Source organism: Accipiter gentilis, chromosome 30 (genome assembly GCF_929443795.1).
Source record: "Accipiter gentilis chromosome 30, bAccGen1.1, whole genome shotgun sequence".
Lineage (NCBI taxonomy): Eukaryota > Metazoa > Chordata > Aves > Accipitriformes > Accipitridae > Astur > Astur gentilis.
In genome coordinates, this window is record NC_064909.1 from 4,432,970 (window position 1) to 4,571,420 (window position 138,451).

The 138,451-nt window shown below is 41.1% G+C and overlaps 1 protein-coding gene across 1 annotated transcript; it reads right to left on the reverse strand.

Annotated features, from left to right (window-relative positions):
- Positions 1-33,495: 33,495 nt before the first annotated feature.
- Positions 33,496-113,371, reverse strand: EPAS1 (endothelial PAS domain protein 1). The gene is made up of 16 exons (XM_049833461.1): positions 112,993-113,371; positions 69,680-69,870; positions 58,477-58,628; positions 57,795-57,879; positions 57,170-57,288; positions 56,862-57,064; positions 47,844-47,950; positions 42,619-42,766; positions 41,653-41,861; positions 41,142-41,329; positions 40,802-40,912; positions 38,623-39,107; positions 37,395-37,518; positions 37,192-37,309; positions 36,482-36,655; positions 33,496-35,754 (listed from the first exon to the last, which is right to left on the reverse strand). Exons 1-16 carry the CDS (start codon positions 113,016-113,018, stop codon positions 35,603-35,605), a joined length of 2,592 nt encoding a protein of 863 aa, XP_049689418.1. The 5' UTR covers positions 113,019-113,371; the 3' UTR covers positions 33,496-35,602.
- Between the last annotated feature and the right edge of the window lie 25,080 nt (positions 113,372-138,451).

The following is a 138,451-nucleotide window of genomic DNA, read 5'->3' on the forward strand; positions in this document are numbered from 1 at the left end:
ATCAACACGGGAAGATCAGAGTGTCTTTTAGCACTTGCCCCACTGAGGTTCTGTGTCTGATATCACTTGTCAAAGTCCTCCTTTCCCCAATGCCCTCTGCAGCTTGACATGCTGCTGCTCCTGCTTTTCAAATAAGCTGAGAAGGAAGAAGGGAGGCAGCGTGCCCTTTGCAAGCAAAATTTCTCATACTGTCCAAATAACTTTTTTACTCTTGTCCTTCCAGCACTGAACCTCTTGTGTGACATTCGTTGCTCCTCCCTCTTGGTGTCATTGTTCATTCACAGCCCCAGTAACTCTCTTCAGGTTTATTAACATCTCAGTCTCCACTGTTCTTCCACATCAAGATCCAATTTCACATAAATGCAGATGGGGGCAAGGAGCAAGAGGGAGAGGACAAGGAGATAGCAGCCTTGTAGGGACAGCAGCTGGGTGGAGTGGAAGACTTTCTGGGAGACACATCAGATGACAGTCTTTTGCCTTATTCCCTTATGCAGTACAAGGGCAACATGTAGGTGCTTTTGACCTTCTGAAGGGCAATGTTCTTGTAGTCTACTTTATGGTGGCAGAATAGAGCATCTTACAGGGTTGGAAGGTAGTTTAGTTAGCCAGTGATGAGTAGGCTCCTGTGAAAAGTACCCCTTGGCGTCACTGCCCCCAGGGGCCGTACAGAAGGTTTCTGGGGTGATTTGAAACTGCAGCATTCCCTGTCTGCGAGAGCAAGTGAGGGAGATTCACTGTCGGTGCAAAGACCACTTTTTTTTATAAAAACAGAAAAAGGCAGGTCAGGAGAGGGATTTCAGTGGGATGCAGTTATGGATTGTGCTGTGAGATAAAAAGTGATGTCTGGTTTCCTGCACAGCCCCTTGTGTCTAAGCTCTGCACAGCTGAGCTTTGGCTGCAGCCTGTCCCTCCATGAGGTACTGAGGCTGTCTTTTCTTTCCCTACCTATTGTCACGACACTTACAAGAACCTAATATCCATGAGGCCTCTGCCGTTGTCAAAATAGGATTGAAATTGAGCAGCTAGATTTTAAAAAGGGAAAATAAAGCCCAAACCGCCTCTGGCAAGAGGGGCAAGGAGGACAGCCAAAATTACTAAATTTGCTGCTTCTACTTCAACAGATGTGGTAAGATTATTTTTCTTACTACAGCTCAGTTTTTTGCATTATTGAGCTTTTGCCTTTTTCTTTTTTTTTTACCCAATAACCTATTTTGATGTCAGAGTGCTGGTAAAATGTATCTGAAAATCCTAAGCCAGTATCTTTAACAATTGTGTTTCACACATGATATAAAATCATCCATACAAAAGACATGCAGAATGGAAAGTATTTCGTTTTCTCCCTGTGTGCTCTGTCCCTGTGTATTGTCAAGACAAGCCACACCACCAAAAGAGTAGCAGAACCAATGATGTTTTAATCCAATTGACCTGTGATCTATTTTGCTACTGGTTTACCTACCGTAATGACCACTGCTTGTCCCATCCTTGCATGTCTGGGGTCAGCACTGGGACCTGGGGTTAGAAAGAGTATTTGCAGTGGTTATTGGAGGGCCACATCCATACTGGCTGACTGGCTGCTACCAGCCAAGAAGTAAGTGTCTGAGCCAAGTTCCTCCTTTGCTCTCCCCAAATGAGGCATGAATTTGAATGTAGCTTATCTTCTCAGCTGCTAATTCTCAGGAAGTGAGTTGGGATTTTGTTATCAGAGATATTTCCACTCTGTCAAATTTGATTGAAATTGGCTACCAGAATAAAAAATGGTAGCAGCAGACAAGAACAGACTGTAAAAAAATATACCTGTTTGTTAGAAATGGAAAAAAAAAAAACCCTAGCGGAACTCAAGGATCCTCTGGTAAATATTTTTTTTTCTTCTATTGGAAGTTAGCTGGGGAATTAAAACCTTTTGACTCTGACATACATGCAAACACAGGACTAAGCCTGGAAATTTATGGGAAAGGTAGAGGATCTTCTTTGCTCGGCCTCTGAAGCCGTTCCCCAAAAGGTGGCAGTCTCTGCTAGCAGGAATGTGTCTCTGGTAGATGGATGCTTTTCCTTAAGGTTCGTTCAGTTCTATGTTCTGTATTAGCTGGGTTTTTTTTCCCCTCCCTACCTCCCCCATAACCTTTATATTTCAAGCGAGAGCAGCAGCCTGTATATTTGACAAATATTTGTCTAGCGCTGTAAATGCACACAGACTTAAAAATGACCTTTGAGTTAAACCAGAGCAGATTCCCACACAAAAAGGAATTAGTTTTAGTTGGTTTTTTTCCTAAGCTATATAAACATAAATTAATAGAATGCATGCTATGAATGCTTCATCTCTGCATCTGTGGCCAGGCTTCCACGGCTTTTTTAAATGTCAGCACAGCTACAACCCTTCCCTAAAAACTGTGCTAAAGGCCTGGACCTGCATTCTCCAGTTAAAAGGAAAGCTTCCCGCCTTCTTCAGTGTTTGCTTCGTTTGCGGTCAGATCTGAAGGACCTGAAGCTGTCCCTGTGTCATAATTCAGACCGTGTGGAGCTGGCACTCTTTGCTTACCAATGTTTTTCTGGTGGAGCTGTATTTTACTGCCCTGCCTGGACTCTGCAGCTCCCCAGGCACAGTTTTTCCCGAGCCACTGCTGGGTCCAACAGCAGCAACAAGCCTGTGGATCCTCCTGCAAGATTTGGCCAGTGGTCATCACGGGACGAGGGGGAATGCAGTTCGTACCTTGATGTTTCCACACCCTGCCCCCATCACATCCTTATACACATGATTTCCCCATCTACTTCTGTAGTCCTCTCCCTGGAGAGCTCGACGAATCTAAGGAAAGGAGTGGAAAATATCTGAAGAAGCAGCTAATTCTGTCCTTCCATTTGGGGACAGAAACCCAAATTTATCTCTCAGGACACTCAAAGGCATGTGCTGGTTGTTGCTTAAAAATAAATGGCAAAACAAACTTTCCAGAATGGATCTTTTGCACTTAGGAGCCTGACAATTGTATTTCAGGCCCTTTTTGAGGTACAGCTAAATTAACAAGGGTATTCTAGAGACAAATTCACTGGGACTGAGCTGTTTCAGAGAGTGCAGGCACTCTAAAGTAGTCTTTACAAGCATGACAATTTCCATGTCAGTCTGGTTGGAATAAAAGGATCTTCATATAATAATAATTCAAACTAGCATGGCACCATTAGAAATTTCATTGAACCAAGCTGTTTGTACCAGTGAGGCTGTTCTAGGACTGCCTACTCTTAAAAAAAAAAAAATCCATTAGTTAACAAATCTGACTTACCTTCACTCAAAAATTATATGGATTATATGAAAAAAATTTATATGAAAAGAAATGTATATGAAAACCTGGATTTTGTTTGTGTGTTTTTTCTTTTTAAGACTGCATTTGTCTGTCAGACCCTGAGGAACTGACGAGTGCAAAATCCAGATTCTTGCCTCACTACCGATTTTTTGAAGAGCCTTTGTTTCCACTGTTGCCTGTGTTCAGGCTTCACACAATGGGGTAAGTACTCAAAAGCCAACAGCACAGAAAAGGGCTAAGGGCAGCTCCACATCAGAGAAGGTACATAACAGCCAGAGAAGATTCAGATCAGAGCAGTAGTAATTATCAAAGGCACCGAACAGCTTCTGCATATACTTGGGCCTTCCTTTCTTGGGAAAGAAGCTCCTGCAAAAAGATGGACAAAAGTCTTGATGCCACAGGGAAGGAGATGAAAAGGAATTAATTGTTTGCTGCTGCTTATAATATGAAATCCAGGGGACATGAAAAATTTCAGTGGGTTTGGAGTTTAAAGCAAGGGTGGTGGTTTGTAACATATCTAAGCTGTTGAGCAGAGGCTAGAGGTGCTAGAACTTCACGTGGCTTCAAGAGGTCTGGGTTTAAGGAGCTTTGCAGGAGACCTGTGAATTGTATTGACCCCAGCAGAGTAATCTGGTGAGGTGTTACCACATGCTTGTGCTAGTCTTACATTTTTCCCCAAGCATCTGGTATTTGCCAGTGTCAGAAACAGGCTAACCTAGGCTGCAGAGACTGATGTGACTGAAAGACGGTCCCATCCGCTATAGATGATGTGATTTTTAAATGCCATAATAACTAATTTTCATGTGGATAAGAACCAGCTTGAAAGTCAGATTAGTACAGTCTTTAAATGTTTTCTTTCCTTTTTTTTCTAAGCAATCATGATTTCTATGTAACTTTCCTCCCTTTAAAGATCTATTTCACATATGTAAGAAGAAATTAGATAATCCAGATTATTTCACAATCGGTGTAGAATTTGCTTCCCCTGTTTTACCCTCCCCCTCTTCTTGGCTTGGCACACTGTAGTTCCTCACTAGGGGCCAGATTCTGGGAGATGAATGTCCCAACTCCCACAGAAAGTTTCCTGGAGGCATTTGGCAGAGGAAAAAACACAATTTTTTTCTATTAGAGAGCTTGTTCTTTGGTTTTCGGGGTTTTATTTATGTATTTATTTATTAACTGGTCACATTCTGGAGCATTTGTTTTGCTCATGTCTTGATTAAACCAAAACAAGAAGAAGAAAAAAACAAACAAAAAAAACAGCTAGCTGGTTCCTCCCTTGTGGATAGAAGTACAATGTTCATGTTGGCCCTGCGCACATTGCAGAGAGTTACTTAAATGCAGACAAGCTGCCACTGTCATTAAAATCATTCATGAAAGTGTTTACATTAAAGTTTTTAAAAACTCTCCTTTTCTTTCTTTCTTTCTTTCTCAAATTTCTGTTTATTTTTGTCAGCTGGCATTTGAGATCCATTGCAACACTGGAAACCTACTTGGTTTGGTGCTATCTAAGCTTTTCAGGGTGGTGGAGTGGTCCATAATCTTTGTCCCAAAGACTTTTGGTTTAAATTAGATGAGAATGTCCCTTCTTTTAAAAAAAAATAAAAATTAAAAATCCAACAACAAACTAGCCCAGCCATAAGTTATAAGGCATTAATAAAGTTACTCAGATGTAACTTTTTTTCTTTGTTCTATTTCTATAATCTACAAGGGAATAAATTTCCTAATCAGATAAGGAAAGAGAATGAATGTTAAAGGCACATTGCTTTAAAATAGACCTGGAGTTTTAGTTTCTTTGGATCTCTATTGCAAAGATGTTCGGATCAAAGATTATTTCTTTAATGACAAATAAATTGCATTAAATGCACTTATATGCCTTTCATGAAGATTCAAAGACAGAGGTTTTCAGCCATGCAAATATTTTGGTATATGCATTACAGTTTTCTTCTGGGCAGGGCAAATTCTAATTTAATTTAAGAAATGAGTGGGGGAGAATCCTATTTATAATAATAAAATCACTGTTTCAGAAGAAAAGAGTAGGAGCCTGTTTACTGCCTTCAGTGGGCTTTAGACCAGAAGCAAAATTATCACAGTTATCTCTAATGCCCTTAAAATTACTGTAATAAACTTCCTTTTCTTCTCTTCAGTATACATGTGGAAAACCTTGTAATCTCTGCTAATTGTGAGGCAACGGTTTCCCTGAGTCTATTAGAGGCTTTCCAGAACTGTGTTAATGAAACAATGAGACATGACAGGTTGGGTGTTATGGTCTAATAATGATCTGCCTTGGAGGTTAATGGCACTTGGCTCGCAGCCTCCTGGTAATAGGCAGCGTGTGCACTAACTGCCCAGGTGTAGTGTTATTAATTCACTTTGGTTTACTTCAGGCTGTATGTGCATCATTGAGACATTTGGCCCTTCATTCTTCAGCCCCAGCGTAGCCTGGTGTTTGAGGAGAATGGCAAGATTTTGCCATATAAAAGTAATGCGTCTCGAAGTAGGGACTTTTTCTAATGTGTTACCCTGTGGTGTGTGGGGAGCTGCCACCAGCAGGAGCAGAGACGGGGCAAGAGGAGCTTCCCCCTCCTCTCTGGGCAGCAGCCTGCTGAGCATGCCTGGTACTATGCTCCTTCACCTGGTGCAAGGCTGTGGCTGGGCAGAAAGTTGTGCTTTGCTGTTCTGTTCCCCCACGCTGCTCTCCTCAGGAGATGGCAGGCTGGGCTGTGCCACTTCTGCTACAGGCCTTGCAAAAGCTTCAACTTTGACAATTAAACCTTGGGGATGAAGGGGATGAAAAGCTATGGGAAGCAGGTGGGAGCACAGTCTGCTCCCAGGCCTCCCTTCTCCAGGGCTTGGAGGCTTTACAGGTGGATTCACTTCAGCCATGGGTTGGGAACGAGCAGGGGTAGAGGCAGGAGCAGAAGCTAAGGGGCACAGGATTGCATGAGGCAGGTCATGCTCCTAGTGACTCTGATGTGGTGGTGGTGGTGTTTGTCTGTAGGTACCAAAGCAGTGCGTACTTGCAAGTGTTATGCTTTTTGGTGCTTGAATGACTGTTCTTACTACAAAGAGAGGTAGCAACATGTGACTGCTGAATAGCATATGTGTAATTAGCTCAAACCTGGGAGAGAGGGAGGTGGCATTTTGTTTATCTGAGGTGCGCTTCTTCTGGAAGAGGAAGAAGCCTAGAGGCTTAAGAACAAACTGTACGTATAATTTCTTTAGCTTACAATTCAAACACTCCTCCAAATCCTTTTGCTATAGTAAAAATAAAAAAACTGAAACCAAACCACCTACTTACTATTGTGTTAACATGGCCTAACAGGCCTGGGGGTATGAAGTAGAGCACGGAGTACGTATGCTGCTGTGGGGGAGTGACGCAGGTGCTGCTATTGAATGAGACACCACTGCCTGCAACTCTGATTTTGTGAGTTACTTAACAAACCCAAGCACTGCCCTGCATCTGGTAGAATAGTTTCTAGAAGAGCAAATGGAGATCTGACTCTCACCTGATGAATTTTGCTTGTGGATAAACAGGCTTGGGACCCCAGCATTCATTTCGGACACTGAGGTTGTCATCACACTGAATATATAGAGAATGAGTATTTCTGTGCTTCATATCAGTTGCTTAACTAAGAATCATTTCCAGGGTGAAATGCCCCCACTGTTCGGAGGCAAGGGAATACGATAGTGCTGTATATTTGGTTTGATGTTTGTCTAGTAGAGTAATATCTTCTTGCGCTATGTTTTTGTTTTATTAGTATTTAAAATGGGAGTTTTTCTTAGCAGCTATATAACTAGGCTCTGCAGTGATGTTGTCCAGTGATAAAAATAGTATCTTACATGGGAGGAGAAAGTATGAATTTATAGTGGAAAACAAATCCCCTAAATGCTATCCAGAAAACTGGATAGACAACTGATTTGGAGTGAAGAGTATTAAAATAGTGTCACTGCTGTGTAATACCTCCTGTCCCAGTTCTTTCTGCTGAAACTTCAGTTCCTGAAAAGAGTAAAGATGCTGTTCCTGTGAGGTTGCTGCTGCTCTGTTCTCCAGATGCACCGATGTCTGAACGGGTGTCTCTACATGACGGTGAAGTCTGCAGCCTATGCGCATGGGAGACCAGGTGTGCTGTGGGATGGAGGGGGCTCAGGAAGCCAGAGTTCTATTTCTGGCTTTGTCAAGGACCTGGCAAATGACCTGGGGAAAGGCAGTCTGCCTCTCCCAGCCTGTGTTTCTTTTCCTGTTTATATAGCCTGCACGCTCTTCAGGCAGAGTTTTCTCTGTGTTCAGTGTTGAATGTCTACTTCATCTTTGAAGGGCTGTGGGCCTTTACATCTGACGGTGGGTGAATTAAGAGATGGGGATGTCTATCACGATCCTGGTCAGGGGTTTGCCTGTGAACAGCAAACACATCTGCTCTTTCCTGTGAAAAATAGGTGGTTCTTTCTGTCATGACTTTTAAGTTACTTTTTCCCCAGTTAATTTGCCTTGATCTAAGTTTCAGAGAAATATTAATACAGTAGCCACTGCATTTTTTTTTAAAGATCAGAATGGACTTGAGAAGATAGGGTGCTGAAACAATTTGTTGCATATAGGTCTCTCCTGAGGTCTAGAGTACATTATGAAATATACTTGTTGTATGGAGTAGTGACAACAACTTATGTGCAAGTAATAATAATTCAGAAAAGAGTACTTTGTTAGGGGAAAATACATCACCAGTGGCCTGAGATGGGGATGCAGCCGACTCGCCTATGTCCAGCCAGCAGCGAGGCTGACTACGTATTCCCAGGCATTAGTAAAGGCTGCATCCTGCTCCCCTATCTGGCTGAGCAGAGCAGAGGTCGTCTAGTGAGGTGTGGGGGAAAATAGACATATTTTTGTCCCTGGTCTCCAGTAGCTAACTTCCCTGTGTTTTTGCCCCTGGAGACGCTCCTGGCTCTCAGGCCCGTTTACCTCCTTGCCAGCTAGTTCAGCTCTCTCTTTGCTTGCACTCGCACGCTCTCTCACACACCTGCACTCATTCCATGGACACAACAGGCCCTCCCACCCATGGTCTGACTCCAGTAGCTGCATTTCTGCACTCAGACCCCTGTACACACACGTGCATAATGAACAGAGTCCCTTGCGCAGTAAAAGAGTTAGAAATAAATTTAATAAGAAGATAAGTCTGGGTGTAGCCAGACGAGTGTACCGAACAGCCAACTGGTTACATGGGATCAACCTTTTATATCCTCTTACCTGTCTATTTTCCCCACACTCGTTCATCCCCAAATCACCTAAATCCAGCCCTTTTCCAGTCTCTGGTGCCTTCCCTAAACATCCTGTAGTAAGTCTTGTGCAATCCCCAAATGCTCTTGCCCCACATCCCATGAAGTGTCCCATACCCCTGGGCAGCCACTCTCCATCCAAAAGGTGTGCTACTGTTGACCCATCTTGATGGGTTTCACACCTGGACACTGGGGTTGAGGCCCTGCTATGACAGCCCCAGGAGGGGCCCAGGCAGGGTAACCCTTCTTCTGAGTCCTTAATTTGGGTTCTCACCTGCCCTTGTGCCTCTGTGCTCCTCTGTGATTGTGGAAATCAGGTTGTGGTGGGCTGATGGCTCCTGTGGTGGCTTGGGAATAGCCAGGGCAGGGTATTATTTGGACTTCCCCTCCTGTCGCTATCTCTCTGCTCATTTGGGCACGTGCAGATGAATTTTTATCACGTAAACTAATGCTCGTGAGGTTCTCTTTAACTTCATAAATGGATAGTGAATAAGCAGGAAAACCCAAATCTGTAGCTGGCTAATTCGTGGCCTGAGAAAAACGTGCATCATCTCTGTCAAAACCATATAGTGAAACCTGAAGCAAAACAACATATAGCTACTTTTCCATATTAGCGATTCATCTCTTGCTTGCTATTTTTTTAAACATCATTCTTCAAACCATAAGTGCAAAATCATAATTAGTACACAGAATAGATACAGCAACTTCAAAAATGGAAATCAAGCAATAAACCTTGAGGTAACATAATGCACTAGTGACAACCAAGATGTGGTTATAGAGGCAATAATGATATATGGAAGTGTATGACTTCATGGGAAGATGAGATAGGAGACATTTATGAAGGTTAACACAATTTCTGCACAAAAATTGAAGGGCTTTATCTGATGACGATTATGTTGTTGATAACAAACTCCTGGTTTTGTCCTTGTGGCAGGTTAGGTTGCTTATCCTGCTACTTATTTGTCAGGCTGTTGTCTGTAGCAAGGTGAAAGCAGCAGGCTCCCTCTTCTACTCCTGCATCATCTAGTTAGTAAATTCTTCTACAAGCTACCAACCCTCTTGTCAGCCTGAGTAAACGTCAGACCTGAAAACAAGTCTGTTCTCCACCCTCAGCTTTTGCAGAAATGGCTTCTTTTGCAAATAAAAAAGCAAGCAGGAAGAAAGTCATAAATCATGAGTCTCTCTTCCGTGTGATGCTGAGTGGCAGTTGCATGTTTAGCACAGAGCAGCCTTTTATGAAGAAGCGCTTGCTCCAATTTGAGCAGGCTGAGCACAGGGCTGTGGCTGGTCAGAGCTTGTGTGGACATACAAAGGGATTAGTTAACTGCAAGCCAGAATCAGGTAAGTAATCTTGCATCTTGTCCATGCTAAAAAAAAAAATTGCACAGCCTTAACTATTCCAGAGAACTGTGTTTTATGCAACCCACAAATATGGTTGAACTGGCACTGCCAATGTTGTGATACTTTATATTAGAGTATCTTTTCTATTCATTCCTATATACGAAATCATGAAAGGTGCTGGTAGAAGATACTTAAATAAAGATTTTTCCATGTCACTGTACTAATGATCTCAAACACACTTTCTCACTGTCACAGTGACTGCCTGGTAACTGGGGAGTACCTTGTGTGATGCCACTTTGCACACGTGTGCATCAGTGTGTACAAAGCCTTTAAGTGAAACCTAACCACGACACAGTCATCCCTCTATGCCTTTGGTGGGAGAGGAGCTGTGTGTGCTGCATGGGCAGGGAGCCTGCTAGCGGAAATCTAGCTCTGCCTCGTCAAGTAGCTCTGAAAAAGGAATGAGTGGAGATGAGGATGAAGTCAAAATGGATTACTTGGGGAGTAGCATAAATTATGGTCACAAAATTTGGCCCTGAAGTATAACCTGGAAGAAGAAAACTGGATTAGTAATAATGCTTTGAGGTGCAAGGGAAAGGAGGAATAGGGTAAAACACTGCTCTTTCTTAAGAAACTAAATCCCCTTTTTTTACTGAGATTATTTTCCAGGTGCAAACACATAAGAGAGCAGTTAGAGCTACTCCATGAGGTGTCCTGTGCCAGAAGCTTTCTGTCCTTTCCACAAATAGGAACTAGTTATAGTGTTCTGAGCAGGTGTAGACGAATACTACGATGTTTACCCTTGGAGAACTTATCTGTGATAATCTGGGTAAAGCAACAGCACTTGAAAGCAAAGATAAAACATAGATAAAGATAACTTTCCACCTATGACCCTATTATTCCACTCTATATTTATTATTCTGTATTTTGACCAGGTAGTTTCTAATTTCTTTTCCCTTCTTCTGATAAAATAATTTGTAGGTTTAGTTGAGGTTTTCTGAACTGAAAACTGACACCTAGCAGTTTTTTCTTTTCTTTTCTTTTTTTTTTTTTTCCCATGAGAACCTCTCACTTTGTGGTTGCTTGAGGAAGTTGACTTAAGCAATTTAAAATGTAGTCGTGGCTTATTTAGAAAGAGACACTGGCTGTTAACACAAAAATATATGCCTAAATATGCTAACAGGTGCAAGAGCTGTCTAATCACATGATGGCTACAGGAAATGTATTAACTATAGTGTTTGGGTTAAAGACAGGTCATGCTGATAATTAAATACAGAAAGTAAAAATTTTTGCTATATATTTTTCTTTCTTTTCTTTGCCTCAGGTTTTCCTGCTATTGCCTGTGCTTACAGCTGGAAGTTGAAGTTTTCTATGTTCTAAAGTTAGCATGAAAGGTTGTGACACTGATTAAAATCAGTGACAGTCATAGCTGTAGTAGGAACAGAAATAGAGGTGTGAGATTAAGCAGATGTCAGCATTCATTATGAACTTCTGTGCCCTTTCAAGTCTCAGGTCACAGCTTCCAAATTACTTTCTACATATTTCTGAAATAAAGTTCCTGAAAACATATTGTGAAAAATCTGAAGTTGTCATCTAAATTATTGCTTAGATTGCCTTTGGTTCTAGAGATATTTATGTAAGGCACCATTTGGGTTTGGTGTTTGTTTTTTGTTTTTTTGTTTTTTATTAAGGGCTAGGACTTTTCTTCCTCCTTGCAAGGAGAGAGCACACAAACACACACAAAAATCTTTGGAGTAGATTTCAACTTTAATAAGGAGGGTACCTCTTCTGTACTACCTGTTCTATCAGGTTTACAATCTGGGCATGTAAGTGTGTATATAGCCTATCTCAAAGCTTTCTAGCAGCTGAGTAAAAATCTATTGGCTTTCTGCATCACAGATTTCTGTAGACAGTGGAACCCTGGTGATTCATCCCTAGTGGCGATCCAAAGCATTTCACACCCTTGATATTGATGTGCTTGCTGGTTGAATGTTTGATGTGCAAATTGCTGTTTTACCTTCTCCCCCCCATCCCCATGACTTCTAGATGATATAAATTTCCTTAAAGTTGCTTGGTGCCATCTTGCCACTGTACCTAATTTTGAATCATCAAAACTTGTTTATGGATCATAGAACCACATCTGGGACCGAGTATAGTGACCAATCTGTTTGAAATCTACTTCCTAAGGATGTTTAGGGAAAAATCCCAAACAGCCTTCTCCAGCATCCAGCATATCTCCTTCCCAGGGCAGGAAGAACATCTGCCTGTCTACAGCAAAGGCAGTGTTTCTCAGAGGTTAGGTCCACTGTGCCTGCGTAGCAGGGCTAGTCTTTCAGCAGTCAACAAGATATAGTTGATTATGTCCCATAAATGGAAAAAGATAAGTGAATCATCTGGTTAGAAGGCTTCTTACTGTGCTTGTCTTCCCTCATCCCCAGAAGGGCAAGGTGACATGAAGAGCAAGATTTTTATTTACCAAGATGCCTTCTGACATGGCGAGCTGACTTCATCGCTGTCTGGCCTCTGACTGCTAATGACTAAATTGGTCTGCTGTGTACCTTTGGATCTTGGTACCTAAACCTGCATCTGTGGTTCAAATATCTTGCTTAGTTAGTCAGCTTGTGCTACTGTCCACACCTTTGAAACTGTATAGCAGACAGAAGTTGCTGGGTGTTTCCCTTAGAATTGTAACTGTCCTACTTCTTTCAGTATTACTGTGGAAAGTTGATGGTGAGGTAAGATTCATTAGAAAATATGAAAGCTAGACTCAAGTGCCAAATCCGTAGATTTTGATGCTTCTGGCTGATGCTTCTTACTTGCAAGGTGAGAGCATGTGAACAGCAGTTCTGTTATGTTCCAGAGACATGCAACAAAGCTCTTGCAAGCTTTCATTATAAACCATTTCCTTTGGTGTAAAAACCCAAGCACAATAATGCCGCAGTAGACACCTAGCCTCTGTTCATCCACTAACTGGTTTTCTTCTTTAAACTGTCATATAAGGACTTTTAAATTGCAGGTGTCTAACAAAGTTGGTAAGGAGTGATGATGCAGTAGTTAAGGAATTGAGTTCAGTTTGTTCTGCTACAAATTTCTTCTTAGCTTTCAACATGTTGCTAAGACTGTCTGGCTTGAGACCATATCCTCCTTGGCTGGCAAGCTATCTTAAAAGATAAGGATGATGTGGAAAACTCCTGCCTTGTAGTCAAGTAGTCTGTGGTTCTTCCTACTTGGTTTGGCTCACTGACATCTCGGGAACTGATCTGTGTGTAGGGTAACCCTTTATTATACAACTGCTTTCACAAGTATAAAGTTTTGTATTACTCTTTTAGTAAGCAATCATTTTTATTCTCTTAACTCTTCCTTCCTTAAGTTGTTTAAACATTCTGATTTGTATAAGCTTTGTTTGCTTACCTGATTATTTTTAAGATTTCAGTATATTTAAGCGCTTTTCCAATCTCGTACTTGTGTTGCTTACCTAAGGTGGAAATCATGTCTAAGGTAGGTACCTTCTGAATATTCCCTGGAGACTGGAGTAATACATTTCGTTCTCTGGATTCTCCATACCCAATGTGTGGTCTTTGCTTGAAGTTGCAAAGCACCCACCCAGATCTGCTCCTGACTACATATATTTTAATTGTATAGCTGTAGGAGAAACTGTAGAGAAGGGGGAAGAAGGGTGATTTAATACTATAACAGCTTGTTCTGCTGTGGTCTGTCATGTCAAGTTCGTTACCATATTTAACTGGAAAAAGTATTCTGGAAGGTATGGGCTCTACATTTTAGTAAAGGCAAATACAAACGCCATTTTGTGCCATATTTACATCAGTGAAAGCAGACGATGATGTTAGTGGAAAGTAAGGGTGAAAACAGAGTTATCAGAATATTGTATCATGAGATGGAAATAGGGCCGATCCAGGCAAATGAGAGGTGGAAAAAAAGGCATTGCAAAAGGCTGCACAGTTCTCTGCTGCTCAGCACAGTATTGAATGAAGGCACAAGAGATGCAGCAACATCAAGTCTGTTCCCCAGAGAAGGAAGCCACTTTCTCTAGTGACAAGTCTTGGAGGGATGGAAAAGACTTAATTTGTCTGCATTTCAACATTGTCTTTTGTTCTTATATAGGTTTTAAAACAGATTCCTTCAGGAGACAATTTGGAGAGGAGGCAGGCATTACTGTTGCTCGTCTTGTTTAGCCTGACGCTATTCCTTGTGTAAGTGAGGAAACAGGTAGCCTTCTCAAAACTTGTATCAATGGTATCTTGCTACCTGAGCCTGGTGCTCCGGTCTAAATGTCACAGTTGTCCCCACTGCTTGCATCCTGACTCAAATGTGGAGCAAGGTGGGTGACCCTTTCGGGTCAATACTAGCATGAGGAGGGGGAGGATTGGCATAGTATTAAACTTTACCCGCAGAGGCATACTGCTTTGTCCACTACAGAAATATGTATGGGATGGGGTTTGAATGTTGGGCACCTCTTCCGGAACTCATTTGGGTATATGGGTAGCAGAGCTCTTACTTATACCCTAGAGATACAAAGTTCTTGTCAACATCTTGAGGGAGGCTTTGAGGTTGGCCATACCAGAAAACACTGATCTGTGGCAATTGCGCTGCACCTATCTCAAGCTTTACCACAAGACTTGTTGATGTAAAAAACTGAAATTGAAGAGCATGCGTACGTCAGTCACAGAGGACTGAACTAAAGCCTTTAGTTTCTAAATACATGTCCATCTTATAATGATTCACAGGAAGCTTGTGCAGAGCTGTTATTGCTGAGTTAGTTTCTGTGCTGTGTTTTCGTGGAAGCACTTGTATGGCCGGTCAATGCCTTTGATCGTCTATTCCCATTTCTCCAGTACAGATCTCTATCAAATGCAGTACCTAGTACAAACTTCTGGAGTTTGCATGCAGGTTGCCAGCAAGCATAACAGAAATCCAGGACTCAACTGACTGAAAGAAAAGAAACTGTATTTTTCATGTGGGATTGGAGCACACCCCAGTGATGTAGCAGACCCCAGCACTCCTTTTCGCTTGTCACATTCTCTCTTCCACTCTCTCTTCCCCTAGTATTATTCAATCTGTCGTTCTTGCCCTTCTCACCAAGTAACTGAGCACTGAACAGCATTTTCTGAAAGTATGGATTCTGTACCTCTCCTTTTCCTCCCAGCTTGGATCGTCCCACCAGTGCTATTAGTCTTTGTTCCTGAGAAAAGAAAGCCCTTGGAGGGTAGAGAAGGGGCAGATGCAGTTGTGGTTCTGTCCTCTGCAATGCAAACAAAAGGCTTTGGAGATTTGTACACAGCTCCTTGTCTGCAATGACTGCAGCACCCTGGAGGTAGACTGGAAGCTAAAAACCAGCACACCCTTCACGCTCTTGCCTGCCTGAATGCAGTGCAGGAACTCTGAACCGCCCCGAGCTGAGGTCACTGTTACTCTAGCTAACAGAGGCACAGTGCTAATATAGAAAATTCAATAAAAATTGTGAAGGGCTGATAATGTATTTGGCCTCCTGGAAGAGGGAAGATATCTTGTTACAAGGTGCACAATAAAGCTTGATTAAGCAACACATGTGAGCCAAGAGGCCTTGGACAGGTGATCTTGTAGGTGTTTGAGATAACCAGTGAGCTTGAATGGGGCCATCTGCATAGGCATGAATCACGTTCACCTGGTTCACTGAATGTGAATCAGGATTGTGACATGACTACTAAAAGCAACAGATGTATCATAAGGTACTAAAGCCAAAGTACAAGAAGTACTTGAACACTGCTATGGTTCTGTTGACACAAGAAAATACCTTTGTGCTCTACTGAATCCATGCTATTCCACAATTAGAGGCAGAATTGGAAGCCATGGATTTACAAGATCGGTATCCGATGTCCTTGGTCCTGTTGAGCTGCTATTTTGTTGCATTGCCCAGTAAAATAGTTATTTGGAAATAATTAGAAAACTACCAAATAGGTAGAGACAGAGCGTTCTTAAATACCTGACTTGGAAAGAGGTTACAGGGGTTGCTTGTAAACTGGAATCTGGGTGTGGTTCTTGCATCCACACTTTTTTGTGTTTAAAGCAATAGCAGGTCACACAGGTATTCACCTATGTCCTGTAGATATGCACAATAAAAACAGCTTGAGAAGTATTTTTCTTATTTCAGCCTGACAGCTGTGTTTGGGAGAAGAGTTTAACAATGTGCTCTTCAACTTTGTGGCCTTTCAACGCTCACTATGAATATCAAAGATGGAAGAACGCTTGTACCCTTTATAATGAGGAATATTACACGGAGCGTTTCAGTCTTTAAATACTTTGTCATATTCAGTAATGACCAATGCTTATTTTGACTTTACTCCCAGAGAAACTAAGGCAAAAAGAGCCTGTGTAATCTCTCCGAGCTACCTTGGAGCTTCATGCCTTGGTGTAAGGGATAAATTTCAGTCTCAGATGCTGAAGTCTGCATTACTACATTTTATATTTAAGCTTATATTTTAGGTGTGAATTAAATGTAATAAAAAAATGCTTGAATGCTTCTCTGACCAGAACTGAATAATTCTTTGCTCAATTTTTCTATGCTCATGGCAAAGCAGATATGATTACTAACAAAGTCTCCACAATGATTTGGCAAAATTTATACTTAGACATTGCATATGAAGACATTCTAGGATCAGTAAACAAAAGAATAGCTGGACTAATTCAAGTGGTTTATAGTGTTGAAATAGCTTATAAGATATGAGAATCCCCAATGGGCACAGAAGTGAACGAGATTGCTCTCAGGCATGCTCTTTCCCCATTCCTAGCAAACCATAGTTACATTCTGTGAATTCAGGCCTGAAAAGTCATGAACAGAACCAAAAACACAGGAGGTGAATACTTCCGTCTTGCAAAACCCCCTAAATTTTAGATAGAAAGTTAATGTTCATACTTGGTAAGAAAGAATACAGTTTTTAAATTGGGCTAGTAGGTCTCAACTCTGCATTAGAGCTTATTTTTCACAGGATACATAGGAGAGTGTTGATTTGGAGCGGGTGGGAAGTAGGTAAAGGAATAGCTCTGGCAATGCTTTTGCATCCTTTTGTCACCCAGTAACAAGGTTATGTAGATGAGCTAATGAATAAAAACAAAGATTATGGAGACAAGGTACCTGTGAATTCAATACAAGACAGGCATGCCTTTGGCCGTGAACTGTGATTCATGTTTGAGCCTGGGTGACAGGATTACTTTTGACAAAGAAGAGGTCATGTTCAGAAAAGATGTGAAGAACTTGGATGGAAACCTGCTTACTGGGCAGGAAGCCACGTGAAAGAGGGGAATAATTTCCAGCTTGCTTATTTGCCAATAAATGTTAAACTGTGGAACACAAGGTTATTGCCTGTCCAGCAGTTTCTTAGCAATATTAGAAGTTCACTTATTCCTTTCCCTTCTTGGCTTCTTTCTCGGTCACAAACTTACTTTCAGCTAAGGAGGCGATCTAAACCATATTGAAAGTTGCACTTGGAACAGTTCACACTCATACTCTGGACAGAAGAAACCCTGATTCTGATTTCAGAAGGAATATCCGTCTTGGTATGCTCTCAAAACCCATGGGACTATCACAGTCAACCCTGTGTGGAGCATGCAAAATTTGAGATATCAGAGAGGTCTAGTCTGCTTTTGGTCTGGTATGCAAAGGATGAGAGCAAAATTAGCAATAAATTAGCTAGTCCAAAAATCTTTCATCTTCTTTCATTATGACTGCGTATGTTTTATCAGGCCTTTGTACATACCACCAAGATCAAAGGCAGGACAGTTCAGTGGTGGCTCTGAGTAGCCCTATGTAATAATCTACCTCCTGTCATTGCCAACAGAGTGAACAAGGAGAAACTCTTTGAATACCAATCTATTTTTTCTGAATACTGTACCCAAAATGCATATAAAGTTGTATCTTGAGAAGACAGCTCTTGCCACTTAGGTCCAGAAGGGAGGGATTTTTCTAATCTCTAGTTTATCTCTGATAATCGCTGTCCATTATATGGGTAAAAAAGGAGCATACCAGAAATTGACTCTTGCCAACATCTCAGGCAGTTGAGCATTATAAGTGATAATTATGCTCCTGGCAACAGGTGAAGCCAGATGTTCAGGAGCAGCTGCTATTGACCTGTTGGCATAGTTGGTTCATGGTATGATGGAGTGATCCTTGGTATATTTCTAGGGGAAGAGGGCATAAAACTGAGGGGAAATTACGTTGAATATAAGATGCAACAATATGCCATGATGATAGAAACGTACATCAGTAGTGGAGAATGGAGAATCTTGAAAGTGATGGCAGCTATGCAGAGGATAGAAAAATACCTCCTGGGCATCATTAGTCAGTGATTTCTGCTCATCAAGAAGGGCCATTAGGAGTGGCATCTGGATCTGTTTCAAATAGTCTAGATCTGGATTGTGGGGATATGACCTGGAGGCTTTTCTTCCATCGCAGGTACTCAAAATTCAAGCACTTGGGATTTCTTTGCTAGCAAGTTTTGTGAGGAAAGGAAAAATAAAGTTACAGTAGGATGTCATAGGTACTTTACCACTGGCACAGTGGAGGGGAAATGCATGATAAACTTGGGTCTTGAACCCTCATGTGCTTGTGTCATTCCTCTGACTCTCCTTCATGAACATCTCGGAAGGCATCTCAACGATTGTGGGAACATTGCTATCAAAATGAGGATTTTATGAGTTTACCCATAGATAAGTAGACCATGCAGGGAAACGTTTTGAAGGAACTTTAGTCGTCTCTTCTCTCTAATGGATTCAGAAGTGAGTTTTAAAAACACATCTTTATGGATAGCAAAATGTAATGAGTTTTTCTTTTCTTTGCGTTTTATACTATGCTTGAAAATGTTTTGAATGGGATGGTTTTGCATCTGTAAGCATGCTCAAAAGACCATATTGTCTTAATTGTACATGTGCAAAGACAATTCAGTCTCCAGACCAGAATGCATTTGTGTTTTGTCATTCCTGAGAAGGGTAAATAATTCACTCTGTCAGTGAAATGCATCTTTTCTGTGGAGCCTATAGGAAAACTGAATAGTACAAAGAAGAAAACATGTATTTATGGTAGGGTTTTTTACAAATATAAAAGTGAAAGTGGACAAGTTTTACATACTGTGCGGTTTATCCATAACTAAATTCAATATAATTTAGCTTTATGTATGTCTGAGATTTACTTAGTTGAATTGTCAGCATTTATATACGCAAAACACTTGATACCTTTAGAAGCCCAGTGTTGACCACGGCTGTGTGTCATCATGACCAAGACCGATTTCTCACCACGAAAGTTTTAATTTTCAGCATCCAGAGCCTCTGGTTTTAAGATCTTGTTTGCACTAAGTCCTGACATTTTCACTCAAAGTACCATAGAATGAGATCCCAAGTCTCAACGTTTGGTATTCATACACGTTTGCACATGAATGGGCTTACATAAACAGGCATTTGTGTGCTTCATTGCTTCACTTTTCTTAGGTAAATGCTTATGAGAAAATATGTGTGCTTCTGGGAAGACCCCATTAAAAACTTCTTATCAGGGCTAAACTGTTTCAGGGGTCCTTGGGGGATGATAGGGTTTGTTTTCCGTGGTTTGCTGTCCTTCAAAAGAATATTGCTAAAGGGCAAGATGTGTAGAAAAAATAAGGTCATTTTACCCGTTGCTTACTGGCAAAGCATAAAGTTCAGCTTTTTGATTGTGTGTTGCACAGGTTTTTTTTTAGTGAAGAAACATATAGCATGATACTTCCGCTGGTCTAGAGGTTCTTTTCTGCTTACTCATCCCAGAGGGCTTAGTCTGTTATGTTTTTTTTTGTTGTAAGCATAAACATTGTCTAACCATCAGGGAGACTTTGTCTGTGATCAGATCTGCTGATGTTAATGTTTCCTTTAGGAACTAATAAGAACACCTCAAGAAAAAATGTTTTTATATTGAGGAAAGATTGTAGAGTAAAATATACACAAGTTATTGCTGTGTGTTTCCCTGGAGAAAGTATGAAGGGTGGATGGGTGAGAACATGTAACAAAAAGTTCCAAAAATAAATGAGATAATATTGTGATGTTCCTTTTTTATTGTTGTTGTTAAATTATATTGTTCTGGTTTTTGTAACAGATTTGTATTAAGCTCTACTCCCCCAAAACTGTCTTTGGGATGTGTAAACTCTTCTTCAGGTCCAAAATACTGCCTGAAAGACATGTCGGGGGGGAATGTGTGTCGTGTCCGTCCCCCCCCCCCCCCCCCCTCAAAGTTATAACTATTAAAGTGTATAACCCTATATATTTCCTGCTGCATAAGTATTTTGCCTTTAAACTCATCCTTTTAGAACTAAAGCAGCCAAGGGGAGAGATGGTACTTTAGGAGTTTCAGTGTTTATTTTTCTTATATTTCTAAGTGCGTGCCCTTCATGATACTCTGTAGCATTTCTTGACAATCCTCTGTAGAAAATTTTGAAAAATTTCTGGAATAAAGATTAAAAATTTATTAAGTAGCTGTACCTCAAAATCCTAGAGTAGTGCAGTATCTCATTTCTTGCTTTCCTAAGGCCGTTAACAACTGGGTCCCTTACAGTTCAGGACAGTTTTAAGGTCCTTGTCCTACATTTAGGTCAGTGAAATAGGCTCCCACTCTCGCGTTTCTGTTGAATTCATAAAGTCTCTTTGCTGAGATCAGACTGCACTATCTGAGGATGAGCAAATGACATGGGAAGGGTTAAGCATGAAAAATAACCATAACAACAGTGACCTTTCCTGCTAGTAGGCTGTAGACTATCATTTGTTCTGCAAATGGTCTTCTTTGTCCAAGCAATGTATGGTTGTTAGTTTTGAAATGGAACTGAGTCACTGTTACTCAGTTTTGTTTGTCTTTGCTCATTTTGTGCAGCTGAACCTCCTTCAGAAAGATATGGTGGTTCCTCCAAAGTATTTAAAAAGTGCAAGCATAGCAGCTGGGCCAGAACGTGGTGAAGGAACATCTGTAAGACTAGAGTTCTAGATGAAATTCAGCATTTTAACTTCACAGGGGCAGGTCTGTTAGCTTGCAACGAGGGGGGGGGTCTGCTAATTGCCCTGGATCTCGCTGTGTCCAGACTAGTCAGTGCATCAGGCTGTAGTTTGTGTGGTTTAAATTCGGGTGTATTAACTGATGTTCATAGATTCACTGCTGACTCTATTTAGGATTAGAATTTGGGAGCTTAGCTATTAGTGATTGCTTAGCTACAGTGACACAAATGCTGAAGACAAAGTGTTGCACTATCAAATGGGGACAGCGCTACACGCCTGGGAATGCAGGGGAAAAGGGTTGTCATGAACCTGTGAAGCTTAGTCTCTAGTTAGAAAGTGCTCCAATCAGCAGACCTGTTGTGATTGTTTTATGCGAAATGCTGGTTTTGTTGATGCAAGGCAAGATGGGCTGAGCGTGAAGAGGTGACCAAAAACTGCCTAGGGGATTCATACGTAATGCTGATATAATGCACTGCTAAGCTAAAAAGAAGTGTACAGCAGTAGTGTGAAAGCGTTACTGGTGAATGGCATGTGCTTAGAGGTAGAGGCGGATTTAAATACCTCCTCTACACTGTCATCCCATGACTAAAATTCCTGTTTCTTGCTTCATATTATTTATATCTATGGAAATTTCTGCAAAGCCACAAATGGCTTCAAGGTTCCATCCTCAGAGGTACTTTGAAAACCAGCAGGGAGAGAAAATCCCTGCACCAGAGAGCTTCAAATCTAAATGGACCAGTGAGGCAAGGAAGACAAGGGGTGCTACCCCCATCCTTTTTCCACACCTGTGGTTCCTCCCTGTGTGGCTGCAGAGCCTCCTTCCTTCCTATGGTCAGCAATTGGGAACTTGCCGTCTCCTGTGAAACACACCCTCTCAGTGCCCACATGTAGCCTCAAGACTAACCTTCAGGACCTTGCTGAGCACCCTCAGAAGGTCTGTGGACCTCTGGTGCTAAAATGAGGCCAAAGCTGCCATTGGAGGTTGGCTGGCATGGTCTCCGTTTCTTAGTCCTCCTGCTGAAACTGTTGCTTCTGCCTCTTGCCCCAGCACCCTTTGGCACACCCAGCAGGCTTTTGTAGCTCTGGTGGGGGAAGGCGAGTCCCCGTGGCTTCCTGGGGCACAGGCTCTCTAAGAAGAGGTGCAATGCTGTGGTGGGGGTGCTATCGTTCATTTCTCTCCTCTCTCCATGCTGCTTTTTGGCCCCCTCTGCTGTGCCCTTCCTCCCTCTCGTGCCAGTGTGTGCCAGTCCCCCCCTGCCAGAGGGGTGCCCAGCTGGGCTGTGCAGCTGGTGTAGTGGGGGCAGGAGGCGAGGGCAGCCCCCGTACCAGCTGCATCCTCACACAGGAAGGCCTCCACAGGCTGTTTCCACATCTGCCGGAGAGGCGACGTGTCTGCCGATTTCCCAGTCACGTATGGCTTGCTGCCCTTACAGCTGCACAAAATCCGTGAGAATCCATCCTGTCCTCCCCCTGTGCCCCTCATGGGAGGATGAGTGTGCCCGGGGGATGCTGGCAAGGTGGTGACTACCCCCAGCTCTGCCGAGAGTGGAAGCTGCAGCTGGCAGCACAGAGGGGGCGTTCTTTGTGTCAGGGCACATGCCCCTGGAGGGGCAAAACAGACTGTGCCGAAAACGAGGGAGGAGTTGGCAGGTGTAGTAGGGTGGTAAAGGCTGTGCTCCCTCACTTTGAGGAGCGCCGTCATCCTTTTCCATTGCTCCTCCTGTATCCCTGATGACTCTAAGCGATATTCCAGCTTCCACCTTTAAACTTGCTTGAACGTGCATTGCCATGTCACCTGCTTTTTACCCGTATACTCTAGTTAGTGAGCTTCCCCTTGCAGTACTCCCAGCGACATGATTTGCCTCTTTCCAGCAGAAGGTAGTTTGTCTTAGGAGAGTATTTGTTAAACGTGATACAGTCTTAAATTAACATCTGACATAAGTGTTGCTGAAAGAAAATGGATCCCACCTATTGTGCAGCAGGTATAATGGAGCTTCTTAAACAGCATGGTTTGGGAATAACCCAATTCCTTAATTAACTCTCTTTTTCTATGCCAAACACAAGCTGCTTAGGCAGTTTTATTCTTTTCCCATGTCTGGGAGGCAGTACAGTGTTTAAAAGACTTCCGTAAAGCTACATGTTGATTTTTAATAACACCTGTGTCTTGAGGCTGATTGTAGGGGATTGTTGTCTGTCATTAGTCAATCATCTTGTTTAAGCTTACTAACCAGTTTCTTGTGAAAAATATCTCTGTTTTGGAAGAAATCTGACACCTTTTTGCTCTATTTCTTTGACAGATTAGTTTGCTTTTCCTCGGCTCCTGTGCAATGGGAGTCTGCCACCCTGGAACCAAGCTCCTGTTTGAAATAACTAGTATATACCTAAGAAGTATTCATGAAAGGATTCAGGCTTTTTGTTTGTTCTTTAATTATTCCTAATTAAACATCAGAGGATCACTTGAGATAGTTGGAAGCTAAAATGCTTTTTCTGCATAGAACTCTTCTCTCAGTTATTTACCTGTTACAGTACAGCTGATGAGTGGCTCAGGTTTGTCTCCTATGAGGGAGAAAAACAAAAGTACTTTCAAATGTCTGGTTTCTGTGGGTGGATGTAGGCTCTGGCTAATAGCCATGTACACGTGCTATGGTGGTAGCAGCCATTAGACTGGTCCTGTGACCCAGCGTGTACTCTGCCCTGGTCCTACCACCTCTGTCTCTGCAGGCAGGCTCCACCTGATACAGAGGGTGCTCCTATGCAATGGGCATCTTTGTTCCAAGAGTGGGAAAGGGCAGAAGGTGAACAGCCTTGTGTCTTCTCACCAGCGATGCTCCTCCTTTTCCCCTAGGAAAGTTCTGAAGGTTAACCAGGCAGAACCCATGTGGAGGTAGTGTTGGTCCCTGCTGTGGCATGATAAATCTTCACCCCATCTCCACAGACTGCTTGGGGAAAAGAGGTTTAGTGATTGGTACCTCTAATCCCTTAAAGCCCCACTGACTTTCAACTCAGGATGTTATAGGTGACATGTGAAGGACTTGGAGCTTCTGTCATAGCCTGGGATGTGTTGTAGCAGGAGTATATTTCTCGTGCTTGGCTTATGGCTTTAGAAGGAAATGGGTTGCCTGGATTTTTGTCTATAGATGCATTATGCTTTGAATAGGAGCCATTCTTTCCCCAGCTTTAAACCATGACACTGTGCTTGTTGTGCTGTGATCATGCTACAGGCTAAAAAAAGATAACCTCTCCCCCCTCCCCATCTCCATGCCCTTTTACAGGTATATCCAGCACCTTTCAGACAACTCTGAACCATAGTTGAACCTTATATATTCCTACTGAGCAGGTCTAGTGACACCCATAGTAACCTTGATGGTAAAGGTGGAGTGCTCTGGGACCTCCTAACTTTGCAATGTACTTGTCACTTGTTCAGCAGATGGTCTGGGCAGCTACTTAGGCATTCAGAGGGTCAGAAATAAGCCTTTCTCGGATTACTATTATATTGTGACTACTACTTTGTTTTCAAAGCAAGGGTGGGGTAGAGATTTGTATGTGATGCTAAACAAAAAAAAAAAACAAAACACAATGATGAGCAAATTCAAGCCAAGACTGTTTTCAGACTATGATTTCAAGTTTATCAGAGTTGTGTGGGGGTTGATAGTGTTGCCTTTTGTGGTACTATCCCATCATTGCGTGTATTCCCTTGTAAGTCTCTTTGTGCAGCTCTCTGTGCTCCTATTGACTCGTGACAAAAAGCTCCAAGGAGCACTGGTGGGTTTGTATTGCAGCCTGGAATGGCTCGGTAATGAATCCCTGAGTGGGAATTTCCATCTCTGCTTCTAGCTTCTGTCTCCTGCCATGGGCTATCTATATATATGTGGCTCGTGGTTGAGATAGGCTAATGAACCAGGAGGGTCCCAGTCTCTACCCAGGTCTTAGACATGTTGTACACAGGCGCCAGGGAAATCAGCTCCTCCATGGGGGAGCATGGTCAGCACAGCACAAACTCCCTGCTGCCTGCAGACTGGACTGTCTTAAGCCACCAATTTGGAACATTCAGAACATATTTGTGACCCTACCAAAGCAGTTAATAAGACTTTATTTTCATTTAAGCATGTTCACAAAGTGGAAGGCAATGTGACTCCCTTGCATCAATATACAGCCTGAGCTCCTGTAAATTACAGGCCGTGTTGTAATAAGATGGCTTTTTGCCTTTAAGGTTTAGCAGAAAAATTGTGTAATGCCATTTTTTTTTTTTTGCTATTACTTGCACACAGGAATTGACTAAGTAAAGAAAGACCATTATAACTGTGGTTTCAGAGGCTGTTCAGCTTGAAACAAAGGGATTTCTTCACATTCAACCTCATTAGTCTGATTAGTGGGCTTGTAAAATGAAGCATGAAAATGAAACATGACATAGACAAGAATTGATTGTACTAAAATCTACACAAACTGCTGCTTGGAAATGAAAGGATGACAGCCATCTTCTTTAAGCTGTTTAAAAAGTTAAGTTTTCAAAGTAGCTCATGTTTTAGAGCCTGTAAACTATATTTCTGTAGCTGCTAGGGGAGTCACTAAGAAGCTAAAAAAATCCAAATGAGTCAGGTGATTTCTTTTTTTTTTATTATTATTATTTTAAATAGAGCAGAAAAATCTGAAGGTGTAACAAATTATCAGTAGAAAGAAATGTTGGGCCAGAACACATTAAGATTGGGTAGAAATGGATGACAGTCTACTTGTTTCCATTTTAAAAATGGAGAGAATAGTCGGCATTATTTTCAAAAAGGCCTCTTTGTATCCTGCTGACTTCTGCCTTCAAACACACTCTATCCTGTTTCCTTGGTTAATGTAAAAATACTTGTTTGGATGGATCGTGACTGGAGATCCGGAAGGAGAGCAAGTTTACTCTTTCAGCATTAGTTCAGTGATTGGCACCGTGTGGTGCAAGTGCAACGTAGTGTTCTATACCTAGTGTTAGCTGTACAACTACAACATATTATCTTTAAAATTCAGTTTTGAATGCCTACTTTTCTTAACAGAGCTTAGTCCCACAAGCCCATATCTCTTTGGGTATGGACTGATTTTGTTCTACATATGCCTCGTACTGTCAAAAGTAGGCCTGTCCAACTGTAGCGTGTGCCGCACTTGACTGCGCAACTGTCCACATCCTTTTTCTTCTGTAGCTAACTTTACAAAAACACCCCAAAACACCCAAATAATTTGAATGTTGGTTTCAGTGCTGCTGCAACACTACTTTCAAAGATAAGTCATGGTGGTACAGATAAGATCCTAGAACTCCTTTTGTAATTGCATGGTCTGCATTTCCAATAAGAGCATCTGGAAAAGGATGTCTAAATGCTGTGTGACGTTGTGAAAAGGTCAGCTGGCGATGTTCACTCAGGAGAAGAATTTGGCATTTTAGTAGTGAAGAAAGGGAGGCTATGGCTGGGGGGTGCAGCAAATTCAGGAAGTATCTGATTGCTGTGTGTGAAATTAGGTCTTGTGAGTGAGGGCTCCTGAGCACAAGTGTGCTTGGGGGACCCTGCAATGCTGCTTTTGGTCCTAGCAAGCTGCTGCCATTATAGTGTGGCTCACCGGGAGGAGCAGGGTAGGACACTAGCATAGCGGGTGTGCTATGCTGTGGTCCTTCGAGCGGTGAAGTTTGGGGGTCTAGTGTGAAAGGGGAAAGAACGGGTTTTGGAAAGCTTCCTGGGGCAATTTCCTCTTAAGTAGCTTTTACTCTGCATGGTATTGCTGTGTAATGCCCAGCCATAAAGTATTTCCATGAACCACGGAAGTAACACATTACCAGGTTTATTTACCCTCTTGCTTCATATGTAAGTGAATTGTGTGTTATTTACGTTAAAACTAGTAGATGGGTTTCGTATAGGTGACCTGCGTTGGGGAGAGCACGTGAAATGAACAGCTTGTTCAGCCACTGTGCTTCTGGCCTACGACTTGAGAACAAGTGTGTCTGTCAGGCAGAGCTGCAGCATGTCCTGCAGCATGCTGGGCATTCCTGTGTTGGGGTCAGGAGTGCCCTATGGAGAGCGTGAGTTCCTGCCATAGACTGCAGAAGACCCATTTTTCAGGGGCTCGGGGATCGTCACCCCTCATCAACTGTTTCGTAGCATAGGCTTTGTAGACACGTGGGATTCATTTCCTTGGCATGAGTCAGGATGTGATTTTGCCTGTAAGAATCAAAATACTCTGAAAGATTTCCACGGGTAGGAGGCAGAAGGTGGGGAAAAGGGAAGGGTTGGAAGGAGGATCACTTGTATTTTCTTGGAAATGTCCTGGGGAATGGCTCAGCAGGAGAGAGCGGGAGCATTTCCTGCTCTCTAAAGGTGGCTTGTTTGGGATCCAGGCTCCACGTACCCACCAGGGAAAGCATTCTCCTGGTGGGTTTTGAAGAGGATCTGCTTTGAGCAGGTTTCAGGACAAGTCTTTTGGCTATGCCCAGCATGGCAGTGTGCCATTCAGAGGCACTTCTTGTGGTTCTTGAGCGCTGGGCACAGGCACTTTTCACCCTGTTTATTTTCAGCACAGGTTTGTGGAATTTGTACACTGAACAGGACAGAAGAAATCCTGGATAAACAAAATTGTATTTAGCTAAGTGTATGTGTTTCTAATACAAAACCTCAGTGCAAACAAACCCTGCCCAGCAGGGACTGTGGCGCAGAAAGAAGAATGAGAGCATTGTTGACTTGAATGTTCCCTGTCTTTCCAATGAACTTAAATGAGTTCCGGATATTTCATTGGTTCCTTGTTCCTCTGCTGGTTACCCAGACAAGTATTTTAGTGACTTTCATTTCATTTTTTTCTAAAGATGCTTTTTTCTTGGTCTTGCATGGGGGGAGGGAGAACGTGTAAGGGGAGAGCTTGGAGAAGTCACTCTAAAAATGAAAGCACAAGTTAAAGTGTTTATTTGGTATATTAAGATATAATTGATAGTTCCAAAAGCCAGGTTTTTGTCCACTTTTCAGAGTGCTTGGGTGGCTTTGCATAGATTATGCTTGCTGTGGATCCAGGGAAGGAAGAAAAGGGTGCTAGATAAGAGCAAACCTACCACATAGTTGTTTAAGGTGTTGCCTGTCATTAAACAGAATCTCTTTTGCAGAAGAGAGGTTTTGAGAGGGAAGAGGGAGGTTGACCAAAAATTACTCAGTGTTGGTGTCTCCTTTGAGATTTCTGTGGTGATCAGACTGGCCCCAAAACAGATGATACTGTGCACTCCACAAACCGACTAAAGATTAAACAAATTGAAGTTGTGAACACCAACCTGTGTTAAAAGGTGTAAATATGCTAAAAAAATATAAGCATTTCTGTAGTTAAATAAGGCACACAAAAGCTCGTCTCGATGTTTGCAGCTGAAGTTAAAATCATGGAGAGCAACCTGTTCTTCCATTCAGCTTCCATTGGTTTGCTTTCTGTGAACTCCAGTGTGTTTTGGGGGCTGCAGTTAAGGACAGCACTATCTGTGTTAGCAGTAAGCCAGTAGACACAATTAGTATTGCCGGCCCTTCCAGGAGAAAAGCCAACAGATGTCATGCAATGTATCTAAAACTGGACGGTGACAACATCCATTTTATGCTTTGTTTGATCCAGTGTAGTACTGTTGTGGTGCTGCTGTGTGGAGGAGGGGCTGAATTAAAATTATATATATATATTTGTATTGATCATAAGGCTCATCATATGAGGCAACTTTTGTGGTTTGCCACTTAGAAGTTTGTGCAACTTCTACAAAATAATGCCAGGGAGCTGCGGGCTTCGCTCTGGGTTTTTGACAGTTGTGGGTTTTTTGATTTGTTCTTCCCTTTCGGTCTCAAATTTGGTCTTTACCAACATCTTGAGAAAAAGAGAGCAGGACTTTCAAGCTGCTGGGTTTTTTCACTAGAGAATCTAAAATAACGTGCAGTTGCATAAACAGTTATAACTGGGAAAATGCATGCCTGTCAATGTCTTTAGAAAGAACTTTATTCTGGGGAACTGTTGAAGTGGTGTTGTGATCACTTTACTGTCTGCGGGAGTGTTAACCTTTGATTTTCCTGACTTATGGGTTATAATTGGACAGAGATAATCCTGCAGGTCACTGTCCCCTGGGGCACTGCAGGGTTCTCAAAGTTCTGAACAGGCAAACTCTGGAGTGAGTGCATGACGATTGCCCAGGGCTGAAAATACTGAGGGATAAGATGGACTTGGAAATAGCACCCTACCTGAACTTGTCGGTGTCCATTAAACACGTACAAGCATCTGGAAGTGCTCTAATGAGTGTATGTGCCTCTATCTCAGGCTTAATTTTTGTCATGAACATGCAATTATTTGTATGGGGAGAAGATTTGGGGAACCATGAACATGGGTTTTCTTCCCACTAGTGTTAGCTCTATGGTGCTGTTAGGACTAAAAGAGCAAATGCATACTGCTTCTCCTATGGCAGGGAAATTGTTCTGGCTTTACAGACAGAGTTCAGCCATCTGGGGAAATTGCTCAACTCTGCTCTCATTTCCAAAACTGCAGGAGAAACTATATGTAGATCTGAAATTTGTTAGGATTTTGCTTGAAGAATAGTGTCAAGGGGATGATGAAAGAGATACTGTCTGTGAGCCAGCAGCAACATTTTTCATCCATACCCCACCATTGCTTGCTTGAGTAGCAAATGGAAAGAGCCATATAACAGCTGAGGAAAATGTCTGAAACCAGTTGGTGGTGGTGTTGCAGGTCTCGGGGGGATGCACTAGCTTCATGTGACTTGGAGCATTAAAGCAGCTTTCATGTTAGGGTAAGGATTGTGGTCTGTTGTGTCATGCCCAGCAACTAGAGCAGGAATAGGGCTTGAACATTTTCAACATGAGCTCAGACTGAGAACCACAGAAGCTGAGGGTTTGGGCAAAAAGGGCTGGGGATCTGGCTGATAGTCATATCAAACAGACAGCCAAGGCAAGGACATGACCAGAGAGAACCTATAGTGGAAGTCCCCGAATCTGTGCTAAAAACTGCTGCCTGCAATGAGGGGCATGTAGAGGTGTGGCAGGTTGGAACAAGCTTGTCAGGAGGGGAAGGTGTGCTGGAGAAGGGGAAGGCAGCATGAGGCAGAAACCAGAATGATGAAACCACAGACCTAGGTAAGAGCTGGGATCTAGGCGAGAAATGGGATTGGGGTTAGAGGAAAGGCCAGGAATCAAGACTAAGCGATAAGGGTTGCTTGCTGCAGCCAAGAATCATGTTCAGCTGTTGAGAGACTGGAGAACTTTCCATGTTTGATGGATGAACTAGCCACCCTGTGTTGCTGTGGTTTATCTAGGACCTTTGGTCCTTCTGGAGGGTGACACCAATACACCTGGAGGACGCAACGCTTGAGGTAGGTTTCTGCCACAAGAGACTTCACTGGAGGTTTGTCTTTGCCAGTGCTGTGGGGAGACAGAGCTTCAGTCACTAGAGCTGTTGTGTAACGCTTTTTCTTGCAAAACCCAGCCAGTGCCAGTCCTTCAAAGAAAGACCAACAGTGAGACCCCAGATAATTAGCCTTACAAGTGATATAATTTTAAAAAGTATTCCTGGTGGAAATTCACTCTTGTCTTCTGGTGCTGGTGCCTTTGAGTATCTAGGTTGCCATCTTTGTCTGTAATTCCAAGATCTAAACACAGACTTTTCAAGTGGCAACATTGGGGTGTTGCTTATTTTTCTTTTTTTTAACAAAGCTAAGGGGAGTTGGGATTTTTGAGATGCGACCCAGGTCTAAGCAGTCCTTCCAGCCACTGTGGTTAAGGTGCAGCAATTTCCATAGCAGGTAGCACGCAAGCCAGGGACGCAGCTGCTGTTGCCTCCAGCTGCCTGCTACAGTCTGGTGTCAAAAGGCAGTAGTAGCTGGTGCTGGTTTGCTTGCAGGTAGCCTTTGCAAGCCAGGTTCATGGATGTGCTTCTGTTCCCTAATGAGACATCTTAACCACATGAGGCATGACTGAAGAGAATTAAGTAACCCCTTGAATACAGGAGTTTAGGACTTTAAGGAATATGTTCCATGTGAGATCTGTGGCACATTACAAGCTGCCAAAACTGCAGGCTGGCTTTCAGACAAAAGAAACGTCTGTGATGCTTCCAAACTGTGTAGCTAAGGTCTCTCTCTCTCCCTCCCTCCCTCTCTCAATTTGAAGCCATTTTTTATTGGACCACCCAAAAATGGGGTACATATCAATTACTAGAGCCTTCCTATGGTGCTTTTGTAGCTTCAGTTGACTAAGGAAAGCAACCGTAACAAACAGAGCCCAGGGTAGTGGGAATCCACACCTGCCTTCCTGGTGGGCAAGGGTGAGCTCAGAGGTAGCCTGAGATAACCAAAAGGAGGATGTGCTGTGTGTTGGCTTGTGCTAAGAGAGAAGAACAGGGATGTGTAACAGATTTTGTTGTCCTAAGAAAACATTGTAAAGGATTTTCTTTTTTCTTAGAAATTGTTTCATCCTTTTTTGGGAAGCCTATAAGAGAGTTGGAGGGGAAAAAAAAGAAAGAAAATAATGCTGTTTATTTAAATGTAGCTGAATATTTCCAATTCTCCACTGTAGCTCTTAAAAAACAAAACCAACAAAACCACAAAAATATCTGGCATGTCTATGAATAGCTTTATAAAACTCTTCAGGGGAGAAGTAACAGATGAAACCTTCACCATCTAGAATTGGAGCAGTTGTGTGTTGGAGTGAGTGTTTTCCTGTGCTCTGCTTAACTGTCTCAAGCAAGTGTGATGAATCACCTACTGTCCACAGACCTCAGTAGTCCTTAGGAGATGGTGTCTTGACTGAAAATATAACTTGGATTTTGCTCCAAATTATCTGGGCTTTTTTGTAGTTTTATTAGTAATCACAATATATACAAGGATGTTGAGAATTTCCTACAGTATTTGTTCGATAAACAGTGTGAATCTTACCTGCATGAAATCTATGGTCTAGGAAAAATTTATGTTGCTCACTTTAAAAAGAAGATGATTGATAGACTTGAAAATCAGGCAGAGACTGAGAGAAGCCCAAGTCAGGAGAGTTTGGCAAAACTGCCTGATTTTTCAGCACAATGTAGTGAGTGTCGAACAACATAGTTGGGATCAGTGCTATGCTGTTAGAGATACAAGTTCTGATGCCAAGAAATGGTGCTTTTAGGCAGTGAATTAAGCACTTACGCTGGCCTACTGGGGGTGGGGTGGGGGCATGAGGAAATAAAATTTTTTAAAAAGTTGTAATAAATCCCTGTTCAGCAGAACAAAACTTGGCTATTGATGCAATCTACGTATTATGTTTCTGGCCAGGGTTTGGGTCTTTTGGGTATGAAAATTGCAATGTCAGAGCTTAGCTGTCCAGGATGTTCACATAGGTAAGGGAAAAAAACCACTAAAACTCACTAGCATGAGAAGTGTTTAGCGTTAGTAGAAAGTGGTGGTGGGGGGGGGGGGCTAAAGGCACTTACCAGTATGTTTCTTAAGCTACTTGAACATGGGAGTGGTGAATGCTGGAAGCTCTTCAGCATGAGAGTGCTAGCAATAAGCTGTGTGCAGACATCCCAAAAAATAATGCCTGGCAGCACTAATTTATATTAGCAATTAGTGATTACAACCTTTAAAAGATAAAATGGATCTGAACAGGTTAATCTCTACTTGAGATTGGCTTTTTTTTAACCCTCAATTGGATTAGGATCTGACATGCTGAGTTAGTTTTTTGTCCAAGTGCCCTGAAGATCAATGGAATGCTTTAAAAGAGAGGGTAACAGGTACACTGCCCTTCGCTATTGCCTAACCGGGTGTTGTGTGATTACTGTGAATTACAACAGATTCAGAGGCAAGGAGTTACTATCTCTGCCTGCAGAGCATCCCATCTAGAACAGGAGGTGACAACAGCCCACTTATGCAGGTTATTCAGAAGATTTGCTGTTGTTGGGGAAGCTCAAAGGTGCCAATTTCAAAGGCAGTTACCATCAGAAGGGTCAAGCACCAACAGCTTCCACACTGGCCAGTCTGAATTGAAGTGCATGTATGGAAATGAGTTTCTTAATGTGGCTGTCCTCCTACAGCGTGATCGCTGTTATTGCACAGGCAAAACTGGCAATTTCTATACGGAGAAGGATTGGCATGTTTAACAGCAGCATTGGGCTAAAGGACTGGGTGGGTGAAGCAGAGGCATCTTCATGGGCTTGTCAGGGCTGCCAGAATATGGTGGCTTATGTTACTGCTACAAAAACTGAAGTGGGGAGCTGTGGCAATTCAGCCTCTAAAATGTTTTGTCAACTTAATTTTTATTTTTTTTTTTAAGGGTAGCATTACAAGAGGCACCCTCAGATCCTCAGACAGAAATCCACTTCTGAAATAGAAGGAGCAGTTTAAACTGTAGGATATGTTTCAGAAGGGCAGTCTGCAGGGCGTTAATTCTCTATTTGAGGAAAGCTGGGTAAACTCTACACAAAGGTTGGTGGTACAGACATTTAGTACACTACTTCCCAGCTCTCAAATATGGGTAGCTTTTGTTCTTTCATTCTTCAAAGATCAATGCAAACCTTTATTTTCTATAAATAATTTAATAAATACTTTTCTTTTACAATGATACAACAAATAACAAATTCATAGCAAATGAGTCACAAAAAATTTAGGATCAGTATACTTTAATAAAGTATCAGTGTCAAAATACATTTCCTTATCAAGTTAAAGTTCCCATACAGTTATAATATTGTCAATAAGAATTTAGCAATATAGATTATGAAATAATTATGATAAAAAGTATGATTAATATTAAGACATGGAATATTTTTCAGAGTGTTTTAGTAAACTGTTAGAGTATAATGTTTTTAATGCTGAAACTACACAAATAAGGAACAGAAGAGCAGTATTCAAGTGTCTTTAACCCTTGAAGCCTTTATGTCCTTGCCACTGCAAATTTGTCAAATCTGGTTTGCCACTTTTCATCAGATTATGATGCTTACAATATATTTTTTCCACACAGTAATAACTTCACTTTAGGAATAGATTATTTTTGGTAATAAACTCCTGAAAGATTGCCTACAACAGGGACTAACTTTTTTTTTACGTTGTATACCAATAACGAAAGATCTTCAGCTTTTCTAAGTATGCGTGGTTAAGACTCACTTAACACTCTGAAGTGCTCTATGAACCCAAGGCTCCCTCTCTGCAAGTGTCAATGCATGATACAAAGCAATTTCATAAGCCAGACTTCAGTGGAGTTGGAAGTCTCAAAAGAATATATCTTTGTTCTAAGTTTCTGGGCCAGATTTTTACCTTGTTCTTCAATGAAGCTATGATGATTTATACCAGTGGAGGAAACAAGATGATATATCCCAACATGTACCTAGGTTTGTATGTATTTTAAAGTCAGAACTGCTCACCTGCCTTTTATTACTTTAACATTTTTACTGTTTAAATATGTTGTAATTTAAACTTTCAAATCCCTTTGACTTTGAAAGCATCCAAAGCCTTATTTTTAAAAATATGTGCATGACAACTAATGATAGTTGGAAAGGAGTTCTGAAAATGTCTGGCTGCCTTTTAATGACATTTCAGCTACTGATTAATGTAAGGCAAGTAAAAATGATAGAGACCTGCCTGCCAGCTATTCATCTCACTACACAATCCTTAATTCTTTTTGTCTACTTTTAACTGAGTTAGCCTAATATGCTGGGAAATACTACTTTAACTTTTAGTTTTAATGATTCAATATTGCAATTACATTGCTAGCTAGCATATAAAATGAAAAAGGGTGACATTAATCAGAGGTGTTAGTACTGGCCACTGGTCAGATTCCTAAAGTATCAGCAACAACATAACAAATTCTGCTAGAACTAGTAGTAATAGCTCTTAAAGTTGCTGTGTCCCAGATATAGCAAAAGTACCAAGAGATGATTAACAACTGACCCAGTGAGAAATTAAAAAAAAAATATAATTTAAAAAATATGTTTTTTTGTAAAAAATGAAGGAAACGGCAAGAAAACCCAACACAAATGAAAACACAGGTCTAAATCCTCCACTGGGGTAAATCTGTAGTACTCCCTTGGCTGTAGAGCTAAGCCAGGTTAAGGCAGCTGAGAACGTGGCTCGCTTCTGAGGAAAAAAGCTTACAAGGTGCAACTTGCACAGATACCCACAAACATTGCAGTTCACCATTCACATTTCTTTCAACAACATGTATAAAAATGAAGGAGGTGGGGAGGCAGAAGGGTGGGATTTTCCTTTAGTATGCTTTTCCAAAGTTATTAAAGTTACAATAGGATAAATGCTGGAAAACAGAGAGACTCAAAGGATTTCAATTTGGCAGATCAACAAAAAACTGTGGTAGGAAATCAGATTTGTTTCATTCATCTTTGGCAATAAAAATAAATCTTTGCAGTACTGCAGCCAAAGTGTCACATGATGAGGCATTTATACCACAGCTTTTTATGAGCATGAAATTTGAAGAAAATTTCAGCATATAAATTACAGGTAATGAGATAAGGGGAGGGTAATCAAACTCTCTAAACAACATTTTAATTGCAATGGAGAAAATACAGTAGATGTATTTATTTAATATGAATAATAAAGTCAGTAACTTCAAAAGGCCACTATTTGGTAACGTGGACAGGTTCAATATCTAAGTAAAATCCTGTAAAAGTGTATTGGTATTAGAAATTGTCTACTTGCAAAAATATATTTAAAAACTGAAGCTGTTTTGAACAGTATAGGCCATGGAATATTGCAGGATCGCTCAGGTGGCCTGGTCCAGTGCTCTGAGCAGTTCACTGCCCTGCAGAAGCATAGAGCTGCCCAAAACAGGGACATTCACCTCACAGTCATATCTTGTCAACTCAGGCAACAAGTAGGGTTCAAAGGAGGGCCCCAGCAGACGACTAGTCATACCTGGAAGAGATTAGTGAAGTCAGTCATGGTGCTGAGACCAGAGAGATGCAGAGGACTTCTTTCCTCTCCTCCTTCTTCTGTTTATATCAGTTATAATTTCATTTTGTGTTTATGTCAATATGCCTCAAACCACCAGCAAATGACAGGTTTCAGAGCAAACCTACACATTGCGCTGCCTTAAACTGTTGCAAGCATGTCACATGGACATGGGCAGTTTTTCACATCCACCCCCAATTTAGATTGTTCCGAGAAAAAAGATATTAGTGCAGATGAGGAAAGTGGTATTAAGCAACACAGTTTCTAAATTAACACCCACACCCCTTATATATTAAAAGGGACATATATATGTCTCCTTTAATTAACTTTTAAGAAGGTATGCATTAAGACTCTTAACTTACAAACCTCCCAAGTTCTTTAGTACAATTTAATCAATTCCATCACAAAACAAGTGTATGGATGGAGGTTGACTGGACCTCCAAGGTAAAAAGGTATTAAGTTTAATTGAAATGAAGGGCAAAAATATTTTTTCCTCATATATTACAAATGTAGACATTAAAAGTTTCACACTAAACAAGAGAACTAATTTTTCATTCTATGAAACAATACATATTTGGTTCTTAGTTTACACACCCCCCCCTTTTTTTTTTTTTAAAGTGTTTTCTTTCGTGGAATCAGTATTGGAACTAAATACCAACATTTTCCAGTTTCGGTATTTGACAGCTCTTACCTGATGCTTTATGAGCTGGCTGGACAGTATAGTCCTGATAACGGGAACTGTAAAATGGAGGAGGAAACGATCCTGCTTTCAAATTCTCACCAAGACTGCCACAGGTGGGTGGTTGCTGCTGCTGCAGTTGATTCATTGGTTGGCTCAGGCCTCTCAAGTTACAGACAAATTCATCTGATTGATTCACATAGTAGCAGAAAAAAAAAAGTTAAATTAAGCCAGTGTAATAATTATAGTAGATAATACTAATTTACTAATTCAAAGCAAAGCAAACCTCGTCATGGTGCTCACATAGCATACCTACATCTTGTCACAAAGGAAGTCCAGAAACAGCACTAGCTCTAGAAGTAGTATTGCACCCAAGATATGCTTGTGTAAGGAAACAGTGTTGTAGAGAGAAAGTATCCTTTTTAGCTCTGAGATGCCTGCACCTTGGATCAGTATGAGGTAAACCGATCTCCATTAAGCCGATCTCTGTTACCTCCAAAGCAAGGATGTGAACATACATGAAACCATCTACCTGGTAGTTATCAAATGTATCTTAAATTGTTCAGCTCTTAGTGATACAACCTGATCTTTAACTTTCTCTTACTCTGATATTTACAGAGCTTATTTACATTTCCTTTTGAAAGAGTCTTTGCTTCTATTCAACCTGTCTTAAAATTGTGTTTCGATACAAAACATTGAAAAACCACTTTCTTTTGTCTTACCAGTAAGAACACTTGTGCTGAGAGACTTCTTTTCTGTAACCAAGGAACAGTTTTCCCCTTTGAGAAATTTCATTCTCTTCCACATTAGGTGAGAAGGGTTAATGACAGATGAATCTACCTAGAATGTGAAGAAAAGCAAAATAAATACACTACTGACCATGGTGAGTCCAAAGTTGTGAAGGGGATGCATTTCTTATGATTACCCCACTCAGCTGTTGCAATGCTTGTTCTTCGTAATCCAGTTGTCGCTTCAGTTTCAAGCTGTTAGACAGAGCAATTCTTGCCGGGCTTACATCTATGCCTCGTTGCCCAAAAGCATCCAGGGGCCTGTGGAGAAAAGGTCTCTGGGTAAGTGAGCAGGGAGGCAATTCTAAACCATCTTGTTCACTTATGCAGATTCTTCTTTCATTTAAAGACATTTAAGGTGTTCTTTGACACATGACAGTGGACAGACCTCAAATGTCAGATGTTTTTATTTTTTTGTTAGTCATCCCACAAGCTTTGGAAACTTCTGACTTTTGGGATCAAAGACTTATGAAAGTCTAGCATAAACAGCCTCTAGGGATCTCCAGGCAGACATAAAAATGCTGTGGAAAAGGAAGTAATGCAATTTTTTAAGGATGGGATTTTGAGAGCCACACCTGTCCCTTTGCTTTGCATACAAAATATGAACACACAGGTTGCTGTTTAGGGACAAACCCTTTCTTTCCAGATGCATATTCAGACACTGGTATTTCTGCCAACAAGAAATCTCAGAAAGCAAACTGCACAGCTTCATGTTTTAAAATGATCCTTGCTACTTTATGTACTTCCTGAATGTTTTAGCATGACCAACAGTGAAGACCCAAGAGCTACAGAGAAGCCTCTAGCTATGACAGGAAACTTCTAGGACTGTAGCCTATGATCTACATCACATCACATACTATTCCCATGTGTAAAAGTGAACAAGGTGAGGAAGGGTTGTAGAAAAAAGCCTATAATTTTAAATCTTACTTACATATTCAAAAAAATGTACTGTCATCCCTCCCTCTCCTCTATTTTCTGTTGTGCAAAAAATATATGCAAGGTAAGAAAGTATGCATGGGTCCCAGCTTACTGCTGGACCAGTAAGCCTTTTCAGTACTTTTCTTAAACTGCAGAAATTCAAGCAGGCTTTGCAGAATCACTGGGGTAATTTCTACCTGACCAGCAGGAAAATCCATTCATGCACCCTTACAGGCAATGAAAAATCAGCTCACCCAGTCTGCTTCCACTAGACTGACTGCCCCAGGAGAGCACCACGCTAATTTCCCCAGAGGTGCAGTCTGATGCCTATCAAAAGAACTTATTCCAGCTGAACTGAGAAAAAAGAATTTGTCAAGATTATGACCCCCCTCATCTCCCAAAATATTTTCTGAGTAAAATACATAGTTATACCACAAAAACTCTTACCTTTTTTTATATATGGGCACGCTTGGAGAATGTACTGGTGGCCCTGAGGGGGAACTTGATAGGGATCCTGAGTATTTATCCATAAGTCTCCATTTAGCAGGAACATATTCTAATGGAGGATCAGGTGGCCACTGGGTGTTTGGTATTCCTCCCATCGAAGACAGGGGAGTGCTGGCTTGGTCATGGTATGGTGGCAGAGATGACCTACTCATGTTGTTGAACAACACCGATGACAGGGACCCATGACCAGGGTTAATGTTTTTATTTGATAGCTGTGGGCAATATTTCTCTGTGAGGAACTGACTCTGTGAACCAGAAGCAAGGGGTTGGAAGATGGTACTCATGCTACTTAGACTCTGCTGGGTATTTTGTGCACTTTCAGAGAGAGGACGTTCTTCTTGGCAGATTGGGCTGAGCTGGAAATCCTCTCCATCCATAGGAATGTAAGGAGCCAAGGTTTCAAGGTCCAGTTCATTGAAGTCAGTCTGTGCAAAAATAAAGTAAGTTCATAAAAAAAACTAGAGGTTAATAGTAGTTGTGGCAGTTGGTGTGATATGCAATACCAGTAGATGCAAAGCTGGAAAATCACTGTATGCCAAATTTACCTACGTGAAGCTGGCCAGCTCCTATTTAAAAATGTCTTATTTCTGTAACATACGTGTTCATCATATCATCATCAGCAAAGTAAGACAACAAACTGAAAAAAAAAACCCCTCCCAGATAAGCAGTATTGCTAAAGCAGCTTGCATGAAGCCTGCAAGGTCAGTGTGATCTTGCGTTCCATTACGCTTTGAATAACTTGTCTGCCAAGACTCTACAACATGTGGCATGTAGTTGAACCTCAGGGTTTTTCATGCTAAAATAGCAACACAGCTTTCTCATAATCTAGCTACATGAAAAAAATGCATCTAAAAATGCAAAAGTTTTAAAATACGTAGTTGGAAGAGCACTATTGCACCTAATTCTGTATTATTTTTTTTTCTCTTGGAGGACTAGTAATATTTAAATTCATTTCTCTTGGTGTTTTACCAGAGCTGAACAGAGAGGGAAATCAATATGGGCCCACCAGCCAGATCATAACAGGGGCACTTTTCTAATGCTCATTTTTCCCACCAAAGCTGCTGATGTGGTGGGACACACCTGAGCAAGCAGATGCTGAATCTGACAAAACTGAAGTTTGCATATGTGAAGTCTTGCACTGAGTTTGATCCTGATACACATTTTCCTCCTATCTGTCCACTCTTTCTATTGCTTTCATTGCTGTTTCTATGTCCAGATTTAGATGAAATTTCTTCAGGACACTGACTATCACCTACCTAATTCTGCAAATTGCACTGGCAAATTGAGGCACCTCATTTGGGTCCCAATCACCCCAGACTTTCTGTAGGATTAACAGAAGGAGATGAGTGTAAGGGCTGAGCTGACAGCCAGCAATGCCTTTTCCTTTCTCTTAACAATAAAGCAGTGTAAGCTCTTAACAAAGGCATTTCAATTAAGTATCTAAACTTAGGTGGGCTGCATCAGGCCTATACCTCTTATTCACTATCTCACCTGATGTAATGTTATAATAGTGGAGGATTAAGAGACTTATTTATAGAGGGAATTTCCACACTTACACCCTGATTAGAATGCAGGAGATGGAGACCATGTTACTTTATGTGCAAGTAATTGTCATCTCTCTCTGAAATCCTCCAAGAGGTAAGACAAGAAGAATATATCCAAAATGACAGTTTTCATTTTGTAGTTGAAGGAGATATGTGCTATGAGGGGCATTCCTTTCTCATTTTGCCATTTTGCCAGAATTAGTTTATTTATATTTTGTTCTAGAAAGGATGTTTACTCACTAGTCAGTACACCGGATTTAAAAAAAATTGCTGCTGCTTATATTTCTTATCCAGCCTACAGAAGCTTCCAAATTCTGAAAGCTCTCTCCTGATTCTTTCTTCTTAGCAGTGCCAGCACAGTGACATCCTAAAGCACTTGCTTCAGAGAGTTAGGGTTAGAAATTTACACCCCAGCTTTTTAAAGTGCATGTTTTTGTTAGCATTGTGCATCAAAGCTTTGGTGTATACACATGTGGATGTTATATCACAGTATCTGCACATACAGCATGCATCTGTACTACCTACTAGAAGGGGACTGATTTTTATGGCTTTTGGATGAGATATTAGTTCCTTACCTGGGAGGTGCACTGACTTTTTGATTCTGTGTCCATGGCAAAAAGTTTTTCAATCACCTCAATCTTAAGATCTTCATCCATAGAACTGTAATAATCTCCTGGGCTGCTTGGCTGCACAGAAATAAGAATTTGCAATAAGCAGCAATGCAACAGCAGTATTGGCTTAGCATCATGCCATTTATACTTAAGATGTATGCAGTACTGGAGGGATATAGATACACTGGGCCTTGTTAATAAGCAATGACACAGGACTGCTAACATGAAAATGTCATCTACATGTATTGATGGGACTTACTTACATATAAAACATAACATACTTTTTTTTTAAAGCTCTTCTTACCGTGGAACAGCTGCTGTTGCTGCTTGCACTTGGAGTACTGCTTCCAGGTGCAATCTGAGGCATTGTAAAGGATGGTATTGTCAGTGTTTCACCTTGAGCAGTGTGGCTTTTTACTTCTACTGGCCATGCTTTGTTTGGTGTCGAAACAGCACTGGTGAAGGCAGGGGCTTCCTCAAACTTCTGTGTCCCTGGATGGAGTTTTAACAATATTAATGAATGCTTTTAGCTTGTGGTGTGTTATGATATAATTGCAGCTATTCATTAGAAGTAAACACTGCTTCTAGTTGCCATGACAATAAGTTGGCATAGACTTAATGCATGTTGTTTAGTCAGCAAGAAAGCCCGATTCTGCTCTCATTCACAGAAATTTTCCACTGGTGTGAGCACATGGGCTCTTATAGCTATTAATCCCGCTTTGTACACAGAGCAACCAGACTTGTCTATTAAGTTTCTAAATGTAGACTCACATGTGGTTCTTTGTTGCACAAAAATTATTTATACAAATACTAACCAAAATCCAGGGAAATAATGGCATCGCCGGGTGTTGGTGCCAGCTGAGCAAGTTCCTCTGGCTCCTCCTTTAACTTAGTAAACAAGAAGTCGCTCTTCTCTGACCCGGAGATGCCACTCTCATAGGCGGTGCTCATTGCCAGCAGGTGAGGCTTGAAGAGCGATTCCGTTTGGTCCATGGAGAACACAACATCGTTCTTCTCAATTTCACTAACAAGAAAATAGGTTTTAGGCATTTTGCACTCTAAAAAAAAAAAAAGATGAGGGTAATGTAGGCAGTACAAACTGTCTAAAGCTGGGACCCGTACAAGTGTTTTGGCCTCTCTCAGTTGCATGCCAGGCTCTCGACAGGCAAGGCACAGTTCCAGCGTTGCTGAGCACCATCATCTCAGATGACGCAGAGAGTGTTGTCAGGACTTCTGTGGGAATACTCGGGGCTTTGTTGCTCTGCTTTTTAAAGGGATGTAGTTGAGGCTATAATGACCCAGACTATCACTCAAATAAGTATTTCCTCTTTTGGGCCCATCTAGGACCAAAAAATACTTGAGTTTTGCCAGACAGAGGCAAAACTCCTGCTTGGTCCTGATTTTTGAGGCAGTAAACAGCTTCTCCTAGCAACATAAGATACAATTACTACTTAATTTTATCTCTCTGTCACAGCATTAGAAAAACAGAGCACATTAGCAGTCGTGTTACACAATAAAATCATCAGTGCAGGCTTTATACTCTGTTGTATCAGCACAGCAGCCACTCTGCAGAAGAAAAAGGCTGTGGTATATTTCAACAGCATGTATGAGAACGGGCATGCCACATTTTTCATTGATGTCTAACATCAGTAAACAAGACTGAACAAACATGACTAAACTGATTTCAGAATAACAACACTGAATAATAGATACTTCAAAAGTTCCTCTGATTATTGCATTTCTTCCAGCACATGAATCCATATGTGGTTTTTCTGTCTTACCTCAGCACATAGTTGACACAGACGATACACTGAGGCTGTAGGTTGCGAGTATTGTAAATCACTGTCCCTTGAGTCTCTAGCCATACATATCCACCATGCTTGGCAAGCATACGGTACTGGCTCGTCACTACTTGACCTTTTGTACACACTGAGAAAAGGGGACAGAGATATAAATAATGCAGCAGGACAGGAACGCACAATATATAATACTTGTTTTAAATACACCCACTTCTGAGTTTTTATTAGTGCAGTTTTTGCATAAGACATTTGCTAGCAAGGACACTTAACTTTGGGAAAATTCAGCCATTTTAAATATAAAAGGGGCCATTCATTTGATGTTTCCACTCAAGATTGGAAATTTGAATGCTTGAGATGGTCTGAGTATTCAGATAAGAGTGTGGAATTTTTTTCATTTAATATAAGATCCCAGCTGCAGCCACAATAATGCCTGCTAACTGTATGTTTCTTGAGAGTCCCTGTTCTAGAAGCGCCTCAGTTTGGGCTCCCAAGTTGATATGTGGAAAAGTGAATCTATACAGGAAACTAACAGTTTTCTGGTTTAGATGATGGATAAGCCCAAGAGTCACATGGTTTAAAAGCTATACTCACAAAAAATTAAAAATATCTCACAGTTTAAATCTATACCTATCTCTTTTTATACCTTACAGTTAGGAGCTGGCGATACCAACACCACAAATAAAGTGGTGTCACTAGCACAGCATTGGTCTTAAGAGGCTGAAGAAGTAATATAACTCTTAAAAAAGTATCAAAATTAAGAAGAGTAAATGGGACTGTTTTGCCTAGGACAAAAATAAAACTGAACTACTGTATTCCTCTGTCTGATTGAACTGTGTTGTGTGTTGTTCCTCTGCAATAGCTTGAAATTAGCAGACTAGAAGGAACAAAGACCCATGTGAGAAATCAAACAAAGTTCACTTAACTTAAAATTTATTTATTTATTTTTTTTTTAAACTGGCCTGTGTTTCTCAAGCAACATACTGACAATAGTACAACTCAGGTTTAAAGCTTCATCTAGGTGTTTGAAGGGCCAATCCCCCCCGACCCCCGCAATATTTTGTAATATTTGAAGAGAATGAGTTTTCATGCATGGAGCTTTGGACTTCCGAGATGTAAAGTTTTATGATGTCCTGTCTGCTGTAAACCCTTTCCTAAAAGCAATGAATATTGTCATGCAATTCACAGTTGTCAGTTGAGGAAAAATACTGTCAATCAGTGGCAATAAAATTAGGGCAGGAGTATGCAGGCAGTACTCATACTAATAGAAGTTTGTATTCGTAAGCAGAGGTAGTTGCACTGAGTAGCAGAAGTGGGAACTGGCTCAATGAAACCTTTGACCCCATTGCCACTCTTTCCTTTTAAACAGCTTTTATGCCTGAAGACAGTATGCCATCAAATTAATGCCCTAAAAATAATTCAGTTTGACTCAGTAAGGCTGGAACCTTGATTCTGCAGTCTTTCTACAGAAAAAGTCCTTGTGAATGTGGCCATTAACAGAAGCTATTTATTGTCAGTCTCTCCTATATTGCCACCATACAAATCCAGGCCTGTGAAATGCAACAACTGTTTTGCAGATAATTGTTGCTGTGTTTATCCTTCTATCTCTGAAGTTTGTTTTCTTTCTAGCAGTATTTAATCATCCTTCATTTAATTTATTTAGACAAAGTAGAACATTACTTTTATTGATTAAATACTTCTAGTGGAACAAAATCAAAAGGCTTTCATTTCAAAGTGTTTTAGTGACTGAACTGTTCTGCTCTGCTTGTGAAACATAATTACACTACTTCCTAATCATCAGCTCATCAATAAGAGTCACAGTGTAGGCGCCTGTTACATTACAAAGAAGCTTTTTACTGCTTTAATCTTTTTTATTATTATTATTCAAAGCATGTCATGTTCTGATACAATAAAGTACAGCAGAAGCCTTCCGTGGGGTAATGTCATAAATCACCAATATGCTTGTAACTGCTGACTTTGTTATCAACGCTACATTTAAGGTTCTGCCTTCAGAGTGAACTTTTTTTTTTTTTTGATGTATACATTACCTGTATCTTTACAGAACTAGTAACATCTCAATGAAATAGGCTCCAGTTATATTCCTTATCTTTAGGTGGAGAAAGGGGGAAGGCAGGGATGAATTTAACTGAACACAAAATTTGTTTTTTAATTGCTGAGAGACACTTGAGAAATATGATTCACTTGGAAGGCTTGTCAAACTTCTGCTACATACTACCAAGTGGCAGGTCCCAGATGGTGATATTCAGCTCCCCACTGAAGTCAATAGCAAAATTCCCATTGGCTTTAATGGCAACAAGACCAGACTCTAAATGGAAGCGATTATAGATTATTAATTGCTGAATTGGAAAGTATAGCTCTACAGTTAATCTTTTGTGTAGATTTACATAACAAGACAGAGATTTTCATCTTGCTTGCATAACATGTGAAAAACTGGGTATGCTAAATACTGCCAAATGCACTCTAATCTTCCATTTGATGGTGACTAATTAAGACTTTTGTACTCCATATGTGACTATAGTTCCAGCCAAGAACACAAACACGATTGTGGCTTACTTGAATGTGAGGTTATTATTTCACCTCAAGAAAAAAAACCAACCCTGCAGTACAGTAAAACTGCAATAAGTGTGATTTTTCACTAAATTAGAAGGAAGGAAAGGGAAGGAGTTCTGCTTCTATCCAAGAGACTCATTTGAGGTTTTTCTTCCTCTCTGTCTTCAAACTTCAGTCTCCTTCCTCTATTTCCTATGCATCTTTACAACACTAAATGGTTGGCACTGTCAGAATTGATGACTATATTATTGCATGAATATATACTCTACCCATAGCATATTTCTAATAAAAATTATTGTTTAATAAATACGAGTGTGCTGAACATGAATTTTGAAGTGGATATTTTCATGTGTAAATGATCACGGCCAGGAAGAACCAATAACTTCTGTACAGCTATGTGCTAGGAAGAACTAGGAAGTTGTGTATAAGCTATATACCTGCTTGGTGACCCTGTGTGTTAGACTTCATCTTGGTGGCACACATTATGAAACCTAAGGATTTCCTATTTGGAAGGCTTGTTTTCTCAAGTCACAGCTTGCTGTCACTTTGCCTTCGTGGTTGTTCTCCAAGTCAGTAAGAAGTCTGACTGTCCCAGAAGACACAGAGAGTATTTATCTTCAAAAAATTAAAGGGGTCAAATTTGCTGGTGATGTAAACTGATGGTTCAGTTGTGGGCAACGGCATTTATCACAGCACAGATTTTGGTCCTGTGCTTCCAACAGTAAAGACCATCCTTGCTGATCCTGTGCTATCATAAACGCTATGGAACAGATTGATCCTAAATATTTATAACCTGTCCAGTGCACAGTGCCTTGAGCACTTTTGCTGGTATAACTCACCCCTCTAGACTTTCCTTTGCCTTCATTCTGCATCTTGATCAGTCCTCATGCCCAACAGCAAAAGTTTGTAGGACACGGCCCTTTTCAGTAGGCACAAATGGCATATAGACACACACTCTGCACTACACGAGGTGAATTGAATTGCTAGGGTGAGGAGCAACCTCAACGAATGCCTGGTCAAGATGGGTACTAGAAACTCTCCAGAAACCTTTACGTGGACAAGTCCCAGGTCAGTGGTCCCATTTAATTAACTAGGTAGGGATAACCAACAAGGGCTCTCTCTCTCTCTCCTGTTACCAAAGGGATTGCCAGCTCTCATTTCATTCCCTCCCTGGTGTTGTCCCATTCTTAGAAATGTAACTCCATGATTCAAAAGCAACAGTGCAGCATACACCCTGATTTCTCAGGATGACTCTCAATAACCCACCATAGGATACGGACATCCTATCTATGAATATCACTAATTCCTATTCACTATTAAAAACACGAACACATTACCTAAGAAACAATTTTAACAAATACATTCCCAGACAATTCTCTGTCAGTATGGTTCAATTTCTTTTTTTTTCTGTTAAGCAGCTCTGGAAATGGGATGATTCATACCAACAGTTTTATAGCACACAACTTTAATCACTGCCAAACATTCTTTCAAATAACATTTCAGCTCAAAACTGTCCTGAATCCTTGCCATTGGAGCTAATGTATATTCCCTTTTCCCCTTAAGGTCAGACAGTTATTCTTTGCTGCTACTTTTCTCTGGGAAGTACAGGAATACTATTGGTCTATCTGGTAGGCAATTTCCTACAGACATGACCTAAGTCATGGGCTTGCTCCTGAGGACAGAGACTTTGATCAGAGTAACTATAAGGTGGGGATGTTTTTAGCTTGTGGACTCCAGTCTAGGAGCTTTGCTCTGTTTTTATAAAAAGAGCAGCGGCAGATGTTTTCGTGATGCACTCCTGAGAACTCTTCCATACCCTAGTTCAGTGGCTGTAACAGCCAAGGGTGGGAAATGTCATTTCTACATTAGTGCACCGTGCTGCCTCCAGCCATAGTGCCAACTCTAAGGACAGAGACTGAAGATTTAAATCCAATAATTTTAAAGACACCTTATGTGAGAGAGAGGAAGCATAACTGTGTGGCCTGCTGAAGAAAGGTAGCAGATCTTGGATCTGATCTCCACTCCTGGAATAATTTGGGTACTTTACATTAAAACCAGCTAAAACTGGTAGTTCACATATGCATAAGAATAACAAGAAGCAGCTGTTCCTGGCAGTATGTATTATTTGTATAATGAATATCTCTTTTAGAAAGTCTCCTTGCACATTTATTTTGGGTGGGGAAGATAGTTGTTATTTGGTAGCAGAAGACAGACATTCAAAAATGCACTGCAATAAGCTCTTCCTATTACACTTTACAGCTGCTCTTCCTGCTGAGCCCAATGGCACAGGAGAAGGATAATACCACCAGTAAACACACTTCTCACCAGGCTTGTACTGCCCAACTCAGCTTTTCAAGTTTTCAGCTGATCCTTGTATTATCACTTAGAGAGACAGTGATTCTCCTCTCTACCATCCAAGTTTAGTTTTAATTATGGCAAAAATCAGACCTTCTGGAAAGATCAGCAGCAGGTTTCAGCTAGACAAGCATGGAAACCTGTAAGCTTTCTTGCAAAGAGTAAATACTGTTCTCAGAGAATATCTGCACACGAGGTGCATTTGTGTTTTCAGCTACTTATTGAGGAACCCACAAGCTGTGCTTTATGTGCAAACTATGAAGAACAATAAGAACGTGACTTACAGTTCTGGTGACTCTTGGTCATACTCTCTGAGTCCAAGGCATGGTAGAACTCGTATGCTGAACGGCCCAGCAGCTCCTCTGGGTGGTATCCAATCAACTCTGTTATTCTTGGTTAAGAAAAAACCAGATATTTAAAATTCAGGTCACCTTAGCCTTATGCTTATATGTGCAGGGCTGCTATCAGCTCTAGTCCTTAGACTAACAGAATTAAAACCATAATATGAGAAATTCTGAACTTCCAAACACATTAGGAGCTGTAGATGACTTCTGATCACATTCTGAAATATTTCCATGTTCAGAATAAACTGCCTTTTACTACTAACGGAATAAGAATTCCTAGGGATGTCATTACATGTGTGCAAATTTTCCCAGGCCTATTGCACAGTATCTCTTATAGAAGGCCTTAGCTGGAAAACTGTTGCTGACAAAGTTCTCAGGCTGTCCACTACATGCAGAGACTCCAACTACCATAATTAAAAATCAAATGCATGTGAGGGGGGTAGTGGTTGGCACCATCAGGTTTAAAAGTATGTGTACATTTACAAAACATACGTAGAAGGGTTAAATACTTACTTTGGGTATTGCATTTAGTAAGATAAAAATGCAAGGTGAGAAATTAAGTGCAGTTAAAAGAAAAAAATCAGCTCTTCTACTTAGTGTTTCTCAATTATATGAGAACTTTAGCATATGGATTAGGTTACTTGGGTGACTAATCCACAAACTAAGTAGGATTTTACACAAAGGAAGCCATGATCTCAAAAACTAGACTTTTTTCAGAGCCCTTCTGAGTACTCAGGCAAGGCAGGATTTCTCACAAGTTCCTGAATAAATGAAAATATGTCATCAAACTGTGAAGATGATTTTCACTTATGAGAGAGTGGAGGAAAAGAGTTCTTTTTTCCTAAATTCAATTTGAAATACCATCACACACTACTTTACAGGAAACACAGTAAGTAAAAAAATATTTCAAAAGCAAAGACATCATACCTTTTGGGATAGTAAGGAAACATTACTGTTTTCCAAGTCAACAGTGCTCTTGGATGCCTTTTCCTAGCTTTTAAACTGCAATAACAACCTGTAATGTAGCAGAGACCAGTAGCAGAAACGACTACAAACCGACTGCTAAGCTGTCATAAACCTTGAAAAGCCAGGAGGTTTGCAAGGAACGGTCACATCTTGCAGCACGCCACTGCCATCAATGGTGGTGCCCAAGTTTTATGCCTCGTAACTAAACTCCCTTGGAAAGGCTTTATCTGCCACCACCACATTTGATTAGTGGCATTGTTGCTTTTAAGAGACACATCCTCAGGTTTGTGTATTTTCAGAACATGGCTTAGTGGGCATGGTTGATGGTTGGACTCGGTGATCTTGAAGGTCTTTTCCAACCTAAATGATTCTGTGATTCTACTCCAAGGACAGCCTTGGCACAGCCCTACAGACACAAGCATGTCTTTACAAGACAGACATGTAAATACTGTGAAACAGAGCAAGAGCATGGTGTTCATCTCCTGGATCCCCCTCCAGCAAGGAAGATACGCAAGATGGAGCTATTCTATGTATGGGTTGAACGCCAAGGCATTGAGTCAACTTTTCCCTCACCTCCACAGAACTGTATAGCTCATATCCCTGGGACACCTTGGTTTTGTCATTCTGAAAACTACTCTCTGTCCTGATTTCCATGGAACAAACCTGGGTTTATAATGGTTTAATTGAGCAAAAACGATAGTTGGTTTTATTGGGTTCCCCCTGAAGACTTACTCTTCTGTTTACGTTTACAGTTTTATTTATGCTTGCAGTTAGACTGACAAAGGGGAAATTCTTGAATCAGGTTTCAGAGTTGCTTTTTTGACTCTCTTCACTAACGAGCTTCTGAGCTTTTAAATTGTACCCCAGTCAGATCTGTAACTTTTCCCTGAAACCAAAATTGCTTTTTCTTTTTTAATAAAAGCAGTTCTCATAATAAGTTGGTCATCAGACCTGAACCATCAGGAGAAAACAACAAATACAGAAGGAGCCCTATATAAAAGTGAGGCTCCCAAAATATAGTTACTGCCTGCCTTTACACAGTCAGCTGGGACACATTGGTGTCAGTGGCCAGAGGCTTTTGCCAGGACCAGTGTAAATATACATTCTTTAAAAACAGAAACTCTGGCCTTTGGTTATATAATGGTATAGTACCATAAAACCATCCCAGTTAGTCTGGAGCTCATCACAAAGGGAAGGTTTTTAAAATTCAGGAAGTTGAGGACTTACTCTTAATCTAGTTATTGGGAGCTGAGAGCCAAGTGGGGGTTAGGCAGGGAGAAGGAGAAGGAAATAAAGATAATGGCAAAAAAAGAAGCATCATGTACCCAGCAGCACCAATGCAAATCCAAACCCACATTATAGCCTTCATGGGTGTCAACAGTGGAACTCAGATAGCAAGCAGAAAATATGAGGGCTGGGGGACTCTTAACTCTTGTCATATAGGAATTGCAATCTCTACGCAAAATTGTCTATTCCAGTCCTGTAATTCCCCTCCCAAATTGCTCCTTGCTGTTCATGACAGAGCACCCTTGCTATAAAATTACTCTTCTTGTCATTCCATGGCACAGAACAACTTGTGGTGCAATCCTGCTGTGACAATGTCAAATTTAATTAGATCTAATGTAATCTTGGGTGAAAGTTAGCAAGTTGTGGGTTGATATCTTTTTACTACAATCAACTAAAAAGTATACAGAAAGATAAATAAGATATCAAAGAATTACTCACAAACCCCACACCATTGGCTAAATTCTAAACCCACGCCTGGTAACACTGAAATACTAATCAAAAGTAATTGTTTTAAAATAGTTACTTAAAAAAAAAAAAAAAAAAAAAAAAGGGCTAAACATCTTCTATGCCCTTGTTAAGTGATCTGTTAATCTGTTACCACTATTCATATTAATTAAATTTCTCTTTAAACACTCCTGGCAATAAAATGATTTTTTTAAAAAATTATAGAATGTTTCTTTCTCCCATTCCCCAAACCCCCTAAAACTGGCTGACAATTCTTCCTAGATTTTTAAATACCACTATTTTATAACAAACACCCTCTCTCCAAGAATTTTTAGCATTGGTTTTGGGTGCATGAATTGGCAGATCACACCGTCCTTTATTCCTCCTCTGGTGCTGCTGGCTCTGAAAAGCTTAAAAAAAATAATCTTGCAGGCTGCAGGCAGTGCAAGGCTGGAAATCAGATTACCCAATTCCATGCCGCATTATGCACCAGAGCTGAGGGGGGGCAGCTATCCCTCTCACACCCTACTCGTGAGTCTCCTGAGACATTCATGGAAGAAGAGTGGCCACAGCTGAGAGCCCGAAGAGCACCTGGGCCAGGAGGCAGCAGCAAGTGCTTCAGCAAAGGTCCCTGCACTGACCTCACTTGAACATCACTTTGTGGTTCGCCAGTGAGGTGCACCCTCCAAACTCTGCGTGCTTTCCATAGGAGCCTCTTAGCAATATGAAATGCCAAGTGAATACACAGAGGACTAAGTGCAAAGGAAAAAGCATTCGATGGAACTATGAGGAGGAGCAGTACAGAACTAAGGGAGTCACAGAAATGTATACGCCTCGTGGGACCAAACAACACTAAGTTCAGAACACAAGACTTCTACTTTTGCTTACACACCAGACAGAAAATTGCTCTTTGTGAAAGCTGTGGAATGACAAAATTGGAAAACAAACTGTATGGTGGTTTTGGATGGCATTCCTGCCTCAGTAGGCTTTGTATTTCCTTTGCATTTGTAAAAGCTAAATTGGTGCTAATTAGAAGGATAATAATTTTTGTTGAAGATGACAGGTGGGCTGAGAGGCTATTTATTCTCCCATAAACCACTAGTTTCTGAAAACACAAATACCTTTGGGGGAATGTTAATTTTGCCAGATTAGCACTTCAGTTTTCTGAGCTAAACTTGTCACCATGAGGTACTGAGGTCAAAATCTCAGAAAAACATAGTAAAGAGGTGGGCAGTAGCCCTCTGCAGTAGAGGATCTGTCCCAGCCACTGCTACTTAAACGCTTTCTGAGCACTACTTCCGTTTCTCTTAATATACCCATTTCTTGGGATGTGGACTAAAGGCAAAGTTTTGTGCTTAAGGTACACAATGGAGAAACAAGCAATCCGAATCCTATTTTTAGATTTGTATAACTTCGCTCTGCTTTATCTCTTTGAGACATGGCAAAGCAAAGCTTACTGCTTCAAAGGCTACATCTCCTATGAGATGAGCTATTTCAAGTGTTTTGGTCTTTCTTAAAATTGTGCTTTTCTGTCTCTTTATAGGAGCACAAATGTTTTCATTGTATACCATTTCTTGAGTTAAAATAGTATCCTAAGAACCATCAGGACTGAGAAGTCAGGCTCTTTGTGAAAGACTGCTGTAATGTTTACTGCTCATAAAAAAACAGCTGGGTGTATATTCGTCAGGCCACATGTGGACTCTGTGTGTGAGGGTGTGGATCTCTTAACAAAGTCTTTCTGTATTCAAACTGTTACCAAGTTATTGAAGTTAAATTGATCTTGACAGGAGCAAACAAACAAAGTTATACTTAAAGCAGAATGAGTTTAAAAAAAAAAAAAAAAAGAAAAAAGTAAAGCCCAACACAGCCACTAGACCTGGGGTAAAGCACCCTGCCTGCCTGCTAGAGCAGGCAGCAGGGCAGTGTGGCAGTCCCGCCAAGTACCCACATTTCCTCTTGAAAAAATTCATGACTTCTACTCTAATCCAGGCCAATGACAAAAATAAAAATGCAAAATTCTGGGACCCCTGTCCATTCTTGAGAGGGACAGCTGTCCTGGTCAGGTGTATCTGCCCTGCTAGGCAAAAAAAAATAGATAGGTACATGAAAAACTTCACCAGGACTCTGTCTCTCCTACTCATTTGGTCTACCTAAATCAAAGTTTCATTATTAACCAAAGAAGTTGGTCATGTTTTTTTCTTAACTGTGACATATATCAAAAGCCAGTTTTGCCATCACTTCACTGTTGTCTCCATACTACGTTTTGTCCCTGAGCAGGGATGGAGGGACAGGAGGTCCTTTCAAATGCTTATTTGCGTTCTCACCCAATTTAAAAATATTCCCCAAATATAGGTGCAATGGCAAACTGACTTAAATCCTCATATAAGGCCCTGCGCCTGCAAATTTCTGTTTTACAGGGACATAACTGGAAGCACAGTACAACTTAGTTTTCTCTCAGTCGGGCACAGCCTGGATCCCACATGTACACTCATATTAGGAGAAACTTGACTGGGATCAACACTATTGGCATTGCATCTTCCTGCACCATCCTGTTCTGAATCACCATACATCCTCCATCGCTCCTTTTTCTCTTCAACTCTTCCATTAAAATGTTCCAATCAAGAAAAAGCAAAAAAAAAGTATAACTAATTGGCTTCCTTGTAACCAGGAACATACAATTCCCCAAAACAAGCCATGCCTTCAAAGTAATGGAGAACATACGCTTCTCAGTGTGCCAGTGCCAGAGAACTGGTTTGTGACGCAGCCTCTGGAGTTGTTGCCTACAGATCTCGCCCCATGCAGAATAGATTTGTTTCCTTATCCTTCTCTCCTCTCATGCATGTAACCCACAGCAGTCATGGGCAAAGAGCACTTCCCTCTCCCGTCCCCAGCACCTCAGAGAGGTCACAGGGATGAAGCTGAAAAGCTCAACGCCACCTACACCACCATGTTACCGTCCCTGATTTGAAAACTCTGGTTCCTCCAAAACACAGCATATGGTTTTCCTTTGTTATGCATAAACCATAAAGGCTGAGACTGCATCTGCTGGGGCACCTGAAGTAGTTTTGGGGGTTTCTATCAAATTCAGATACAGTTTTCCTTTTTGTTTTGTGGATTTTTACCACAGAAACATACTGTCACTGTTTGTATCTACCCATCACACCTGTGGCCCTGCACAGGAAGATACATCGAGCATCAGCTATGCTACCAGCGTTAACAAAATTGCTTTCGTACAAAGACGTGCCTTTTTTTCTGACTAAAACACCCTTACTGGCCATCTTCCCAACCCAAAAGCATTGCGCAGCTGAACTAAATCCTCACTTGGATTATTGAATTGTACCACTGATCGGCATTTCCGTATTACAGCTAAAATAATCCTTCCTGTAAACCACTTAGCCAAGATAAGTGGAGCAAGGGAACATTTTTAAATTGCTCTCCAAGAATGGCTGAAGCAGGCATTTAACAGAACAACCTATTTTTATTATTTGTATCTATCTCACAAACTTTTCTCTGCAGGCTCATCACCTTGCAAAAGATGTTTTAAGAATAGAAATACATCCCACCTAACCATTGGCAAGTCACAGGCCCACATACATAAATTATTTTTGGAGGGCAAAATATATGGGCTAGTGCCTCATGCTTTTTAAATGAGGGATGGCCAGTCTTGCCTGCTTCATATTGCATCTATCCTGTACCCTCCTGAGGAAAAGCCAGAAGAATCAAGGCACTTCAGCCAACTAGGTTTTGTTAAGAAAGTGTTGAAAGGTAGCCAGCCTGTATTTTGTGTGTTGCATTGTGAAAGACTATGAGCTTTCCTAAGGAGATGACAGACGTGATCCTCATTTTCCACAAGGATAAATTTCAGCTTCATGTACAAGGGCAGCTCTCTTTTGTACCCACTTAAGCTTCACGCGGAAGGTGGATGCTTCCATTAATATGGTCCAGCACAGCTGCCATTCATTAAGGTACTTCCTTAGAAATCCTAGAGTTTCTTTAACTGAATACTTGAAAAATAAAAACTTAGTGCTCCCTGGAAGCAGACCTGTCCACACCAGATGAACAGCAAAGGGGATACTCAGATCGCTGCAGAAGCCTGCTAGAGGAGGCATGCTGCCCTCAATGATATCAGCCTTGAACTGGAAAGACAGTCTCTTATGGAGAAATGAGCTGTCAGCCCTGCTGCATCATTGCAGAAAGGCCAGAGTACATTGAAAAGGGTTCAGGCATCTGACTGGCACATGCTGCTTTTCTTCCTCCACTCCTCAGCCTGGATTTACATTCTTGGCAGAAGCTGCTCCTTCAATGCAATTTGTCTAGCAGCACCAAATTCGATAAGAACAGCTGAGTGTTTTGCATTTTTGTGTGTCCAGTGATGTGTCGCCTGTTGGAGAGAAATCAACATCCCTCTTGGAGGGAAGTGAGAGCCAGGAAGATCTGCTGGGAAGAACCTAAAAGGTTCACAAGGTCTCTTCCTTCTCTGGCCTGGCTGGCTTTTTACAGCTTTATCATAATTCTCAATAAAACATGAATGAAACATCCAACCAAAACTATCTAGTAAAAGATGTGCTCATTTGTTGCCTGATTTTAAAGAAAAATCTCTGAAATTCCCTGCAATTTAAATCCTCCAGAGGAAGCTGTTGTATTTCACTGCCATGTGAAAAGTTTTCCCTGTAAATCAACTCCCACTGTTTAAGACAGGGCATAATATGTCATTCTTTTAAAATTAAGCATGTGTATCTTTAATGGGATAGTAACAGTCTCTCTTATTTGCATTTATAATTGCTTATGCAATAAGTCTGAGCAGAGACATGTGAATGCTGCAATACAGCAAAATCCTCTCCTCTGTTACTCTCCTCTAGCCTACCATTGAATGGCCCCAGTAATTCAGAGGTATATTGCTTTTAATAATGAGTCACTACCATATTGTTGCTTCCTCCCCCTCAGCAGCAAAATCCTATTGATATCTCAATATTTTCATCCTGAAAGTATTAACAAGAAAAAAAAATAAAGGGCGAGAGGGGAAGTCTGTTTTACTGAGGTTACATCAGATGACATTTCAGGTTACAGCACGCTTGCTGCTAAATTCTCAGAGAGGTCAGAAGGTCAGTCACAAGTTTCACACTTGTAATCTTGCTTTCATTCACAGCTGCTAATGCTGCTGGTTTATACAGTTGCTTCATCACATTGTTTAAAATAGTAATCTTGCTTAGCACAAGTTTTGAAAAAACCTTCAAAGGATGAAAATAATAACCAAGATCTCACTCCTGTGAGTTTTTGCATAAGATGCGAGCATATGTATAATCCCACTGATAACCCTACAGATATCAGTAGTTGCTAGCACCTCTGAATTTCAGGAGACCATTTCATTAGACAGAAAATTTCTTATTAAATTCAGGGATGACCTCAGAAACTTAAAAAGCTCCCAACAAACACCAAACTTGCAGTAGTGCAAACGGGACTTTCTGGGGAAACAGGGAACAGGACACTTCATGGGAAGGGATCTCTGGCTCACTCACACACAGGGAAGATGGTTACCCAATATGTAGACAGGGAGAAGAGGTAGATGGTATCAAATGCCAGGGAGATCTGAGGGGAAATTGGGCAGGTGGAGACTAGAAGGATCTCCAATTTTTCTACTCAAGAGGGAAGTGTGGGGAGTGGAGGACACAGCCCCTTGCTTGACCCAAGATCCTCACCACCACTGTATTTTGCCACTAGAAAGAGCAGACAGATAACCAGCAAAGACTGTTTGCTTTTCACTAAGCAAGAGGCTGCAACCTCATTTCAGAGCTGCAGATGCTCTGGATGCCTTAGCAATTCTTAGTTAATCTAGATCATAAAGTACTTTCCAGCTAACCAACAATAGCATCCTGGGCCAAACCAACCATAAAATAGTCCTTGACTAAGGTCCATAATGCATGTCATTTCAGATGTTCTCTTGAAAACGAGAACAGAAACCCTTTGTACTCTTCAGTTTGTTAAAATCCAAGAAGTTAATGCTTATGGCTCTAAGTTGCCTCATCTTCTGCCAGTGAACTTGAATTCCTCACTCAGCAGGAGAAGGAAATACAGCAGGAGTACCATTTTGCCTAAACTGAGATTTAAGATGGATTAAGTGAGCCACTGAAAAGTTGTCTTGGTAATAGACTGTACTTCTTGTCCTAGCTTACCAGGTCCACAGAGGAGGACATTTGGAAGGACTGGTTGTTTTGTTCAAGAAGATAGAAACACCCATGGAAAGGAAAAAGCAGTGGAGTTTACCTGTCATCACAGTAGGTAAATTTCATGTCCATGCTATGGCGACTCAGGAAGGTCTTGCTGTCCAGGGGGATATCGATGTTTGAAGGATGCTGAATAGGCTCACACATTATTATAAGGCAGGTGAGAAGAGGCTCTTTATACCCACACAGACTGTGAGGAGGGCAAGTTTTATACACTTTAACTTGTCCAGTACAGTGCAAAACCTGAAATGATCATTTTTGAATGAGAAACAAACTTAGACTATACTTTCTCTACATGCCAAAATGTCTTTTTATGTCAAAACACTTATTATGCCTAAAGTATGGTACCTTCCATGTGGCAGACTTGAGGTTAACAGTTCTGCCTCTGTTGGTAACGGTGCATTTCATCCTCATGAAGAAGTCACGCTCAGTTGACATCTCTTTGCTTTTCTTTCCAAAGCCTGGACCTGTATAAGGAAAACGGCAAATGAATTTTCTCAGTTTTGCTTCTTGATTTCTTCTATTTATAAGCATGAAGGATTCAATAGAAATAGCAGACTAATTTTCAGACAATTCACCTGCAGAGACCATCAAAGATTCATGGAGCATTGAAGAGCAGTTTGCAGAGCTTAGACCTAAAACTTTAAGTGGAACTTAAATGGGACTTTGTGCATTTAAACCTATGTTTTATCTTGCAGCACATAAATCTTCGCAAAGTCTTACAAGTGAAAACATTATGCCTCTCTTAACTTGATGAAAGGAAAACACTAAACAAGCAGTTCTTAGTGCTATCATATATATAAGCAATATTTAGCAAAACAAAACAAATCTGCAAAGTATTGAATAACAGTTAATGATTACTGTAGGAATGAAAATTCCCTTTACCATGACTAAGAGATCTCTACTGTCAGCCAATTATTTCCTTTGGTTATTTAAAAAGCAAACAGTCACTCTTTTCTATTTTCATTATTACCATTTTTCAGACTCAGATTCTCTCGAATTTCTTCATGGTCACATGGATGAGTGAAGTCAAAAATGCTGTGTCCAGTTAATTCCACCTGTGCAGAAGAAAGAACTGCATTTAGCCAAATAAAAGCAACTAATAGTATTTATCTGTTTTTAAATACCAGATGAAACTGGTCACTAGAACTAAGTGCATCAACAGGATGCTCACAGACACAAATCCTGTGACCCTCCCTTTGTTTATCCTATGCATAACTTCTCATTTTCTCCCCAACAATTCCCTATCTCTGTATTTGCATGGTGCAGTTAACAGTCAACACCACTGGTTATTTTCAACACAGAAGGAGAAAACCCCCAATCCACAAAGCAGAAAATGGAGGACCCAAAAGAGCAGCTCCATCCCCTCTGTCCCAGTGTCTAAGGCACAAGTTGAATAAACACCCATTCTCCTCTCCACGGTAATATCTAGGAAGGCAACTTTGCAGTCACCAAAGACATTACAACTTTGACAGAAAGGGAGAGGAAAAAAACCCCCACTGTTGTCTGGTGTGCAGGGTACCTGTCTGAGAAATCAGACATTTTATTTGTAGTTTTTTCTGCAGTGACACACAGCTGGTTTTCTGCATTTAGGCATAGGATTCGTTTCTAGGAATTGTATTATAAAGACAGGAAAGTATTAGGGAACAAGTTACCTGGGTAAGACCCATGTATTTGTTGACATTCTCTGACAAAAAGATCATGTCTCCATCCTGTGTCACCACGGCAATAAATCCCTCCAGAGCTTTCAGGTACAAGTTGTCCATCTGCTGGTCTGCCTCTAGTTCATTCTCGTTGTCAGCACATACTGAGAAAAATAAAGAAAAAAGAGCATTCAAAGTCTTCAGCACCCTAGCCAGCTTTTTTCAATGCAAGCACAGCCAGTTACAAGGCAACAAAATATTTTTCTGCTGTTAGAATTTCCTTTCCACAAACCGCTTCTGGTGGGGCCTTCCAAACAGTGTATGAAACGGATACCCTTATCAGTAGAAAGGCAGGAGATATTTTCCTAAACTTTTTGGCGAATGCAATAGACCCTCTCTTCACCTTCAGCATATTTCTGCAAGACATGTTTTCAGTATGTAACACCTATATACCTAGACACTGAAGCGCATCTTTTTCGTGCATGTTGTTTTGGCTAAATGCAGCCTTTGTATCTCCTAAAAGGCACAAGGTATAGGGCAAATCTTACAGATGATAAGCAAATTTGTGCATTCCTAACAAATGTCTAACAAAAGACTTTTCCATCAGGTGAAGTTTTCCAAGAAGTTCAAATACTGTTCCTACAAAGCATGCCTAAACAGACATCTCCACTTAGTATGGAGATGTCTGTTAACACTACCTTTAGTAGAAAAAGTAGAAACCACTCCCCTGAAATCCTTTTAGGAGAATCTCTCTTTCATCCCATAAATCTCAGTATTCCTGGGAAAACCACAGATCCATCCCACCAACACCTGTTTTTTTCATCTGCAGACATCAGAACTCCCTACGCACCACTCCACCAAACTCTGGGAAGCTTCATCACTTCGGTGCCTCACGTAGGTGAGGCAAACTCACCTATGCTTCTCCTGTCCCGCAAGGAGGAAAGCCTCAGACCCCACTTACATCCTATGTGTTTGCCTATGCAGATTCATGAACCCAGTGCATCTTACCAATTTTTGGGAAAGACATGCCACTGCTATGCTGAAATCTAAGGCCGTGCTAGAATATTTATTAAAGCGGGTTTTTTTGGTTACGCATTTTCCTGTTACTTTTTGGCTGTGCTGGAGAGACAATTGATGGCACCGCGATACCCTGTTGTGGGTGCCCCACATTGCTCATCTCTTGTGATGGGAAGCGGTAAGTAGGCAAAGCCACAGGCAGGAGGGAGGGGGAGACACTGCTTCTCCTAATACCAGTCAACCAAGTGTCTACTCAGCACTCTTGCCTTCCCTTCTACACTTTTAAGCATGTTTCAGCTCCATAAAGCCTGCAGGAGATGATTTGTAGATGACTAGTATAAAAAAAAATTTCTGTGTAGGAGCTGACCCATTAATTTCTTGATGTTTTCCATTAAACTTCTGGGATTATTTTTTTACGAAACTGTTTACAGATATTGCATCTGGTCTGTGTACCTCAGACATGCTGTGGTGATGTGGTGAGCTTATCTTTAGTTTTGTCAGTTAGCCTGCACACTTGCAATCAGTCATTGCAAATATGTGTAGTGGTAAGGCACTAAATTCGGGGGGGGGGGGGGGGGGAGCAAACAAACAAACAAAACCCTTACTGTCTCAGAATAAAGAATAACCAATAACTCCAACCATACACTGCTGAAGATACAAGGCCATGGGTAAGTCCCTTCTAGATCAAAGGTGCTCAATAGCCCAAGGCAGCCAGGGTGATGTGAGAGGAGCTGCAGGGATGCTGCTCTCTGTGGCCCTCCCTGGTGGCACACGAGTGCTTCAGGCTGGACCCACCACTGATTTTGCTGGCCAGAGGCTCCAGCCGTAACAGCATCAGCCTTACTTGCAAGAACACTGGGACTCTTAAATGAGTTTCTTGAAGAAGTTGCTCTTCTTCATTGGTTTAATGTTGCAATTTCAGCATACAGTTTTTGTTCTCTAGTACACATACTGTTAGCACTTGAGAAAAGAATTTCATTTTTTTTCTTTTCCACCCTGAAACAGCACATTCATAATTTCCCTTCATGTTTCTTGTTGGAATACTCATTTTGGAAGAAGTCTAGAAGAGGAATGGGGTATTGCTTTGTAAAACATTATTAGAAGTTGTTTGAGTTTGGTACTTTTTTGGATATGGAAGAGGCTGAGCAAAACTAATGCAGTTTTTACTTTGAAGTATTAATGAGTAATGATTAAAGGATGAGTTCGATCTGTATACCTCCTGCAATTGCATCTGCTAGTGCCTAAGGATGGACAGTGAGCAATTGCAGAGGGATGAGCTTGCAGAGCCTATGGAGCTGCTATTTGGAACAGAGGAGTGGTGACAAACATGATGCTGGCTGCTGCTGCTGCATCCTCCTCTTGCTCCTCAACATCCCTCCCTGGCAGCAGCCCGTTACCCATTGTGCAAACAAAGGAACAAACAGACTCAGCCCCAGAGCCATTAGGAGCACTTGGTTTATTATTTGCTTCTCAACACGATAATTTGGTAGCAGGGAAGAGAAGATGGTCTCTGAGGATGGCCAGCACAGGCTGGGGATTTATGATTTCGCGTCCCTGCACTGCAGTTCTAACTACACACGCAGGGGCCAGTTCCTCCTCAGTACAAAGCAACTGACTTCAGGAAATTACATCAGGGCTAGCATTTAAAATACAGAAAATACACAGTAATATATTTGAATAGTATGTACTTTGACCATAATGACATTTAGGGAAGGAAAAAAAAAAAAAAAAAAAGGTAAGTGACCATCTGCTCCCAAGCTTGTTTCTGCTGTGTAAAGAATGTCAAGGGTCTTTTTTTACTTTTCCGGAAGCAAACAAATGGTTTATTCAGCAGGGATCATGGCTATAGCCCAAGACAATCAGCCAAGTGTGGGTTCAGAGAAAAAAAAAAAAATGACTTTTCAGCTGTAACCCCAGACCCTCCTTTCCATTTTTTTTCCCAGCTCATTAAGTTTGCATTAACAAAACATGACCATTCAAAGGCAGGAAGGCTATTCAAAGCATTTGTATTCTTAAATGCCTCCAACAGTGGAAGACAAACACTTTACTTGTATTATCAGATGATCAAGTTTGCTTTTCCATGTATATGAATTATATTACTTATACAAATACACACAGAGGACATAGGATCACTCACATTGGGGCTGCAGGTTCAAACCCTTAACATCCTAGCTGAGCACAGCACTTAAAGATATAGTCAGCTTTAAAGCACACGGTTACAGGTTTTTTTGTGGGATCAGAGTTCAACCTTCGTCCAGCTGGAGGCATCTGTAATGTGGACTGGGAGGAGGGAGGGAAGAGGCTTTGTGCTGCTGTGCACCCCCTCTCACATAACCCAAAAGCACAACCAAGGTGTTTTGCAGACACCCTCCAGCTTCCTTGGTAACTCAGTAAAACCCACTGCATCCCCTCCTTCCCCCTTAACAGCCCCAGCTAGCAAGGGTAGCTGGCAGATATGGGTTTCTTGCAGTACTTAATAAGGCATGCTCACATTTCAAAGACAGAGCAGCTGTATCGAGGAAACTGTGGGCACTATCAAGCACATAAATGTAGGTGACAAGTACCTTCAGGGGCCACTATGCTGCTGCTGCCCATCTATTCCTTGCCTGTCCCCATGAGCATCCCCCAGCAGCCTGCCCAGGGAAGCCCAGACACTGAGAGATGCACCAAGGGTGCTCACATCATCTGCTGTTGTCCAGGTTCTTCGAGGTGGTTGCAAACACACAGTCCCAGAAGGTGTCACCTGTGCTAAACCCCTGAAGCATATTAGCCACCTGAAGATCCTTAGTCCGCAGCAAAAAAATATGCTGGGCATCACTGTGGCAGCCCTAGCATGCCCTATATCAGGTAACTTAGTATAATTATAGTAATATAAATAACAAATAACAGTGCCTCATATGGCTGCAGTTACAGCATTATAGCTTGTTCCCTTTCTCCTGTGAGAATCATTAGCTACCAATACACAGAGGATATACACACATTAGGAGACTGATGTCAGATGCAATTCAGTTATTGCCACTAGCAAAAATTTGGTTAGCTTTAGAAAAAAATCTGTTTTGCAGAAGAAAAACAAAGGCATGGCTACTGCAAGCTGCTCCCAGAAATCCCTATTGTCTTTCACTTTGCTTTAAATTTTCTTCATTAATTTACCTTGGGGCTGGACTGGAGCATTATCATAAGAAAATTCAGCTTCAGACGGAAAAACATTTGAGAAAGCTGGGACCAAATGGAAGTGGGAGGTTAGCATGAGGAAATGGAGGCCTTCGGTTTCCAGTAGGTCTGAGGTCACTTTATCCAGGTAGCAGCACCCCATGTAGACTTGCCAGAATTTTCCAGGTCTTAAAGAAAGGTAACTGTGGACTCAGTTTACCCTGATTTTTAGGTTTCTTTGTCAGCATTGCTTTTCAAAATAGCTGCTAACTAAATTTTGAAATAAAGATGCATTTCTTGGTTTTTTCCTACAATTTTTTCCATCTCCCCTCTACTAATCGAAGTATCTCAGTTCAGGCACCATGGCAGTATAGCAGGGAGACTGGACTGCAAATATGCCAGTTTAACTATAAATTAAAAGCACATTCAGCAGAATGAAGTGTTGTAATATTATTGTTCATATTATAGTTACATTTATGGATCCCGGCCAAGATAGTCCTCATTTAGCACTGGGAAGCCTATAAAGGAGGGAGAACCCCTGTCTAGGTGAGGTCGGGAGATGCTGAAACATGTCAGAGAACCTCAGAAAAGTGCAGTGGCCTCCCTGGGCTGACTGTCAGAGCTACAGCAGAACCATGGTCCATGTCGCAGTTTGATAGGTCATCCACTGTTCATATTGCCCCAAGTTTGTATTTCTTAGTCTGCATCAAATTTTGATACAGTATTTTTCAGTCCATGTCTCAGTCTGAATGAAATTTTAGTAAGTATTTTTTAATCAGCTCTATTTTGAAAAATTTTCTAACCACCAAAGTAGAATTTAATCATCAACAAGAAACTTTGAACTGTAATGGCAAATGCTTATTGCAGTGTTTATGATAACCTTTTATGCTAAAAATAGCTCTTGTAAACAAGCTTTGATTAATTCCCACTGTCAGGATGTGCACTGTTCCCAAGTTTAAGAACACTTTTTCCGTAGATGCTTGCTCATTTCCTTCAGTCCAACCTCTTGGAATGAGTCTGAAGGCTCAAAAATCAGGCTCTCCTTACAAGAAATAACTGCTCAGGTATAAACAAACTCCTAGCAAACAGTCTATACTCTTCTCAACACCTTTGATCTGACTCAAAGGGGCCTTTTTAGTCAGTTCAGAGGTAGAGAGTGATAAAAAGGGTTTCTACTGGAGGTCACATTGTCACCTCCACAGAATTTTCATGGCTTTGTCTCTCATCCTGGATCCTACAAGTATCACAAAGTTGCTTGGATATTGTGCATAACAGACACCAGGCTATAGCTGCTACTCCAGAGGAGGGTTGTAAAACCTGCCTGATGCCAGTACACAAAAGTTAGGGAAAATCTAACAGCAGTTCCATCCTGCATCAGAGAAAGCAGCTTTGAGACAGACTTGTCTCTTTCTGGTTTCTTGTTTTCCATCAAAGGAAAGCGACTGTGGTTTGGGTTTTGGTTTTTTTTTTAAATTTTAATTTTTTTTCTGTCTTGACAGGGCAGTGCATACTGTTCAAGGGGATATTTTCAATGTGTTTAATAAAAGCTTTCAATTTAGATATATCAAGAAAAAGCTACTCTTAAACTTGAAGCTTCCTGAAGGGCTCTTATCTCCAAGTTAACAAGCAACTTCAATAAAGAAAACACTTCTGTTAACGTTGTTTTGATTGCAGTTTGTATCTAGCCAAATCATTCAGATGCTGCTCCCAGGAAGCTACTCCAAGTCCTGCAGCCATCGATGTTGAACAGCAGGACACAGCACCCCATCACGCCAAGCTTCCTGAACACCATGGGACCTTCTAGTGCACCCTCTCAGAAAAGGGACATCACTTTAAGCAGCTGAAGCACTCAGCACCCAGCTCCACTCTCATTCCTAGCAGCATGATTGACACAAAACTATTTTTCCAATTTAATAAAAGCAAACAAGTAGACATGCTATTTTTAAAGCACTGTTTTACGCCACAATGGTCTGAGATTAGATGCAGCTTATCCAGACATTCAAAAAACAATGCCCACCCACATCACTTCTCCCTATGGTTTGTCCTCTCCCTTAAAAGCCTAGAGAAAACCTATTTTTTCCCTTCTGCTCCCTGCTGGCTTTCCGGCTCTGTTGTCTCCCTCCCTTGAAACAACTTCACACTGGCTTCCTCATGGCCTCCTTCTTCCAAACAACTTCCCGTCTGCTTCCCTGTTCCCTCCCCATTTCTGCTGCTGTCTCCCTGCACAGGAGCAACTCCCATCCAGTTTCCTTTGCTGGATCTCTGCACAGAAGACACGCGGGTGACCACACAATTGGGATGAGATTAAAGAAAGCTGATAAAATTGTGTTGGCCTGATTAGCCCGACTAAAAAGACTGTAGTCCTGGCACACAGAAACTCACTGGTGCCAAAGAGTTCTGGTTCCTGCAATGCTGTTAGTATCAACATGGTCCAAATAAACACTTAAAATTACTGGCACTACATGCTAATGCCTATACAGGCTTCTTAAAGTGGATTCTCTTCCTTATATTCAGGCAAAAAAAACACTGAGGCAGCCTTAGCAACTATCACAATGTTAGCTGTTAACCTAGACAGCCATTCTTTAGCAAAAGACAGTTCTTTCTCTTTTGCCATTTATTAACTCCCCCCCGCCACAAAAAAAAAAAAAAAAAAAAAAAAGCATTAGGCTAATTTAGCAGCTATACTAGAGAATAATAGGGGACAAGTACTGCTATCAGTTTTTCTGACTATACTAAAGGACATAAGATCCCAAATCCAAAAGCTCCACTACTGATAAGTATCAAACTGTCTATTTTCAGTAGCAACTTTATGGGATCAAAACCTTTACTTGAAATGAACAAAGATCAGTTCTAAATTTATCCCAAACATTTGAATGTGATGATGGCAAAAATGTATTATGCCAACAGAATTAGAAGACATCTTGAAAAATTATTTAAGATGATCATAATTAAATGATATTTCTACTTAGCATTCCAATTATACTGTGTACTGTTCTGTGCACAACATGGAAACAGTATTATAAAGCTATTGTTTCAGTTTGCTTCCTGTGATACTAATCTCAATCAGGCTGTCAGACCAACAGCCTGCATTTCTAAATGTTAAAGGCTTCCTCTCCAACATTCCCACACAGAATTGCCTACTGTGAAAATCAAAGGGAAATGTGTTACTAAGTAAAGTAGCAACTTTTATAAAGCAAAACCTGGTATTTTTTACCCTTTTGAACTCTGAGATATACAACCAGCTATTTCCTATTATGATAGGATACAAGGGCCAAGCTCGGGCCCTGCAACGCCTGCAGGAGATGTGCACCCTGCAATCCAGAAACTGGGATTTTCAGAGGCACATAGCAGGAGAGCTCTCAATGAGGGCTCAGATTCATGGGCTCTGCCATTCACCTGCTGGAAGAATGTGGGCATAGATTTCCCTAGGTCTTGGCTTCCTGACAGATAAATAATCATTATGCAGACACAGCTAGTAAAACAGCCTGAGTTACACAAGTGAAAAGCCCTATTCCAAGTCAGGGAATAATAGGAAGGGGCACAAGACACTCAATGCCAGTGGACTGAGGCTGGCAAGTTGCCTATAGTCACCTCTGAAATCCCATCTGGAGCATCAGCTTGCAGAAAGCTGAGGATGCAGTCCTGGGAAGGGCCTTGCTCTCTCTGCTCCCAGCAAAACTGCTGTGAAACAAAGAGATGCGTTTGCATTTGAGAATCACGCCCACAAACAGTAATATAAAATAAAATCTGGAGTACCAGTAGTTTTTGATAGAATAATTAATAAATAACAAAAATGCTATTCAAGCAGTACTTATTTCTTCACTTCCTTTTGAAGCATTTTTCAAGCTGCGCTGCAAGCTTATATTAGTGACATTGTGTGTGTATATATATATATAAATGCAGTAAATGTTATTTTAATGTCCTAATTAACGACAGGACAAATACTCCCACTTAACTCCAGTTTACACTACTTGTTTAGCCCAAATAATCAAAATTATTTCCATGAAGACAACATAAGGCAAAGAGAGGGTTGTGGGCTGGGGCAGGCATTTGCTTCTAATGCACACTGCAGTTCTCTATGTCCCCATTTCTCAGTTCACCTGTCAGAGACAACACAGTAACCCCCATGCTCCCTGTCAGTCGAATCGGGCTCCTCAAATGTAACACAGAATTGATGGCCAAATTCCAGTCTGCTAAACATGTGTGTGAAATGGGGGCAGCTTTGCTTGGAGCTCAGAAAGGGTCCAGAGCACAAGTAAGAACTGGACTTGGACAGGCATCACACAAGCCCAGCGTCCATTTTGTTCCACGCTCTCATCAAAACATGAACGAACAGCAAACCTTTTTGTCCATAAGCCAAAAGCTCTATCAAAAACCTATCACTTTGAATTAAATCAGACAGCCTTCCAGTGAAAGCCAGTATCCTTATAAATACTGACATTATTCAGAAGCCCACCATCAAAGACTTAAATTCTACTTTCACAGGAACAGATGAGAAAAACAGTACCCATCAAACATTGCCTATATTAAGCAGCGATTGTACAGCAATGGTGTTATCAGTCCTGAAAGGCGGTATTTTTTCAACAAAGCTCACCTGCCACAAACACCTATATTCAATTTTACAGCCTTGTCTCCTGAGAGCAAGAAACAGTTCTCAAACTGATAGAGATTTACTTTGGCCAGAGCAGTACTCCACACCTGTGAATCTCAGGAGTCTCAGCAAGTGTAAACTGTCGGGCAGTCGCAGGAGGAACAAATAGTACTCTGAAGTCATTATCCTGGTGACGATAATGAAAATTCTCTCTGATGCCACTTTATTCCAATGCCTGATAAATTTTATCTTTCAAATATTCAGGGCTTAAATTTCCAGCCTTCTTGTTTAGCTTGGCTAATTTAAATGCTAGCTATACTCAGCATAATATAAGTAGCAGACAAGGCCTTTACAAGCAAACAGTGGTTTTCTGACTTGAGTTCTTTCATTTCAGTGTACTCTCATGGTCAGAAAATAATACCCAGATCTTCCAGAAAAATCAGTACCTTTAAAGTACCTTAAGTTCAATTCCTCAGAATAGGAGCACTAAAGATTTTAAAACTTTAATCTACATCTCCAGTGTCTAAAGATGCAGCGATGGACAAATCTGCGTTTGACTAACACACAAATTTTAATGAGAGGACTTACTCCAAGTCAATATTGAGACTGGAAAAGCGCATCAAGATTTAAGGCTAAGCAAATAAGTAACATAGAGAAAGCCTGGAATATTAAATCACAGCCTGTCTCTACTGTAACATTTCATTTCCAGATTCCTTTCTAACTGCTGGGTCCTCATGGTTCTTCAAAAAAATGTAAATCAGCTACATGAATCACATTGTTTTTCAAACATTGTCACAGAAAAATCATATATGTATGTGCATGTATGAATATTATATGCATATATATTGAGTTGTCATCACTATCAAATAACATGAGCCTAAGCCTTAACACTATAGAAGCACTAAAACAAATATTTCACCTGTAGCTTTTTTCCTCAGCAAGAAATCTAAGTTTATATGAAAAAGTTCACTTTAAACTTAGCAGTTTCCAGGTGTGCAAATGTCTCTTCTGATGATGACAGCATCAAACTATTTCACATCAGGTTTCACAGACACCCATATTATTTATATCATCTGTTACAGCCCTTCAGAAGTTTGCTTTTCCTATGCTGTGCCAGTCTCTAGTTCATGCCATATAAATATTTGAAAAGCTGAAGCTCAGTTTTTATGAGAAAGTTACTAACAAATTGGCTTGGTGTATGCCATGTTTAAAAACATTTACCTAATTATGCAACTTCTTCAAGTATTAGTTACATGATGAAATCAGAGATGATTTCCAAACAGTGTTCATCAAATAAACTTTTCTTTTCACAGAAGTAAATGTTAAAATCAGATTCTATATGCTAAGAAGAAAATACCCACATTTTATACAATAGTCTTAGCAGAACCAAAAAAAAGCTACAAAAATTACAGAGCATGCAGAAGCAGAATTGAATTTGTCGTATCTTTCAGACTAACCAACAACAAACCAACAGCATGCTCTTCCACAAAATAAGATACTTCCTAATAACATTTATTAAAGCAATTGCTATGGTATGACTCAACTTTTCTAAAGACAGGAAGTGCAGTCATGACCTTATTGGGAGTTTTGCCATTAATGAAGGAAAAGATGAAATTTTGGGTTTACTTTTCACAAACAATGCAGGCATTGTTTTGTTAACATATTCTTGACACTTATAGGTCACCATGTGAAAGTTCCCCTGGAAACATCAGTTGTTTCCATTGATCTTACAGGCTACCCAAAGCACAGATTTCCATCAAAGTGATTATTCAAATATAGGTGCAAAATTAGAATACTGTTGATGTTACCACTTTTGACAGGCTATGAAAATGATGCTGGTTCACATTTCCTACTAGTCCAACATGAGCAAGATTCTGATGACATAGAATCCATTCATGTTGAGTATTTAAAAGGTGTTTGCTTTATTTATCTTAGTCTACCTCATCATAAACAATCTACCTACTACTCGTTACCAGCATATAGCACAATTTGTCCTTTCAGACAAAGTACTGGACCTTCAGAACTTCCCAGCTGCCTTTTGAATACACTGGCACAAACACGCTTGCCACACCAAATCAAAATTTACTTGTTTCAGCATGGAAGCTTAAGATGTATGTTTGAATTCTGCTTAAAGTCTTAAAAGCTTAAAATCTTGTAACTAAGCTTAATAAACCACATTCAAGAGTTTTGAGAGGTTTTTTTTTAGAGTGGCAAAACTGCATCAGTTGTTATTTTGGTAATGAAGACCTTTTATGACTCAGATTTTTCTATCTCAATTAAAATATATGCAATTCTGATGAAAAAAACCCCACCAACCTGTCTTTAAATCTAGTTAAATTCTCACAACACAAGCAGTTGCGTCCTGTTCTCACTTTAGGACCCAGTAGAGAAGAACATGCACAATCTCACCAAGCTGCCATCAATTAGCATTGACAACTTCTTTTAGCCAGATCTTACCTGAAGACAGAAGCTTGTGAGTGCGTAGAAAACTGATTGCCAGGCGCATTATGGATGCCTTGTCCAGGTGGGAACTGATGTTGTGGGGCAGGGGCAGCTCATGTGCCAGCTCATAGAAAACCTCGGTCTCTTTGCTTCTTCTGCATCTTGCTGCATCTCTGGATTTCTCCTTCCTCCGTTCAGAACTGCTCCTGGTAGGTAAAGGAGAGAAAGGAAAAAACATTTCTTCAAATGCTTTTTACAACCTGAGGCATTTACAAGAGCAAATCTTCTCAGCAATGAATCCATTCTGTCAACCCGTTTAAATCAACTGACCAGACTTTATTATCTATTTGCTCTTTTTAAAATGGGAATTAGGAGGGGAATACCACATCTGGAAGGGACTCTGATTCTAAACAAGCCAATCTTTGGACACCCTGAATCCCTGTTGAGTGTAACAGGATCAAGATCTGCCTTAGGCGAGAGATTTGAAATGAAATAGCAAACTATTATTCCTGAGATTCAGGAAATGTTAAAAATAAAAATTTTGTTTGTTCAACCTAAATTTACTTGAAAAATACTCTGGGATGAGGTGAGAATCCATTTTAAAACTGGAACAATTACAGTGCACGTGGCTGAGTTGTAGATATTTCAATGTAATAGGGTTTCAATGGCTGTACTCCACTTTAAAATAAAAGTAATAATAGGGTATCAAACTGTGTGTGTATATACAATTGTCTCAGCTCTTAATGCAACACTACTCTGGAAAACCACCTTTCCTTGACCATGAAGGATACAAAATGGGAAAGAAAATACTGTTGCTTACAATAAACCCTTATTTAGAAGCTGTTCTAATTAAATCATGATCTCTCCATAGTCTATGAAAATAGATTCCTTCTTGAGTAAAATAACATGATTGATAGAGCCAGCCTCCTTCAAACTCTGCAAAGAACAGAAGAGCAGGAAAGGAGAAGGCACATTATGAAGCAAATATGCAAAATTAAGCCACTGAGGGACATACATACATGTGAGAAACACAAGGGCTATATGTATAATGGAGCTGGGATAGGACATTTTAAGAGGGAGCTTCGCTATCTCTAAGGTTCGTTTATAAAGTACAATTCTTATTTCAGAACATGAAGAGCGTGAATCCATTCAAAACCATCAGCTGTTTCAACCCCATGTAGCTCTGCTGATACTACAAGTTTCCTTCACTTGCATGAGTTGAGGTTTTGCACCTTAGTCACGCCAACACAGAATGTATTTCTTTTCAGGCAGGTTCCTGTAATACTCTACCAGTGCAAACAGCACAGCTTGGATGAGCACAGAACAGGGTGTGGAGAAGATCAGCCCTACCATTTTTGCTGTTGTGGTTGCACATTCATTTCTAGAATCACCACTGGCAACTCTCCATTTGCAAGGCTGCCTAAAAATGAAGCATCTTATAACCTGCTTTTCCCAATGTCAGTATAAAATAATGAGCCTATCAACTAAAAATGGATCAACCAAAAAAAAAATAAATATCGTATCAAAACAGGATATTTCAATAAGTATATATATTCTCTTGTGTGATGATGATGATGAAAACATATCTTAATCCCATTACTTAATCCTAGAAACTGTTCCAATCATGCCTGGTCTCAGATAAAACTAGATAAAATAGGAAAAGCGTATTAATACATAGTAATTTATTCTAAAGAAGATAACCATTTCTAGAAGAGCTAGACTGCCTGCAAAAGCTTCTAGCATGGAAACCACAGGTGGCTTCGTAAATTAGAGAGAAGGAAAAATAGTCAGGGTGTGTGATAAATGTTAAGAGTAAAGTTACAGTAAAGTGTTTACTGGGGCCCAGGCCAGGCTGGGCATTCAACATCATCATCCAAAGCAGAGATACGCTCACAACACATCAGTAGGGCCCTCATGCTGCAAAACATGTGAAGCAAGGCACATGCTTAGGGATCAAATAGGTGCTCACCAGTGGGTGTGCTAACAGGGCAAGGGGCCTCATAAATGCTTACGGTATCTTCTCAAGATCCATGACCAGCCCTCAGCAAACCTCTTTCACAATTATTTTGCCTGGGGTGAATATTTTCTAACAAGGCATCTGTAACAGGAAGTATGCACGGGATGAGACCTACACACATTTCAGTACATAATGGCAGGATCCAACTTTGATAATGACTTCAGGAGCATCGTCGGAGTGAACACCAACCCACCCAAGTTTGAATCTAAAGAATCAGATATTCACAAGGTGACAACTCCATTCTGTTATCCTTGCCAAGTAAAAGTCATACTACATCTATGTAAAAGGAAGTCCCTTAGTACAGCTGTCTGAGAAGGTACAACAGAAAATGCCCTGTGTCCTCGTGAGGTAGGTGCTGGGAATAGGAGAGCCACGTGGACTACTTACACTGATGCTTCTTTCTGAGGTACATCTTGCTCTCTAAAGAAAAATGTGTCTACACTGTGCCCATAAAGATGCCAGACTGGGAACAAACCTCAGTTTCTAATTCTACCAACAAAATAAAAGAGTAGAAACAAAACAAACGCAAACAGAACAAAACCCACGTGGCAATATTTGCGAGAATTTCCAATTGTAGCTTGGAAAATTTAACTTGAACCATAAATGTTCGAGCTCTGCTCTAAATCTAGAGCCCACAATTTTCACATTAGAACCAACTTGGGCAAAACAAGATCCAATCCCTCCTTGTTTAAATATGAAACCTTGGGAACCAAGGCCAAAGCCATGTTGCAATTCGTGCAGTAAAAATTAGTTGTATGAGACAGGGTCTCTCATGACGCCACTCTGGCCACAAAGAAAAATATTTAGTTTCGCTAACCTCTGTAAATATAATTTTGAAGTGCAGCTAATGAGACAAGCTGGTTTCATTAACCATGGGTTGCTCAAGGTTTCTAATAACTAATGCTACGAGCAGAGAATGATTTTTTTTCTCTGTGCCGCAGATGCTTTCTCTCAACACTACTTATGACTGTTGTGCTCACTTTCTCTGCAGAGAGATATTGTTGTTCATTACACACTGCACGAAAGCCTTCTCGAATCAGAAAACAAGGGGAGGAATCAGCCTGCCTTGTTGCCTTCAAAGGACTTTCTTGCTCACCCATTATCATTTAAAACAAACAATTTGCTTGTTAAGCATTTCCCCCTGTAGATTCCTACACCTCCATTTTCCTTGCCTTCTTCCCTCGCTCAGCACACCCTCATGTTGCATTGTTATTGTAGCCAGCCCAGCACAAGCACACCAAGGCCCAAAACACCCCCACGCAGCTTCCCCCCCCCCGCCGCCACAGACAGACATCTGTGCTCGCTTGCTGTCCCTCCCAGGGACACCCATGTCGAAGATGGTCATTCTATGCTTACTTGTCCTGGGTCCAAAAGCCTCCGAAAATTGCAGTCGAGTGACAGAATTCTGCAAAAAGCAGTATTCTCAGTTTTCGATTGCAGACAGCAGACCATTAAATCTCTCTGCAGTTACCCCCATTTTATGCCCAGGATTAGCATTTTAGGCAGGCCGAGGCTGGACTACCCACAGCTAGGGAGTGAAAATGTAACCATGTGGCAACCTGCCTGTTTGAAGGCTAGGAAGAAAGGCTGACATGACTCCTCTTCACACATCATCAGTGCAATAGAGAAAAGGCCCAGGCACTAGCTAATTTATGAATCATTCCCTCCCAGCACATAAACCACCCACTTATGTGGCAAAAAAAGGGCGCACATGTGCGTCACTGCTTGGAGAAGGTGACGCAAGCAGAAGCAGAAACCTCACTCGCCCAAACCTGTGTCAGATTTTTAAAAATGCAGAGGGGAGAGAGAGGAGAAAGACACCACAAATCAAGCCGCCCGTATGCTGGTCCAAGGCCCAGAGGTACCGCAGGGGAAGCCTACTGGGAGCTCCCTGACACTCTTTCCTTCAGGTGTCCAGGGATCCCCCAGGATAAGACCCCACTCGGCCACAGGCCCACCCTCACATTGCAATCGCAGCGTGACCGCTCCCAATAAAACGACAAGAAAGGAAAGGAAAGGAAAAGCTCGATTCTCTGTTGGAAATAGGAAGACAGAGCTGCGGAACAGGCCTGGGGACTCCATCCAGGACTCGGCTATGCAGAGGGTGGTTGCAAGGCTTGAGGAGAAGGAAAAGGAAGGTGCTGCTCCCCAGCAAGGACTCTCCCAGGGCTGCCAGACAATGCTCCGGGGCTGCAGCGCCTATGCGTGCACAAGCCATCAGGCATGGAAGAGTTAAGGTAGTGCAGGCACTTTCCTGCCACAGAACACAAGTATGGCACTGTACCCCCAGGACGGCTGTTTACATGATTTCCCACTCCCTCCTGGCGTGTTTAGTTTGCGCTCTGAAAATAGAATTTACAGGCCGACCCATGTGAGCAGAGATGACAAACTGGCAAGCGTCTGCCCTCTCAGGTGAAGCTCCTGAATTTTCAGGAGCCAAAGCTCTCCATGCTTCTCCCAAGAACCCAAACAACAAACCAGTCCCAAGGGTACACCCATGTACGGAACAGAGCACGCGATCCCACCCGCCGGAAGCATCCGAAGGGGTGTAGGAATGCCCTGCACAGATCCCAGGAGCCCGATTCCTATCCTCTTACTCATCTCTGACAGCCCCTTGCAACACAGCTTCACTGAAATTGGTGGGAATGCCTGCGGATGAAGGTCTTGCACACCCGAGGTGAAGATCATAATCTGGCTTTCCAAAGCCTCTCTTACTGCAGGACTGGTTTAAATGACCTTGGAAAACTATCACGTCAGCTTAGGGACTGCCTTCCCGGTGCTCACTGCTGCGATGGCCCCGGACTCCAGCAGCCAGGAGAAATGCTGGGGCAGACAGCAGGGGCCGGGGGCTGCACTGCTGCCACTGCCTTGCCCAGGTACCTGCAGAAGGTACCTGTGACCCAGACACAGCGGGGATCAGCCCCACAAATACTGGGGCACACAGACCACCGCACACATGGGAGCTTACATGCAGGTATATGGTGTCACTTACTGGTCTGAAGTGGGGTTAGGCACCCACACAACCTTCCTCAGCTCAGCAGACAGGGACCAACCTGAGGCTTTGGTTGCGTTTCCGCTGACTGTGACCGTACGGGCTCTCTGCAGTCTCAGCCCTACTAGTACTTCATCTCCACCAGTAATCCCTGCCCACCACCTCCACCCATACATCTCCCTGGTCCTTTTCCCGCACGCAGTTACCCCCTCAAAGCCCTGGGTACCCACTCAGCTGACGACAGTGCCAGGTGGTCAGCTTCAGCGATCCTCCCTTCTGCCAAGGGCATCAGTGGCCTCCTTTAAGCTGATGGAGGGGACTTGCCAAGATAGCAATCTTCTGGTCAGGGTTTCACTGCTCTCAATGAGTCCATGTGGGTCGATACTTTGGTTGTGTACACACACGCTTGGTTGTTTAAGACTAGGCAGCACAGTAATTGCACTGAATTACGCTCCCACCTTGTAGGCTCCAGATCACAGAAGCTTTCAGAGAAATCGTAATCTGCACCTTGCATAAAAATTCCTTATACATAACCTGGTAGCCTTTGCTCATACATACATACTGTGTGACACATTTGTACAACACTTTGAAATACATAGTTCAGATTGACTTGCTTGAGTTTACTTCATGCTTTTGGTGACCCTTGGACTTTGCTTCAAACTGCCATGTAGGCAAGCTAGTAAAACAACAAGCATATTACTTTGTATCCAATGGCTGGTTCTTAAATGTTTCTAGCTCCAGCACTTTAAAGGTCAAGAATCCACAGTTAATTAAGCTGTCGCATGAAATTTCTGTAGTAAATGCTCATTTCAAATGGTTTAGAGCTAAAGCTTCAAATGCTAACTTGCAGAACAAGAAAAATACAATCTAGGGATGCAAAAATAAAATATTTTACAGTCCAGATAAATGAAAAAAAAAAAATCAGATGCTTGGCATAAAAAAAGATTTTCCAATTAAAACCTGTAAAAACTCAATAAAAATATTTTAACAGACAGTACCATCTTAGATAACAATAAAGATTTATTTCCAACTAGCAAATCCATTTTTTGCTGAGTGTTTATATTTTGCTTTACCTTCTGCTCAGCAAATCCCTAGATGATTTTAACCAGGATAATATCTAGAGGAGTTTCAGTGACTGTGAGGCACTCCATAGCTATCTCAAAACCACACCGCTTGACAGCCCCAGAGATGTGCTTGCACGGACACCAAGCAGCCAGCGGTCATGCTTACTTAGCCTTAAAATTCCTTTTAAAAGTATTTGTAACCATTCTACCTGACAAGCAGTTTATTCTGGATGGCGTGCTGTGCTTTTGAAAGCCCCCTCCGTTAAAGTAAAAAAAGTGACCATTAGTAAATAAAAAAAGCTACAAACAGCATTTTACCTGCTCACCAGGAACTCGGGCTGATCTATGAAAGCTGTGAATGAAACCCATACACAATGCCATACACATCTCTCCTTATACCTCTTTCCAATGAAAATAATTATTTCTAAAGTCTGAGAAGACACCAGACGCCCAGGTTCAGCACACAAGCAAGAGTGATAGGAAGGGGAAGGATGCAGAGTTATTCTTGGATGGAGGAAAAAAAAAAAAAAAAAAGGCTTGAAAATATGTGGAGTGCTGATGATGGGCAAGTGCTAAAGCTGCACAGCTGCACATTGGGATGTGGTGCCCAGTACACTGACAAAACAAACACAAATGACGTCAAAATGGGGAATTCGTTAATAGAGGAAATGAGAGTTCGAAGGTAACAAGAAAAGTTACTAACAGAAAGGGCTATTAGAAAAATAAGGAAATGAAATACCTTCCACCCTTCCTTTAAAGCTGCCCGAACTTACAGTAAGTCACCAATAACTCCTTGGTTTGATTGGGGGATTTCTTGTGTTGATGTACGTACCCACTAAATAACAAATCACTGCTAGTTCAGTAAAGCTTGGCACTTACTGCCATATCAATATGTGATGCAATTCTTTCTGCTAAGTTTAAAACCAAATGTTAGATGAGAGTCAGGAAAATGAGAAATTGGAACGTCTCAGGGACAGACAACGGAAGAGTTCAGTGTTAAGGGTGAGGAACTAATTTCCATTCTCATTAGGCCTTTTCAAAGAATGCTTAGCACAACAATAAGGGACTCAGTAGGATTAAAGTATCAAGGGATGAGGGCTAAGCGGAATACCAAACTTTTGGTGTCTTTGAGCATATTTATGATTCACTAAGTCCATGTCACCCGAGGACCACCACAGTTGGCAGTAACACAGCCAGGAATATGTTTTCTTGAATGGGGAACACATCAGCTCTTTAAGACAGGATAAATTCCATATGAACTTTAAAACCACATGGAAGACTAACTTCTCCAATGTCTGATGATCTGATGGTACCTTTAGTCTTAATAATTAAGCCGTACTGGATTCGTATTTTATTTATTTTCCTGAATGTTCCTGGCATTTATTTTGGAAAAAAAAGGTGGTGCTGAGACAAAAAGTATTACACCTATACACTTTTAAAATGCTTATACCATTAACATGTTTTTTATACCCATAGCTGCATTAAATGCAGCTACTACAAGAAAAACACTTTGCCCGTGCAATTTAAAGTATCATTGTGAACACTGAAGTTGTCACAGCAACTAAATAGCATTTGGGGATTCAATGTTGAAAACCTCTACTGAGGCTGCAGGAGCACTTACGGTTTTTTAAGGTATTTAGGTTCACAACATGTCACCAGAGTCTGATAAATTTAATCACAGTAAGCAAAAACAATGTCTACAGGATTTATGTTCTACCATTTTTTCTCTAGTTTCATGAGTATCTTGAACCAGAAAGATAAGTATTAGGATTTCAGCAGCCATTAAATCTGGTCCAGGATTATTTTACGATGCTGTGAGTGCAGCCTGTCCTGCAGTCGCCACGCCAGCACGAGCCTGGTACCTCAGAAGACATGCTGAACACATTGCTCCTGGGGCAAGGCACAGCCCCGTGGAACCGTGTGAGGCCCACAGTGTGCAGAGAAGATGCCGGGCTGCTGTTTGCGCAGCAGTTAGAGCAGATAGGGGCACTGCCTTTTTGCCTTTTCAACACATTCCCTGCATTAGGGCTAGATGGCAGATAGACTTTTCTCATGGCTTAGTTTTCAGGCAGAGCGGTTTCCTGCTCCAAGTCACTGTGTGCTCAGCAAGCCCCCGTGCTGGTCACAGAAAGGGTCAGGACAACTCTGGATCACCCTTTGTAAAGCTACTGCAGCCCACACTTAAAACACGTCAGCGAAAAACCTCCTCTGTCTCCTCAAATAATAAGGAGATTTGGAGAGAAGCAAGCAGCCCAGCATACACGGTCAAATCTCAAACAGAGGAGCACAAAGTCATCTAAACTCAGTCTTCCCTCCCGAGACTGGTTTTGCACTGCTCTGCTCCATCAAGATATGGGATCATGGATTCCTTCCCTACAGCAATCAACTCTTTGATACCAGCCAAGATACAGCAAGCTTCACAGATAACCTGCAGACTAAAAAAGCCCACCGCCAAACCCACTAAACAGTGCTACAGAAAGGACTGTTTCAACATTGGCCAAAACTGAACTTGCTTTCAAATCAGCAAATTTTGGGGGAGTGATAACTATACCACTCTGCTTTTCTCCATAGTTTCCACTACACATTCAAGAGTCCCTGCAGCACAGCTAGAGCTGGAATTGCACCGCAGCAGCGGGGATAAGGTTATGACAATGCACAACTCGAGATCTCTATCAATGATTTGTGTTTGAGAGATTACAGATCTTTATCTTGTGGCATTACTTGTAGTAATCAGTCAATTTTGACAGCTAATCTAGAGGTTCATAGATATTGTTGCTCAGAAGCTCAGCAGGTATTGCTAAGATCTGTTTTCAGATAACCCAACTATTTACCTACTCTAAAAAACACATACCAAAGGATGTGCTTTATCTCTTCACCAGAGGGTTAAAGCTAAAGGTGAACCAAGTGCAATTTGCAGGCGGGGGGCAGGGGGATGAGGGGGATGCAGAAGTTAAATGCAAAACCAGCCTCATTTTTCAGATGGGGCACTGACCACATCCCAGCCCATACCAAACCACAAGCAGCGTTATTTATCAAGATGGCGCAACTGCAGGTAAACGAGGACAGTTTTTCAATTAGGCTTTATTTCAAGTCTAAGGGACAAACATTGCCATCACATGACTTTACTATCAGTGGTATGCAAACCTACACTTCAGCCTCAAACCCACTCAACCGTAAATAGTTGGGAGCATCACGCTGAACATTGTTGACAAATTCAGAGTTTTACGATCTAGTGCTGTCTTACACCTTGGGCAATACCCACCGACATTTGCGGGCAAAACCCCTGGTGCTTCAGCAGGCTCGGACCAATATCCCATGATATTTTATCTCGTCATGTTGGCACATTTGCTGACAGGTTCACACAAGGGGCCTTTGTGGGTATGAACAATAAGAGAGGCGCGCTCGGCACAGGAAAATGGGTGGTGACCATGAAGGGCTGGAAAAAAGCCTCTTTCAAAGGAAGGTCTTTCAAAACATTCATTACACCCCACCCAGCTATTTTCACTACAATATTTCAGTACATAAAAACAACACAGGGAAAATAATCAGACCACCCTTCAATATGTTGTAGGATCTCCAGCCCCTGAAAAGAGATCAGCAAGCCATAAAGACACAGAAATCTTCAAACAGAGCCTTGTAAGAGGTCTGTAAGCACCCACTGAAACCTCCCTCACCACTTTTCTTCCCTCATGTATCTTTAGGCTCTTCACATATTATGACCCCATTAGACATCTTTATTTCCAGAGTAAAGGAATCAAAATTTAAAATTGTACTGGCTGGTAAATAAATGATAGTGAGCACTTATAATGATGATGAAGTAAATATATTACCACAATATTAAAAATTTCTACATAAGTGAATGGCCCTCTGCAATGCTTTTCAGCTGTGATTTTTTTTTTTTCCTAATTCTGCCAGTTAAAACAGTAGCTAGAACTAATAAAATATTTAAGACAAAACAGCTGCAAGAGAGAAAAGGAGCAATAAAGCCAATCCATAATGAAACAGATCTCTGAAATCAGCAGATAGACAAAGACTGGGGGCCAGCCTTTGAAGGTATGGAGGCCATGCTCTCACACAGACTTGTCTCCGCCACAGTCAGCAAGGTTACCAACAGAGCGAAGATCGAGCAGGTAAACCCCCCAGCCTTGGTAACATAAAAAGAGCTCCTCCTTTTCTTGAGGCTTTGGGCTGCTCTGCAATGATACCTTCTACAGTACCCTTCCTCCCAAGTTCAGTATATAAAGACAGCAGAGTATCTACAAAAGGAATTCGGCCACTTTGTTTCAAGCACAGGGTCTCTATGTTGGATACTCTAAAGATTGCAGTGGTGGCACACGCTAGCTCAAAATGAAAATGTTTTCTCTCCTTTAGAGAATGCTTGAAATGACCATTAAAATTATTTTGCAGCATTGACTGTTAATAAGCCATGCCTTTTCCTTCCAAAGTGTCAAATCTTCTAATAATAAAGTTAAGAAAACAGCTCTTGCAATAAAGCTTTCATGAATAATGCTGACCTTTCTTTACTTTTTGGACCTTAATCATTTTAACGTGTGATCAGTTATGATGGAAGTTAATGGTTTCTCACTCTCTATCTCTTGGTGACTTGTAGCCATTTATAGTAAGAAGATGGATGTCCAGAAAGACAGATTAAACAGACATTTCTTTGGCGAGCAGGGAGTAATAATTCTTGAGAGTAACAATACAGATGCTCTAAATTTTGATCATTCCATGTAACATAGTTTCCTCCACTTCCTGCAACAATGATCAAGGGCAGGTCCTGAGAGCCAGGCTACATTTTTTGCCTTCTGGGGTGTGAGTTTTGTCTGTACAAACATCCTGGGACACAGCTCATTCTTAGTTCCTGCTTGCTTTTTCAGGAGGCAGTTATTTTATACAGTAGCTCTTTAATTGTATGTCTCCTCTTAAATAAATCATTGGGTAAACTGGAACAGTAACAACTTTGCATGCTGTGATTTTGATCTCTCATTAGTATTCAAGTGTGTCACTAGTTTAAGTTGATAAAAATCAAAGATTAGTAGCTTGATCTGGGGTAAATTGTATTCTCCCTCTTACTACAAGGTAAAAGGATTGAACCAAAGGGTCAGGCTACTTCAGCTACCTAGCCAGAAAACCAATAGTCACTTCAGCAAAGTTAGGCAAGTCCTCTAAATTTACAGCTAGAATCAGAGTCTGGAGTGATGTAACTTGGGGGCAATCAGTGCCTTCTCTGTCCACCCCCACACACATACCTTCAGCTCCTGGCAATGCCCTGAGGAGCCTGCTCGCTGCTGACCTGCCTCTCAGCACCCACTGCTGCTGCAGAAGCCAGAGGGACATCGAAACTCCAATACTTGAGGAGGAAGCAATTGTGGTCTCTCCACACTCAACTGCAGTATTTCAAATATTTTAAAAATTAAGGTTTGGTTCTGTCGGACAATGGCTGCTAGCTCTTCTAACGCATTGCTCTGAATAATTACTCGCTAAACACAAATTTTCAAAGGAACTGATATAAGGGCAGTCTGTGTTGTAATACAAAGTAAATAACTGGATGCAGTCTTTCTCTTTTGTTGTTTCTTGCTTTATTGTTTCCTTTCCTACTACTGCCTACTAACTCCTTAAACTTCCATGTATCCACAATCAACGGATGGTTACTCTAGACAAAAATAGAAGTTGATAATAAATGGGAAGCAGCAAAGCTAGGAAGCATTCAGTGCGTATACAAAGGTAAATTGACATGGCCATGTTTCTTTGTATTTTCTGTTTTTTACCTCAGAACTATGAATTAACATATCAGTATTTTGCCATTACTCCTGCTGGAGCTTTTATTCTCCTTAAAGTTAAGCAAACAAGGCACATGTGCATATATTGGGCCTGATTCTCCCCTCCATCATGGTGCCGTCATCCCAAGAAGGCAAGAGGTGGGAGTCTAATAACTGTCATTAATTCTGTTTATGACAAAGGTAGGTAGGTAAAACTCAGCTCTTCCAGAAAAGAAGCTAGACCTTTTTTTGTTTAATTTGATGCAATTCACAATTGTCAGCTTACTTAACAAGAAACACATTACAACCAGGCAGGTCTTGGACATCTATCAGAACTTTGCATGTGTCAGGGTGTGGTACCTCAATATTTCACTATTTTGATTCCAACTGTATAGCAGCCAAATTTCTGACAATGAAGCCCAAGATACGCATGCTGAAATGCATGCAACTGTATCAGTACACGCATAAGGTGTCACAAGAGTTACACAAAACAGATGGTACTTCCCAAGGCAGGGACAAGGGTTCTCTCATCCATTTGGAGCTGAGAGTCTCAGTAACTACCAACACTGTTTTGTAAACATACCTTGTGCCTCTTTACAGAGGTTCTTGAAAAACACAATTTTTATTCTTCTTGTCCTTTCCTAAATTAAATAACTTAATCAACTGAACTGCATGATTGTTCCAAAAATGACTGCTTTCTCAGGAGAAGCAGAAAGAAAAGGAAATGGAGAAAAGACGCTTCACTTGCCACCAAAACTGATGATTTTGTTATTAGAAAACACAACTGGGATGGTACAGAGTCCAAAGATGAGGTACACTCAGAAACAATCTGACCACAAACCTACCCCAAAACAGTAGCACAGAAGAGGGATGAGGCAGGCGCAGAGAGCGCACCATGTACCCGTGTTGATACAAGCTGAATCCAAAAGTTAACACTGCTTCTTATGTTAAGGTATTTTTTGAACTGTATTTGTATGCCAGTATAGTTAGCTACATTTGTACAAAACATGCTGGTATGTCCAAGAATAGTTATAAAAAGATTTTTATTCCTTCACAGACAGGAAGGAAGAAAAAAAAAAAAAAAAAGATAGTCCTTTCATACAGAACATGAATAACTATTTAAGTCTTTTAGCGGTACAGCCATATGCTACTGTAAAATACACTTAAGACTAAGAAACCTTTATAATGCAATGTGTATGGAAAACAACAGTAATAATTAAAGAGTAAGGCAGAGCACACCTAATGGAGTCAGTCTAAATGGTACAAATATGATTTAACTTGACTTAACATAGTTTTTAGTCAACGGTACATTCAAGCCTTAGAGGAATACATTTGATGTACACCCTATTCATTTTATTCCCAATTAAAAAAAAAAATCTTATCCATGATTGTACATAATCACCAATATCAACTTCCCCCCCCCCCCCCCCCATTCTTCTTATCATTTTCTCATACAGGAAATGTACTTCTGCCAATTTCTGTTGAGCCTCCCACTAGTCTTTGGAAGAAAACTTGAAAACATTGGAAAAAAAATCCAAGGACTCTAAAAGAACAGCAGTCATTAACAGAACAAACCCACATGGGTGAACATTTCAACCACAGTTTCTCTACTTAGAGGGGGGTCCAACATCTCAGATCATTGACTAAGAATCAAATAGGCGATTTTCATGAATGATACTAAATAAAGCTTATTATCTACCAATAAATGTTTACCACAACTGAGAAGAGTTTGTTTAGCTTTAACCAACAAAAGCTGGTAAAAACCTTCTGAAAAAACAGTGAGTAAAATTGACCCACAGTGTGACAAGAAATAGTAAAGTCCACTGATCTGCTATATTTTCAATTAAGCTTCAAATCGGAGTGGAGGTAGTGCATAGGTCTGTGCCTCTGCAGACGCAGGGATTTTATTCACTATGATTATAGCATGTTTTATTAAAATCCTGAACGAAGATATGTTTCCTCAAAGCCCTGGCTTACTAACAGCTCTGAGAGAAGGACAAACGACAGCATCAAACCTCATCAGCCCAGAAAGAAAGAATGCAAACAACTTGCCTAACCTGTAGATCAGAGGTTGCAGGATTCCTTGAACTAATACAATTTGAATCTGATCATTTCTTTAAAAGAGCAATCCAGTCAATTTAAGCAACTTTCAGGGATGGAGAACCAACCCACTGTAACATTTAGTAGGCTGCTCAACTGGTCAGATACCTTCACTATCAAAATCTTTGCACAGATTTTATTTTCCTTCCATAAGAATTAATTTCTTACTGCCTATTTTTATAGGTCTGAAGTTGTTTGGGGCATATAGGCGTGCCAACCCAATACCACTTTCAGCCTCTGTTTTATGTTATGAAAAATCTCCTAACCAGCAGGATCATATCACTGATATGTTCTGTCCAGAAACAAGGTACAAATTCAAAACAAACGTTTAACATGAGAAAACTTCAGGCTGAGCAGGAAAGAATGCAGAATTACAAACTGGAGTCTGGCCAGAGGAGAGAGGAAAGAGAGAGAAACAAGCAAGACAAGCTGTGGGGTTTGGGGAGAACCCCGCCTTGACACAAACATCCCTACCAGCCAACCCCCCCAGTTCCCAGAAAATACAGTTTTGCATCTACACTGGTGAATGCTATTTTTCCTTCTGCCTTACATATGTACTAGCCACAGCAAGTCATTACTTAGGTGCTTTCAGAATTACACTGTTCACTAGTACTCACCATCACACAACTTTGCCAAGCATGAACATTTCTACAGATGAGTTGCTCTGGACAGTAAAAATCAAAGGGTGGCTACAGGCAGCAGCTGCAAAGCTCATTGCTGTGTGACCTCTCCCCAGTGTTTACATGGGAAGGACTGGATGCCATGGAGCTTACCCTCTGATTTAGGGTTGACTCAAAACAGCTTTGCAAAGCCAGTCTCAAAACATATCTTTCCCATGTTTTGGGGAGCTGCAGCTATTTAAATGATCATCTTGAAACGTTAAATTCCTCACTTCCTTGTTCTAGCATTAAAACCAAAACAGCAACAAAACGATTGGGAAAAACATTCTTGATGTGGGGAGTGGGATGTCCCATGCCGGCCCCACCAGACTTCAACTCAGAGCAGGGATCCAGTACTGACACTCATGCCCCCACACGAATGGGGAACCCAAGCACATGAAGGACAGCAAAAACCACCTGAAACTCCATTCAAACAATGGCACTTGTGGTACAAAGGAAGAGGACACAGTGGGGGACAAAACAGTTCAGAATGAAGGGCTCGCCTGCAACACTACAAAGGCAAAGTCTCCCCTCCCTAGGTCCTCCTCTGGGGTATCACATCACACCTGTCCCTGGGACCAATTCTCACCTCACCACATTAACTTAAATGGAGCTATCTTGACTTGCATGGGTGGGAGATCAGAACACAGCTCTTCAAAATAAGTTTTATTTTATGGTTTCTTGTCTTGTGTCAATGCCAATAAACAGGAAATACTTTGCTCTCAGATTCTCCTGGGACATGTCACTCCTTACACCAGACAAGCTACTAGCACAGGCAGTGACTCTTTGGCATGGGAAGGAACATCCAGATTGCCGCATCAGCTCTGTTACTTGGCTACCAAGAGAGAAGGATAAACATTTAAAAAAGAAAGTAGGTAGAAACAACAGTTTTGGGGGAAGTTTAAACAAAATGAGGGGTCTGCACAGAAAAAGTAACTCTTTCTACAGGTCTGTTACAATAAAAGAATGAAAGTTTCACATAACTCCATAGGCCAAGAAAGAATGAATGTCTAGCTAGTCTATGATATAGAAATTCCAATGTCTCAATACAATTCTATTTCATTATAGGAAAAAAAATAATAAAACTATTGAGGAGCATTTGAAATTGCTACCACTTTAAGGAAAGCAAGAAGGGCCACTAACAGAGTTTCATTAAATGATGTTCTCTACCACACAGAGGCCCGAAGCATGGAGAGAACTGGAAACCAGATTTTTATCAAACCATCTCTGGAGGAAGTAGATAACACAATTCAGAAAATGGGAGAAAGATTTGGGAGTGCTGTCAGCAGATTTAGGGAGAGGAAAGGGAAAGCAGACAACCAAAAAAAGTCCCATGGGTGTAGAAAGACCTCAAGAGCATGGAAAATATCTCGAAGTGCAGACCTAGAATTAGATAAAGAGAGAAGTGGAGAACTTTTCACCCTAAGTGTCTTGCTTCACACAGGGTAAAAGGTGCAAGTGTGGCTGAAATACAGGAACATCTGGACCCTGTGAAGTCCCAGTTATGCAAGTACCGATCACCCTAATTAACCAAGCTCTGAAAGCAGTCAGAAGGACAAAGATTAATTCTGTTTAGCTCCATGAATAACACTTAAGAACAAAAGGCCCCGCCCACCCAGTAGGTTCAGCAGCCTGATGTATCAAGACTTAGTAGATCAGAAATGGTCTTAAAGAAGGAGCCACTTCTCATCCTCACAAGGATACTGTAAAGAAGAAGAAAAGTTACTGCATAAAAACTGTATAGAAAGGATAAAAATACACCTTAAGCAGTACCTTCATATAAACATGCATGACTACAACTGTGCAGATACAACTTGGTCCTAAAAAAAAAAAAAAACCTAGAATAAACCTTACATCAGGATCTATTTTCTGTAGGCTCAAATATTTTTCCCCATGCTGCTGCCCACCAACTTGCATCGTCCTCACTCATGGGAAGCCCCCATGACAATTTGCTCAGTGAGCCCCATGCTAACACTTTCACATTCAAGACCACTCCCAGCCCTTCTCAGAAAGGTAAACACTCTCCCAATCAGGACAACTCTCCCTCGAAGCAGAGACAATTTCTGTCACTGAAAAGCCTTTTGCACTGCCTTTTCCAGTTTTGGCCTAAATAAACTTCTTTTCACAGCTGTCTGTCCAAACACCTCAGGTCTTAACATGCTTTATCTCTGGTCTGACTGCTCACCTAAACTACCTAAAATGGCTAATTTTCTAGTGTGCTTCTGACACTTGCATCACAGGCCAGGAGGTGTTGAGCGCTTGCAATCTCCTCCCTGAAGACAGATGGAAAGTTCAAACAAGAGTTTAGTCTAAGACCAGCCATTCTCAGGATTTAATTCCGCAGTAGTGTGCATCTGCATATGTATCTTACACTGAGTTTTCGGCAGAGACAGCATTTTCCTAAAGCTCTCAAAGCTTCATGCTGCAGTGCTGCAGTTTTCAGTGGTTTTGTCGTCTAACCCTCTATTTCACTCTGTCATCAAGGAATAGGGGACGATTTTCTGCAGCAAAATTATTTTATCCGACATCCATACGTACCTACGAGATCACAAATACATATGCAATACGACAAACAGCAGAGCTACCCCTATTTCTACTTGTACATTGGTATTCACACTCTGCCCTTTGTTTATAAATGAGCATCAGTTTTGTTACTCCATTTTGTTCTCTGCTGGTTTTGTTAACCAATATGTAAACATGGTGCCAACACATTACACTGCTTTGCTATCTAGTTATGGTGATACAGCTTTGATGTTACTCATCAAAGTTTTACTTCATTCAAGTTGTGTTTAGCATGCCATGAACAGAATCGGCTTGTGCAGCACACCCTGCCTGCCTGTTAAAAGCCGGACTACAGCTGCTACTCTCCATCAGCAAGCAGACCTCTGCCACCATGCTTTCAGGTTATTGCCATAAATTTGGGTTGACATCAGTAAATTAATATTTAGGTTTTCTTCTGATATGGCATTATTGTTATTATTCTGTTATATTGATGTCTAATTATTATGCTACTAAATGCATCTTTGAAGGCAACTTTCACTTATTTGAACAGTATTGCAAAAGAATAACTTAATTATCTGCTCTGCTATAAACACATTTTTTATAGCACACTTTTTTTTCCTAAACACTTTGAAGCTGCAGAGGGAATGAAGCATGACACACAGAATGAACATCATACAGAAGCAAAGCTCAAAGTATTATAATGTTTTAAATTTGTAACGACAGTGTTCAGCCACGATAGCGAAGCACTTCAGGACAATACAGACCCATAACAAGTACAGGATTAACACAAAGGTTTTTATCAGATAAAAGTACTTTAGAAAGTTCATACATGTGATATATTCTCCTACGTTACACATGAAAAAAAAATATTTATGCACAATAAAATAATAAACAATAGTAGCTTTGCACATTGTATAAACCTGCACCTATAAAGGAATTGTCTGACCAGCACCAGCAAGACCGTGTGCTCTAGCTAATACTCTGAACAGCCACACACACGAGAGGAGTTTCCCCAGCTTTCAAGGCACCCTTGTCTTATCTTTGGGGGCAACGAAAGGGAGTTCTTGTGTCTTCCCAGATTGCCTGGACCAACAAGGCCTGGGCTTCCCAAGGATTACAGCCATTGCAGCCACACAGCAAAACAGCAATTGGCAGCAATAGCTGGAGAAAGGACAGGTTTTCTGAAGGATGGTCAGAGGCAAACCATTTAGGAATGTGAGAGGGTAACTGTCCTTGACATTTGCGAACTGGCAAGCACTGTACAGCAGCGTCCAGGCTGCAAACATAGAATACTTTTAGGTACTGCAGCTAGAGTTTAGCAGTTGTTCGCTATTTAGTCATTCACAACTGAACATCTTTAAATAAATACTTTTACGAACTACAAATGTACCACTGAGCATGTCCAGCTCTTACAAGAAACCAATCATCCTTCAGGTACCCTATGGCTAAAGTTTTACCCTGGACACTGGCTTCCCATCATAAAAGTAATCTGAAGTCCAAGCATTTAAAAAATGATAACTCAATTTCAGAGAGATAAGGCTGGTTTGCAAGGAAATTCTAAGATTTAAATGTTTGTGCATGTCTGTGTATATTTATATATGCACACATTAGAATCATCATGCACACACACGAACACTGGGAGCTCAGAACTCTGTACATTTGCCTTCCCATTTCTGAGTTTTTGTGAGCAACTGGGACATGACTTCAAACTTCTCTATCTTACAGTTAAAAAAATTAAATTAAAAAAAAAGAAAAAAGCAAGACACAGACATACAGAAAGACAGACGGACAGAAAGGAAAGTATAAGTCTCACCTAAACACCAGATAAACCATTTTCTCAGTTTTCATCATTAGCAGATACATTCCTCAAGTTGGGATGGATAAAACTATACTGATTACCACACTTCAAACTGTGTACATGCTTTGACTTGGCAATACTACAGTACAGAAAAAGAAGGAAAAAAAAAATAATAGTAGTTATCCCTCAGAAAGCTACCCCTGCCGGGGTTTAGCATACCCATAATTTGATTGCTCTAAGCCACTGCTGAAAAGGCCCTAGCTAGCATGGGAAGGGGGAGAAGACAATAAAAACCAGAAGAAAGAAGTAGGTTACAAGCGCTAGCAAACATTATCCATTTAGACTGCTAATGGCAAGCTCTGCTGTTATATTTTTATCATTGCTTTTCTGCAAATTACTTTTATCAGTGATAATTTAGCTTTTATTTCATTATCTGGCACAGCAGACAAAAGGAAAACAGATGTTTGACAGCAGCTCCAGCACTTGCTCCGTCCATTAACATTGACAGACAAAGGTAAATTAAAGCTCTTAAACCACATTTTCAGCATACATGGTACTGAAACCTCTGTATCTAACCAATATGTGTTTCTAAAGAAGAATAGAGTGCACACTGATGCTTTTATTCTGTGCACACAGTTTATGGAAGTTTTCATATTTTCACATTTAATATTTTTTCCCCATTCAGTTCTATCTGCCTCTAAAAACCATCTCGGGGCAATTGGGGAGAATCAATATTTTAAACAAGGAAATTACTACATTTCAGTCAGCTGAAGAGCGAAATAGCACTTTCCTTCCTTCCACTTTTCTTAAGACCACAAAACCACAGAGAAGTTGCATTTGATTAAAATATTAAATATGCATAAAGAACCCTTGGAGGATGTTATGTTGTTCCAATGCTCCTCTTCATCTTTTTTTTAGGTGTGTTTTCAGCTATTCTATTTACTCCAGTAGAGGTAAACAGATTGCTTTATAAATTTCATCTAAAATAATAAACTTATTTATAGAAGCTAATGTAACTGCACAGCTGTTCTGGGCAAACAGTGGCCTTTCCATTTCAGTGATAGTATAATGACTTCAATCACAAACAATTTTGCAAGAAAAAGAACAAAATATTATTGACTGCTCTAAAGATGCAACTAATAGTCCTTAGCAACACCCATTTTCCTAAGTAATAAAGTCACTTCTGTTCTTGCATGAGATATACTTTCACCTTTACTTAACAAAAAAAAAAAACATGTTAGCAAACCAGAATTTCAAAGTCTGAACTGACAGTCAGATGTTCTGGCTTGCTTCAAAGACCGCCTGTGCTAGCCTTAAAATAATAATAATAAAAAAAGTCTTTAATTCTAGATATTTGGGATAGTTTTCATTTGTGATATACAGACCACATAAAAGGGGTCTTTCTCAAAGGCAATAAATAATGTAATTACTGGTTGTTCGGTCTGAAATTGCCACTACAACCCAAGCATAAACATTTATTAACATATAATGCAAAATTAATAGCTAGTGACAAGGCATTTCAAAGAAAGAATATTCTACTTTGTAAAAGCAAAATTAAAGAGCTCTGCTACCATAATTTCTTTAACGACTATTCAGTTTTGTGACAAATTATCCACTGATACTGTCAAATGCCATTGCATTTTCTAATAAAAACTTCATTTTTCTTAGAATAAATTTTTTAAAAGCCTGAGATAAATTTAGTTTAGTTTTTATGTCCCTTCAGCCATCATTACATGACCAATTACAAAACAAATTTTACTGCTGGGGCAGGTCATGTTGATGAAAATAGATTAATATTAAAGCACATGGAAATTTGGAAGAGCAAGAAAATACTTCTTGGACTACCACCAAGGCAATTTGAAAGCACAAACATGAATATAATTTAATCATTTCCTTACAAGTAGGCTTGGCTACGGGGCTCCCAAAGTAATGATAAAAATGAAGTCACACAGAATGTATTTTAAGAGGACCTTTACTGAGATGGGGGAGGAGAAAGAACATGGTAGTTGAATATTTTTAACCAGCTTTCCACAGATGAGTCTAAAACAAGCTCTTACGATTCTTCCATGTCATAACCCACTACAGAGGTCAAAGGTTGAAGCTTTCCCAGAGGTTCACTGTGCATAAAAACCACTAAGTTCCCCAGATTTAGTTTATATGTAACAGCAAAAGTGCTGTGGCCATTTACATCCCATACAGTCCCATTAGTATTGAACAGGGCATAAGCAGGGCAGGCAAAACCATGAAATCACCACATTTTCAGTTAGTTTCTTTACTTGTGCCTGTAAAAGTTAGTGTTTCCTACACTCTTTAAAATGTGCTGTGAAAGGATGACAAAACAAATCCTTTACTGCAAACCTAGAAACATTTTGTCATAGTGTATTTTTTTCCAATGTATTGTTTTTTTCTAATTTTCTACGTTTCTCTAATGTATTAAAATGATTAAGTGTTACGAAGGGACTTGGGGGTGCTCACATTCTTTTTTTGTTTTGAGCAGAGGTCCAATGAATAATTATTTGAGATCATGAGCTTTGCAACCTGGACTGGAGGAGCAAGTTCAAAACCCTATGGCTAACCTGAGGGAATTCTGGGGACGTACAGTCAGTGGGAGCTTGGCCACTCTGCCGAAGCTGAAGCCTTTGGCTCTTACTCCAGGCATCTGACCTGTAGACTATTCCATGTCTATAATTTATCTTAAAACAACAGCAGGAACATTGGTAGGAGAGGGAGGGCTGTTGAATGAGTGTGCCGAACAGTCTAGGAAATTGTCATCCCAACTGCAGTTAGAACTCATTCTTCTAAAACTGTCTCTGATCAACTAATAAAATAATAAAATAAAAAACCCAAGCACTTTTGCTTGAACTTTTTGATACAGTTAAAAAACCCACACCACCACCACCAACAAAAAAAAGAAGCAATACATTGGAAATTGCCTTTTTGATTGTGCTGGTAGCTCCTTCTGGAACAAAGAGAAACTATTGAGTTTCATGAGACACTGTCATCATCATCAAACTCAATTTAAGGAGATTTTTCTGCCCCAAGCTGTTCATACAGCATTGGGGAAGAACAAAGGGACATTAATGGTGCCATTGCACATATCACACAGCCCAGCCAGGATCAGGGGAGAGTCAAGGACACAAGTCTCTTGCTCCACCAGCTGCCCCATCTCCAGCCACTCTCCGCCCACGACACTTGCTGTGGGCATGCAGGTGCTGCAGAAGCCATTGTCCAACACTGGAAGGTTAAAGTCTTCACAACACAATGCGAATGAGAATTTAGCTTCAGCTGGTTTTGTGAATATAGTTGGTAGCCATAAACCTATCCTTTTCACGCTCAGGTGATCTTTAACATTACCGTGCCCTACAAATATCCACAACTTGTTTGGCACACAGTGATGTTTCAAAAACAAGAACAGCATTGTAATTATGGTTTTGCTTTGTATATAAGTAGTAGTAACCACAAAATATATTTAAGGCTATTTGCTGTATATGCAATTCTATCTAGCATATAAACATCCCTCTCCTAAACAGAGCCTATTTTACCACGTTAGCTACCCTAGTGCTCCCGCAGCTTTTTGGAGCACACATCACCGTCTCCTCTCCTCATCGCTCCCTGCCTACATCAGTGCTCTCCTGTCTGTCAGTGCCTCACTCCTTCTCCTGCAACAAGTCTCCACCACAGACTTTAAACTTTCCAAGTAACAACAGACGTATAGAAGAGTCTCAGCATCAGCATATGCTAAATGTCCTCAGTTCCTCAGTAAAGTCACCCTACAGGAAGCAAATGCAAATTACTGCCTTCCATACATAAAGCACAGTCCTGGGGACCTTGTTATTAAATCATCAGCCTTCACCTTTCATTTTACCAGTTTCCAGTATTCAGATGTTGCCTGAAATAGACTATGTTACTATTTCGCCATGCTGCAATTTGTTACCTAGTATTTATTTCACTCCACTGATTGAGCAGTGACAAACAAATGAAAGCACCAGTTTTTAAGCAACAAGAAAGCAGTTCAATAATTACTGCAAAAGTTAACAACAGGGTCCCCATAATCCTTGCAAAAATCTGTTTTTTTTCATGACTCCTATTCACTCCCTAAAACAAGAGTTTCAAAGGGTCCTAAATGCTGTTTTCTCTGCCTTCCAAGGCTATAACTCTGCATCCTACTGATGCTCCAGTTTATCAGGAGATGATGCTAGCTATGGCTAGTATCTTATCTCTATAATCCCCCAGTGTTAGGCCAAGGCTAGAGTTGTGCTAAGGGTATGTAAAATTTGCTTTGCTGTGGAAAAAAAATACATGTCATTTGCAGAAAAGGCGGAATAACTGATATGGAATAATTACAGTTGCTTGTAGAAAACGTTTATTTTCCTGCAAAACAAATGAAGCAGAAGCAACAAAAATAATGGCCCCTTATTAGCCATCAGACTAAAAGTTGATTCATACACACATTAATCAAACATATACAATGATGAGGATGTCTGCTCAAAAAGCATGTACGGCCACTGAAATCAGCAGGAAGGGGTTTTGCTGATGATTTGGAGAGAGTGGAAGTAAAGCTGGTTTACCCTTTCTTCAACCCTTTCTACCCTCTTGGGGTATCCTTGTCTACACAGGAATACACAGCAATAGCCCTGGTGGGCCAGGTAGGAGGTTAGTGTCGCCCAGCACCTTCCCGTCAGCCTATTTAAATCAGCAGACACCTAGAGAAGGACATAGAAAGCAGAGCGATGCTTCCCCTAAACATTCTCCCAGGGTCCACACGTTTGTCCATAGACCTTCACCTGAGCACCGTCCCCAAGAAAGTCGGTTCAGTCAAAACTCTAGTGGCTACAGATGCTTTTGATGACTGAAGTCTTGCATACACCCAAGCCTCAGCAAAACCCTTTGAAACTACATGCTGTGGTAGGCCAGCACGACACTGAGAGCTCAAAGTACTCATCAGCTTTCTTCACAGCTCGTGGTCCTGTCCTGCTAGCCCTCCCGAGTAGCAGGAAACCTACAGCAGTCTCCTCAGGAGAAATTCACACTAGTGAACAGGGTTGCACAGAAAGAGCAGAGCCCCCTTGTCCCTTCCCTGCCCCCAGGCAGCATTGGTGCTGCACAGGCCACCTCCACCCAAAAGACAACCTCACCAAGCCCGCAGGAGCACTAGCACCAGCAACAGAAAAGTGTACCTCTCGTCCTCTGTTAAAGCTCCATTGAGCTTTTCTTTGCCTTTGTTTCAAAAATGTTCCCATCCTTACTTATTAAAGGAAACAGAAGTTCATCGTGTTTGCTGTTTAGAGAAATTGAAGTGTGAAAACTGCAAGATGTCATCGTTCTTTCTGGGACTTCTGTGCTGACATTTCACAAAGGTGTATTTTCATAATTTTTATTCCACCCACCCCTCGCATCATTCCCTAATGCTTTGAAAAATGCAAACAAAAACCAACGCACCATAAGCGATGGTAACATTTACTATTCACTTCTGCTTGATCTGGCAGATCTGACAACCAGAGAGCTTTTCAGATCTCTATGTTTTGTATTATGGCTAGGACTACGCTTCCTCACTATAGCATATGTGGTGTTTTTAATGTTAATTTTACAGTTCTTTCATTTCACTTTTTCAAACCACATCCATTTAAGCTTTTTAAGCACAGTTAAACATATAAATGTACTAATTGTTGTTATTACACCTATTCTCGAAGCGGGTAAGTGTACTGAATTACTACTTCAGACAGTAGGAGAGCCTATTCCAAAACTCCCAAGGTCCCCAGTACTTAGTGAGACCGGATTTTATAGTATACAATAAAATTGTTGTTATATACCTACAGCATTCCCTCATTCCCAGCACAGCTCCCTAATTACAGCATACAAGTCACAATATTGCATGAGACATGGCACATTTTGCCGTGACATCACAAGTTTGGCTTTCCCTGCTGACAGGCTACAGCCTCTAGGCAAGTTTCGTTAAAAAAATTGAAATGATAGGAAGAAAATAAAATAAATATCAGCAACTCTTTCTCAACTGCAATACCCATATGAGGAGTATCTAAATAAAGTCACGAGTATGTCTCATTCCCCTCCGCACACCACCTATGAAGAGGTTACAGATATTGCCCACTTTGCCAGCTGCAGAACACAGTTCACGAAAAATGCTCTAAAGCTCTTTAGCACCGCAAGCATAACTCTGTTTCTGGCATTTCCAGTTAGTCTTTACACAGTCTCTTCCTTAGATAAGAAGTTTATTCTTGCTCCTGTAAAAGTTCAGCCTGAGAAACACTGAGCAAGATCTTCAGCCTCAGGAAGGGGCAGGCACGTAGGGCTGAAAACACCCAGTTAGGCAAGCTGCTCCCTTCTGCCTTTATCTGTGAGCACAGGCATTTTGAAAGTGTGTATCTGCCCTAACACATCCTTCAAAGGAGAGCGGTATCTCACCACACCAAAAGCCAAGTGACGGAGACTGCTATACCCCTCAGAGATATCTATCGCTCCCCTCCTGTGGCAAGACACATGTGGATTGGTGATCAGCATCCTTAACACGAGCTTGCATGAAGCTCGAGACATGGCCGTGTACTCAGCCACACAAGCAATGCAGGGTGTTCCCCAGCTTCACAAATAGATTACTGCATACAGCTACAGGCTTGTTTACTTGACCGAGATCCATATTTAGACATGTATACAAGTGCACAATCCCAAGCTGTTTATTCAGACAAAACTCCCACTGAAGGCAGTGAATATATGTCTGCCTGTGCAGCTGAGGATTAAAAGCTTAAATCTTCCACAGCATCCATTTGTGCATTTCTAATAATCAAAGAAAAAAGAAAAGGAAAAAAAGAAAAGCAGGAAGAACGTGCCCATGTGACGGTGGACCACTCCAACACTTGGCTACTACATTTGGATTCAGACAGCGCATGTGCCCCTCTAACACTGCTGATACATGTCTTAAGGCTCAGCCCATCTATTTTGAATAAGAGTTTCTAAACCTCATTATTCTATACGCTGAGCAAATTTCCAGCTCTGTGACTTTGTAAGTCAAAACATTTTTTTAAAAATCTTTTAAAACTGCTCAGATGGTTTACACAGAAGGGACAAACACTTCTTTAAAAGAAACAGATTGTTGGGTCCTAAAATTTCTAACTGCTTCCATTTAGAGGGGAAATCTCTCTCTATTGACCGTGAACTGTGTTCTCTAAATGGCTAAGTGATGCTCAACACAACACCTTTTGTAATTCTTATGCTTATTCCTTAATCTTAGGGCCAATCCAGCATCAGTCTACTTCTACCAAGCAATTCATATATATATGGCTTATCCAGGACTCCAAACCCATCAGTGAGAAGCAAGCTTGGTACTGGCACGTAAAGTGGCTTTCTCCATCACCGGCAAAAACATGTTGAGGTGAACCTGGTTTATGTGGCACCCACGCTCCTAGAACTGTATGGTCAAGCCATACTAGGCACTCTGGCTTTGCATCCATCTGCCAAAAATGCAGTATATTTAATACACACACCCCAGAAATATTGGTATCCACAATACTATAAAATGGCCTGCTAGATGTCAGTAGTATCACCACTATATTACTTTGACAATTCTCCAAGCATTATATTAGTTAGACTGTAGTCATTAAAATGTTAATCCTAAGAATACAAGGCAATAAGCCACTTTTAAATGGCCAGAAAGGCTGCCTCATAACACACATTAACCAGTAAAAGTGTATTGTCCATTAAATTAACCAGATTAATAAGACAGTGTTGCAAGAAGTCACGTGTAGGCAGCATGAACTTTTTGATGTCAAAGTTACTATGACAACTGGATAACCTGGATTCACGGAAGAGATGATGGAACAAGACTATTTAAACAAAACCTCACACAGCTGTGGTGACTAAGTAAATTCTAATGTTTTCTCTTAAAATGATTTTCTGTTTCTTCACAGCAGATAGCATTTAACTGGAAGATCATACCAAATCTGAGAACTATAACACACATATCAGTAAAGTCTATTGAGTAAGTTTAGAAACACACCGCAGTGACTATTTTGTAATCTTTGCTCTTCAGCTTTTCAAAATCATGCCAGGAACGGGGTTGCCAAAGAACATGAGTAACAGTTTGAAAGCTGCATTTAAAAGGGAGTCCTAGAAAGTGTCATGTTAGACAACCGCCTTTCTGAAAATGATAAAGCTCTGTAATTACATGCAGTGTTATATGTATACATACATGTGCAAACACAAATATTTAAAAAATAATCAGTATAAATGCAGAGTGACATGGCACAAACTGCTACAAAATTCACTTCCAAAACATACATACAAATAATCCAGGCTAATAAATGCTAAACATTGATAAATACACTTGCTTCAACAGTAAAGCAGAATTAATGCATATTTTAACAGCAGACAATTGCAGGAACAACTTGTGTGGAAGCATTAAGAAAAAAAAAATCAGCAGAATGAAAAGACTATTTTCTTAAATACCTTGACTTGCTATTCTTGTCTTAAAATTAATACTTGGGATACCTGGAGCACATTTTGAAGGCAAACATAAGGACTTTTAACTGAGTGACTACTAACAATAACGAGAATTTCACAGTGCTCTGAAAATGTGCTCATTTATTGAAACACCGCCTGCGGTGCTGCCCCCCCCCCCCCCCCCAATTAACATCTATATTTGTTACAGAAATTAGTGCAACAGCAGCGCATATTTCAAAGGCACAGTCAATCCAAAGCCGTGCCTCCCGCTTATCTCGTCACGAGGCTGCGGCAGTCAACTTTATTGCCTTCAGACATGTCGGCATCGCCATACGCCCCCGCTGCCGGCACTGGCAGTTTCCCTGTGGAAGGGTGCTTCCATCGGCGTCACCACCGGGACGCCTCCTGCCACTGACATGGCTCAGCCGCACGTTTGCAGGACTGGCCTTTTAAAAAGTCAACCGTATAAACTGGGCAGTGACCAGATCAAGCCGCAGTTATACAAGAAGCAAGGAAATATTATGCAAGACCACAGGAAGTCAGAGGAGACAGCATTCTGGGCAGGCCTGGCGAGGAGTCTGTGTGAACTTCAGCTAACAAGCAAAGCTCGGTCATTGGCGCCAGATTCAGCAGAGAACATTCCCAGTGCTGCAAAGGATAACACTCCCCATGTTTTTGCCAGTGGGCCACATTCCAGGACGCCATGTACCTGATGAAATGCAGATAAACCTGGGTCTTATTTTTTGCCAACTCTTCACTTATTTTTAAAATTTGGAGCGTATTTTTGTACAACATTTGTTAGAAGTGGCAAACGGTTTGTTTTCATGGCTTTGCTAATAGACCACTTGTTCTTACGCTCCCTGTAATTTCAACTACAATAAGTGACCTATAAAGAATACGTTTGGCAGAAGCCTCATTTTTTCCACGCATCTTGCCCATCTCTACCTCAAGACACTGTGCTAATAGGATATGTGAGGGCTATGGATTCCTTTTCCCTTGGCATTTTGGAATGACCACTGCAAATGGACTTGGCGCAAAAAGATGACACCCACCTCGCACACAGCTATACTATTTTAATCTGCTTCCATGCAGAAAGTAATTGGGGTTTTTCGCATTTTTGAGAACTACCTCATCTAGGTCCTACTTGGAAAAGGCATCCATTAAAATGCAGCAAACTTTCTTTCTAAAATGGCTGAAGAAATTGGTCTCAATCTGGCAAACATTCATCATCTAGCAATACATGAGTTCAGAGAAGTTTTATGCCTTGTTCTAGGATTCACCTTTAAAACTTCAATGATAAAAGGTTGGAGGTGGGAATCCATTTTGAGGTTCACACACACACACACTGCCAAATAAGCAGCACAGCATGCAAAGTCTTACACAACACAAAACAATTACCAATTGTGATGAGTGTAGACAAAGCATTCTCAAGAGAATCTATTTTATGTTTGTAATCGCCCTCAAAAAGCACACAATAGCACTCTCCTTCCAGCAAATACATAATACAAACAAACCCCAAACAGTAGTACTGCCTTGACTGGGGGAAGTGATTCTGAGAAGTATCATAGATCTCCAGTAGATACCAATTACCAACAGCAATGAACCAATTTTAAAAGTTCTTATCATTACCATCACTTATGGGAACGACAAACATACACAACTCTTAACAAGAGATTCCCGTGTTCCCCACAGTTTGCACATGAAAAGGTTCCCATAACCTACCGCTTTTGCAAAAATAATTAAACAAGCACCGCAGCAGCACAGGAAAGTGAAAATGTTAGTGGTGACAATGCCTTCATTGTTACCACTGGTATAACAATGCCCCAAATTAATCATGAACCTGACAACCAACACCAAACGCACACACAGTTGGACCTTTCCAACCAAAATAGACCTTTCTACAGCCGGATCCAGAGTTATAGCTGTTCAGAAGTGCAGTTGTTTCTCCAGCTGAAGACAGCAAATCCTGTCCAGCAGAAAGAAGTCCAGCTGCACTTCTCAGGGCCTGAAGTCAAGCATACACGGGTGGTTTTAATGTGGCCAGTCTAAAACACCTCACAGTATCAAGTGTTAGTATTAATCACAGTTGCGTGGCAGTTTCTTCATCCAAAACCAGTAAGGTCTAAGAACACTGAAACACTCGGAAACACCCAGAGTAAGGAAAAACATTTTAGCTGTATCTATTTCTACCAAATAGCAAGGCAAATATCTCACAGTGAGTATTTAAAACACCACAACAGTTAACTAGCAAACCATGCTACGAAAGCAACAAGCTGTTGTGCGAGCAAGGCCACTAGCAAACCCATGTTTCTCCAGGCTCTGCAGACTCCTGTTGGACCCTGGTACCTGTGGCACAGCAAGCTACAAGCATGGAACTGGCTGGAGTTACTGCCTCTGCGGGGACACTTGTGACTTCTCCAGCCATTGGAAGGAAGTCTCTTGTCTCTACAGGGGAATGCGCTTGTGCTGCAGCCTTTCCCTGAAGTGATTACAACACTGTTTCTGAGCACCTATTCCCACGAATTCAATATCCTTGAGATCTTTACAGCTCTGTCAGGAATGGAGACAGAGACACACTGTAACACTGTAAGCCTTGATTCTTTAAGAAAACAAGCTAGAAGAGGATAGCTCTTCTCATCACTGTCTCATCTTCTATTAAAAAGTAAATTTTCTATTAAAATTTCTTTTGATGACTGCATTTCCCAGTAACTTACCCTGCCAAAATCCTTCTCCAAACTTCCCATATGCAATTCATATTCAGCTACTACAAACTAGCATATAGCTACCACCACAAGCAATAAAGCATTTAATTTCTCCAGGGTGGAGGGGGAGATGTTTTGACTCGCAATAGCTAGTGTATCTCTAGCTTGAGGCCTTCTCTTTATTTTCCTTCAGTACAGTAATTTCATATTCATACAGCTTCACTGTATGTCCTACAACAACTCCTGGTATGTGAGCAAACTTAGTACTTTCAAAACAGTGTACCGAAATAGATTCGCTCATCAAATATTTCCTTCTTACAGCTTTGTAAACCAGAACTGTCTTGCTACACAAGTAACAGCATAAGAACAGATACTTGCTCTGCTTTCCTCATACCTTACTGTTTGACCATCTCGTTTGCTTAATCCACCAGCTAACAGAAGTAGAAACCAAGTGGAATGATCATGAAATTCCCTTTTAAGAGGGGTAAAGGTTCACAATACACAAAGTTTGTATCATATTTTCCTCAAAGGTATTTTCACAAAGCAGTACCCAGAGGTCTCAGGCAGGAACTGAACCCCATTTTGACAGAACTTCTAGACACACTATCAGACTTCAAAGATTTTGGAGCTGGAGTTATTTTGGTACAAAAGCCAGAACACTTAATCTGTTAATTAAGGTACAAATGGAAACTAAAAAACCCAACCAACAGGAGCACATAGCTCAGTGTACAAATGGCTCAGTAGGCTCATTCCACAACTGTAACCTACTCAAAATGCAATAAAACAGGAAATCATTTTATGCTTGCACTGTACTCATCACATCGACTCCCTCTGAAGGAACGCTCTATAGTGACCTCATGTTGGCATGATTTCTTCTTAAAGGTTCTAACAGGTCAGGCTGCAGACACCCTTCCTCTTTCAGCTCCGTCTTTAGGCGGACCTCTGCTCCACATTAGCCATCACTGCACCTGAAATCCTTACTGTGAACCGCAATGCAGACTTTGCTCTCTGCTCATTTTATTCCCCAGCTCGGAAGAACACTGAAGAGTCACTACTTTCTGAATATGCATCATTTGCTGTCATCCACCTCCTTTGAAATAAATTTATAAAAAAAGTCAGAAAGCAATAGCGCTAGTCACTGTGGTTCATTGCTTCATGCCTGCCTTTAGAGAAGCTGGACTTTAGATACACCATGTTTATGGTGGTGTTTAGGTTTGGGGGATGGGGGATGTTGTCCTAAGATTTGGCAGACAAAGGGAAAGGAGCAGTGCTATACAGGTAACATGGCTTCTTACATTATCTTCTTCAGGGCCTGCTTATACAGTACGCAAAGCTGCCGCTAAAAGCCTGTATAAAACGTAGTCAATGTCTTTTCTTTACACTGCAAAACGTGCCTGTTCCATCTTCAGTCCTGCCCTGCCACCCATACACAGGAGAAGCCTTAACATGAATGAAGATCCACAGGCTTCAGTCTATGCGGTCTTATGCTAACCTCTAAAGCCATGTCAGATTAACCCTGTAATTCAGCGCTCCTTTCCTTCCTTAACAGCTCTCACTGCAAAGGAACGGAGAGAAAATGATTGCTGGCCGAAACCCTACTGAACTCCCCATCTACAGAAAAGACCAGATTTAGTGTGATGGTCAAACCCTCCTTTTCGTTCTTGTTGCCCCACGGGTTGCTCACTTGCCTGCTTCATGATGAAATCTGAAAGAATAAGGGGTTTTATGATCTCCCAGACAGTTTCAGGGTGTTGCAATCCCCTGCCACCACTCCCCCATCTCCTCAATTGCCTGGGGCCTCTAAATTGCACATGGATCTTATACAATACAAGGGCCAAATTCAAAGGTGAAGCAAATGAAGGTGTAGGTCACCTGCCAGCACATGGGCGTAACCTACATATTGAGGGATAATATGGAGCATTGCAGTAAAGAAAGCAATTAACCAGGCGATGTAAGAAAATCAAGAGATAACCAAACTCCTTCCATTTGACAGCCCCCTGTTTAAGCATTTTCAAGTTCAGTTTATCACAAGCTTCTTGCCAACATCACTACAGCACTGTGTTAAGCATAGAAAGTCCATACTTTTAAAAGTTTACAGTCTAAATAAGACACACAAAGGGTGGAAGGAAGGATATACTACCATCCCAGTTTTCCAGACCGGGGAGCGAGGATAATGGCAGAGCTCAGCTATTCCATCCAGGCTATGTTACCAGCCCAACGCCCCCAGTCCCCAGCAGGACAAAGAGCTGGGGCCGAGCAAGAAGTGCTTTCAGAGAGGGTGCAGAGGGGAAAGGTGACAGAAGAAGCAGCTGCAGAGGACAGAACCACTTGCTGAAGCTGCTCTTCAGCAGCCAGGTCAGCAACCAGACGCTGCTTTCACAGCCAGCTCTACTGAGAGCAGCGAACAAGCTCAAGAGACAGAATCCAAAACATGATTTTATTCAGCTTCACTGCACTTTGGCCCAGATCCCCATGCCAAAGAGGCTTTGTTCGGGCCAGGCGCATGGTTAACAAACAAAAGTAGTGTTGGGGGGTTAATTTTTCTTAAATGAGAAATAATAGGTGTTTCGAAACACCAGCATTAAGTTTCCCTCAAGATATCTGCACTTGCTTCTATTTCATTTTCAAGCCAGCACATGCCTAAGCAAACGGGATAGTCCCCTTTTGTGAATCACTGGGAACATAAAACCAAAAACATACATTTGCTGTTATATAAAAGCCAGTAGCAGCATTAAGACAACTCGAGCACAGAAAGGATGTTCCTATAAAAACGTCCCCCTGATTAGTAGCGGCAATAAACACATCCTTCAAATCATTTCCAGAGGGAAAACCAGGAACTGGAATTATTAACAGTAACTGATAATCTTAGAGCTGCGGCACATAAACAGCCTCCCTGCAGTTGAACCAAGATACATTCCATCAAATGAACAATCTTCCTCCAAATCACACGTGTAAAAGCGCTGCATTAAGCAATAAAGGGGGTCAGTCCCCCCCAGATGTCTTTTCTTAAAAATGTAAGTAATGCTATTTTGTTAAGACCAGGCATCATCATCTTGGCTAGAAGGGTATTGGTTTCCTCCACTGCAAGTGAAGGTCACCTATCTCATGTGCAAAATTTGGCAAATTCCAACTCTGCATTCCCCGATGTAAGAGACTCACCTTAAAGGACTACAGGTAACAGGTCGCCTGGGTCACTATGGAGATACACTGGAAGAAGTAAACCAAGAGCTACATTCATCATCAATTTCCTTTGTGAGGTTCCCCTTAAGGAGGGATGGGAAAACCCAGGGACAGCTAGAGCCAGTGGTAAGCAAAGCCCTGCTGCTCTGCCAAATACAGCTCTCTTCCCTCCTGGTGAGGCTAACTTGCAGAGGCCATTCCCAAAGGCTCTTCCCTTCAGAGAACTGGGCAAATGCAGCCTTTCCAGAAGAATCACCTGGCAAAAGTTCTACAGGAAAAATACCAGAAGTTTCTCCACCAATTTCCAATCTTCTCTCACAGGTTATGAAACACAATGGAGGCAACTGAATCCTTACAAAAAATCCTGGAGTGGAATACAGCTATAATTGGTCACTGGGTTTGTATTCCAGAGAAATACTGCCTAAGGAGTTGTGGCATGGTAAAGCCACTTAATGTTGAATTTCTTCTCACACATCTATGTATGATACTGCCATTCCATAAATCATTCAAAAAACATTTTTTTCTAGGCAAGCTTCATATTGGTTTTAAGTCAATAGTCTCCATAATTACCTAAGAGTCTGAAGATACTGTCATTGCCATCAGCTGATGAGTATATATTTCATAATAACAGCATATAAAAATCTAAAGGGGCACAACAGTGCATACAATCTCAGAAGATATTCCGGTATTTGCAACAAGTTTTGGATACAAATTGCATGACGGCTAAAAGTTTGGCACATTCCTAGCAACATTCCCCATTTACAGAGGGGGGGGGGAGGGGGGGAGGGTATGTGTGTTTGTTAATGTCACAAAGATCTTTGAAGTACTGTGACAACAAGTACCAAATAACACCAAGAATTTACTGGCAGAGAGGGTGATACAATTGTGAATGAATAGACAGGGCTCCAAGACCAACACCAGCCACGAGAATGTCCCAAATACAATGACTGAATAGGGTTGCTTTGTAGTTTATCATACAAATGCAAGTGTAAATGACAACTGTGATATCAAGAGTTTAAGTACCTTTTTATGGTAGTAAAGACCTTAGTTATGCTAATGACTGAAACAAAATAGAAGGAATGTTCTTTAAAGCACTTCCACTACCTTTATAAAAACTGCCTAATAACCATCCCCACTTCATAGGTCCTTCAGGTTATTACCTAAGCAAATATTTATCTTACAAGCACATGAATGTATCTTAAAGGAAAAATACTCTACAGTAACTTTTGAACACTATTAGATGACTTGCACCAAAATTTTCAGCTCTTAATGGATTTTTCCCATGCTAAGGTTTTAAAAAGTTCATAAGGCCTCTGACACTATAAATTACCAACCGCTTTCCCTTTTAAGAAAAGAAGAGCAATAGGGCACATTTTTTAGATTTCATGCAACTTATTCAGGCCCCTGGATTAGCTTCTTAAACTGAAGCCATTCGGCAAATCACCATCTGTGTATTAAATAATATATACTAAGGGGCTCAGAAGCTGACTATGTAAAATAAAATTTATGTACTTGGCCAAAGGTGGGTATCACCTGGGATCACTATATTTCAAGATATTATTATATCTGTTACTTAAAGCAAGAGCTTTCCTGGGAAAGGCAAACATTTCTATCTCTTGCCATATGCAGCCAGGTTTTCAAGAACGTGCCTCTGAAATTATCAGTCCTTTGAGAAGAACCAAGTTAGAAATTCTGCAACATGCTGTTCTCATCTCTTCCACATTTTTACTTTCTTGTTTGTCATATCAGGAGCCAGTGATGTGGGCCAGGGGGTAAGGAGAGCCTTTATTGCTATGTCTTCAATTACACTACTGTCTTTAAAAAGCTGTTCATATAACCAAAGCCAGAGAAGACCTTTGTCATCGCTGAGTCACACTTCCTGCCTAACCCAATCCAAAGACAACTAAATGTTTTCATCAGATCTCATAACTTGTTACAGCAATTGCAATTTTTGAAAGACTGGGACTGTTTTGATTTCAAGGCCTCAAGCGATGAGGGCTTCACCAGTAGTGTAAAAGGAATACTTAATATTTTGGTTTAACAGATAAACTTAAAAAGTCTTCCTGAAGGGAAGACAGGAACTTGACTGAGGTCAAGCCACCAAACCATGTTCATGTATGTTTCTTGTGGCTTTCAGTAAAACAAAGAAGATCTGGGGAAAAAAATACAACACAATTGAGTGAAACACCAGAAAAAGAAAGAAAAAAAAAAATCTTCACATTAAAAAGTGGCTAAAGATAACATAAGTCTCATTCAAATGAAATTTAAAACATCCTGTTTTAAATTAACAATGTAACGCAACACAGGAATTCAGAAAGTTTATTAAAATGAAGCCAAATCTAAAACACTTCACTCTCCAAATGTTTTGACAATTTCTCGATCCCATCCCTTCACTTTAGTCTAACGCTAGCTCATTTCCCTTGTGCTCTGGAAAATTATTTTCCAAGAAAATATTTATTTTCACAGAAAATATTCACTCCACCAACTTCATCTGCAGCTCTTCCAATGCTCAGTAACCTGTTGGTCAAAACTTGTACCTTATATCTTACCTTCGTTTGCCTAACTCTAACCAAATGTATTTTGATACATTAGATAACGAGTAGCAAATATTTCCAATAGATTAAGTTCACATTTCAGTAGTTCCAAACAGTTTCTAAAATGATCCTGGTAATCTTATTACACATACACCTTCAGACAGACTGCTTGCTATCAAGCGCCATAAGTTACACCCACATGATTCATCCATTAAGAGAGTTGCTCAGTTAAAAAACCAAACAAAAAAAAAAACCAACAAAAACCCCACCACACAACCCTCCCTATTTCCCTTCTAATTTTAGTCTCTCCTTAGACAACACAATTTCCTGAAACAAAAAGAAGGGGTCAGACTGCTCACACTCTTCTAGCTCCAAAACGTTATTTGTAAAAGTAGTTGAACGCACACAGTATTTCACATCTAAATATAAAGGGACGCTGTAGTGCTCCAGCTTTCTGTTCTGCCGGGGCTGCGGAGAAGGAGGTGAAAGCAACAAGGAATGAGTGATTTTTGGAGAAAAAAAATTGAGGCAGACAAGAAAGTGCACTGTAGGACTCGGCACTCATGGCTCTTCTGCAGGAAGAAAAAAAAAGAGTAGGGCAACCTACTAGAGCATGGGACCCAAAGACAGGTGCTCACCATCACCCCATGTCCCCCACCGCTACGGCTTCCAGGGACAGGCCCCATGCCAAAAGCAACAAAACAGCTAAGATATTAAACTGGTCGTGGACATGGCAGCATGGCAGGTGAGAAACGGCATCTCAGGGGATATATTGGTCACCAGTGCAACCCTCCCCACAGCAAGAAAGAGCTAACAGCCACACCAGCATGAGAACACCCAGCAGGAAGCCTTTTATTTAATTCAAAGAAACTTAAGGTAGGTTTGACAGCAGCCCAGAACAATAAGAAATAGCATCACCTGCCCACCACCTATTTCATAAATACATCCTTCATTTTACAGATCTGAAGGACTGAAGAAGATACTCGTGGGGGAATCATCGTTCTGTTAACCTCACCTTCATCTTGGTACACTGTAAAATGAACACTGCGATTATAGAGCAAATGGTGACCTAATCACCGCTACACCTAGTTGGGAAAAAATAGCTGAGGATACGTATTAGTTGCTGTGAGTTATATTAAGATCACAGCAGGGCAATAACTTTTAAGCTTACTGATGATGTACTAAAAAAACCAACCAAACAAATCCCAGCCAAATCCTGTAAACGGCCATAGCCCGGTTGTTCTCTCCATCACAATCCTGCTTTACAGCCCGTCTGCATTCTGGCCTGGGGTTTTCATTCACATAGGTCACAGCTGGGATTTAGGGACAGCCCTCAACAAGCAGGGGCTGGTGAGGTAGCCAGGCACGGGCAAGACACATTTGTAGAGATGCGTTTACTTCTCCTGTATCTTGTTGGAAACACCAATAAGTTGTTGAGATCTTTTTGGAAAACAGTCAGTTTGGTTCTACAAATAACAAATACTCAAGATTAAAACATAGGCTACTTAATGTTTGCTGAAAAGCAGATCACTATATGAATGCATACACAGCAGAATGATGAAGCATTTGTAACTTGGGGGATGGTTCAACATATTTGCATTGGGAATGAAAAACGCTAAGGAGCCATATTATCCTGGGTTTGTCCCACTTGAGAGCAGAAACAAATTAAGAAAGAAGTCCTTTTTTCCTCCTGCCCAGATGCACAGAACTTGTTCATAAAGCTGCAACAAGCCAGTATTAATCGCACACACAGGCTAACATAAAGCATTTGTAAAGTTTCTGAATTTTTCAGACAATCTTTTTGGAGGCAACACCCTAAACATTCCCCTAATCAAAGAGAACTGCTGATTCCACATATTCGCACATAGAGGAAGGGTCAAGACCAGGGTACCTCTTTGACTGAAGATCAGACATAAAAATTCAACTAAAGCAACTTTGCTTCTTGCCTGGCAAAACACTTGATGAGTTTCTATAGAATGGGATATTGAATATTTGCTGTCATGTAATGCAATAGACAGAGAAGTATCATGGATACCTTATCCAACTTCAAACTCTTTGTAATAATAGTCAGGTAAATTAAATTACAAGGCTAACTGTTTTAAGACCTAAATATGCCCATTTAATCAGAAGTTATTATGGTAGATTTTGTTCCAGCGAAATTTTCTAGGCCTAAATAAAGTCACAGAGAAAAGAACCAAAATCATAATTAGATTTGAGATCAAGAAGTAAAGAGCATAATTAAATGAGTTACTTTGGAACATTAGTTATTTATCAGCCAATTGGCCTACTCTACTTCCTTAATCTACTTCCCAAATGCAGACTAAAATACAGTTTCCCATTTTACATACTTCAGAAATAGTCTCCACGAAAAGTAGCCTTATAAATTTAAGAAAGCAGTTATTTTTTCTTCTATAAGCATTCAAGGTTTTATCCTCAGCAGATAACTACTTTATGATATTGTGTTTTAAGTAAATGAAGCACCAGAATGATAAATGAGAAAAAAATTGCCAGCTGCATAATAACCATACTTGCACTTTCGCTTAATTTAAGAGAAGGGTTCTGTCAACCTTGTACCAGCTACTAGGAGTAAAAGTATTTATAACCACTAATGTATACATGACACTATGAATATTGGAGTAATTAACAGAATAGCATTTCACAAATAGCTTTAGAGTAATAAAACCATTCCATATATCCAAATTATTTTTAAATACAACCTGCCTTTGTACTGCTCATTTCCTTATGTTAATGTTTATCCTAATTCTCAGTTTTATAAAGGTTATCCATTATGAAAAATAATAGCAAAAACATTCAATACTTGAAGAGTTCTGTCCTCACCATGCCTAACAGCAGCTCCTACTTGGAACCTGAAAACAAGAATACTTAATATTTATGAATCCACCACAATAAAAAACATTATAGACAGGCAGAGAGACCCATTTTTGATACTCATGATGGGACTCCTAAATTAGCAGCATAATACCAAAACTCCTATTAGCAGAGTACCTCCAATATGTTAGATGTTCCCAATGACCCACACAGGATAAATATGACAGAAGATGACTGACATCAGAAGGTGAAGCGAAAAGGACATGTCACAGAAAGGTGCTGTATACTAAGGGCTGTTAAATTTTTAACTTGCTCTTGGGCTAAGTGCTAAACACGAGCAGAGCCAGCCCTTGCGGCACCCCTGCAAAGCACAAATCCTTGGAAGCCCAGGTAACTTTGGGAGGACGGGACACACCAGGAAGCACTTGCATTGCACACCGCTCCCACAGCGAAAGCCATTCAGCCCTCATCAAGCTCAAACACTTGGGCTGTAGAGAGGTGAAGCCACAGTAGTCGAGCAGAAGTCAAGCTTTCCCAAGTAGGTCAGAACACCAAGTCAGAGCTCAGCCCAACGTCTGCTACCTGCCATTCCAGGCAAAGGGAGACATCAAGGCACGCGTGCAGCCTGTCATTCCTCATTCATCTGCCCTTGGGCCACCCTCCAGTAGAAAAGCCCTTTCCACACCTGTATAAGTACAGAAAGGGCAGTGAATGCAGAAACCAGAAGGGGCAAAACCAAAGTACGATGAGTACGAGTGGCCAGAGTCATTCAAGAAGACCTGCAAGCTATGAAGTGCCTGCATTTTTGGTGCTGAAATGTAAGTCCAAGCTGCTTAATGTTAATGTACCATAAACATGTGCTAAACAGCAAATTTTGACAAATGGTTCATCGTGAATTCAGATTACATTTCCTTTTGATAACTCCAAATAAGAAAAATTGATGTCAACATAGACGCAAACAGGAGTAAATTAAATACATGGGCTATGCGTGGGGGAGATGTTGAGCGGTAACAAAATTTGAACAATTTTTTTATGAAGTCAAGTAACCTATGCAATAGTCTGCAAAGGAAAGTGTTCAAAGCTCCATCAGCTGAAGTGCACAAAGTGAGGTTTACAAGAATGTAAGAAACAACCTGTGTTGGCAAGTGGATGGACAAGATCGTCTAATTCACCACTGTCACAGAGTAACAGGCAAAAGGCAGTACACCTGACAATAGTGACATGCCTTAAAACAGAAAGCATACTGGGTAGAACAAAACTGAGACTGTACATTTCCTGAAATCTGCAGTTTAACACCTTGGCAGATACAAATGCTCACGTTTCCCGGCATCTTAATTATATCCATTAAGAGCGAGCAACTACCTGAGCTCTGGAGAGCAGTGCCATCAAGACCGTTTCCTCATCCTGAAGAGGAGCGGCCAAGAGTGACCTCAGCTTGGTAGAATCACTCTCCTGAAGTAGAGGTCAGTGAAAACTGAGGCACAAAGTGTCTCATTAGAGGGGCTCAACATCCAATAAAGCCCACAGTGAAAGGGTAATTGAAAGCAGTCAGTTACCTAGTCAATAACTGGGAGGAAACCCATTTGTTTACTACCTGGACCAGAAGAAGTTAAACAGATTTATATAATGTTACATCTTTAGGGTCACAAAACAGTACTGTATAATTACACAGAGCTGCAAAATTGGTTTATTTTTCATACAACTGGAAAACAAACACAAAAATCCCCAAACAACACAATTGAAAAGGTGAAGCCAAATGATGCATCCTACTCAGTGGTACCCGATTTATCCTGAGCCTGGTTTCAAACCTTACTCAAACATACACTGTTGTCCATCCAGAACAGTCCATTTAACACAACATGCATTCCTAATAAAATAACTGTGTCCCTCAAATAATTAAAAAACACATGATGACTAAATAATTATAAAACACACCAAAATATTCTACAAGACTGCCCTGATTAAATTGGGACCTATCTACTAATTGTCATTATACTGCACAATGACCACAGATATTTTTTCCTTAGCTTTTATTATTTTGCTAAAATGTTTTTTTATCCTTTTACTCCTCCTTTCCCCAGCTTCTAATTACTGGCATTCCAGGAAACATCAGACTTCATATTTAAGACTGTGTAGATAATAATTATTTTTTTTAATTAAGTTAAAATAATAATCATATAGATCTCAACTCAGAATCTTGGACTAACTTTAAATGCGGGAGATCAGCCTACTGAGAGTGTTAGAACATGTGTTCCAAAGGAAGCAACTGCATTTTTCTATTGACAGACACAGCTTTAAACGAGAACCTGAGGATGCTCTACAACTTTAAATGGACCATTAAAAGAATCAAAGATTATCTTCCATAGAGCATCTGTTTAACAGTAAGAGAACTACTCCTCTAAACATATGTTCCAGAGCTGCCTACAAATCTCATAGACCAGATTACCCCCCCCACCTTTTCTCCCTGAAATTGATTTTTAAATGCTATTAGCAAGTCAGGTTAGAGTTCCTAGCTACATATCTGGATAGAGATCAACCAAATAATACAACTGTTGAACTCCAAGCAATAAATCTATTCTATAATAGTATTGGAAAATTTTATTTAAAAATCTTGCTTCAGTAGGCTACATAGGGTATGTCCCCAGTAGGGACATACATACGTGCACAGAGAGAGAGGCACAAGCAAGCTACCTTAAATCCTTCATCTGACACTTTCCCAGTTCTTCCACAAACATTAATTTACACAACCACCCCACGAACCAGATAACAATTAGCCTACTTCTGAAAGAGACAGAAAATTGTCACTGGAATATCACTAGATTTATGTAAAATCAGTGACAGCGTCGGGATTAGCGTTCAAACTTTAGTCCTGTGAAGTTTCCATGTTGTATCTGAAGAGTATTTACACAAAGCACTTCAGCATGCTGTCCTGCAAGATTAGACAGTGCTCAATCCCTCACTGTGTTTGAAAATAAGAGGTTAAAACTGAAGAGGTTAAGGGTGCCTCGTTAAAAAGAGATGATACAATGAACGCAGTGTATCTTCAATAGGTACACTATTTCATTCTTCTCATTCCTATGAACTGCTATAACACATTTTTATAACTACATCGTACTGCACTATAATTTTTTACTCTCTTGCCCAACACAAGATGACACAAAACATACCCATATTTTATACCCTGCACAGAAGACTGATACCTAGAACAAAATACACTTGAGGCAACTGTGTAACCTTAATATATTAGTGTTTGATAAACTGAGGCTAGTTACGTGGAAAATGTATAGTTTATACTACTACAATACTTCCCCTATTACATTGTCACAGGGTGACTCAATAAAAAAAGGAGCTCTTATACAAACCAAAACCCAGTGTTTAAAGTTTAGCGCATCATCAACTGGAAAGTACACATGACAAATAACAAGATAAAATTCTTAGTCTGTAAATCACATCATTTATGAACACAATCTAGAGTCAGAACAGCAACCTGAGCCAATAATAGACTCAGCCTTGTAACCGTCTGCTCTACAAAACAGACTGAATAAATACCCTGTTATGAAACTTTGTGGACCTTCATTCACTTGCTTAGCCTTCACCGTGTCAGCACCCTCACTCATCCACGGGATTTGTTCATAGGCTTGCAGCCACGGCTAGGCTCTTCTTAATCTCTACCTGTAACTTCTGCGTTAGGGATCATGAGTTTTATTGTGACCTTCAAGAACCCAACGGGAAAATATACTCTTTGGTGCAGCTACAACAAACCAGTAAGTTACTTTTATTCCCTTTGCAAGGTTCGTTATGGCAACATGGAAACGTCCGGCTTTACGTCCTCCGCAAACAGCAGCGCCCGGCGAGGCGCTCCTCGAGCTCGCGGCCCTCGAGGAAAACTCGCGGCCAGGTGAGGAACTTCGCGAACCACACGAGATGCGAGTCCCCCCGTAAGGCGGCCAGCTCCTTGGGCTGGAGCGCGGATGGGTCGACACCCCGTAGTTTTACACAGTTCGTAAGCGTTTGCGCAGCCTGTCGCTTACATCCACGCGACTTGAATCGTGAAACCCTTTTTGCTAAGGGTGCTACCTTTAAAACACCCATCCTCAACTGAAAAATAACTTCTTCATAACTACGCGCTAGCGGATGCTAAGTGAATAAACCCTGCCACAACGTGCATTAAAGTCATCCCGCGGGAGTGGCGGACCCGCACCGGCAGGCTGGCCGGGGGGACCGGCCGCCCGCGCCCGCCAGGTGCACCTGCCCGCCGGCCCGTAGGCCCCCGCCGGCCACAGCCGGGGCCGAGCGGCCGCCTGCCCTCCGGGTGGCGGCGGCCGCCCGGGACGCGTCGCCGGGGCCGGGGTGGCTTCCCGCGGCGGCCGCGGCTCCCAGGGCGCTGCTCGCCACCCGGCGGGGGCAGCTCCCCGGGCAGGCGCTCCCGGCTCGGCGCGGACGGGCGCCGCTCTTCCCACGGCGGGGGAAGCCGGCGCTGCCCCCCCCCCCCCCCCCGGGGCTGGGCGAACTAACTCCCGCCGCAGCCGCTGTGGGTCCCTGCAAAGGCCCCGGAACCCTCGCAAAGGAGCCGCAGCGGCGGGAGGCGAGGCCGCGCCGTCCCGCCAGCAGTGCCACCCTGGGCCCCTGCCCGCGGGGAGTCCCGTCGCGGCCCCACGCGGGACGGCGCTGCCTCGGGGGAAGCCGGAGGAGCAAGGACGAAGCGGCCCGAGCAGCCCGGAGTCTCGCCCGCGGCCCCCCTCACCTTTTCTTCTCCTTGTCAGCTGTCATCGCGGCGGCAGCTACCGGCTCCTGCGCCGCCTCTCGGGCCGGGGCGGGCTCAGCACCTGCCCGGCGGGACGCGGGAGCTCCGCGGGCGGCGGCGGCGGCGGCGGGCGGGCGGGCGGGCGGGCGGCCGGGGTCCGGTTCGGCCAGGTCGCCCCCGAGGCGGGCGTACAGTCTCAGGACACTGCCGAGGATTGTACGGCCCGCCCGGGGGAGAAGGCGGCGGCGGCGGCTGCGGGGCAGGAGCGGCGCGGCGGCGGGCTGTGCGGCTGGGCACCGCCCGCAGAAAGTTCTCACTTTAAACCTCGGGCCGCCGCCGGCCGCGGGGGCAGGGCCGGCCCTCCGCCCCGGCCCCGGCCCCGGCCCGGCCCGGCCCCGCGCCGCCGCCGCGCCCGCCAATGGGGGGCCGGCGGGGCGCCCCCGCCGCGCCCCGGCCTCCCCGCCCCCGGCACCGGCCCGGCCGGCGGAGCCGCGGGGGGTCGGCGGCGCCGCCCCCGCCCCGCTGGGCACCGCGCCGGCTGCGGAGGGGGCAGCCGCCCGCGGGCACCGGGACGGCTTTCCCCCCGCCACCGTTTTATCTCTTTTCGGTGGTTTAACTTACTCCATTTCTTTCTCCCCCCCCCCCCCCCCCACCCCCCCCGAGGCGTTTCGCCCCGGTAGCTCCTAGCGCGCCCCGCCGGTGCGGTCGCAGGGGCGGGGGGGCGGCGCGGCACCTGCCCCGCAGCAGCCGCGGTGGCCCCGGCGCCCCTCCGGCACAGGTCCCTGCTTAGCAAGCGGGGGAGCGGCCCTGCCTTCGCCCCTTGGGGCGCCCCGTTCGGCCCGAAGCAGGGGGCTGTTTCAAAAACGAAGTTAAAAATAAAAGTGCGACCGGCACTCGCAAGGAACGACGGCGCGAGCTTTGGGCCGATGCGCTGGAGCTCCCCGCCACGTGCGGGATCACCCTGCCCCAGCCCCGCGGGGTTCGGGACTGGCCACGCACAGAGCGGAGGGAGGGGGACAGCGGTCGGGGGCGGAGGGCTGCTCAAAGGAGCAGGGGGACACACGGATGGGACTTCCTTCCTCGCCCTGGTTTTTCAATTTCACATTCTATGTGTGTGATACTACATCTTTCAACTCACGCATTTTTAAAACTCGTGGCTGTCGACACAGAGTGAAGTATGGCTGCGGCAAGAAGTGCCAAAGCTCATCTCATGCTAGCACCTGCCATGGTTTGCTGCAGTTAAGATCAATGTAAATAGTTTAAAAAAAAAAAAAAAAGAATGCTCACTTTGATTTTTATCTATTTTACACCAAGGCAACTAACCTTGCTAGACAAGGGATGACGAGAATTTTTCTGAGATTGTCTTTCATCACCATAGAAACCACAGCCTTATCCTCCTGTTTTCTAAGGCTCACCTCAGATTTTTACATCTCAAACCAGAACAGACACCTTTGCATTAAACTGCACCAGGTTTTCTGTACTTCTGGAAAATGGAAGCACTACAGGCAAAGTGAGCCAAACTAGATTTATTTCTTCGTTATTCAAATTTGAGCAATTTCCCTATGCCATATCATAGGCTGCTTTGTGTACAATGGGTGAGAGGTTTTTTTTTTTTTCTTTTATACAGTATGAATGTTTAAAGAACGCATTTGGGTTTAAATTTGCATATTCTGCTCTGAAGCCTGAAAAGAGCTACACATGCTTACACAGCAACAGCCTAATTATGTGGTAACAGTTGGGGTTTTTTTCTTGTTATACAAGAGAACCTAAACAAAAGAAACCCACAAATATTTAAAGCCTAAGTAAACTTAGTCAAACAGAATTTGTGTATGCAGGACTAAATTTAACCTTCTGGGAATAAGAGAATGCAATAGGATCAAAGAGCCAAGTCATTCATTTCCTAGATTAAATAGACTTCTTCGTCCTTCATTGATCTCTGCTGATGTCAATGCTCCTTTGCTGTATCTTAAAGCACTTCACTTGGATAAACAACTTGCCTTCAAAAATCAGACAAGAAAAGCATTCAGATCAGCTAAACCTAAACCACTCAGAAAACTTCAAATATTTCACGTCTAGCCCATTGGCCTAACTCGTTGTCTCTGCCTACATGAGTACAGTGTAGTTGATTAACAGTCTAAATCTCTTGCTCTCTCGACCAGCGAGGCCCGAAGGTGCTTTGACAGCAGAAGAATTCACATCTAAGCGCCACTGAAGAACCACTACCTGTCCTCCTCTGTGGAGACAGACTGGTGAGCTTCAATATGGGTCAACTCCCAGCGAAACCAGAAGCTTGCTGCTGCATCAGGAAGGTGAAGCGAGTAAGACCGAGTGATTCTTACAGCTCCCTCACAACTTCAGTTCCTGGAGCTGTCTATACTATTATTTCTGGTAACTGAGCTCCCCATCTTGACCATGAGGAAAACAAATGGCCTGTCTTCTGGAGCTTACTGTAGTTGTCAATTCCCTCTCTTTCCCATGACTATTCAGGGAGAGAAAGATCAAATAGGTCTTTAATAGCACTGTCATTCTACCTGACACATTCTGCGACAGTAAGGGGCCATACAGCACCTACAGGGATGCAGAAAGTTTTCTCCTTGCTGCCGAACAGTAGAGAATCATGTAATTTTATTCTCAAATGCACCTTATTACTGCTTTGATCTCCTTTATGGTCAGTCAATATTTATTAACAGCAGTAACCACCCTGAGGTGGACTTTCTCTAATCTTAGACTACTCAGAAGCTTCAACGGGAGCCACACCACGAATGCGTTTAGTCTACAGATGTGCATTATTTAATCTGCAGGAGACGACAGCTGCCAGAAAGCCCAGAAAAACCTCAAACTGACAATAAGCACAGTTTGTCCTCTCAATTACTGTATTACATTGTAAAGGCTCTTTCTGTTTCCTATTCCCATGTTACTTCCTACATTTTATCTTGCGTTTGCTACATTTTACACTTAGATTAGTAGGTACAACTCGAAGAAGAGCTCATGGAATGGGAAAAAGTACTCGGGAAACTTCATGAGCTGACCTTAGCAGGGGTTAGCTTCTGGTCCTGTCCCCCCACCAAGGTTTCCAGGAGAATCAACATAGCAAATGGGGCTTCCTTACTCTTGGTGGTCACAGCAAATACAAGCGGTTATGTCATCCACTCTGTTCTGGAAATTATAGGAGATGACCCACATTGCTCCTATGTGAATTATTCTAGAGATGCTATAGGAAGAGGAAGGTTTTGATCTCCTAAAAGCAACATTCAAGTGAGGTATCGGAAAGAGTCATTAACATCTGCTGGGATAGCAGATGGGTTCTTGAAGGGTCCTACCGGGGACCAGTTTATGTTAACTGCATTTGGACTAGGCTCTAGGGAAAAAAAACCAAAAACAAACAGGAGACTCACAAAAATAAAACAGTGGCATGAGAGCAATTTTCACAACCCACCCTCAAGTTGAAAGAAGATTGAGAAATTAGGTAATCTGCACATGGTAGTGACTGGACTCCTGGTGCTCAGCTCAGCCTTCTGGTGTTCCCAGGCAGGAACACCCCATCACCCAGACAAGATGCAGGCAAGCTCCTAATTACTGCCATCTAGTTTGAAACACACTACTGATTTAGGACCAGTTATGCTACGTTGTTTTTTCTCAGGATATGTGTTTGTACGTAATCAACCATCCAAATCAGCACTTGCACCAGTTTGAATCCGCATTAGCTATCATGATTGAAGTGAAAGCAGTTCTAGTACTCTGTTTTACATATACATGCTACTGGCCCCTGTATCGACTGAAGAGTATTGGCAAAACATACGTAAGTTCAACACTGCTCGGCAATTAATGCTCTAGAGTAGTCAGAAGAAAACATGGATACTCTATCCCTTGCAGGGGAGGCATTATTATTAAAATCAAAAGCAGCTAATAAAAATTTATTGTTGAGACGACAAAGTGTGTTTCAGATTGATTAATAATCCCTGTTTGGTTTCCTTCTTTTTCTGGCTCCTCAATACTGCAAGAAAGTATAACAGCAGTAAGTTGATGCTTGTATGACATTATGGGAAAGGGAAGAAAGGAGATCCCTGTTATTGCAAGACAGCTGATCCTTTGAAGGAAAGAGACAGGATTCTTCACTTACTCATACCAGAGTAAGTTACAGCCACAGAACATTTCTTACACAGGATAACAAACAAGACAGAAAAATATCAAACTTCGGGTTAATTTGTTAGCAGGGGAAAAGTGATATTTGTAAGCTAGATAAAACACAAAAGGTCTCTGGGAGAAAGAGGGGACTACTCGGATGGAGATATTAAAAAAATGCCTGAACCATGGTGAAAAAAAAAAAAAAAAGTACCCTTCCTTGTACAACCAGTCACACTCACTCACACCTCCTTTCATAATTACAGATGTGCCCTTGTGCCTTAGTATAGATGTACCTTCTGCAAAATCAGTAGCTATGTCCTTTGTCCACAGTGGCACCAACCACTTGCCAAGGTAGGAAACAGCACCTCAGCTAGCACACCTGTGGAGTCTTTAGGATTCCTTTGCCTCTTGCTATAGTTTCATGCTAGAGAGAATTCTTATACGAGAACATATATTAAGACACACATATTGCTCTTACATAAGAACTGACATGAAGAACAACTTATAACAGCACTCCTCATTGCCCTAGGCAGAAAGCAATACACGCTCTATAGGCAATAGTGGACCAGCCAATTTAAAATGTAATTTTGAGGGAATACGTTAAGATGTCTTTGAGAGCTTCCAAATACTGATTGCGCACCTTCAAGCAAGGCTCACAGATAAGCTCCAGTGTTTTGAGGCATTGATTACTTACAGACACATTCCAGACGTTTCAGTCATCACACTCCCATGAAAATAAGACATGATGGACAAAATGTTGGGAACGTACCTGTAAATATTAAAAGGCTTAAAATTACCCAGCTTATCTTTCAGCGTTTTTCAAAATGACATACTGAGGATGTCTTTGGCCTATCCCAAGGAGAGGATAAAACAAAGAAAGTGTAATTAACATAGCAATGTGTTGCAATAGAATCAGTTCAGAAAGACAACCGACGATGAGTAAGTACACAGAAACACTCCTGTCATGATACGGGAAACTATAATTCTGAAATTTTGGGAAAGCTCAACCAAGAAACCAGGGAGAAAACAGATGCAATCCAGCTTGTTAAATGATGGCTTTCATTTTGGGTTTTCCCCTTGACCTTCAATAGCTTATTATTTAGAAATACTATGTTTCACAGTTACTTTCATTTTTTATTGGCCTGTGGAGACTAAAAGCTGAACACGTTTGCTAAGCAGGACCCCAATTCATCACCTAGAATGCAAAAAACTGCTGGGCAGTCAGGGCAACCACTCAGAAGCTTAAAGACTTAGAGCGCATGTGAGACTCCATCATATTTAAAAAACTACTAAAGAGGCATAAGCTTAATATAGGAATATAGTATGTTACTGTATGCTTTTTGGTATATAATGCAATAATAGTCCAATTTAATGAAAATTAAGTATGAAGCAGATATGGCCTTCACCTAATTTTCAGAAATTCTTTTGCAATGTTTCTGGAAGGTAGGCACCATACAAATATAATATTAAGTATTACCTCCCATTCTATTTTAACCTGTTTACTTCACCCTCCATATTACCCGCACTAGCTGTCAGCGCTAGCATCAGGCAAAAGAGGTCTGCAGCCTCTTCCTGCTCCCTGACAGTAGCTCTGAGAAGGAAACGTGGGCACAAGATCACCAGAGGTGTGTTTTACTCAAAGCCAGCAAAAACAGCATTTCGGAGATGGGAAGGGAAACCGTTCCTCTGGGTGGATTTTAAAAGCCAAGTTTTGTAGCTATGTTTTTAATACTCATTACCTCTTGTCCCCAAGAAACAGTTATCATCACAGAGGAGGAAGAGGAGCAAACCAAAAAGAACAAAAGAACTGTGTGCTGGATGAATGTCTGGAGAGATGGGAAGCTATGATTGAAGATTTTTGCAATACTGAAGCTGATACCAATGCCTAGTAGTTAACATTCAGTCACTCAACAAATATTTATTTAGAGACAGTGTAACATGCCCACTGCAGAACTTTGAGTTTTAAAGAGAGCCAAGAGATTTTATTTTTTTCCCTTCAATTTTAGGAATGTTAATACCAAGGGCAATACAGCTCTTAAATTTTTTAATCTCTGACAGTTACTTCTAGAGGCTTGCATGGCACATGGGTAATGTTCAAGCCTGTACTGACTCTCTGTAGAGCAGCAAATTTCCCTCTAACATAATCCCAATGAAAACTCAGGTCAGAACGAAACTGAAGCAACTCTTTTCCTAATCCCAGCACTAAATGCTGATTTAACCCTAATCCAGGCAAATAGATTTGGGCTTTGTTTTTATTCACCCAGGACTAATTTACTCTAACGAAGATCTTGAAAAGTGTTTGTTTTAAAAGTCATTCTTAAATTACTGATGTTTAAAAAAGTCACTGAATCCACTAACCCCATGGACACTTGTCACCCAAAGAAGGTGACAGATTATTGTAAAATTGCAAAAAAATCCTAAATTCTTCAGGCGCTGCAATACTAAATGCCAAATCCCTGCCAAAAATTGACATTTTCTGGGAGCAGAACACTGTCATAAAAAGGTAAATTCCTTATCACTGCATCCTTTGAAAGAATTACACGGTATTACTGGAGCTCTCAGACTTCTAGATCTTTTTCTTTTGCCCTAAAGAAAGGCTAGTTTTTAGCAGGTGAGGTTCTTGTTAATTGAAATCCCACCCCAAAGGTACTGCTGTACAACTCCCAAACGTATGCTGGGTACTTTAACGCCTTGATGGACCTGAAGCAATCACAGATACTCACAGTGGATAACCATAACCAAGTCTCCCTTAGCTCCTCTAAGTCAATGATGAAAACAAAACTTCCATGAGAGTGTGACCTGGAGTGAGATCCTAACTCGGGTCTCGGAGACATCTGGGACAGCCTCCACCCACCTAGCACACCCCCACTGCCCAGGCAACCAAGCTGCTCATGAGTTGCCTCCTCAACGGCCATGAGATTGAGCAACCCGACTATTTAAAGTGCTGGTAAAGTTCACCTTTGTCCCGTTCACCCTGAAATTTGTTCTAATTTGGGGAACCACTCCAAGATCCATTTATCATGGGGTTTAACATTTGTTGCTGAAGTGGATCTGCTCCTGGAAATATTTATAGGCTCTTAAGAAGAGCTAACACGAGATATTGGTAACAGTAAAAGTGATTCACAGACAGACATGGAGTTGGATAGTCGTCCCCCCTTTTTCCCCAAAGCCATCTCTGTGCTTTGTGTTTTTCTTCCACATCTATGTGCTGCATGCTTTGCGTGAGGCAACTGTTATCAATAATGACCTTGGCTATGCATACTAAGGGATATTTCTCTGCATTACACTGTAATATATAATTTATGATATCATGTGACATTTCACTGAGAAAATAAAATTAAACAAACAAAAGCCCCAAAACCAAGAGCAGGAGAAAACTGCAACTATTATATCCCAAGTCACTTATTTCTGTAGAGAAATAGATTTAATTTCATTACAAGTTGCTTTGTTAAAGCATTCCTTTACCATTCTCCAAACCCTTAACCCTTGGGTTTCAGTAGTCATAAGAATTAAAAGAAGGACCATTACAACTTGCTGCAAATTAGCATCAATGACGAACCCAAAATAATTTAATCTGGTAGTAAGTTTGGTCACAACACATACATTCAAATAAGAGTTCATCATCCCATTTTTGCATCCTTAAAATTAATATTAAGCAGCATCACCACTAACAAGGCTAGGTATTTATATTTCCACAAAGCCAAAGCTGGGGACTACATAAATACCCTTACGTATTCACTGATTCCAAGTTACTCTTCATTTACATTGCTACAGCCAACCACAGTCAGATTTCAAATATCTGAAAATCCCATTCGGTAATGTGGAATCTGACACACTATTATACATGTTTTTTCTTCTTTCTTGACAAAGGAACTAGTCCAAAGATTCACGCTGTCTTTCAAAAGTCTTTAAATTAATTTCAAAAAAGGGCTAAAACCTCCAAATCTCCATCTCCAGCAAGTTTATTAGATCTCTACCTCTACCCTCTGCTTCAGAGCAGTTGCAACAAAAGTGTTTGCTTAAGCTGTGCGAGTTGTTGACTTAGTGATTTTATATGATATGTCCTATAGACAAGGTAAGTGCGGTAGCCAAAGGAAAGAACAATGTTTAGAACTGTTTTAGACACTGAGGCTTAAGGAATGCAGCTAAAACCTCCAATTACATTTTTCAAATAGCGGAGCATGTTAGGCCAGTATGGCCCAAAATCTTGGCCAGCCTGACAGGCTCAGCAGGTTTTCTCCCTGAATTGTGTCACCAGCTCCAAGACAAGTATAGCAGAGTTCCAGACATGCCTTGCATCAGAAGCAAACAACAAGCGACACACAAATGCTGCGCTCAAGTTTTCAGAGACACAGGTGGAAGTTTTGCTGCAAGACTCCTACAGAACATCCATGCAAATTATGAAACTGAAAACAGAACCTCCCACCCCCTCCCAATTAACATTAAAGGCATCTACATCAGTCAGTCTGAGACTTTTCCCACCGTCAGCACTAATTGTTTTCATTATGCTAAATGATCGCTGGTGGGATTTTTTTTTTTAAGTACTCACTGCCACCAGTTTTCAATAAAACCAGCAGGATTTTGAAATCACAGCACCCATTGTTGTTATCACAACAATTCAGCTCAAAATCAGCTTGAATATCAAAGCTTTTCTTGAAGCCTACACATTTCCAAACACTGATTGCACAGACCTTCATCTGGTTATCCAGATGTATGCTTTATTAAAAGTCTTTCCAAGCTGTGTCATGTAATGCATCTGAGTCTCAGTAAAGCATGGAAAATCTGCACATATCACGTTGCCAGAAAAATAAAAGGATGTTCATAATTTGTGGCAATGTCCAAAGGCAAGGTAACAACTGGGAATCAGTGTCCTACTTAAATAAACCGTGATTTGTCCTGAACACAGTAAAGAACTTAAGTTTTTAAGCCCTTCATTGACTGGATACTCATGATTTGGCTTAACGCAGGGTGCTGGTGTATTTCCATAGTTACAAGCACATAAATGACTTCAGGGGAGTTCAACAAGCTGAATTAACTCAGTGTTCACATTATTAACACAGCTTTTACTTTGTACCTAAATATTTTAGTTTACATATTTTATTTAGTTTTCACTTCTCTGTTTACGTTCTGTAGTTTTGTCTCCCCAAAAAATATTCTGGAAGAGAAGATGCTTGTGAACCACTGCTTTTTCATGGAAACAGTAATTTTTGCAGTCTAAGTGCATGCAACTTCAACAGATGTTTATACTCAAATTAAAAGTTAGTCCACATTAAAAATTCTGAATATTTTTAAAAGTGATTTTTACCAGAAAATACCCGATATCCCTACCACACAACCTAAAATACTGAAAACAGAAAGACAAGCCTGAACTATCTATTTTGTAAGGCAACTTTCAATTCTTTTCCAGTAAAACCTGGCAAACAAATGAGAGAATTAATCTCCCAAGAGATGATTAAATAAGTAATTTATGTTGAAACTCTTACATTTGTTTAATAAATAACAGACACAGATTATGAAGTATTGAGATGAAAATACTGAGGTTGGAAGTTGTGCTGCTCGGCTCCTGGCATGAAGCGTGTAGTGTTACTGGCAAGTGCCAGAAACAAAACAGCACTACTAAGTACAGAGCTCAGAGGTTAGCGTGTGTTCTCTTCCTGCAGTTATGTGGGATAACTTTCACTTTCTAGCTGAGATTATTGGTCAGTAAACACCACAGATGGTTAGTTCCTATTAGCTTCAAACAGAAGGCAGGCTGTGAAATACCCCTTTTCTCATACAGAAACTTCAGCCAAGACGAAGAAGATGGGGAAAAAGAAAAAAAGAGAGAACCATGAGATACTGTTCCGACCAACCAAAATATTCCATGCCTTGTAAATGGGTTTTGATTTATTTTTCTCTTGGAATTCCTCTTTTTTTGCCCTATGAAAGTTAAGTTAATTTTAATCTTCATGCTTTAGAAGATGTCCATAAAAGTATTCTTCAAAAGAGTTAGTTTTGCAATTTTGGGGAGTCTCTAACATGTCACTTCTGGAGTAACAAAGCAGCAAGTGGGATTTTCAGCAGATTGAGGTGGTATCCAAGCTGGGAGGAAGCAAAGCATTCTTTTGGTATTGCCACAGGACTCCTCCCCTTTCAGTGAAACAGAAGGGTTCCCCTGTTTTTGTCTGCAATCTGACACTGTCAGTGTTGTTTCCTAACTAGTTTTTCTTACGCAGGAGTCTGCTGATGAAATGCCAGCTCCTCACAGTCCTTTAAATCCTCACCCTCTCTCCTCCCTCCTTCCATCTTCTCCCACAGACCAATCCTAGACTCCCCCTTCACAGCTCTTTCCCCATGTCACTATTCATCCTTTTCACAGACTGACAGTTCACTTTCACTCAAAATGCTCCATTTAAAGACTCATTAAATAAAGTTATCATAATTCCATAGATGCAAGCCAATAAAACAACATATCACAGAGAAGTTTTCTAGTATCTTTTAGATAATTTTTGGCAAGAATCCATCACAGCTTTTGTTAAATGCTCTCATGTTTTATCCCCCCAGTTGAAAACCTACACTAAATGTGAAATGGCCTGACTTCTACTACCTACAACATGTTATATGTTTTTTGAAACCAATAAGAATTTTTTTCAACTTCATTCCCTTTGGCCTGGGAGATACTCTTGATCTGCTGTCTAGTCAGCTTCCATCCTTCTGCTTGACTCTTCAGGCAGGTTTTCTCTCCCTGTGTCCCGCTACAAGAAGTTTTCTGCTCTTTTAATTATTCCCAGATGGATCTCCTGCTATTTCTGTATTGGACTAACTGGAAAGGACCATAAAAGCGTCTCCTGTGTAAAATACAGAACAAGCATAGGTTCTGTTGATACTGCCTGAAATTCTTCAGTTCATAAATTTAAGGATCACATTAGAGTTTCAAGCATACTAGATGCTGAGGTTCAGTAAGTTATCCAGCCAAACATTAAACTGCTGTCAGAGTCACTGTACTCCAGGTTTGCACCTTGCAAACATAGTCTCCATTTTTACTTTGCTGTGTAACTGTGTAGCAAGCCTCAGCTTGGCAGAGTCCAGCTTACTAAGCGTCTCCACCACTTTCCTTCAGGTGCTGCAAGTCTCCATTGCCTTATGCTTCCTCAGCCTTTGCACAGGCTGCAAACATTTGTTGCCTAGTTTTTGTTTACTCCAAGGGTGCTGTTAGAAGTAATCAGACATGGATGAAGAACTAAGCTCTGCCAAACTTCTCTAGAAACGCTGTCCCTGTTGCAGTTACATTTTGAGAGCTGTCAGTCATGTAGTTTTAATACACCCAGTATCTTCCGCTAAATTGAGTCATTCTACTTTCTAATTTAAACAGCGTATGACATCAATTGAAATGTTTTACAGGAAGCACAACACATTACTTAAACAATCCTGATTTCTGGAAGAAAAACTTCCAGAAAGATTTTGGTTAGTGGTGTGTATATTACACCACAGCACTATTGTGTGGCACTACATCATCTGTTCATTCTTTACCAGGTTTCATATTAGTTGTTGCATTATCTTCCCCAGAATACAACTATAATTTATCTTTCTAAAAATGCTGCTACAATATTAAGTTTTGGGTCAACTCCCTTAATCTTTTCCATCGTTTCAAACAGCTATTTGTGGAGGAAATCAGTATCTGAGACCCCCATTCAGTCAGCTCTTAAAACTCTCAGGTGCAAGCCATTTCAGCCTGTCAATATGCAAGTCAAGAAACTCCTCTTTAGTATCCTCCCTTGTTATGAGTGATAACTGAAACAGTTTTGATTTCATCACGCAATTTCTATGTCACTGGACTTCTTTCAGATACAAAGCACAAAATATAAATGCTCAGCCTTCTAGCATTATTGCTTATTCTTCTGTTTTTAAATTTAAGTGAACTAATAACAGTTTCTTCATTCATATCTTTAAATCCTGTTGTGGTTTAACCCCAGCCAGCAACTAAGCACCACGCAGCCGCTCAGTCACTCTCCCCCATCCAGTGGGATGGGGGAGAAAATCAGGGAAAAAAGAAGTAAAACTCCTGCGTTGAGATAAGAACGGTTTAATAGAACAGAGAAGAAGAAACTAATAATGATAATGATAACACTAATAAAATGACAACAGGAGTAATAAAAGGATTGGAATGTACAAATGATGCGCAGGGCAATTGCTCACCACCTGCTGACCAACACCCAGCTAGTCCCCGAGCAGCGATTCCCTGCCCCCGCTTCCCAGTTCCTATACTAGATGTGGTGTCCCATGGTATGGAATACACCGTTGGCCAGTTTGGGTCAGGTGCCCTGGCTCTGTCCTGTGCCAACTTCTTGTGCCCCTCCAGCTTTCTCGGTGGCTGGGCATGAGAAGCTGAAAAATCCTTGACTTTAGTCTAAACCCTACTGAGCAACAACTGCAAACATCAGCGTTATCAACATTCTTCACATGCTGAACTCAAAACATAGCACCGTACCAGCTACTAGGAAGACAGTTAACTATCCCAGCTGAAACCAGGACAATCCCTTTCAGCATAGGCTTTACCATTCGTAGCTCTACCAATGGCCCTACCATTTTCATTTCCTTTTCTGGCAAATTCTCCATCATGGGCAGCCTGATCTGCAACAGTCACTAGTTTTGCCTGTACAGGCAGCTTCCTTACTGCAGCTACCTACTGTAGCTTTTTGAGCACCTAGCAACACTTTCTTAAAAAAAACCCAACTCACTGGAATTAAGAAAAACATGAGTGATGACTTCAAATTATATATCAGCCAACTGATCTGATGCCAAGGAGGCCAAAGTGTTTAACACCATCTTTGCATCAGCATTTGCCAAAAGCCAGCTGTGAGTGGGCTGCTCATACAGTGATGCTAGTGACTGGGATTACATAACCTGCAGATTAAAGACAAAAATCAGTAAGAGAAATACTTAAGTTAAATGACCTCACTTTATGTTTGTCATAGAATACTTAAAGATTGGCCTAGAGTAAACTCAGAACCTCGAATTATTATCTTTGAGCGCTAACAGGGAATGGTTGCTATACCAGAGAACTGGAAGAGGCAAACTCAGTGGCTACTTCTAAGAAAAGGTGGGGCGGGGGGGAAGGCAGTGTTGTAAGAAAAAAAGAGAAGTTGTCAGAGAGAGGAGATTTCAAGATTTCCAGGCTTAACTTAAATCCCTAGAAAAATTATGTAGTAACTAATCTGCTGTGGAAGGAAACATAGCCTTCATCTCTCCACTTTTACTTTGCTGTGTAACTGCATAGCAAGCCTCAGCTTGGCAGTGTCCAGCTTACTAAGAGAGTAACAGCAGTTACTTTGGATCCATCAACAACAAATCTTGCCCAACCAAATTAATTTTCATCTGGGACACAATTGCAGGCCTTCTAGTTAGGAAGCAATGACTATCATATCTCTCAAATTCATTAGCGCTGCCTGGCAAGCCACAGAATACATTGATGCATCCTTTTTTTGGCAGTAATCCACTGGAGATAGAGGAGTTTGTGGGCGTATGTTGGATGATAGCGTTAGAAAGGAAAGATAGTTTTGGTAAACCTGGAAAAGTGGGAAAAAAGGGAATTCAGTAAGAAAAATGCAAGTTACTAGGATACCTGACTGCACAGATACAGTGTGGAAAACAAAAGGTGAGGCAAAAATTCTGCAAGAAATAATTTGGAGACTACAGGGCGAACCACAAACTGAGCATAATTCAGCATTTCCTACTCCATAACAGCATGATAATCCTTGTACTCAAGACATCTGTGTGAGAGTGCAGCTCATAAGACACACGGAAAACTTCTGTCACTGCTCAGCTGTAACCATCTTTCTTGAAATGCAGCACGCAGAATTGGATAAAGCCAGAGATAGACTAGGACAGATCAACATGAGTTGTCAGAGGCCTTCGGGGTGACCAGTAAAGAAATGCTGACTAATAACAACCTTCAAATATCAAAAAGCTTCTGCAAAAAAAGAAGGTAATCATCTGGTAATCATCGGCTGTGGTAAGAAGGACAGAACTGAGATTGAGGCTTCTAGAGAACAAGTCTTATGAGGAGCGGCTGAGGGAACTGGGGTTGTTTAGTCTGGAGAAAAGGAGGCTGAGGGGAGACCTTATCGCTCTCTACAACTACCTGAAGGGGGTTGTAGCCAGGTGGCTGTTGGTCACTTCTTCCAAGTAACAAGTGATAGGACAAGAGGAAATGGCCTCAGTTGCACCAGGGGAGGTTTAGATTGGATATTAGGAAAAATTTCACTGAAAGGGTTATCCAGCATTGGAGCAGGCTGTCCAGGGAAGTGGTTGAGCAACCATCCCTGGAGGTATTTAAAAGTTGCGTAGATGTGGCACTTAGGGACGTGGTTTAGTGGTGGACTTGGCAGTGTTAGGTTTACAGTTGGACTTGATGATCTTAAAGGTCTTTTCCAACCTAAACGATTCTATGACTCTATGAGACTTAAATTATAGAAACTTAGATTTTAGTGAAAACTAACTTCACTAATAGGAAGAGAGACCTGTGACTGGACATTGACTTAGATGAACACTTCTCAGAAAAGACGTGCAAATAGCTGATGAGGACAGACATACAACTGAAAGATCATCTCTTGAGGTAACACCTTCGGTCCTCCCCCACCCCGCAGGTGGCAGAGGAAGGCCAAGATTCAGCAGTGTGAAATTGGCAAAAGGTGTATAGGACACTGTTCACAAACTTGTGCAAATGGAATAGAATTAAAACATAATCAACATAAACTATTCCCCCCCTCCTCCACTAATCTTATGATGAAAGAGGAATTACAGAGACAATATTTTTGAAGATGCATCTTCTCTCCTCTGCTCCCTGGTGGCAAGTACCCATTTTCTGGGTTTGAAAACTTTTCCTTTAGTATTTATAAATTGTTAACCGGTCTCAGAACTTGCAACACATGATAGTCATAGACTAGTCTTCCACAGTAACTTGGTATTGTTTTTATTGTGCTGTGTAGACCAGATACCAGGTTTTCCAGACCCTTAAACACCAGTGACCTGATGTACATGGCAAACTAGTACCATACCCCATTCCTTTCTCTTATAAAGGTGATCAATACACATAAGTTTCAGTAAGTCAATAGTAATTCTGCAACAAAAAGTGTTCACACTGAGAAGAATGTGCTCAATCACTGGACGAGTAACAACTTAAATAGCTGTGTAGAAAAAGTATTTGGGAAGAAACATCTAAATCGTTTAGATATGTCACTGTACGTTTTCAAAAAGATTTTATGACATTCACACACAGCAACAGAGATTAGTTTAGGTGAGTCAGGAAGTCTCTTTCAGTCTATGCCCCTACAAAGTCAAGAATGTTGAAATGGTTTACTTTTATCATTAATCTCATTACTGTTGATAAATCCCTTTTAAAGAAAAAATTACTTGAAAATCTCAACTTTCATTAAAAAAAGGTTTCTAAATCTCAGTCTCAGAGGAAAACTTGCAAAGGTAACACAAGCAAAATCTCAGAAGTCAGAAAATAAACAGTGGAGAGAAAAGATAAAAAAAAAGCCCAAGCAACAGAAAAATAAGAAGCAAGAAGAGCACCCTAATGCACTGTAAGGCAATTAAATCAATTATGATGGATCTAGACACATACTTTTCCAATACAACTAGCAACAACAGTCCACCTTAGTTTTCCTGAAAGTATGTAAATATACTGAAGGAAGACTTTTTCCCTTATTACTCTCCAAGCAGTAATTTACAGGGAGAATTTCTTGGGCCACACACCCATGGTATCTACAAATAACATAAATATTATTCACCTTATTTTTACCACATGAAATGCACAATTGTAGGGATACAGTTAGGCTAAGAGAAGAGGTTTCTGAGGCACTTCAGCTGGTGCTGGAACAGCAGGAAAAGAGCTATACTCTTTCATGCATTTCTAAGCATGTTGAAATAGGTAGTTGACACCTTCTAGCTTCTGTTTGAGTGAGCTGCACAGTGGAGGAGAGGCTGATGCATGGACAGGAGGATCTGTTAGTGTTTTGTGCGACTGTACAAAGTAATCTGGTTATGTGTGTGTTGGAGAGGGCAATCAGGCAAATTTCAAAGTTCTCTTGATCACCCTATCACTTTTTAAAGAAATCTTCATTTAGAAGTAAAAAAAGCACAAACAAAAGCCAGAAAAGAAAAATAATTTAAATTGATGCTCTATCACAATAATCCTTTCTTATTTTGACTTGTCTAATTTAGGATTATCTTCAAGTTTGTTTCCTTACACCCATGCACACTCAAACTTTCTGAAGTAATTCAGTAATTCACAAGGAGGCCAACAGAAGTGTACAGGCAAGACCTTTTGATTTTCCTCAGATGGTACAACTTGGTAGTTACAAAACCAGTCACAAGCACTTATTGCCATGACTGCACAGACCTACCTTTTAGCAGAGGTGGGTAACGCTAGAAATAACTTCAAGGCTAGGTTATCTTGTGCAGTTATGACAACCCACAAATAACCAAGTCGAAATTGCCTGGTTAACTTTGTCAGGGGTGCCAGTCAGATCCTGCCTACCTTATTGCTTACTCTTCCTTAGAATGCAATAATGAAATACTGGTTCCAAGGAAAGCCATATGTGTCAATGGACTGCTGTACTTGGGCATAACATCAATACCACTGAAAGGACCTTGCTTCCTGGTGAAAGAGCATCAGCCTTTGAAACTCACAACTGGTTTCACAGTGCCTTCACCACAAACCTCCCGATTATGAAGTTCTAGCTATGACTAATCCCATTACCAGCCACCACAGCAGGTAGCAGTCAAGATGATACACATCTCTATTACCATGATGTGCCATGTTCTGGTTTCCAGTTAGGCTTTCTATTATTTCTTTTCTTTTAAATTCAATATATTTTTTGGCTTTATATTATTACTGTCTCCACAATAAACGTTTCAATTCTCTAACGTAAGAGATTTGAAATCTGGGAAGCAAAAATTCCATAACATTTTGCCAGAAGAACAGCATTAAATCTTTGATGTAAATAACTGCAGACCCAGACTCCACCTGGTCCTGGATGCATAAGGAGCAGAGCCAGCGGAGGGAGGAAGCCACTACAGCTGGGCTGAGAGAGTCCAAGGGAAGAAAAGGCAGTAGTTGTGCTCCGTTGAAATGCAGACTGCCTGCCAAGTTCTCCAACTGCACTGTACCAGGAAGTACTTTTTAATCATTTAAAAAAAAAAAAGAAAAAGAAAAAGAAAAAGAAAAAGAAAAAGAAAAAGAAAAAGAAAAAGAAAAAGAAAAAGAAAAAGAAAAAGAAAAAGAAAAAGAAAAAGAAAAAGAAGAGGGGGGTAGGGGAAGGAGTGTGGATATTAGAAACAAGGCGACCTCTCTATCTATTAATTGCCATTTTCCTAGAAGGACTGATTGTCTCTTAAGATTATTATTTTTAATGTTCTTTCGGTAGTAAGAAAAATTCTAAGGAGTTTAACACAGTTGTCTCACAGAAGGTTATCTCTTGTGTACAGTACATTTTGATACTGCTTCTTAAGCACCGAAACAGAAACAAACAGGCATCTAAATATGTGTTGCCACAGTCTGCAGAAGTGATGAATTATTAACTATTTTCTGTCATTTTTTACATTATGTTAATTTGCTTTATCTTCCACATCTGTCACACACATCCTCCCATCCAACACACAGGAAAAAACATGTTTAAACAGAGTTATTCATGCTTACAATTGGACAATATAGCTGACATTAAGACACAACAGGTCAAAACTTCAGAGAAATTGCACCAGTTACTCTACCTAAGGAACTGGCCCTCAGTCTATGCAACATGTCTTACAGTCCTCACCATCTAAAACAAGTTCTCTTGATCACCCTATCACTTTTTAAAAAAAATCTTCATTTAGAAGTAAAAAAAACACAAACAAAAGCCAGAAAAAAAATAATTATTTAAATTGATGCTCTATCACAACAATCCTTTCTTATTTTGACTTGTTTAATTTAGGATTATCTTCAAGTTTGTTTCCTTACACAATCACCCATTTAGCATTAGAACAACAAGGGATTGCAGGCTGTAACCACTTCTCAAATGAAAATAATAGGTCAGAAGATTCTCGTTGACCACAGTGGGAATTAGATCAAACCCAGGTACTACACTTCAGGAACACAAATTCCACAGGCAGGCAGCACTGCCAGTCTGTATGCTCCATCAGCAGATAAGCTTTTACATAAGATTTTTATTATCATGAGAAATTCTGACCGAGATTTGGATTAATTCTATTGTAATGCTTTATTCCCAACTTTTATCATCAATACTATAAATACAGAGACTCCATGTAAAAGCAATAGCTTCCCATAGCAATACAAACTAAAGTTTTGTGCATGAAAAGCATTAACATAAAGGCAGAAATTGGGTTAGGTGTTCAGTGTATATGGCTACAGTATAAGAAAGCATTTTCTTCTTCATTTATTTGCATAGGTCTCATTTGCCAGTTCCTGGCAGCAGAAGACTGAACATATGCAGATACTTGGTTGCTATAGATCAGGTGCCTCCTTTAAAGTCAGCAACATCTTGATAGATGAACTTAATCAATTTACACTAGCTCAGGGTTACCTGCCCTGGAAAAATTCTATATAAATACTCATAGCTCAGTAAGTAAGACTGCAGTACAAACATGCATCCTTTTCCCCCAGACCTTTCTGAACAAATACCGTGTTCTTCACCTGTTTATATTATTATGATATGTAACCCAAGAAATCAATGGAAATCCCACAAGTATGCTCTAAACCAACCATTTTATTTTTACCCTGTTTTTTGTTTCAGGTTTCTTCTGCATTGATTAGACATACCAACCAACCCTGGCCCACTGATAGTAACACACAAAAAAGCAGGCTACAATGTACGAGAGAGAGAGGTGCATTGAACCAGAGAGGTTGCCTGCCATGGAAATCCTGATCTTTCTTCTTTTCAAAATGCACAAGTCTAAAGCATTGTTATCACTGAGTTATATATGCAAAGATACTTCATGTAGAGAAGTGTCATGACTGGTAACATGTATAGTTCACCACAAGGCTGAGGATATTTCAACTGACTGCCGTGGAAAAGAGATGCTTAAATTGAGTACTATACATGTACAGGCCTCAGTCCAGGGAAAGAGTCCCTCAGCTGCTCAAGTCTTTGCATTTTGCATACACCATCTGTACACACAGATCCTTAGAAACAGAGGCCTCTCTTTTGAGAAATATTTAAAGCCTTATTACTACCAAATGTCATTAACATTAACTCCAAGAGCACCAAGATATGAGAGTTCTTGCAACTGCACTGATATTGTAAAAAGTTGTAGGGTTTTTTGCATTTGTGTTGGGTTTTTTGTTTGGTTTTGGTTGTTTTTTTTTTTTTTTTTAAATCATGTGAACACATGGCAAAGAATAAAAAGACTGCACTCTTCCAAAATTAGGAAGTGCACACACATCCCCTAACAAAAACCCAGCTCCTAGTCTTGTTGTCTTCTGTGTCATGAATCCTTTGTCCAGGGAAAAGCGAAGGTTTTATTCACTTTATCCTCAGATGTCAATGCATAGAGAAAATTATCAATTAAACTTTTAAAATAATCTTTAATACAACCATATTGGTCAAAGGAATGTCCTTTAAGGGGACTTGCCCACAGCAGATCAAAAGACCCAAGAAATCTAAGGGTTTTATTATTATTATTAATGTTAGCTAATGCATATTCTAGTTACTCATCAACAGTTAAAGAGACAGACTATCAGGCAGCAAGGTGAGAAGTCTGGTGTGAGGCTGTCAGAAGAATAGGTTTGATAGTTCTGATGTAGAACAACTGATACGCTTATGGCTAGATAAGAGTATATAGCTGCTGTTAATCATTTGCTGTACGCCATCATACAGGGTTGTTTCTTTCACGTAGGGGTGCCTCCCACTGGTAAGAAAAGAAGCCTTTTTTCCTCTTTGGAAGTACATATTGTTGCACACAGCAGAAGCAAGAGAACTAGGAATATGCGTGTATAAAAACACAAGGAATAAAGGCGGCCAGAGCTCTGCTCGTCCAAACACCACCCACATTTCTCCACAAAACAGGTCCTTCCATATGTCCCTTTATACTGGTAGCAAGGTACACTTTCTTCACGGTACTTTTAAGATGGAAAAGCTGCCATGAGGTTATGTGCTATACAGGAGGCCCGAAATCTTAATCCAGTGTGGTGGTTTTGCTGCTCTCCAAGGAGCACACACATGCTCCATGAGCAGAGCCCCAACAGCACCAGTTGCCATCGGGCTGGTGAGGCTGTGGCAGGGCACCCACAGAGAAGAGCCATCCCTCGTCAAGATACCAACGGCAGCTAAGTCCTTTGCATTCCTGTGATGCGGTCTGTATTTACTTTTGACCAGATTATTAGCCAAAGACACAAGGAGATAATACCTTCTTTATCCCTTTACGAGCAGAGCAAGTAAGGAGCAACATTAGGGGCAGTTGGGGTAAAGAAGATTATGTTTTGGGTAGACCTATACTTCATTTTCACAGGAAGATTCAGGGTCATCTGCAAACAAGAGCTAGTGTATGTGTCTGCATCAGCTTATATAGCTGTGCTAGTTAAGTCAGGTTAATAGGCAACAACTTCATGTTGTAACAGCGGGGGCAGGGAGCAATATATCATCTTGAATTTAAAAAGGCCAGCTCACTTAGCTCTGCAACATAAAGTACATGCTCCTTCTTAAGTATATGAGTAAATCCCATAACAACTACAGCTTGAACACAAGTGTGCACTTCAGTGCTTGCACTTGGCTGGATCCATAATTTCCAACTCATTTGTATAGAGACTTTGGACATTTCTTGAACAAAGGGAAGTTGGTGTGAGAAATTACCTGCTTACTCTTCCCAATAATGAAAAGCAAGTGTCATTTCCCATTCTCTTATCCCTCTTGTTTTTAAAAAAGTCTCACACTGATACATGACATTCATTTAAAAGGAAACACTTTCAGGCAAATAGAAAACAGTATTTGTTTTAAAGAGAGAGCAAGACAAAATGGCATATTCAGGTGTCCTTCAAACAGGACCTAACTTAGAGCTGTGGGTGTGGTAGGCATTTACAGTATTTAACCATGTAAGTAACAGCAGTGGGATTTTTAGATCTTGGATTCTTTGTCAGGAAATACATGCAGATGAAACTACCAGTGCTCTGGAAGTTTCATGACCACATGACAAGTCCTTTCACAGGCCAACAGTTGCCCTTTCTGCCAGAAAAAACACACTGAAGATTCATCTTGAGCGAGTCTTCACTCCCTCTGGAATGACAGTCTTAATTCAAAGCTTTCCTTGCATACTACTGGGTGAGAGGGTGTATTTGCTAGGAGGTGGGACATAGTTACCTACATTTAACAAGAGCGTTTCAGATTTTAAGCAGTGTATACCCTAAGCACTTTTAAGATGAAGATGGAAGCTAGTTGGTAGGATAAACCATTGGAAAGGATTAGGAGATTATTTTTTTTAAAAGAAACCAGTTAAAAAAAAATAAATTACTTCACTAAAAGGTAAGAAATGCAAGAGTTGAGGTTCCAACAGCAATTATCACTGCTGTTATTTTCAAAAACCTTTTTCTGAAAAACATATCATACTGACAGCCTACTGTGGAATCCCCCAAAGCCTCTGCAGCTTTGGATTTGCAGCAAGCGGGTGGATTGCTACAAGATGCAGGCTCAAGAATTAACCACCAAATTGTGAACATGCCCAGACTGTGCAATCCCGTCATCATTTAATGCTGACCTTTCCTGTATCTTTCCCTCTCCACCCTTTATTAGTGCGCTGCTAGTGTCAGGCTGTGGAATCTTCAAGGATGGATTATATCTTTCCATATTTTTTTTCCTGCAAGATGCCCAAAGCACTTCCTAGAGACATGAAGAGAACTTCCAGGGGGCTCAGCTAGAAGGGATGCAGTCATTATGCAGCAGACTCATATGCTTCAGCATTTGCTAAATACATGCCATAAAAAAATCAAATGGATATGCTGCTGTATTAACATTGTTTTCCAGCTGTATATTTTGCATGGGTTGACTCTGTAATTTCCAGATGTATAGCCCCAGCCTTGTACTACCCTCGTCTGGATCTTGTGTATAACCCATTTGTAATAATATTACTGTAATATTTCAAAGGACAAAATTGGGAATAAGTTGTATTTTGAGTTCCTTGAGTACACAGAACTGAACAGTAATTATTATAGTACAAAGTCTTTTTTTTTTTTTTTACAGTTATCCCCTAATATTACTAATGATTATTTTTAGAATTATGCCAGCAATTCCTTACAAGCTGCTTTTTTCTTTTAAAATGCACTTTTATAAAACTGATCTGGTAAACTGATTCTCTTGGGACCATTATTGGTAATTTTGGAAAAAGAAACTAAATGCCTAAGAACTTCGAGTTAAAAAAAACATTAAAAAAGAAAGCCTCCACCCTCCTATATCTCCCCAGGAAGAGTTTTTGTAACACTTTTTAGCACTTCAGGAGAACTGCACAGCCAGCACAGGAAAGCTCCAGCAGGTGACTGGAGGCCCAGAGGGGCTCCAGCTGGTGTGGATCAGAAGCCCTTTCTCCTGGTCTCTCGCCCCGCTTAGAAGAATTGTGAGAAGCATTAAGGCCTTGCAGCAGGAAAAATACTGCAGGTCCAGGAGACCAAATGAGCTGATCTAACTGTTTATCTCAGGTGAACTGTTCATCATCTGGCTTCCCACACCCATTCCTGGTTTACATTGTGACAGGCCTGATGCTCATTAGACTACTCTTATCAAGCCACTTCATTGGACTGTTCTTATCAAGCCACTTTAGCTCACTAACCCAGGAGGAAACTAATCCAGGGGGGTGGAGGGTGGGGCAGGGAAGGTAGTACGTAATTTTGTGCCGATATTAAGACCGAATCACCTCAAAGACCCCAAGCAGCATGCAGCTCGTGCAAAGGAGCAAGACAGACCTCACCCTTTGTGGTGAAAAGCTGATACATCTGCTTATTCCACTCGTCCTCTTGCCTACCTGAGCAAGGGCACTCAAGGACTCTAGCCTGATTTACTCCTAGGGCAGAAAGTTATTTTGGGATCAAGACTAAAACCAAGCAACTGGCTAGTGATTCCAGTTGTGCAACAATAGCAATACCAGAAGTTCCTGGATGTTTGAAAGTATGCATCTGCAGCTGCCTCCTCCACAGAAGGAGAAACACAAACAGCCTTCTCTGAAGTGGAATGCTGAAAAAAAATGACGACTTCTGTTAATTTTCTTAAGATCTTGGCTTTTGAGCTCCCTGGGATACCTCAGGAAATGTGGGTTTCCTCATCCAAACCAGCCAATCTTGCAAATTGGTACTGTAGAAACCAGCAGCGGGTGTGGTTAGCTCATAAAACTGCTGGAGAAATAAACTGCAGAGACTCTCTAGCAATGCCATCAGTGTTAGGGCATGGGACTCGCCATGGGCACTGTGTTGAATTCCCTTGTCTCTGAGGGGAACACTATACTATCCCTGATCTCAATCTAAACTACCTTACATTAGCTACAAACTGCTCTGGTACTAGCTAGCTGCTTTTCCATCAGTTGTCTGGAATTGCTGGCAATGGGGCCACCAGCTCCATGCTCTGCCTGGTGCCTCTCCCAAAAAGGGCGGAGGAGCAAGAGATGCCCTTTGCCTTGCCAGGCAGCTTCAGAGATGCAACATCTATTGAGCACACCTTAAGCTACAGGAACAGTACAAAAGAGTGAGCCGTATCAAAAGGCACAGCACTATCCTATCAGACAAACTGGTATAGAAAAAGCATTTTCTTGTACATAAACCCTGGGACTGTAAAGGTAGAAGGTTGACAATAAGCTTTTGAAATTCAAAGTAGGAAAAAAAAATGTGATTTTACCACATGAAATCTGCATCTTTAAGTAGTGCAATAAACGTTTTGGGAGTTTCCTAATGTAATCATCTGTTAATGGCTGGTATAGATGGGCTGCCTCTAACACTATGAAAACTCTTGAGAAAAGCTTGCTGTTACTGGTACCTCAGAGCACTATGCCAGCTGACAAGCAGTAATGCAGCACATGGTGTCTTCCACCTGCAAGTTCATTGGCTGTCTTCATTGCTTTGCACTGCATTTTCTCCTGGTCCTAAAGCATTTTCCACCTTGGACACTCTCTTAATAAAATAGATGCTCATAAAAAGCAAGTATTTGTATGTCCTTCTACACAGAAAAAAAGTGGCTGAATGAGTGAACTGAGAGCAGGGTAGGCGAAAAACTTAAGGTACCCTATCACAGCAAGTCAAGCGTAAAAGTTTACTAAAACCAAGTTCACTTTTAGCCATTTACTGTGTGCTACTTAGCAGCTAAATTCACTTTAGCCCCCTTTTAACACTGCAGCGATCACATACTTCACTTATAAACACTGGTGTCCCATATATGAGATTAGGGAGATATTCAAACAGATTGCTGAAATTGGAGATCACAGAGCAGTTTGTCGATAGTTGTATAATTATTCCAGCTTAACAGGAACAATAAGACTTCATGGAGTTTGGTTTGAGCTGAAGAAAGAAACAAAATAACAGGACTCCTATAAAAATATGTATAGACAGTACAAACTTTAAGACAGGGTAAATCAATGAAAATCAAGATCTTTAATGGACACTTAGGCTGAGCAATACTGTCTAAAGTAAAACCAATGTGTTTAGTTAAGCTATAGTGTATATGAACAAGAAGTACTGCTTCAGGACCCCATCTGCTTCAACTCTCCAGATTTTTTTGGTTGAATGCCTTCTTTGAGATAGATCAATGGCAACATCATGATGCACTTCCAAGAAAAGGATGAAGTTAAGAAAGACCAAATGTGCCTCAGTATTATTTAAATTATATTGAAAGCAGGCTTGAATGGTATCTTAATCATTATCCACAGATTACGTAATGAACAGGAGATGGCCAAAAAAGGGTTAGGAATAAGGACAAAGTTAAATGGAATAAAACCTGGGAAAAAATCAGCTATACACAGGATTTGGAAGGAAAATAATTTGACAAATGTTATTAAAAGCACAGTAGCATAGAAGTGTGGAATTCAGAGCCAGGTCTGTTTCATCCCCACTGCAAAGCTGCATCATTTAAATTAAATTGCAGCAAGAACCATTTTGGCCCTTGCAGTGAGAGCAGGCAACACAATGTGAGACCAACACTGCAACCAACCAGTTTAGTCTTAGAAGGCTTGAATCAGAAAGGACAAAATGTGTTTTTTGCAAGGCTAGTGGCAATCCAGCAGGATATTCATATGAACCTCAGAAAGATGTAAACAACTGTGAGGGATTTCGGAGAAGAGCTTTAAAACAGTTATGTGGTTGGAGGAACTGAATAAGGCTTCTTCACAA

Bases quoted from the DNA above. Each gene is read 5' to 3' on its own strand.
- EPAS1 (XM_049833461.1), bottom strand. From the start codon at position 113,018: ATGACAGCTGACAAGGAGAAGAAAAG. The intron at 47,951-56,861 runs GTAAACTCCACT...TTCTTAACCAAG, and splicing joins TTTACCTACTGTGATGACAG to AATAACAGAGTTGATTGGAT. The intron at 37,310-37,394 runs GTAATCATAAGA...TTCACATTCTAG, and splicing joins CATTGCAACAGCTGAGTGGG to GTAGATTCATCTGTCATTAA.